The 141,890-nt window shown below is 57.2% G+C and overlaps 1 protein-coding gene across 2 annotated transcripts; it reads right to left on the minus strand.

The window, feature by feature from the left end:
- Positions 1–5,301: 5,301 nt before the first annotated feature.
- Positions 5,302–62,716, minus strand: ACSF3 (acyl-CoA synthetase family member 3). Of its 2 annotated transcripts, none has more exons than XM_068529160.1 (10): positions 62,680–62,716; positions 55,875–56,574; positions 54,510–54,665; positions 41,626–41,780; positions 39,916–40,061; positions 32,542–32,654; positions 17,078–17,204; positions 9,508–9,642; positions 8,955–9,066; positions 5,302–5,633 (listed from the first exon to the last, which is right to left on the minus strand). In XM_068529160.1, exons 2-10 carry the CDS (start codon positions 56,544–56,546, stop codon positions 5,486–5,488), a joined length of 1,764 nt encoding a protein of 587 aa, XP_068385261.1. In that variant the 5' UTR covers positions 56,547–56,574; positions 62,680–62,716; the 3' UTR covers positions 5,302–5,485. The 2 variants fall into 2 exon arrangements, with proteins under 2 accessions (XP_068385261.1, XP_068385262.1); XM_068529161.1 differs by lacking the exon at positions 62,680–62,716 and adding an exon at positions 62,527–62,597.
- Between the last annotated feature and the right edge of the window lie 79,174 nt (positions 62,717–141,890).

The following is a 141,890-nucleotide window of genomic DNA, read 5'->3' on the forward strand; positions in this document are numbered from 1 at the left end:
GCTGCACTACTGTGAACAACTTAGACTTTATAGCAAGTATCCAAACGTTTTAAGGCACTCAAAGAACAAAAATTTAGTTTATAATTTCCAAATAAGCAAAGAGAAAAGAGTAGAGAATTTTTTTTTTTAATTTTTAAAGTCTTTACTGAATTTGTTACAATATTGCTTCTGTTTTATGTTTTGGGGTTTTGGCCATGAGGCACGTGGGATCTTAGCTCCCCAACCAGGGATCGAACCCGCACCCCCTGCGTTGGATGGCGAAGTCTTAACCACTGGACTGCTAGGAAAGTCCCGAGAAGTTTATCAATACAATGAAAGAGAAGGCAAAACAACAAACGCCATATCCCTAAGGTGGTGGCAGAAAATGCAAATGGGGATTGTAGAAATAAGTCCAAAGACATCAATAATCACAATAAATGGACTACATTTGCTCACTAAAGGAGAGACAGAGGGACTTCCCTGGTGGCGCCGTGGTTAAGAATCCGCCTGCCAATGCAGGGGACACGGGTTCGAGCCCTGGTCCGGGAAGATCCCACATGCCGCGGAGCAACTAAGCCCGTGCGCCACAACTACTGAGCCTGCGCTCTAGAGCCCGCGAGCCACAACCACTGAGCCTGTGTGCTACAACTACTGAAGCCCATGCGCCTAGAGCCTGTGCTCCACAACTACTGAGCCTGCACTCTGGAGCCCGCGAGCCACAACTACTGAGCCCGCGCACCACAACTACTGAAGCCCGCGCGCCTAGAGCCTGTGCGCCACAACAAGAGAAGCCACCGCAATGAGAAGCCCGCGCACCGCAATGAAGAGTAGCCCCTGCTTGCCGCGACTAGAGAAAGCCCACGTGCAGCAACAAAGAGCCAATGCAGCCAAAGATAAATAAATAAAATAATTAATTATAAATAAATAAATAAATACCAACCCCAGAAGCCGGATAGCAGTACTGATCTCAGAGAACATGTGATTTAACAGGAAAACGCAAATAACAATCCATCAGAATAGATAATAATAAGGTATAACCGGGGCCTGGGCACCTAGCACTGGATCAAAGGAAGAGCTGCCTCCTGAGGAAAGAAAAGCCACTGTGTAGGGGCACAGGAGGGCCCCAAATTTCAAAGCTCTGGAACCCCTTGGTCCATGTTCTCGGGGTAGTAGCAGAGACCAGTGGGGAAACAGTGAGCAGACAACGTGCTCCAATCACCCCCGGTTTAAGAGATTAAGTCAAAGAAGAAAGGACCCAGAGTTTGGAGCCGGGTGAGGACGGGGGTGCCCAGGTGGGCGTTAGGAGAACAGCTAGGTGGAGGCCTGTGAGGGCGGGTCCAGCCAGCCACCAGGAAAGGAGAAGCTAAACAAAAGGGAAATTTAACCAGACGCACAAGCAAGATTGATAAGGGACTGTGCAAATAAATCTGAAACCTGGATGAAGTGCACGGTTTTACAGAAGATCCAGGTCATCAAATGGAAGTAACGAGTTTGAATAAACCAGTAACCAGTGAAGAGCCCAAATTGGTCACCAAAGACAGCCCGGCCCGACGAGGCTGCCGGCCCTGAGGGTCCCAGGGCCCGTCTCCCCCTCCTTCCGAGCCCTAAGTAAGATGGGCCCATTCCCACATCCAAATGCCCCCGCAAGAAGCGCGTCAGGATTCAGAGTTTTTCAGATGTTCGGCACACGGAAAGCAGCCCTTTCCCCCCTTTCCTGTTTGCCCACTTCTGTCCCCTCTACCCTTAAAAGAACCTAGTTATAGGAATGAGATCACCAGGCAAGTGAAACTAACTCCTGACTTGTGCTCTCCTGAATGCACACCTTGCCTTGTCTATGGCGCTGATTCTTTTCCTAGATGAAAAGAAGTAAGAATGAAGAAGTAAGCAGTTAAAGAATGACCAGCTCTCTACCCCAGCAGCCCCCTTAGCAATCCTGCAGGAGACCACACGGGCAAGAGAACATGTCAAGAGCCAGCCAGCCTGCTCGCAATGGAGAAGGAGGCAGAGCCAACCTCCTGTCACCCCCGTCACTCTGACTCCACCCCCGTTACCGAACGCCAGTCCGTGTGTCTGACGCACATTGACAATACCAAAGCGTCAGAGTTTGGAGCAGAGCAAGGTTTGCTGCAGGGCCGGTGGGTGGCTCATGCCCTAAAAGGCCTCCAACTCCTTGAAAGTTTTCAGCAAAGCCCTTCTATGGGAAAGGTGAGAGAGGGGCGTGGGTAGTTGTTGCAGACTTCTTGGTGTCAGATCCTTTGTTCTTGAGGTTAGGTCACGGTCAGGTCCTGTAAATCTCCACCAAACAAATGGTACTCCCTGTTCTGACAAGAAAAAGGGAAGGTCCCAAGGCTCAACTTTCACCCTCCGAGGTCCAGATCCTGGCTAAGAGAAGGGGGTCCCTGCGGGGGGGTGGTTACCCTGCCCTGGAGCGTCCATTCAGCACCCAGCCTGGGTCTTCCCGCCACTGCCCAGGCTGAAGAGGCAGATCTCAGCTGGCGGCACCCTCGGGGCCGGCTCCCCAGACCCTGCCCAGCCATCATCACTGAGGGAGCCAGGCGCCCAGGACCCAGCCGGCCCTCAGGCTCCTCAGGCCGCCCAAACGGGGGTGGGGTGGGGCGGGTGCCAGGTCCCACGGGCTGAGACCCATGCAGACCGCCGTTGCCACTAGGTCGCAGAGGCGGGGATGGCGGAGAGGTTCACGGCCGCCTCAAGGCCTCCGCCCGGCCAGTGGGCGGCCTTGCCGAGGGCTCTGGAGCCCTGCAGGGCACACCCCCAGCCTGTTGCCAGGCCCTCAGCTCACCCGCCAGCCGCCAGCCCGAGGCCGGAGGGCCTGGAGAGCCCCAGGGAGAAGGCCGCCATCCGCCTCTTACCTCGCTCTCCACTGGAGGACCACCACCCCGCCGACCGCCGGCCTAGCGGGCCCTCTAACCGCCGCTCTGAACAGCCCGCGTCAGCGGTCTCGCGGTAACCGTTGCCTAGCAACCAGGGTTGCGCGGTAAAGGTGCGCAGCAATGGCCGCGTGCTAAGCGCTGCGCGTTATCGCACTCCCGCCCCTCTCCACTGGGGTGACACTGGGCCTGCGTGGGGGGCCAGGACGTGGACAGCTCTGGGGGCCTCACGGGTGGTCCCAGCATCCGAGGGCGTCAGGGGGGCCTCAGGCACTGGCAGAGGCAGGCCCGGCTCCCGTGGGACAGCCCTGCTGTTGTGGCGTCCACGCTCCTGACCAGCCCTGGGGTGGGCTCTCTGTCCGGGGACACTGGTCCGGGCCCCCCGGAGATGCGCTGTCGTCGCCCGTGGGGCCTGGGCTGCCCCCTCCTCCTCGCCATGCCCTCCCTGGGCTCCGCCCCCTCACAGCACCGGGTCCAGCGGGCAGCTGCCCACCTTGGCTCCCACGGGGAGCTCAGGCCTCCGTCCTCGGTCGGAGCCCTGAGGGGGCAGCAGCCTCACGTCACAGAACAGGGGGGCGGGGCGGGGCGGGGCGGGGGTGGGGGGGGTGGGCGCAGAGGGCACGTGGGCCTTGAGGTGTCGCGGTGTCAGCCCTGACATTTCTGTGGCCGTTTCAAGCCCGCCCGTCCCCCGGGGTCTCTCCTCAGCGGGCCCTCTGCGCATCCCACGTGGATGCTGAGCTCTGGTGAATAAATGCAGGCAGACGGCAGCAGAGGCCCTGAACGCCCCGCAGGTTTATGTCCGGAGGGAGGGACGTGGCAGGTGCGGACCCTCCACCGCGGGCCTTCCCCCTGCCCCCGAGGGAGCGGCGTCCGAGGAGCAGACCCTGCCAGGCGCCCTTATCTTCCCGCTGCCTCTCAACAAATCCACTCCCGCTGTGCCCAGGAGCCCCTCCAAGCGAGATCCAAGCACTACGGGTTTGACAGAGCCCAGGGTGCCGGCCCCCGGCTTTGGTTTGGGAGTTGAGCGCAGGGCAACACGGAGCCGCCAGGCTGAGGCATTTCCAGCCAAGGGAACTTTCCCAAAGCCTCGGGACCTTCAGTCATGCTGACTTAGCAGGGGGGGCTGTGCCTGTCTCCAGGGCCAGACCAGGGCCCCCGCCAGGCTGGGTTGGACCGACCGTGAGTTGCAGCGGAGGATGAACCTGGCCCGAGGGCGCCGACGCGGTGGGGCGGGCAGGGGCCAGGCCACGTTCTGCGTCCTGAGGGACGTGGTCTAAGAGCCTGTCAGCGTCCCAGCCTGGTCTTGTTCTTGGTCCAAGATGACCATTATTTTTCGGAAAGTATTTTGTACAGACGATAGCAGAAAGCAGATGATGACGTGAACGTTTTCAGGAATCAAATTTTCAGTATTAAGACAGACACAGAGTCAAACCAGTGGGGTGAAGTAAAGCTCTGGGGACGTGGGAGCTGATTCTTCCCAGGAGCTCGTGGTCCCCAGGTCCCAGGACACGAGGACAGCAGGAGCCAGAGTGTCCAGTGCTGCCCTGAGAGTACTGGGCTGCGGGCCAGCGCCGAGGCCGGAAGGCTGGCCTGCTGCACAGGCGGGTGACCAGCGCGTGTCCAGGGCTCGGGCAGGAGGGCGCTGGGGTGGACGTTCCTCCGAGCAAACGCCGTGCCCGGGGCCGGCCTCGCGGAGTCACAGGCCACGCGCACAGGGTGGGGGAGCAGCCCTGGCCCCCACGCGCTGCCCACCAGGCCCTCGGCTCTGTCCTGGCTCCTGCCCATCCTCCCCACGACACCTGGGCCTCCAAGGGCACCTCTGCCCTTGGCTGGGGAGGGCAGGGAACCTGGGGCCGGGCAGCAGGGGCAGGTGGGGGGTCTGGGAAGGAGAGGGAGACATCCAAAGACCAAAGGGAGCAGGGGGTGTCGTGGAGGGAGCAGCACAGGGGAGGGGATGGGGGTCAAGGAGAGCAGCTGCGGGGCCTTTCGTGGTCGGCCTCTGGCTACTGAGCACTTTGGACTCTGTATGAGGTCCGTGGGACCTGGGCTGCGGCCTCGACAAGGAACACTGGCCCCAGAGCCCAATACTGGCCCCCTGGCCGGTCCCAGAGTGTGCCAACCCCTGGTCCAGGAGGTCCCCTCTGGGGGCCGAGGGTCAGGCATTCTGCCCCCCACCCTCTGGTCACATGAGCTGCGTCCCTGGCCCTGAAGGCCTAAAGAGCCTCTGCCAGGGCCACGGGTGCCGGACACCCCAGCAAGGCGCTCGTGTGGTGGGAAACGCCTTCCCCTGGACGCCCAGGACCATCGTCCGAGTCCACCAGAGACCCCCGCCCTGCGCACCATGCACATGCGTGCAGACCAGGCCCTCCCGGTGCCGTGGGCGGGGACCGCGCAGGCCCTGGGAAGGAGTGCAGGACAGGCGTCTGCTTCTCTGTGGAGCCTTTATTGAGTTTTCAGGGAGACCTGCTTCCCCCGTGACACCTCCAGACCCGCAGGGACCTGGGGGGGCGGGGACTGCAGAGCACACGGAGCTGTGCGGTGTGCCGTGGCCACGAGGCCGGGGCAGAGGGCACGAGGCGGTTTCCTTCCGGTCAGGTGTGGCCAGGCGGGAAGCCAGCTCACTGGCGCCCGGTCTCGGGGGCACCCCAGTCGCGCGGGTAGAGCTGCCTGACAAGGTCTTGCTTGTTGACCTTCCCCATCTGGTTCCGCGGGATCTCCTCCACCAGCAGGAGCTCCGAGGGCACCGCGTACGGGGCCAGGAAACCGCTGCAGAGACAGGCCAGGCCTGAGTGCAGGAGCCGCAGGCGCGGGTGGCACCTCCGCAGCAGGTCGGGGCCTGGTCCTGGGCATGGAGACGCCCCTCTGCCCACTGGGGGAGAGGGTGAGCCTCACCCAGGGCCAGGCCTCCCGAGACCCCGCCCCGGAGCCCCTGAGCTGGAAAGAACTGGTCCTACCTCGCGGTCCATTCACTGCAGCCCTGGCCGGACGGCTGGGGGAGGTGGGTGGGCACCTCACAGACCCCTGGGTGCCATGACCACACACGCCGGCTGGAGCCACCCCTCCCACCCCAGAGCCTGGTGCCCAAGCAGTGGGAGTGGCCGTCTGGGTCCAGCAGCTGGCCTGCAGCCCGCACCGCCAGGAGGAGCACCGTTAGACAATGCTCCCTCCTGTGAACGGCCACGTGGTGGGCCCAGCCCCAGGCAGCTCTGGACACCACGCCTAGGCTCCTCCTGAGCAGAGCTGCCTGCTCCTGGCTCGTGGGCCGCACACGGGGCCCCTCAATAGGGAACCAGCAGGTGCACGGGATGCTGCCCGGGGCGGTGGGGAGAGGGGCCACCCACCGTGGCCTCCTGGCCCACAAAGGCTCCACGCTCTGTGGCTGCTGCCAGTGACGCAGACGGCGGGGCATCGGGCAGCGGGGCTCCGGACAGAGGCACCGCGAAGTCTGCTCGGGGCCCGCAGGAGTAGGGACAGCCTTGGCCACTCAGGACGTGTGCAGCAAGGGGCCAGCGAGGCTGGGCAGAGAAACTCCACCCCTTGGCCTCAGTAGCTGGTGCCTACGTCCATCTGCCCACAGATGGCGAGAAACGCTGTTACCTCGGGGCAGCTCTGGCGCAAATCGCCTGCTCCGGGCCAAAGGTCACGTGGAGGCTCCACCAGGGACACCCGCTCCCCGCCCCCCGCTGCACAGCACCACCTCCCAGGCGGCACCCACCTTCTCTCCACCCACCAGCGTGGAGCGGGTCAAGGGGCAGCTGTAAGGATGCAGGGCCCTGCGTGAAGAGTAGGTGAGGCGGGAGTGGAGCACGAAGGAAAAGGAAACCCCGTCTGTCTAGAATCCCAAACCCGGAGAAGGTCTCTTTCAAGGATGAAGATGAAATTAAAGGCTTCAGACACAGGAGCTAGGGGTCCCCAGCAGCTGACCCACTCCCCACACTGGAGGGTCTGTGGTGGGAGGGGCCGCCCTGGGGGGATAGTGCCAGACACAGGATACGTGTCATCTTCCTTATTAGTGAATCCTCCTTAAGAGATAGCCGTTTGAACAAAAAGTGTTCAAGAACGTAGCGTGGGGCTTGTAACGAACACAAAAGTAAAAGGTAGGACGACAGTGCACAGGCGGGGTGGGGTCACAGCAAAGGCAGGACACACAGCCAGACGCCTAACTCACGGCCACCACGAAGCAGCAGAAGCTGCAGACACGGAGGGACGCGCTCTAAAGCCTGCAGACCCGCGGATTTTGAGAACAAACCCTGTTCTCCTGCGAGGGGCGTCGGCTTAGCAACTGGTCTCACAGGAAACTGTCAGAGCAGCTCCCAGGCAAACTGAGGCCCTGGGCAGGAACACAGCAGGGCTGAGTGGTTTGTTACAAAGCCAGCTTCCCCATGGGAAAAGCCCTGGGGACAGCGGTGGCCTCAGCTCCACCGCTCAGCCCCGTGGGGAAGGGAGGTGGCCCGGGGGGCCAGCAGCGTCTCCCCTCCACGGTCTGATCGGACGGCAGCGCCTGCTCCATCCGGACACCGGATTTCTGAATTCTCCCCGGGGTGTCAGCCCCACGTGGGCCACTGCAACTGGAGAGTCTGGTGGGCGGGCCACGTCCCAGACCGGGAACGTGGTGCTGCCACCGAGCCCAGAGGCCACGCCGGCCCCTCCAAGTGTCGCGGTGCCTGAGCTGGGGCGGGGGTGCCAGCCTCCCCCAACTCCGCTAGGAGCACAGCGCAGGGTCTGCGGGAGGGCGTAGCACAGACCTTTGTTTGGGGGTCTTGTAAGATTCAAGAATCTTCAGAAATGAAAAAAATGGCAGCGAAAGGGAAGACGTTATTTAAAAAAAAAAAAAAAAACCTTTAAAAAAGACCCCCAAATGTCAACGAACAGGACACAGAAAGAAAGAGCAGCTTCACTGAGCCAACGTCTGGTAAGCTCGAGTGAGGCCCCTCCCCCATTCCCCTCCCCCCATGCGGGGGCGGCGCCGGCCCTGCGCTCTGAAAGGAAGGCCCCTGCCCTCCCTCCAGGGGGTGGGCAGCCGCGGGGTCACTGTCCAGTGACCGCCCCGTGGGAGGACACAGCCCAGGGAACTGGCCGCGTGGGGACTGCAGGCTGACCACCCGCCCCAGGCCCGCCCTGCTGGGAGCATCTCCCCAGGGACCCAAAGCCTCAGCACACAGCACAGCGCCGCCCCAGCCGGGGTCTCAGGCCCCTGCGGTGAAGGGACAACGGGAGCCCTGGGCGTGAAGGAGCAGGTTTGAGGGCCAGGAAACCTGCTCTCAGCAAAGGATGGCAGGTTCTTTCTTTTAACAAAGCAACTGTTTAACCAAAGCGGCAAAGCCAACTAGAATCTTTCTCGTGCCTTTGTGAAATTGCAAAGCTCCAACTGTGATTTTGCAAATCCAGGGGAATCTAATCGCCCAGCTGTGCTGCCCTGATAAACAAGGATTCCTCCTGTTTGTGAAATCACGTTGGATGAGCCACAAATATCTTCAGTGCAGAGGAGAAGGAGGCAAGTCGGGCAAGGGGTGTGGGGAGAGAGGGGCAGAAGGAGGGACCTCTTGGATCTAAAATAAAGGCCTTGGGGATGTAACTAACAGCTCCTTTCTGAGCTCTGGCCTGGGGCCAGCAGTGAGCACCCAGGGGCCCGTGTGATGCCCCGTGCTCAGCATGTGCTTCGGGCCCAGCAGCGCCCCTGCCCCGAGCCCGCTCAGCCCACGCCCCGGGGTCCCGTCGGGATGGCTCTGAGCTCAGCTCCTGGGAACGGACCTTCCTTGACAAGGTTCCTCCTACACCCAGGGGGGGACGCACTCGCTCACCACGGGACCCCGTCCACCTCTGACCCAGCCTTGGAAGTTTACACCTGAGTCAGGGGTCGGGGTACTACATCTGCTCCCATCATCACGACACAGCTTCCCTGGGGCCCTTTGCGCGCGCGTATGAGTGAGTGAGTGAGTGTGTGTGTGTGTGTGTGTGTGTGTGTGTGTGTGTGTGTGTGTGTGTGTGTGTGTGTGTGTGTGGTGTGGGAGGCGCAGCTCCTACAGGACCACATCACCTGGCCCTCAGGCCCCAGCCCGAGACCCCGCCCCCCCGCCCGGCCCTCACCTGGCCCACTCTTTGAGCTCCCTGTGGGACAGCGAGTGTCCCTCTTGAAGGGTCACCACTGCGGTGACCCGCTGGCCCCACGTCACGTCTGGAACTCCAATCACAGCCACGTCTGTGGAGAAAGAAGAGGGTGGGGACCTCAGAAACACAGGAGGACCAGCACCGCAGGCTGCAGGGCAGCGGGCACGTGCGGGAAACGCCTGGGGCCCACCGCCCCCAGAGAAGCCCGCCTAGCGGCCAGAGACAGGGGATACGGAGTCTCTGAGGGGCCAGGACGGCCCAGGACACCACCACTCCTGCACACGGGGTCACGGCCTGCACCTGGCCAGCCTGGACCCACGCGGCGGGCGGGGGAGCAGGCCGACTGTGGGGGGGGGCGGGGAGGGGATGGGAGGGCAGGCCCTGATGGTGTGCCCCCCACTGGGTACCTGGTCCCCGTTTTGTCAACAACACACACACAGGAAGACACATCTGGACCGGTCCCGAGACAGCCCGGGTGGCCGAGTGCAGCTGTGTCAGCCAAAGGTCAGGGTCCGGGCACCCAGCCGCTCACCCGTGATGCTGGGATGGGCCAGCAGGAGCCGCTCCACCTCCAGGGCGCTGACCTTGTAGCCGCCGCTCTTGATGATGTCCACGGACGTGCGGCCGCGGATCCAGTAGCTGCCGTCCTTGAACACGGCCGTGTCACCTGGGAGAGGCTCGGGTCAGTGGGAGGCACCTGGCTCGGCCGCGGTCGGCGCTGCACGCGCATGTGAGCGCCACCCTCCCCGGCACGTGTGGGCCCCGCGTCTGGGAGCGTCAGCACCTCTCTGGGACAAGGCAGCAAGCACCAGGCGGACAGCTGGGAACTCGCGTGATGCCGACGCCAGACGCCTCCGTGGCCCTGCCCCTAGGCAGGTGGCGGCGTCCCACAGGGACGGGCAGGACCCCCGTGAAACAGCCCAGGACCACGGAGGCAGGAAACAAGAGCATCAGGGCCTCCCTGGGGTCCTGGCCACAGCAGGGCCACAGCAGGGCCACAGCAGGCCCTTTCCCAATGGGGCTCCGGGCCATACGCAGTGTCACATGGGAGTCTGGTAGGAGGGAGGGACCCCGGGAGGGACCCCCCCACCAGCCATGCTCAGCGCCGGGGCTTCCCCACCCACTTCTCCTGGACGTGGTCCTGGCAGGAGCCCTGCCCAGCTAAGGACCCATGCGGTCCCACCTCAGGAGGCGCTAGAGACCTGGCGGGGGGGGGGCGAGGTCAGCGAGGGCCGGGGCCACACGCCAGACAGGGCATTGTGGTCGGGGGGGGTGGGGCTGAGTGTGAGCGTACACACACACGTGTGCACGGACATGTGAGCCTGTGCACGTGGGGACGCCCACCGCGCACTGAGAGCTGCGCTGGTGCTTCACTGTCTGCTCTCACACACCCCACGCTGCACACGGGTGATTAGTTGGAATAAATCATCAGCATTTCATGATACATCACACCGTCCAACGCAGGGGGCCCATCGGTCAGCTCGCGCTCCTGGCGACCTGCCACGCGGGGCGCCCCAGCCTATTAAACAAGACGGATGGCAGTGCCCGGCTGGCTGCGGTGGGCTGTGACGCAGCAGGAGCTGGGCTCCGGCAGGTGTGGGGCCTCCTGCCTGACGGGAAGCAGAAGGAAGGAGAGGCACTCTGGTCCCCAGACAGAGTGATGGGGCAGGTGGCCGGCTGGCGGGAAAGGATGCAGGCGTGGAGTAACAGGCGGGCTGCAGGGACAGGACGCGGTCTGCCCCCATCCCATGAGGCCCACCGGGGTCCCTCTCCCATTCCTGCTGTGCAGCCCTGGCTCCGGCCATGTCCCCTCCGCAGTGGACAGCCATTGGGTCTCCCGACGGCTTCCCAACCACTGGACACCAGCCCCTTAAATGCACCCAATGGCCCAGCCAGGCCTCCGCTGGCCAGAGACGCAGCAGTGTTGGGGGTGGGGGTCACTGCCCTGCCCTGGTCCTGCCAGGGACACCCCCATTGCCCATACCAAGGCTGACACGGCTTCGGGGCCTCTGGCCATGTCGCCTGCACCCTCTTTGCTCTGTGTGACACCAACTTAAGTCAGGGTGAGAGCTCGCCACGGCTGTACCCACACGCCCTATGGCAGGCCCCCCAGCCACGCCCCTCACCCCAGGGGTGCTCACAACCGCCACCCCATCTGCAGCATCTGGTTCTCCATCTGCCCGACCCCCTTCGCTGTCCCTCTGCTCAGACGTCACTTCTGTGGCATCTCCAGGTGCCCACTGCCCGCGCACCAGCTCACAGTTACGGCGGCTTCCTTGCACTGTCTCCCGTCACCAGCTCTTACACTGACCCTCATCCAGCCTGATGAAGAGCGGTGAGAATTAGGGTCTCCTCTGAGAAAAGCCAGGCACCGCAGTGGTAGGGACGGTGCTGAGGACACACGGACATCGTCCCAGGGGGAGGTCTGGGGGTCTGTGTGCCGAGTGAGGAAAGGCCCCACGGGAGAGCCCTGCTGCTTCCCGGGACCACCGTCAGGCAGGGTGTGCCGACAGATGTCAACACCACCCTGGACTACCCAGTGGCCTCAGTGTGATCACACACGTCCTCGTAAGAGGGGGGCAGAGGGATATTCGAGACACAGAAGACCCAGGAGAGGCCCCGTGAAGACGGAGGCAGGAGGTCCCAGCGGGTCTGTGCCCCTCACACGTGGCTGTGCAGAAGGCCAAGGAAGACACTAGAAGGAAAACGAAGACACAACTTCCCAGAGCGGAAGCCTCGCCTGAACACACATCTTGGTTCTCTCCCTCTCGAAATAAAATCAACAGCAACTGTTGTTTTCAAAGCACAAAGCCGTGCACAGGGAGACAGGAGAGGGCATGATGGTGAGGAACCGGCAGCTGGAAAGCAAGCGGACAGACCCCGCGGGCTGGAGGGAGGCTGTGTGAGACGGGTTACGGCCGGGTTGCCAGGCGCCCTGCAGGAGGTGGCAGGGTGGGCCGAGTGAGGAGCAGGAGCACTGGCCCTCAGCGCACGGCTGCCGGTCCTTCTCTGGGGACGGAGGAGGGTGGACGGCGACACGGGAGCCCATGGGCCCTGAGCAGCGGTGGCTGGGCCTCCCCAGCCCCTCTTCCTGCTCTCGGCCCCCGGCCCCCTGCTGGGCATCAGACGGGAGAAAATCAGCCATCAACCCCCGGAATTACAAGACGTGGTCTCCAGAGCCCCCAGGGTGCGTGGCCTGTCAACTTCAGGGCTCCCAGGGCAAAGGGAAGATTCTCTAGGACCTCAAGAGGGGAAAGGTCACGATGCGCCAGGAATAACGCAGCTGCAGCCCGCAGCACACGTGGAAGCCTGACACCAGTAAAGACAATATCTAGCCCAGACTCCCGTACCCGGCCCGGCCAGGAAGAAGACACTGGCAGACACGAGCTCGCCAGAGCTCCCCTCCCACTCGCCCAGCCTCAGGAGGCTCCTGGGGAACGTGGCCGACGAGGAGAAGGGAGGCCGGTGGGAGCTGTGCGCGGGCGTGGGTGGCAAGCACAGGGGGGGTCTCCCAGGGGGACTGGGGGCCAGAACAGATGAGCCCTCCCGCCTCGGGAAACACTGCGGCTCCCACGTGGCTCAACCCTGAACGGTGTGTCCACAAGCGTCTGGCAGCCTCCAGGTGGCCAAGATGGGCACGGCTGGGGTACGAGGGCCACACGTCCTTCTTCCCAAACCGGACAGACTGCTGGAGTCTTCCAGCTGCGCACGTGTGACCTTGATAAAAACAAAGACCTTCTGCCCAGAGGTCTGAGGCTGACCGGGGCAGACGCTGCGGCCAAAAGGCAGCGTAGGGACCTCCCTGGCAGTCCGGTAGTTACCACTCTGCGCTCCCAATGCAGGGGGCCCAGGTTCGATCCCTGGTTGGGGAACTAGATCCCACATGCCGCAACTAAAGATCCTGCACGCCACAACTAAGACCTGGTGCAGCAAAAAAAAACCCAGAAAAACAAACAACAACAACAACAAAAAACAAAGGGCAGCGCAGAGGCCCAGCAGGAGTGCGCAGGATGGGGACACACCGCTCCAGGTGGCTCGGAGACTTAACTCCAACAAAGCCGGGCATTTCAGAAGAACGTGTAGGAACAGCTCTTGCTGACCACTGGGGAACAAAGGGTAAAACACACACAAAGGGACGACCACCAGACAGGACCGCGACACAGCCCCAGCCTCCTGCTCACAAGGCGCCTCCACAGAGAGCCCAAGCCCCGCAGGGCGGCGGGGGCCTGCCCACTCGGCAGCCTGACCACACCACACGTCCTGGGGGGCCTGGGGGGCCCTGCCCAGGGCTCTGGTCGTACGCGGTCAGCAGACGTGAAGGGGTCGACCACCTCCAGCTACACGTGCTGTCGCACCCCTAACACGAAGCACCGGGCCCCCTCTTTTCAACACGCTGCCTGATTCCTAACTATTGTTGGTCAAAATAAAAGCACTGCTTTCGGGAGAATCACATCAGAACTCAGCGTGGCTCCGAGTGAGCTGCTGGGCAAGAGGACGGAGCTCACGCCTGGGTCCACCCTGGGGCCTTCATCACACGAGAACTGGAAAGATTTTATACTTCTCCTCTGTGTTTGTAAGGGAACGAAGCTTACTGAGGAAACACTGGCAGAGAGAAAACAAAGGAACAGATGACAATCACACAGAGACAGCAGCTAGCGTCTGTGCTTGGCAGTGCAAACCCGCATGACGGCCACACACACACACACACACACACGTGTGTGGTGCGCGCCAGCAGGGGCTCCCTCAGGCCAGGATCACTCGAGTCGTGGTCGCAAAAGGCTCACGATCCTCTGTGGTCTGGATGCACCACGAGGCACCCACAAGCCCAGCGCAGAACAAGGGACTCCAATTTCCCACTTTATAAACATCGTACGCGTCCTCCCGCACCCCATTTCCTTTGAACGGATTCCCAGGAGCCCTCCTGACACACAACCCGCCCGCGGGTGCCAAGCACCCGCCTCACAGCACCAAGTGTCAACTTCGGAAGAATCTCTGCCAATTTGGTGAAAGGAGACTGTTTCCACATTTGCTCTTTCACCACCAGGAAGTAAAACGTTTTCTGTATTTTTATGGCCAATTGCACTTCCTCTCGATCTGCCCGTGGCCGTGGCTCGTTTTTCCTACTGGGGCTACTGGGCTCAGGGACCCACTCCCTTGGCCCCAGTTGGCCCTCACGTCGTGCGCTCACCGACTTCTCAGTGGACCCCACGCTCCACCGAGGCTGCAGACCTCGGCCACGTGTGCACCCGGCCACGGCAGGGCTCTCTTGTTTCCTGCTGGTGAGTCTTTTTTTCTTACGTAAATAGCCTTTTATGTTTTCCCCTGATAACATCATGTGCTCATTAGAGAAGAAAAAAAAGGGAGTAAACTCAGCACCCAGATACCCCCGTTAATGTTCTGGCGGATTTTCTTACGGACCTTTTTCCCCAATTACCTAAATTTCTTCTACAAGTGCGTTGATTTGTCATTAGGTGTGTGCAGTTTACTACGTCACTTTCTAACAGTAAACGGCGTGAGGAGATCTTCTTTAGAATAAGGCAGAGATACCATTTCTGTTTCCTCGTGTTCAGCTACAGTCTTTCTCCCACGTCCAGAGGGCAGGAGGGGCTGTAGCGCAGGCTCAGCTCAGCCCCTGCATCCCTGTGTCCTCAGCTCCGTCCGCAGGGTCAAGGTAAAGCCCTGAGCAGAGGGGGGCCCTGGCACCGCCACCTCCCTGCCCCGGCCGGCACTGGGCCCACGTGCGTGTGGAAGGTTCTCCCCAGCCTGGCGTGCTCAGGTGGGACCTGATCGGGGTCGCCGTTGGAGGTGCTTCTGGATAGAGAGCTTTGGTTTCCTGCCTGAGCTGCAGCCAGGACCCCTGGGGCTGGCAAGGAGCTCCCTGGCGATGGAAGCCAGGCTTCATGCCGGGCAGGGAGGGTGGCCATGGCTGGCATGGCCGAAGGAGGCCTCTTTCCTCTCGTCCAGACACGGAGGAGAAGCCAGCTGGGTGCGGCCCCTCTCGAGCCCCGGCCAGGATCTGTGTGGCAGGAAGGGCTGGCCAGGGAAAGGGTTAAGTTTAATTCATCCTGATTTCTATTTAATATCACGCTCTCCCCGCAGGAGCGGCAGCTGTGAGCTGATTGCCGCGCTCATTATGCAGCCTGTATCGCTAATGGCCTGTGACAAAGGCACGCGGCTTCCAGGCCTCACCCCCGAGAGCCAATTAAACACACAGACTCCCTTCCTGTTTGCTGCGCATTACAATGAAATTAAACTGAATTTCAAAATCATTTTCTCCTAAAGACATCTCTTTACGATAATTAATGCATGCTATTCCTTTCAACTGAAATATTCATCACGACCAGGGACTAAAATGTTTTACCGCTGACTGCCCTGCACTTCGCAGCGCTGCCGGCCCAGCATTCAGCGAGCCCTGCTATCTGCAAAATCCACAGGGCTTTGGTCCCTGTGCTTTTAAAGAAAAAAAGTTGCAGCTCTTTAGCTGAATTTAAAAATGAAAGAGGATGGCCACAAAGAAGTCAGATTTCCAAGTCAGGACACTCGGAGGGCTACAGGAGGGACACACAAAAAAGCAAGATTAGCTCAAAAGTAGTATTTCTTAAATACTGCATTTGAAGGACAACAATAGTGGTTGGCTGCCCCCAGGCTGGCCCGTATGAATGCGAAGTTTACAAAGGGAAGCCGGGGCGCGTGTGAATATGCCGCACGGACAGGTGGCCCGGGCTCCTGGGCCCCAACCACAGAGCCCTCTGCTGGCGCCGGCCAGGGCTCCCGGCACAGGCCTCTGCTCTGGGGGGGCCTGAAAGGGAGCCCCGAGGTCCCCCAGGAGAACCCCTCATGTGCCCCTTCCCCCTCAAGCCCCACCCAGCGGAGCCCCAGCACCCTGAGACTGCTGGGGGGTCTGCACGTGGCCGCCGGCTCTGTCACCTGGTGACCTCAGGCCCACGACGGCGGCAGATTGGAGGTGATTTCTGCCCTTACTAACCCGCGCTGCCTGAGCCCGTGGGGAAGACACGCGTGTGGTATCGGCCGGGAGCAGTTCCCCAAGGGGTTACCAGGCCAAGGCCACACCCACCGCTCACCTCCTTTCCCACTCCCAGGTACCCCGTCACGGCCGCCCCCCCCCCCCACACACACTGCCTTTCTCTTCAGCTCTGTGGTCCACAGAAGACCTGGCAAGAGGTGCGTTTCTAATTATGAGGCCAGCACATGACGACAGGGGAACAGGCCTTCCTTTTCGGAAAATATTGCTTTAAGACTATTATTATGAAATAATGCATTTTCAGTACGAAAGTTTTAGAAATACAGACAGGCAATAAGAAAAAGAGAAACCCCAGAACCCCACCTTCTGGCTGTCACGAGCTGCTGTTCCGGTGTGTCCTGTGTGAACACAAACCAGTGAATCAATGCAGCTGCAACCGTGAATACTCCCAGTACCTGCCGAATCGTCCACACAGACAGGACGGCTGGGACCAAGGAGGAGGGGGGCGGGGCGGACAGAAGGGGTGGGGCTCCTCAGAGCGGGCCCTGGGTGCGTGTCCGGCGAGAGGGCTCCGAGGTTGGGGGGCGGGCACCGGCCTGCCCACGCACAGACCCCGGGCTCTGTCTCCACGTGCTCCTCTAGCAGGCGACAGAGTGCAGACTTCAGGGCGGGGAGTAACGTAACGAGGGGCCCAAACCAAAGTGCAAACCAACCTCCTTCTATGAAAACGGGGGCGGGGTTACAAAGCAGGGGGCGGCGGCGGGGAGGGCGGCGCGCCGAGGAGGGTCTCGGAGGCGGAGTGCAGTGGTCACGCGGGAAGTGGAGTCCTGACCCACGAGGGGCAGACGGACCACCTCGTGCAGGGCTGCTGGGCCAAGGGACAGGATGGGAGCCTGGCCACAGGGCTGGGGGCTGCTAGGCCCCCTGAGGGTCATGGCCTCAGGACCTTCCTTCTAGAGGCCTCAGGGGGGCTGGGGTGCAGTGTGGGAGGTGCAGCCTTTAAGACGGGAGCACAAAGTGTACCCCACCCCACCTCTGCCCGCCAGGGAGGATTCTGGGGACGTCCCGGTGCGGTGGTACCCGGGTGGCCCTGCCGTCCCCTCTGGACCCTCTCTCCTACCTGTTTTGAACCAGCCGTCCGAGGTGAAGGCGGTTTTTGTCTCCTCTGGCTTGTCCCAGTATTCCCGGAACACAGAGGGCCCCCTGACCAGGAGCTCCCCCTCCTTCTCCTCAAACCCTGGGGTCACCTGCAATGGGAGAGAAAGGTGGGCGTCAGAGCTCGCCCCTCCAGGGCACGTCTCCACCTGCCCCCGCCCCTCCCGAGGCCCACATGCTCTCCTGAAATTAGACACTTTAGCGGGAAAGACGGCAAATGCCGCTTTCCGTGCCCACCTCGGTCACGCCGGCCGCCACCTCCGCGCCCGCCCCGGCCGGGGGGTGTCCGCCTCCCTTCCCCAGAGCTCGCTGCTGGGCCCCATTTGCCTGCCTGCCCACCTCTAAAGGCCACGCTCCCGTGAAACTCTGTCTTCAGGGTGTTTCTTGGACCGACCGCGGACACGGGAGGAGAGGGCAGCGGCCCACACCTGCCGTGGCTGCTGGACAAGCTCGGGGTCGGCAGCCTCAGGGCAGGAAGGGAGCCCACAGGGCAGCCCGTTAAGGAGGGAGAGCCGGGCGAATAGGAGAGCGAGGTGGTCAAGGAGCAGGGATCTCAGCGTTTCCCCTGCTGGGAGCACGGCGAGGGCGGCAAGGGGGCTGGGTGCTAGAGGACTCGGAGTCAATGTCTGTGATGCCAGGAAAGGATACAGCGAGGCGGCACCACACGCCGCGGGGCCCAGTGAGCCCCTCGGGTGCACCCTCGCTGGCTCCGCGCTCACAGAGTTGGCTGACAGTGGCAGTAACTGTGACCCACGAGATCAAGTGCCATACAGGCCTGTTCAGCTCATCAGCTCCCACCTGGGACAAACTTTGCTGGGGAAAGAGTATCCCCCTCTTTTAAAAAAACTCGGAGCCCCTTTGAAATGTGCTGTAAAATCATCTGAGTTGTTTGTCTGAGGCCTGGACGGCAAGCTGAACGCCCCCGGGGCCGACCCTGCAGGCAGAGGGTGAGGAGAGCCCGCCCCACAGCAGCTCTGTTCCCAAGCCTTGCTGTCGACTCATCACCCTGGTTCTCACACGGGAGTGACGTCACCCAAGGGGACCGGGCTGCATGTTCTGGACCCAGCCGAGTTCCTGCCATCAGCCTGCCCAGAGGAGGTGTTTGTTTTTTCAGCTAAACTGCAGGCTTTATTTGTATTTCACCATTTTTTCCACTGCCATCCTTTATCTCCTCCACTGCCAAGGTCAGCCTGGCCACGGGGTGGCACACCTGCAGGGCAGGTATGCACGGCAAGGCAAAGGCTATGAAGATAATCTGACATGGAAACCAACCCCCGAGATGGCAGGTTGGAACTTGCAGACTTAAGTCAACTAGATAATAGTAAAACAAAAATACCAACATCCTCCACTGGATGTGAACAAGATCCAGAGTCTCATAACACAATATTCAAAACGTCTAGGACACAATACGAAACTGCTCAGCACATGAAAAGCCAAGAAAGTGCCAACTCTTATGGAAAAAGGCCATCAGTGCAGGACAACACCAGATGGCACAGATGTTGGGAGTGCCTAAGAAAGATGTTAAAGCACATATTATCCATGTGCTCCAACAAGTAAGGGCAAAAACACTGCAAATAAGTGGGAATATAAAGTCTCAGGAGAGAAATAAAAGACATAGAGCAGAACCAAATGGAAATTTTAGAACTGAAAAACACAACAGAAATAAGAAAAATTTGCTGGATGGGCTCAATAGCAAAATGGAGATTACAAAGGAAAGAATCTGAGAATTTGAAGATAGAACAATAGAAATTACCCAATCTGAACAACAGAGAAAAAACTATTGGAAAAAATAAACAGAGTCTCAGAAGCCTACACCAATACCACAAGGGCTAACATTCATGCTATCGGCTTCCCAGAAGAGAAGCTGGGGGCAGAAAGATATTTGATAAAATTTGGCTTAAAACTCTTCAAGTTTGGTGAAATACATTAATGTACAGATTCAAGAAGCTCCATGAACCCCAAACAGGACAAGCCCAAAGAAATACGAGCCCAGACACATCATAATCCAATCACTGAAAACTAAAAAGAAAGACAAAAATCTTGACAGCAGAGCATAACTTAGACGCATTCAAACGACTACTGACTTCTCAGCAGAAACAATGGAGGCCAGAAAAAAGTGGAATAACATTTTTTTAGGTGTTGAAATAACTGTCAACCCAGAATTCCAAATCCAGTGAAAATAACCTTCAGGAATGAAGATAAAGTAAGGACATTCTTAGATGAAGAAAGAAGAGAATTTGTCGTCAGCAGATCTGACCTAAAAGAATTACTACAGAATGTTCAGTCAGAACAGAAATGACACCAGAATGAACCTGGAAGATCAGAAGGAAAAGCAACAGAACTGGTAAATATCTGGTTGAATAAAACTGACTATTCTTTTCCTCATGAGTACTTTAAAAATATTTTGACCATTGAAAGCAAAAATTATAACATTGTTTAATGGAGCTTACCATATACGTAGATGTTACATATGAGAACAACAACATAAAAGGGAGACGGCAAAGTGACCCACAGAGTGGTGACAAAGATCCTCTGCTCCACCCGACTGTAGTGAGGCTCCTGAACCTCCCCTAGGCCCGTCTGTGCACTTACTATAAAATCCAGTTTTAGGGGACTTTGCTGGTGCTGCAGTGGTTAAGAATCCGCCTGCCAATGCAGGGGACACAGGTTCAAGCCCTGGTCCGGGCAGATACCACATGCCGCAGAGCAACTAAGCCCGTGCGCCACAACTACTGAGCCTGCACTCTAGAGCCTGCGAGCCACAACTACTGAGGCCGTGTGCCACAACTACTGAAGCCCGCACACCTAGAGCCCATGCTCTGCAACAAGAGAAGACATAGCAATGAGAAGCCTGCACACTGCAATGAAGAGGAGCCCCCACTAGCGGCAACTAGAAGAAAGCCCGCGCACAGCAACGCACCCAAAAATAAATAAATAAAATAAAATAAATAAAACGTTAAAAAAAAACACTAATCTCATTACCATAAAGACAAGCAAAAAAAAAAAAAAAACCTTTAAAAAAAAATCCAGCTTTAGCAAGAACTCGGCTAAGTCAGTGTAGTGAGAGGCCCCCTCCGCCCTGATATCTGCTCACCCTCATATCTGACCAGGTTCCTCATCCCCCACCATCTCGCAGTTGATGTCTGACCACCTGGCTTTCAAAGATCCTGTTAGGTCGGTTTAGCCAGAATCCCCCTGACACTTGATGTTTCCTCTTAGCAAATTTCCATCCAATGACTCCACCTGCTCCTTGGCTGTGAACCCACACTTGCCGACGCTGTATTTGAAGTTGAGCTCAATCTCTCTCCCCTCCTGCAAATCCCACTGCAGTGGCTCCTACACCCATCGTGACGGTCCTGAGTCGGCCTCATCATCTTTAACATGAGTGATGATTAATTTTTCTTTGACAGTACATGTAGTAGGAGTTCTGTGTTCTTCTGGAAGTGTCAAAATGTTGAGTCTAAGTAGATTTCAAAAAGTGAAGTATGTATTTTGTAGTCTCTAGGACAACTACGAAAAAACTAGAAGACATGTGTTCAAAAACTCAACAGATAAATTAAAATGGAATACTAAAAAATTGACCCCAAAGAGGGCAGTTAGAGGGAAACCAAGCAATGAGAAACCAAGGGACAGAACAGTAAGCAAATAACAAATGAGAGGCTTAAATTCAAACATATCAATAGTCACATTAAATGCACATGGTCTAAACTTGCCAATTAGAAGACAAACTTCAGATTAGATTAAAAAACATACATGATCCAACTATGTGCTGTCTATAAGAAACTCACTTCAAATACAGTTACATGGTAGGTTAGAAGCAAAGGGATGGAACAATATATACCATGCAAACATCAATCCAAAGAAATGGAAGTGGCTATATTAATACCAAATTAAATAAACTTAACAGCAGAATGTTAGCAGCAGCATTACGTGATGATAAAAGTCAATTCACCAAGAAGGCATAGTAATTATAAGTGTGTGTTCACCAAGCAACAGATTTTCAAAATGCATGAAACAAAAAGCTGATAGGAGAGGGCTTTCCTGGTGGCACAGTGGTTAAGAATCCACCTGCCAATGCAGGGGACACGGGTCCGAGCCAGGGTCCAGGAGGATCCCACGTGCCGCGGAGCAACTAAGCCCATGCGCCACAACTACTGAGCCTGCACTCTAGAGACTGTGAGCCACAACTACTGAAGCCTGCGTGCCTAGAGCCTGTGCTCCACAACAAGAGAAGCCACCGCAATGAGAAGCCCACGCACCGCAACGAAGAGTAGCCCCCGCTTGCCACAGCTAGAGAAAAGCCTGCGCGCAGCAACAAAGACCCAACGCAGCCAAAAATAAATAAATAAATTTATTTTTAAAGAAACTGATAGGAGAAATAGACACATAATTATAACTGGAGACTTCAACACTCCTCACTTGGTGCTAGAACTAGTAGTCAGAAAACCAGCATGGCTTTGAGAGACCTGAACACCACCATCAACCTTCTTCATCTAACTGACATTTACACCCCAACCAAAACCAGCAGAATACACACTCTGTTCAAGTGCACTAGAACAGTCACCAAGATAGACCACATTCTGGGCCATAAAACACAGCTTAACAAATTTTAAAAAACTGAAATAATATCAAGTATGTTTTCTGAGAGTAGTGGAATTAAACTGGAAATCAATAACAGAAAAATTGAACAACACACTTCTAAATTATCCATGAGTCAAGAAGAAGTCTTAAGGAAAATTAGAAAATTAGAAAATATTTTGAATTGAATGAAATTAAAACACAACATAACAAAATTTCAAGGGTAAAGCTCAAGCAATGTTTAGAGGGAAGTTCATATCATTAAATGCATATATTAGAAAAAAAGAAAAAAATCTCATATCAATAACCTAAAGTTTTACCTTAAGAAACTAGAAAAAGAGAAAAATAAGCCAAAAGCAAGCAGAAGAGAAGAAGCAATTAAGATAAAAACTGAAACCAATAAAAATTGAAAAGAGGGACATTCCCGGAAGTCCAGTGGTTAAGACTCCACCTTCCAATGTAGGGATGCAGGTTCGGTCCCTGGTCAGGGGGCTAAGAGCCCGCATGCCGCGGGTTGTGGCCAAAAATTAAAAAAAGAAAAAAAATTGAAAAGAGAAAAATAATGGAGAAAATTCAATGAATCCTAAAGTGAATTCTTTGAAAAAAGATTTAAAAAATGGATAATCTTTTAGCAAGAATAACAAAGAAAAAATAAATAGAAGACACAAATTATCAACATGAGTTGTGGGAAGCATATCACTTCAGACTATGCAGACATTAAAAGGTCAGTAAGGGAATAATACTGTGAAAAACTCTATGCGCATAAAGTATTCAATTTCTCAAAAACCACAAGCTACCAAAACTCACCCAAGATGCAATAGATGACCTGAATAGTTCTTTAACTATTAAAGAAACTGAATTCATAGTTAAAACCTTCCAAAAGAAGAAACCTCTAGGCCCAGACGGTTTCAGTGGAAATTCTATAAAATACATAACACCAACTATATACAATCTCTTCCAGAAAGTAAAAGAGGAGGGAACACCTCCCAACTAATTTTATGATGCTTACATTACCTTGATACCCAAATCAGAAAGAATTTGCAAGAAAAGAAAACTACAGACCAAAATCCCTCATGAACAGAGCCGCAAAGATCCTCAACAAAATGTTAGTAAAGCAAATCCAGTACTGAATAAAAAGAATGACCCACCACGGCCAAGTGGGGTCTGTCCTGGAAACACTAGGGAAATCATCCATGCAGCCCACCATATCAGCAGCCTAATGAAGAAAACCCAATCAATGCAAAAAAGACATTTGAAAATATCCGAAATCCATTCATGATAAAAAACACTCTCGGACTTCCCTTGTGGCGCAGTGGTTAAGAATCTGCCTGCCAATGTAGGGGACACGGGTTCGAGCCCTGGTCCGGGAAGATCCCACATGTCGCGGATGGAGCAACTAAGCCAGTGTGCCACAACTACTGAGCCTGTGCTCTTTGCCCGTGAGCCACAACTACTGAGCCCGTGTGCCACAACTACTGAAGCCCGCATGCCTAGAGCCCGTGCTCTGCAAAAAGAGCAGCCACCGCAATGAGAAGCCCGTGCACCGCAACAACGAGTAGCCCCCGCTCGCCACAACTAGAGAAAGCCCGCACAGCAACGAAGACCCAACACAGCCAAAAATAAAATATAAATAAATAAATAAATTTATATATTAAAAAAAAACCTCTCAGCATATCAAAAATAGAATGGAATCTACAAAAAGCCTATAGCTACTGTCATGCTTAATAGTGAAAGACCAAATACTTTCCCCATAAATGGGAAATAGGACAAGGACATCCAATCTCACTATTCCTATTTGGCATCATACTGGAAATCCTAGTCAGGGCAGTTAGGCAAGAAAAAGAAATAAAAGGCATACAGATTGGAAAAGAATAAATAAATCCGTTCTATTTGCAGAAAAAAATTGTGTATGTAGAAAATCTCAAGGAATTAAAAAAAAAATCCTCCTAAAACTGAAAAACAAATTTACCAGGATTACTACAGGATACAAAGTCAATACACTAGAATCAACTGTATTCCTATACACTAGTGATAAACAATTAGAAACAAAAAACCAAAAAATTCTATATTTACAATCGTTGAAAAGGAAGAGGAAAAGGAGGAGAAAGAGATGGAGAAAAGAACAAATACTTAGGTATAAACCTAGCAGAACATGTTCAGGATCAGCATGCTGAAAATCTCACACATACACTCCCCCCTCCCCACACCCCCAAAGCAGACCTAAGTTAATGGAGGGGGGCACCATGTTCATGGATTGAAAGAGTCGTCAAGGTAAAGATGTTAATTCTTCCCAAATTGATCTATAGGTTTAATGCAACTTTGACCAAGATCCCAAAAGGATTTTTTGTAGATATGGACAAGCTATTTCTAAAATTGGTATGAGCAAGCAAAAGAACTAGAATAACCAAAAAAAAAAAAAAAAAAAAAAAAAAAAACTCTGAACAAGAATAAAGTTGGTAGGGTAACACTACAATTCTGAGGCTTACTATAAAGCCACAGTAGTCAAGACTGTGGTATTGCAAAGGAACAGACACACATATCAGTGGAAGAGAATATATAATCTATATATGAACCTGCTGAAATATGTAAAATTGATTTTTGACAAAATTGCAAAGAAGAAAGGGTAGTCTTTTCAGCAAACAGTATTTGAACAACTGGATATGGAAAAAAATAAGCTCCAACTAAATTTCATATATAATGCAAAAATTCACCAAAATGCACAATAGATATAAATGTAAACTGTAAAACTATAAAACTTTCGGGAGGAAACTTTGTAACCTGGAGTTAGAGATAACACCAAAAGCATGATCCATAAAAGTAAGAGAAAGAGAGAAATTAGACCTCATGAAAATTAAAAACTTCTGCTTTATGAAATACAAGACAATGTAAAGACAAGCCACAAACTGGGAGGAAATATTGGCAAATCACATATCCGACAAAGAACTCTCGAAACCCAACAGTAAGAAAGTAACTGGAGGGGAAGTGGGCAGAGCAAGAAACACCAGGAATCCAGCTCCCACCCGGACAAGTGCACTGGCAGATCTGTCTGATGTAACTATTTTTGAAACCTGGAGTCTGTTGAAGGCTTGCAACTTCCAGGGGAAGGCTTGGAGGGTAAACTGTGGGTAATTTTGGTCATTTTCAGCTCTTAGCACCATAGCAGCTACCACTCCTCCCGCCCCCGCAGGCAGCTGTGCATGTATTCCTAGAGCAGCTTGCACACAGACTGTGGAAGCCAGGGTGGGCAAAACGGACGCAGATCTTCAATAAGATTATGTCAGCAGATTTCTCATCAGAACTTTGGAAGCCAGAAGCAGTGCACCCATATATTCAAAGTGCTAAAAGAAAAAAAAGTTAACAAAGAATCCGATATCCACTAAAAATGTTCTTCAGAAGTGAGGAAGAAATTAAGACATTTCCAGATAAACAAAAGCTGAGGAAGTCTGTGACCACTAGACCTGCCCTGCAAGAAATGCTCAAATGAGTCCTGCAGGTTAAAAGAAAGCACCTAGTCAGCACACCGAAGCTGTATGGAGAAAGAAAGATCTCAACAGAAGTAAATACATGCACTATTACACATTGTTTTCTACATGATTTAGGAGACTAACACATTAAAAAAATTATCACTGTAAAAACTAGTATTACAAACTTTGGTTTGTAACTCCAAATCTTGTTTTCTACATAATTTAGGAGACTAATACATTGAAAAGAATTAATTTATGTTTTAGGGCACAGAACGTATAAAGATGTAATCTTGTGACATCAACAGCTGAAAGGGGTAAAGACAGAACTGTAAAGGAGCAGAGTTTTTGCATGTTATTAAAGTTAAGCTGGTATAAATCCAAATTAGTGTTAAAAATTTTAGAATGATAAATGTAATCCTCATGGCAACCACAAAGAAATTAGCTGGAGAAAATACACAAAAGGAAATGAGAAAGGAATTTAAACATTTCACTACAAAAAATCAACTAAACACAAAAGAAGACAGTAATGCGGGAAATTAGGGACCAAAAAAAGCTATATGGCACATAGAACACAAATAGCAGAAGTAAGTCCATCCTTATCAGTAATTACTTTAAATGGAAATGGATTAAATTCTCCAGTCTAAAGACAGATTGGTGGAATGGATAAAAACCCATGAGCCAACGACAGCTGACCCTTGAACAATGTGGGGATTATGGGCAGAGACTCACCACACAGTTGAAAATCTGCGACTAACTTTATAGTCAGCCCTCTGTATCTGTGGTTCCACATTCATGGATTCAACCAACTGTGGATCGTGTAATACTGTAGTGCATGTTTACTGGAAAAAAACCCCCACATGTAAGTGGACCTGTGCAAACCCATGTTGTTCAAGGGTCAATTGTATAGCCTGCCTACAAGAAACTCACTTGAGATCCAGAGACACAGGTGGATGGGAAGTAAAAGGGTGGATCAAGATATTCCTGCAAATAGCAACCGACCAAAACAGACCAGGGTGGCTGTACTAATATCAGAGAAAATAGACTTTATTCACACACCTAAGGACAAACCATCAAAATATACGAAGCAAAAAACCTGACAGAACTGAAGGGAGAAATGGGCAGTTCTAACTGAGTTCCATTCTACCTTAGAAATCCACGTCCCTGTGTCCCCTTCCTCAGCACTCCCCAGCACTGGGTGCCCTACAGAGACCTCTTATCACAGTCACTCTTCTGCCTCAGGGCAGGCATTCTTGGTATTGCACATCACCTATTCAAATCACTGTGTGCTTGTGTCCTGACAATACCTACTGTGTGTTAATTTACAGACCCGATCACCCAACCCCGTGCTGCGTTCACTCCAGCTCCTGTTGTCTGTGGACCCTCCCTTTATTCCTCCATCATGCTGGACCCACGGCCAGGTGCGTGCTGACCGCATGCGAGCAGGCGTGTATGGTGGGCAGGAAGCAGGGACCAGAGCTCATCCAGTCAGAGAGGACTTCCTGCCCACCCCCAGCACTGAGTCCTAGATTTCTGATTTCATACAGTAAGAAAGGATATTCACAGTCTTCTTCCAGGCAAGTTGCATGAAATGCAAGATACTAACTTCTGAACTCCACGGAGCATTTTTTCACGTTTAGCATCTCTGAAATTGGGCCGCGCCTCCCCACGGACGGGACATGGATTTGGTGAACAAGGATGGCCACTGTCCACGGACACTGCTCTGCCCCTTCCCGTGACACACAGACCAGCCCCCGAGCACAGGAGCTGCTGGCATGCAGGCTCTGTGGCCACAGACACGCGGAGCACAGAGTCAGGGTCTTCTGGAACCGAAACCAACTCTTTGAACTGAATCCCCTCAAGACCCCTCACCTACTCAGCACAATCCCACTCAACACTCCATGTGAGCGTGCTCTTAGGTTCATCTATATACCCATCATGGGTTCAATGCCAGAAAGACACACCCACCCACCAATTCTAGTTTTTGTACAGATCTGCCAGGGAGTCTCTGGTCTACAGAAAGCAAGTATCAAGAAACTAAGACATGGGACTTCCCTGGCGGTCCAGTGGTTAGGACTTCACCTTCCAATACAGGGGGTGCGGGCTCAATCCCTGGTCTGGGAGCTAAGATTCCCCATGCCTCAGGGCCAAAAAACCAAAACAGAAGCAATATTGTAACAAATTCAATAAAGACTTTAAAAAATGGTCCACTTCAAAAAACAAAAATCTTTAAAATAAAGAAACTAAGACACATCACCATTTTCTTTATGCCAGAGAAAGATAAGGCATTTTTTCATTTCTTCAGGGAGGGGGAAAGCGAACCACCAATTCGAAGTTCTAATAACACACAACCTAAAATAGTGCGTAACCGTAAACGCTGCCTTCGACTAAAATCTGTCCTGTACATCACCGGGTCACAGGCAGAGCCAGGGCGCTGCAGGTTTCTGCTGCCATGCCTCAGAAGCACTCAGAGCTACACTATCTGCCCATGGGACTGGGCGGGCAGTCCCCGTACTCTGGGGACCCAGCTTGGGTGCAGGGGGCGAGGCACGCATCCAGAACCCGGACTCCCGGCGACCGCATGGCTTCAGACCACACCTGCCATCCACCCTGCAGTGAAAAGGCTGGCTGTCCTCACAGGGGACCCCGTTCGGGCGCGTAAGAACGTGTTGACCCAGGGCACCTGACACATGTACTCTTCGTTCGTGGGCCACTCCGTCGTTGGGCGGCCAGGGCCGTGCCCGAGAGCTGCCGGCGTGAGAACACGTGCTTCCTCATCTGAAAGCATCTCAGAGGCAGGAGTTGCTGGAAAGTCCCGGGTGGAACCATGACACAAGCTCCAAGGAGGAGGAGTTGAGCTGACGTAAGGTGTGGGAGCTCAGGTGAGGGGGCAGGACCGGGGCAGGGGCAGGACCGGACACACCGCAGAGCCTGTCCCCAAAGGCCCGGCGCCTCTTGGGCCGTGGGCCCCGCTCCCAATGCGTCCTGATGGGAGGGCTGTGTAGCTCACTGCCCACTGCCCAGCCCCAGGACAGGAGCCGGTCCTCACAACACGAAGGATGAAGCCAACAGAGGAGGGGGGGTGGCTCCAGAGGGACGTTAAAAGCACATTTGGGGGCAGGCAAGAGGCACAGCGGGGCTAAGCGCTCCAGATGCTCGCCTGGCACGTCAGGGGGCCAACTGGACCCGCCTTCCCGTGTGAAAGTCCTCATTTAGGGTCCTGCCGCCTCCTACCAGGCCCTTGGAAAAGAGGTAGTGGACCCACCTCACCCTAAGAGGCAGAAGCACACGGCTGACGATGGTCAGCTGCTTGCCTGAAGTGAGTGCCTTTGTGGGGACAGCACCCCACCACTCATCGCAGGGCAGAGCGTGCCCAGGCCCCGCAGGGCCCCTGTCCCCGTCCCCACCCCCACGGTCCGCGCAGCAATCCATGGTCCATGGCAGCGACAGGGGAAGTGGCGAGAGGGAGCACGGGAGAGGCGGGGGGCGGGGGGCGCACAGGCACCCACACATCAGCCCACTGTCCGGGGCGGCAGCTTGCACGTGGCCACACGAGGTAACTGATTTTAAGGGGATAAAGGGAAGCGGTGCTCGCTGCCGCTGTCCTCCTGTCCCAGCTTGTCCCACACCCCACGTGGCTGTCTGCATCCTAGCAAGACAAGAGGATTCCACGTAAGGCCTGGTCACCTCTGCGTTACACGGCAGTGTGGCCTGTATCTGTCAATGGACCCGTCTCTGCTGGCTGGCATTTGGCTCTTACGTAAGTGAGCAAATTGAAACAATAAATAGAGAGAACTACACCTCAATGACTAAATTTAAAAAAAAGAGAGAGACCACACCGTGTGCTTGCAGAGTTTGCCAGCTGGGAAGAGGAACACACAAAAAGAAACATCAACATCGCGGCAAACAAAGCCCCCTACCCCATGCCCAGGGCCTCACGGGGAGACAGCAGAGGACACCGTGACGCTGGAACCACCTCACCGGGACCAGGCCGTTGTGGGGAGGCCGCCCGCTCTTCCAGCCCCTGACGTCCCGCCAGACAAAGTGCAAGACGCAGGAAGCGATGGCTGCAGAGCCGCGGACGCTGGGGCACCGGAGTGCCCCCAGGCTGCCGGCCACGGACCACCCAGCGCGGCCAGGGCACCCGCACACTGGGAGGCACAGACGGGGACCCACAGCAGGAGCCCCGCCATGCTCTGCAGGGTGGGCAGGTGACCCTGACCGTAGCCAGGACAAGGGAGCATCCCCTGAGCGTCGGGCACCGGGCCTCCACAGCCTCCCTCTGCCCTTGCTCTGGGCTGGCAGGAGTGGACCGGATTCTCCCTGCTGCCTGGGAGCACCCCTTGGCCCAGGCACCCTGTGCCTTCGCAGGGCTCCTGTCCGCCCTTGGGCCTCCGCTTTGCGGGGTAGACACAGGCCCGAGAGGCCCCTGGTCACCACTCCTGATTCTCGGCGGTCGGTTCCTGCCAGAGAAGCAAGAGCTCTCAGGCTTCAGAGGCGGGAGGACCCTGACCGCAGCACTGCACCGCCTGGTGGGCGCCATCGCCGCTGCTGCGTTTCCTTCCCCAGGCTCCAGCCCAGGGGGGCTCCCCACGTGCTGGCTGGAGGAGAGGAGTAAGGAAGGGAGGATGGAGAGGCCCCAGCCACAGACCCCACAAAGAGGTCGGCCCCAGAGAGGTTGTGGGCCCCGCCAGTCCTGCTGCCCCGCCGCGGGCTCAGCGCGCACGCCCGCTACGCGGCACACGTCTCCTTGGTCAATGCGCCTGCGCCGACCTTGCGCCTGCCATTCGGGTCAAAGGGCCTGTGACCATCTGGCTTAGGAGGTACTTCCAAGTTCAAGATGTGCCCTCATGACAAGCAAAGAGGACCCTGACCCCAGAGAGCCTGCAGTGGAAGGAGTCACCACGCGCCGTCATGGGGGGGGGGGGGGGGCGGGGCGGGGATAGCGGCAGAGGGAGGGGCGCCAGGCAGTGGGAGGAGGACAGACGCTGCAGGAGCCCATGCTGGCCCGCGTGGTGCCCTGGCAGAGGGGAAGGACAAGTGCACCGGGCAAGGGCGAGCGGGCTTTCTTCACACTGGTATTTTTGCAACTTTCCTGTAAGTTTGAAGTGATTTCCAATTAAATGTTAACAAAAACCTTGAGCCACATCGCCCGCAGCCCCCCTGATTTCGGAACATGAAAGAGTCCCTGCCGTCTGGACCTGCCGAGCGTGGGCGGCGATCAGAAGAGAGCTGGCGGTTTTCACTGGAGTCCCCGCAGGGACAGAGCCAGCACTTTCCAGGCCAGGCGAGCAGCCGGCGTCCTCCTCGCTGCCACCGTCAGCAAGGGGGAGTGCCTGTGAGGTCACAGAAGCCGAGAGCAGGCGCTTCCTCAGCAAGGCCTGAGCCCGGTTCTCCTGCCTTCGGGGCGCACCCCGTCCCACCCGTCCTGCGCAGCGCGGGGACCCAGGCGGAGGCTCCACGGAGGTCTCGCCCGCCTGAGTCTGGGGTCTGGCCTTGTTCCCCACTAAGGGTCCTGGGGGCGGGCGGTGAGCAATACCCCCAGCCGGGAGGCGGCTCCTGGGCTGCCGCTCCACACGGAGCCGGGGAAAGCGCACAGGAGGTGGGGAGTGCCCCTGCCGCGCTCCCGGCAGCGGGGGGCGGCGGCGGCGGCGCTGGCCTCTGACCAGCTCGGGGGAGCGAGCCCAGGCCCAGGCCCACCCCAGCCCCCAGGGGCAACCGGCCTGTGATTGCGCTCTCCGCCCCGGGCCGTCATCGGCCACGGAGACGCCTCCATTCTGGACCGTGTGTCTCACTGACTCCTCCACCGAGTTGGAAACGTTCTAGAACACGCCGCCGCGAGCTCCAGGTCCCCTTACCTTCACGTTTATGGGGCCTGGCTTGTGGCCAGCGGATCGTCATCCCTGCTCTGTCTCCACTGCCCCCGAGCCCCCACGGCGTGGACCACGCGCTTCCTTCTCTGACCGTCAAGATGCTCAGGGCCAGGCTGCCACCTCCTATTTTGAGCGCGTTTCAGTGAGGAAACCCCTACAGCCCCGAGCGGGAGCCGCGTGAGGGGGCGGCTGCTTGCCCCAAGTTGTTAAACTTCGGTGTGACTGAGGAGGGAGACGCTCTCCAGCCGCACCTCCCTCTGGCGGCATCCCTGCCACATCCAGCATGACAGGAGCTCAGGCAGGGCGGTGCAGGGGCCCCCCCGCCCTCTGTGCTGCTAGTGCCTGATGGACCCACATGCCCCCGACGCTCCTCTGCTGGGGCCCTCCTCCCACGCGGGGTCCCTGGAACGACACCCCGAGCCGGCGGACTGAGCATCCAGCAGGGGGCGGCAGCCCCATTACTGCCAGGAGGGCTGGACGCCAGGGGCCTTGAGGCCGCCCCGAAAGCTGCCCACACACCGTGGACGGGAGCAAGGCTGGTGGGGAGGACCATCACATCTGGGAGGAGAGGCCGAGAGGGCGCGAGCCCAGCAAGGAGGATCCAGGTGAGAGGTTCTCGGGTAGACGGAACACATACTTCTTGATGTCATTTTTCATAAAATTACAGGAAAACCCACCCAAGTTCCACCTACGTTCTCGAGCTAAGACGTTCAACAACCATCTCTTGAACGCTGCCATTTCCCACTGGAGACCGAGGCCCACAAGGGCAGGGCCTGTCCGCGGCCCCTCCCGGCACAAGTGAGAGACAGGATCACTGCTACTTTCAGCTTTTAAAACTTGTCAGGGTAACAGAAGTCAAGAGTATGGACATCCGCTGTGGAGAAAACAGTCTCTTAAATCAAAATTCCACTTCCTACCAAAACCGAACCTCTTCTATGACCCTGATCGCTTATGACCAGCAGACCTGTGGCTGTGAAAGTCCTCACTGAAACAAGACAGCAGTCCTCTCTTCCCCTTCCCCTCCGGATCTTAGAACAACACAGAAAGCAGGGAACAGTGACTTCCCAAGTGGGGAACGTCAGTTTACAGCTTCTGTGAATTTGTCCAAATGGGCGACTGCAAGGCTGGGGGCCGGTTACACTGTCGGCGTCCACTCCAAGTGGGTGCCAGCGTCCTGCCAGCGCAGAATTTTTGACAAGATCCTGCCGACAACGATCTCTGCTTTGACTCGGGCTGTCCTAGCTGAGGCTATCAGGACCCATCTCAACGTGGCCCAGAGGACAGAGCCCAGGAGGAGCCTGGATGAGCGCGGGGAGCCCTGCTGGGCCTCACTCTGCACCGTCCACACGGCAGGCAACGCCCAAAACGCCAGCAGCGCCCTGAGTCAAGGCCAGCCGGCGGCGCCACAGTCCAGGGGCCGTCCCCGAGCGGTGGGGCCTCAACCTCTGCCATCGGCCTGCTGGGTGGTCGTGGCCGTGTGATGCCCACGTGCCGCCAGAGAGAACACAGGGGCTCACCTTGGTGTCCTCCTCATTTCCCTCCGCGTGGACAACGTAGGGGTAGCCGTCCTTCTGCAGGCTTTCTGACACAATGCGCACCTCGACGCCAGGCAGCGGGGTCCCCACGGAGCCTGCAAGGGGCGGGGAGGCACGAGGGAAGGAGGCGGTCAGCGGGATTCTGAAGGAGAGCGCCGCACACTGAGGTGCTCCGATCTGCCTGACGTCACGTGCACACACGGAGGTGGGGGGGGTCCCGCGTGGCTGTCACGTGCACACGCATGGGAACCCCGCATGGACATGATGTGCGCACACAGGGGTCCTGCCCCGTTGTCACGTGCACACAGGGGGCGAAGCCCCAGGAGCCAAGAGCACAGCCTTAGGCGGGACACGCAGAGCAGCAGCCAGGGCTCCGGATGCCCTACAGGGCCTTCAGGGCACCTCGGGAGGGCCGTGCAGCACCCAGGGCGAGAGGCAAGGGCACTTCTATCTCACTGGGGCACCCAGCTGAGCGGTCAGGGCACAGATGGCCGCGGTTTGTCGCTGGGGAGGGGCTGGAGTGGGACAGATGCCAGAGGGTGAGCGGGTCCTCATGGCAGGGGTGATGTAGCCAGCATCCTGCTCACTCGTTAGGTGCCTGTGGTTGGCTCAGTGTCTTCACCCCTGTGTGGTTATAATCAGCTTTTGAACCTGCAGAGGTGAGGGCAGGTGGTGGCCGCAGTGGAGTCCCCGCAGCCACTGTAATGAATAGCTGACGCGGGGCAGAGATTCCAGGGCCAAATGCCAAGTGTCTGAGGCTTCACTTCAAGGTCTCAGGACCTTTAACTGTTATCAATGAGGACTTGTCACAGGAGAAAAGTCCCAGGAAGCCCACTTGGCAAACTCCACGAGCTGCTTAGCACTCTGGGATCCGCACGCTCGGAAACGTCTGTGACACAGGGCTCAGCGTGCTAGATGGTGCGGCCCTGTCCTCCTCAGCCCGTCTTCTGTCTGGGGTCCTGGGGGCCACCGCCGCCTCCTCCTCCTCCTTCCTCCCCTCCTTCTCTTTTGCTTCCAAATATTTAAGAACTACAGTGAAATCCATATATGATGCAGCTATTCATTATAAAGCCTAGGATTCAGGGGCATTCAGCACATTCACAACATTGTGCCATTATCACCTCCATCTAGCTCCAGAACTTTCCAGCAGCCCAGAAGGAAACCTGTCCCCGTCAGCTGTCACATCTCCCCCCACCCCAGCAACCACTAACCCATTCTCCGGGGACCTGCCCCCTGGATGTTGTGTATGAAAGGAACCGCCACGCATTACCCTCCTCTCTTCCTGCGGGTCATCTACTTGGGGCCGGGGGCTGCACGAGTGCCAGGACGCTCAAGACCGGAGACAGCCTGGAAAAGGGGGTGTTCCACCTCAGCTGCAGACAAGACACGAGGACCAGAGACAAGACCTAGGCTGTGAACATGAGCTGGGTCCAAGCCCTGCCCTCCTGCAGGCTCTGCAGGACCTGGGGCCAAGGCGGCCACAGTCCCGACACTGGGGATGTGTTTCCCAGTGGACCTCAGCGTCGTAGCTTCCCTCTGGATCTGTCTCCAGTGAAGAGTTTGTCTCAGCCCTGTTGTCTGCATTGCTCCTCCTTGGACCTCATGGTCTGCTAAGGACCGGCGGGGCCACAGCTCTGACTGCTTGGTTACAGACCAGGCCCGGGCATCTTGGAGATTTTTTTCCAAGGTCTTTAGATCCCTCCCAATTGCTCATATTTTATGGCCAAATGTCAGCAGGATGACCTAGGTTTTAGCCCTCAGTGTGTGTGTAAAAGCCACAGAACAAAAGGTTTAAGGGAAGAAATGGGCTGATAAAGTGCAGGAGAGAAAGGCCATGTGTAAGAGGACATCGGTCGGGCCCACTGGGCTGATGGTCCTCCTTCCTGTGTTCCCAGGCAGTGAGAGGATTTCGTGCTGTGTGAAGGAGGTGTACTGTGAATTGATTTACCACTTTCTGAGACTGGTCAGGATGATTTCTTTACTATGTGCCAGAAATAAAGAGTCCCATGAACACACCTTGAGCCATCAGGCAGAATATGATGATTTCATCAGAAGGCACTTCATTAAACTAAGTACAGAATCTTAAGCACGAGCAACCACCTCGCTCAGGAGTGAAATCTGCTCTTCTTCCCTTTTCTTCTGAGCTCTCGTCCCCGCAGTGGTGTGACGCCTGCTCAGGCCCAAGCCCTCCAGACGGCGACGCCTCCTGAAGTGTGAGCCCTGGGGATCCTTGGAGTACGAAAGCCCCTCCATGTCCCTCGTTTCGTGTTTGTAAAAAGACACTTTAGTCTCCTAAACCTTCCCTGAGTTCCAGAGAGCAGACGGAGGCAGTTACTAATGAGAGAAATAGAGGAACACAGAAACAAAGGAAAAGCAGTTACCTCAGAGCTCGAACAATAAATCGGTAATAAGACAGAGTCGTACCTCCTCCTCAAGAGACGTACACACTACCCTGACGCACATCTTGGAGTTGTTCTGCGTGAACTAAGGCCCCCACCCGGGTGGAGGATGGTGACTACAGGCTGAGACCCCCAGCCCTGTTGGAACCAGAAGGCTGATGACTGAGATTCCTGGGACCCCACCCTGTCACCTCACCACCAACCCATCAGAAGAATGTCACGCATCTGCAGCCCTCCCCGCAAATGTCGCCTTTAATAGCCCTTCCCTGAAAGCCATAAGGAGTCTGGGTCCTTTGAGCACCAGCCGCTTGTTCTCCGTGCTTGGATCCTGCACGTTCCTTCCCCACAACCCCGTGTCAGTAATTGGCTCAGTTCAGTAACACTTGCAGAAAGGAGGAAGCAGAGGTTCCATCCAGGCACTGGGAACTCAGGGAGATGCGGGGAGATGCTGTGCGGAAGGGAACCCTACGGGATCTGCCGTGGCCTCCAGGGAGGTGAGTGGCTGCCCTCAGTCCCACAGGACTGACAGTCACAGGGGCACGTCCCCACTTACCCACAACTTCTGTACAACTTGGCTGCAAACTGGGGGTTCCCTGGGCCCCTCCTGGGATTAAACGGTTTGCTAGGGCGGCTCTCAGAACCCAACAAAACAGGTCACTTCCTAGAATACCAGTTCATTACAAAGGCTACAAGGCGGGAACAGCCAGATGGAAGAGACACCTCTAGCAAGTGTGTGGGTGGGTGGGAGTCTCTAAACTTGCACACTCTCCAGGCACATCACACTCCAACACCAACCCGTGTTCACCAGCCTTGTTTTGGGTTTTTATGAAAGTTCTATTATGCAGGTACAATTGATTAAATCATTGCCCATTGGTGCTTGATTCAACCTCCAGCCCCTCTCCCATGCTAAGGAAGTCAGGACTGTCCATCGTATTCAATGAGACCTGAACTGCTAAGAATGTCTATAAAGAAAACACTGACAGGGCTTCCCTGGTGGCGCAGTGGTTAAGAATCCGCCTGCCAACGCAGGGGACACAGGTTCGAGCCCTGGTCCGGGAAGATCCCACATGCAGCGAAGCAACTAAGCCCATGCACCACAACTACTGAGCCCACAAGCCACAACTACTGAAGCCCGCATGCCTAGAGCCGATGCTCCCCAACAAGAGAAGCCACCGCAGTGAGAAGCCTGCGCACCACAGCGAAGAGTAGCCCCGGCTCGCTACAACTAGAGAAAGCCTGCCTGCGGCAACGAAGACCCAACACAGCCAAAAATAAATAAAAGTAAAATAAATTTATGAAAAAAAGAAAAGAAAACGCTGACAGAATTACAGCACCACTACCACAACAGTGGCATTAAAATCTCCACACAGAGACAAACCTATGATTTGTTAAAGGGAAGTCTACAAACGGCAGAAACTGCTGTGTTAGGACAGGGCAGCTGCTCAGACCCCAGAACCCCCCGCCCCTACCCCAGTAGGTGGAACAGAGCAGGGTCAACCAGGTAGGGCCAGCCTCCTATACCCACCGGCCCCGCCCCGCCCCACCCCGCCCCACCCCGCCCCAACCGCGTGGTGCTGCCCCTCCCACGTTGCGTGACACTGCCCCTCCCACGTTGCGTGACACTGCCCCTCCCACGCCACGTGCACGCTGCCCCTCCCACGCAGGGTGAATGCGGCCCCTCCCATGCCACGTGCACATTGCCCCTCCCACACCGCGTGGACGCTGCCCCGCCCACGCAGGGTGCATGCTGCCCCGCCCACACCGCGACAACGTGGCTCCTCCCACACAGCGTGACGCTGCCCCTCCTACACTGCGGGCACACTGCCCCGCCCACGCCGGGAGGACGCGGCCCCTCCCACACCACGTGCACGTTGCCCCACCCACACCATGTGCACGCTCATTCCCACGCTGCGTGACGCGGCCCCTCCCACGCCACGTGACGTGGCCCCCACGCACATGGACGCGGCCCCTCCCACGCCACGTGACACCACCCCCACACACCCCGTGACACCGCCCCTTCCACACCGCGACGACGTGGCTCCTCCCACGCTACGTGCACGCTGCCCCGCCCACACCACGCCGATGTGGCTCCTCCCACAACACGTGACGCCGCCCCGCCCACACCGCGTGCACACTGCCCCGCCCATGCCGGGAGGACGTGGCCCCTCCCATGCCACGTGCACGCTGCCCCGCCCACACCGCGACGACGTGGCTCCTCCCACAACGCGTGACGCTGCCCCGCCCACGCCGGGAGGACGCGGCCCCTCCCACGCCGCGTGACGCTGCCCCGCCCACACCACGTGGACACGGCCCCTCCCACACCGCGACGACGTGGCTCCTCCTACAACGCATAACGCTGCCCCTCCCACAACACGTGCACGCGGCCCCTCCCACGCCGCGTGACGCTGCCCCGCCCACACCACGTGGACACGGCCCCTCCCACACCGCGACGACGTGGCTCCTCCCACAACGCGTGACGCTGCCCCGCCCACACCGCGTGACGTGCCCCCCACACCACGTGGACGCGGCCCCTCCCACAGCGTGCCGCTGCGGCCCCGCCCACACCGCGACGACGTGGCCCCACCCACAATGCGTGACGCTGCCCCGCCCACTCCACGTGGACGCTGCCCCGCCCACACCGCGTGACACTGCCCCTCCCACGCCACGTGCACGCTACCCGCCCACATCGCGTGACACTGCCTCGCCCACACCACGTGATGCAGCCCCCCCACAACATGTGGACGTGGCCCCTCCCACAGCGCGACGTGGCTCCTCCCACACCACGTGCACGCTGCCCCTCCCACACCGCGAGGACGCGGCTCCTCCCACAACGCGTGACACCGCCCCTCCCACGCCGCGTGACGCTGCCCCGCCCACGCAGGGTGGACGCGGCCCCTCCCACGCCACGTGCACGCTGCCCCGCCCATGCCGCGTGACACCGCCCCTCCCACACCGCGATGACGTGGCTCCTCCCACAGCGCGTGACGCTGCCCCTCCCACACGGCGTGATACGGCCCCTCCAACAGCACGGGACGGGCCCCTCCCACACCCGCAGGGTCTGAGTGTCCTCCTGGTATCCATTGGGCAACAGGCTAGCTGCAGTCAGGAGGGCAGGCTATCCTTCCGCCTCTTTTTATAACAGGTGTGAGCTGTGGCCAGGTGACTTTAATTGTCCTGTGGCTCCGTCCAGCCTCTGGGGCGGGTGACTGTGCCTCACTGGGTCCTGGAGCGCCTGTCCGGCAAGCCCAGCATCTGATAGCAGCCTCCTATCAAACCATGTCAGGCCCAGCAGCTCAGGTCACCACCCGGGGCCTCAGCCGGGCAAACAGTCTCCTTCAGGCCACGCGCCCCTCCGGGCCTCCAGGGAACCTGTGATGGGCCAGGCTGGCAGGATGTGTCCCCGGACCAGCCCAGAGTCCCGGCTGGAAGGAGCCCGGCCCAGGAGTCAGGGGCACAGAGGATACAGCCTGATTGCTCCGGAAGCGGCACTCAGGAACTCACTCCCGGATTCAAGGTTGACGGCTACTTCCTTCATTGTTTCTAAACCAAAGAGCCGGCCGTGAGCCCACTGTGAGCCGCCTGCTTCACGGGCGAGAAAAGACCCCGGGCTCTTGGTTCCGGTGCCGAGAAGAGGCCACGCACAGCCACAGCAGAACCCTGAGCCTGAAGAGCTGCAGCGAATTAAGATTCGAGAATTTCTGCCCAGAAGCCTCGGGTTTAGGGCACAGGCGCAGGTCCCTCTGTCCCGGAGCCTTTGCCCCCGCCTGACAGAGGGTGTCCTGGTCCGACAGTGTGAACACCTGCTCCGTCTGTGGGACTTCTCCAAGGCCATCAGAGGGGTAAGATCAGCCCAGTATCGGGGCTGTCGTGTGGACAGTTTGCAGCTTCTTAGAAAGTCAAGCTCACACCCCCTTCTGACCCAGCAGTTGTACTCTGAGGCGACTGCCCACGAGACGTAAAGACGCATTCACACAACACCCTGCACACAGACCTTCACGACGGCCCGACTGGGAACTATCCAAGACCAGGCACAACCCAGCGTCCTTCGGTGGCCGACAGGTTAACACCGAAGGTGCTGCTCGGCACAGGATGTGTTTCACACTCGTCCTGCCAAGTGTGAGAAGCCGGACCCAAAGGCAGGTCCTGGAGGCTGTGCCTCTGTGTCGTTCCAGGAAACGCACAGCTACAAGGAGAGGAACCAGGGACGTGCTCGCCGGCCTGGGACGAGGAGGCGCTGACCACGAAAGGGGGAAGCTCTGGAGGTGATTCAACTTCATCTACCTGAGTATGACGGCAGACACACTGAAAACTCACAGACCTGCCCACCAAAAGGGCGTCTTTCAGTGTCGTGCAAGACAAGCGGATGCCCAGAGGCAAGTACAGGCACACGATGACGTACGTTTATTTCCAGACGCCTACTGTGTTTTGGACAAGCTGGAGGGCACTGACCGGGAGGGTTGGAAGAGGGCCCAGGACAGAACAGGCTCACGTCTCAGGCCTCAGGCTCTGCCTGCAGGTTCCCTGTCAGGGACCCGGGACGTGAAGCCTGTTTATGTGGAATGGCCTAGAGAAGGCGGGACAGGAAAACCAAAGGGCAGGAACCCGTCTAGAGCAGCAGGCCATCCAGACGCATGCAGGTCCCCAAGCACAGGCGGGGGTCCCTCCTCCCTTGCCCCCGACACCTGCCGTCTCTCCCGCTGCCACCGGCCTGTGTGGCTCAGGGCACCTGCATGGGAGACTCTGGGCCGCGGGCGACCTGGTCTGGACGGAAGCAGCCCCCGGCCCGGGAGGTGGGGAGGGGGGCGCCCTGCCAAGCACACGGCGTCTGGGTCACCTGGGAAGGACACTGCCACCCTGAGAACATGCCCGTGGCCCAACAGGGGAGCACCCTCCGCAGACTGGCCCACCCGAGGACCCAGAGCAGAGGGAGGACACAGCTGGCGGGCGCCGCTCGTACCTGGCAGGCGAGCTGCGGTCAGGGGGTTGGACAGGGCCATGCCGATCTCCGTCATCCCGTACCTCTCCAGCAGCGTGTGGCCGGTGATGCCCTTCCACCTCTCCAGCACAGGCAGGGGCAGCGCAGCCGAGCCCGAGACCATCAACCTGCCCGGCACAACCACAGGCTCCTGAGCTCGCGGGAGGACAGGGCTTCGTCAGCCCGGTGAGAGCCAACGCGCCCAGCACCCCACTCACTGTCACCCTTTAACTCACGGCTAAAGCTGCAGTTCGGGCTGAAATTTAACTCTGTTCTTTGGAAAGAACCTTGGGTATATTTTAGAATGTAAATAGGTCTTCACAAGGAACGGGTAATCACAGTAAAAGGAAAGTGATTTGAGGGTCCCTGGTGGCACGCTCTACAAACAATCACAAACAGCCCCACGAAAGAGCAGTGATAAGAGTAAGGTGATGACGGCTTATCTGGTTTAGGGACAAAACGCCACCGGGTCTGAGGAGGAGGAGGAGACGGAAGCAGGCAGTCTCCAGTGAGGGGCTCACGGCGGCTCCTCCAGGAACACTGCCTGGCGCTGACGGCTCACGTGACAATGACATTGATCTGATATCTGAGAGCCTCCGCAGGCACCATGTCCCGAAAGCACTGTGTGCAGGAAGGAAGGTGCTTCTGCTTCTAGTGGGGGCCGGAGCAACGACCACCCCTGTGCTCCCCCCACGGAGGTGCAGGCACAAGGACCCTCCCCACCAGGAGCCCGGCTGCTGAGGTCTGAGGGCCTGTCACCCAGAGTCACCCTGATCTCCCCTCTCTGATCTCATTCTTGCCCTTGGCTCCTGAGATCTGGGTACATCGTGCTACCAATCCCACTCTTGTCCTTGTGGTTGGGCTTTGGACCCCAGCCCCACCATGGCGCCTCGTGGGAGGCCGATCCAGGGAGGTGCTGGCAGTGGCACCCTCAGAAAAGGGCTCTAGTTCCATCAAAACGTCTTTTCAGAAAAGGAGCAAAGAGTGGTTAAATGGGAGCAGAGGACAAGGTGAAATATTCATCTTGGCTAATTGGGAATTCTCTCCCGGAAACGGAGGGCTTTCCTGAGCTCCTCTTAAGGACCAGGAATCAGACGCACAGAGGCCATGAAGCTCGTGGCTGTCCAGCGCCAACTCGCTGCACTGTTAAAGGCTGTGTCTGCCACAGACACACGTGTCACACCTCTTAGGCACACGTGTCATCATGCCTGTGAAGACCCACCAAACTGCTCACCTCCGTGTGCTCTGCAGATGAACCGCGTGACCACGAGCAGAGAGGAGCTGCAGTTGGCAGGCTCGTGGGAACACGCAGAGCAAACCCCATGCCACCGAAGGGGCCAGACAGCCACATGTCTGTCAGGGAGGGTGTCTGCAGGGGGTCGGGGAGGGGGCAGGGCTGAGAGCCAGCAGATGTGGGGTCAGAAAGGACTTCCCCATCCTCGTCCTTCAGACTCTACCGGAAGACAGGCGGACAGACGGAGACAGAAGGACAGAAAGACCCAGAGGTAGAACAGAGACACGGATACAGAATACAGGCAGCTGCGTCGGGAGCACAGATAACGTAGAGAGAGACGTAGATACACATTTTAAAGCAAAGAAAAAATACTGCTTCCTAAAACTTAGTAGAACTGACTCACTAAAAATAAGTTATATTTGACTTTCTGGATGGGAAGCTGGACTCTTTTCATTTACCTGATTTTTTCTTCACAAACTGCACGCACGAAATCCTGGACATGAGGGTGGGTAAAATGTTTGTCGTAATAATCCATCAACTTGCTGTATATGGTAGGCACTGCCATAAATACATTAATCCGTGGAGTTTCAGAGCTTAAGAACTTTTCCCAAACCTAAAGAGAAAAAAGGAAGCACACAGCAAAAAGATGAGAAGACACGCATGCACAGACACGTACGGACCCTCGGTTCCAAGACGAGTGCTCTCAGCAGAGGACCCCCCTTTTCTTAAGCATCCGAGGGTCTGCAAGCGGCTCCTGTCTCAAAGGGGGTCTCACTTTGACAGGGTGACACAAGCGCGTGGACCTTCCGTGGAGTCACTGTGCAGGGGACACTGGCATCTGGCCTCAGGGGTGGCCCGTGAGGAGGAAGCGGATCGGGGAGGAGTGGGCCCTGGGCCTGGGGACCGGCCTCGGATCTGCCGTCAGGGGAGAGGTGGCGCCTCAGGCTTTTCCAGCCACGCGGACGAGGGTGGACAAAGCTGCACGAGGGGCCAGGCAGGCCTGAGCACAGCACAGCGTCTGGCAGGCGGGCAAGCACACACGGGGAACGGATGGCGTCTGCTGTTTTATCCAAAGAAGTCATGTGAATTTCGTATCTTACTCTGTAACAGATGTTTCTCGTTTTAATATAAAGATGCTTCAAGTTTCTCAGCTCATGCTGAGAACGTGCTCGTGTGTTAGCCCTCACCTTCCAGAGAAGGGGCTCTCTCCGTGCAGCCACCGCATGAGCCCACGGTCAGGGCGGGACGGGGAGCGCGGGGTGCTGCGTGCTCAGTACACCCCACACAGACAGCCTTCCCCCTCGAGGCGTCCATAACGCTGCAGCCAGCCCCAGCCTGCCCCAGTCCCTGATCGCACGCTTGTAATTAGCTCCTCACCTTAGCTGCTTGACAGAGCAAAGGCACTCCTCTTTGGGGAGAAAATTACATCGTTCTTTTAAAGACAACCCCGCCCCCATTATAAAGCACGTATGAAAAGAGGAAAATGTGACCCATAACTAAGAAAAAAGTCAATAGAAGCAGACCCTCAATACGGATGTTGGAATTATCATACAAGGAATTTAAATTAATAAATAGGTTAAGAAATTCAGAAAAGATGAATGAAATGGGGGATGATCAAGGATTTCATCAGAGAAGTGGAACTGCAAGAGAACCATTATAAGCTGGAAAGTACATTATGTGAAACTAGGAATTCACTGGATACACTGAACAGACTAGATGCAGCAAAGACAGCAATCAGTGGAAATGATCTAAACGGAAGTACAGACAGGAAAGAGGAGAGAGAGAAGAGTGTCACCACGTGTGGGACAAGATGACACTCTGACCTGTCAGGAAAGACAGAAGTGCTCGGTCAGTGGAGACACATCCACGTCCACACATGGGAAGGCTCAGTGTTGCTAAGATGGCAGCTCTCCCCAAACCCCAGCAAGCTCTGTTTTCCGGAAATTGACAAGCTGACCCCACAGTTTACAGGGAAAGGCAGAGGACTCGGAAGAGTCAGAACACACGTGAGAAGGAGGCAGGAAGGTGGAGGACGCACACTTCCTGACCCAAAACCCACTCCAAAGCACCAGCATTCACCGCCGTGTGAAGCTGGTGTAAGATCAGACACACAGACGAACGGAGCAGATGCCCGGAAACAAATCAATATGATGACGGCCAACTGAGTGTGACAGAGGAGCCAAGTCACTTCAACAGGATCATCTTTGCAACAAACAGCGCTGGGACAACTGAATAGCCACGTCCAAAGAGACGAATTTTAGACCCTTACCTCACCACACCTAAGAATCAGTCCAAAGTGGATCAGAGACCTAAACGTATCAGCTAAAACTCTAAAACTTTCAGGAAAAAACATAGGTGAAAATCTTCATGACCTTTGGTTAGGCAAAGATTTCTCAGATATTTCTCAGCAAAAACATGATCTATGAAATTAAAAAACTGATAAAATGGATTTCATCAAAATTAAAAGCATGCGTGCTTCAAAAGATATCATTAAGAAAATGAAAAGACAAGCCAAAATGGGAGAAAATATCTGCAAACCATCTATGTGATAAAGGACTAGTATCTAGAATATATAAACTCAATAATAAGAAGACAAATAACCCAATTTAAAAATGGGCAAAACATCCGAATAGACAGTTCACCAAAGAAGATACATGGACGCAAATAAGACCATGAGAAAACACTCACTGTCCTCAGTGATTAGGGAAATGCAAATTTAAACCACAATGAGATACCACGTCATATCCACTACAATGACCATAATAATGGTTTTAAAAACCAGTAAAACAAATGTTGGTGAGGATGTGGGGAAACGAGCCCTCACGCACTGCTGATGAGAACGGGGACAGAACAGCCACTGTGGGAAAGTTGGGCGGTTTCTTAAAATGTTAACAATAAACTTATCGTACACCCCAGCAATTCTAATCCTACTTATCTACACAAGGTAAATGAAAAGTGTCCACGCCAGGATTTGCATGTAAATGTCCACAGCAAAAACTGGAACTGACCCAAATGCCCAATAAATGATAAATGGGTGTACCAAACGTGGCCTGGCCACGTGATGAAGCAGTACTCAGGGACCAAAGTGACAAACTACTAATACACATGCTACAACATGGACAGAACTCAAAGACGTTCTACAGAGTGAAAGAAGCCAGGCCCAAAAGACCACATGTTCTATGATTCCATTTATATGCCAGGCCCAGAAAAGGAAACTCTGTAGAGACGGAGGACAGACAGTGGTTGCCAGGGGCTGCGTGTGGGAATAGGGACTGAGATAATAGTTGAACAAACCCTATACATTTATGTAAAATCACATCGTTCACGATAGGTGAATTTTATGGTATGTGAATTACATCTCAATAGAGCTATTTTTAAAAAAGGACAATGCAATGAAAACATTTTCAGTGAAACAAAGCTGAGAGAATTTGTCTTCAAAGCTGCACTACAGGGCTTCCCTGGTGGCGCAGTGGTTAAGAATCCACCTGCCAATGCAGGGGACACAGGTTCAAGCCCTGGTCCGGGAAGATCCCACATGCCGCAGAGCAACTAAGCCCGTGCGCCACAGCTACTGAGCCCGCGTGCCTGGAGCCCGTGTTCCTCAACAGGAGAAGCCACCGCAATGAGAAGCCCGCACACCGCAACGAAGAGTAGCCCCCGCTCGCCACAACTGGAGGAAGCCCGCACGCAGCCACGAAGACCCAATGCAGCCAAAAATAAATAAGATAAAATAAATAAATTGTTTTTTAAAGCTGCACTATAAGAACTATCAAAAGAATTCTTCAGGATTAAGGGAAACGATCCAAGAGGGAAACACAGATCTGGAGGAAGAAATGAAGAGCACCAGAAAAGCAAATATATGGGTAATTTAAAAAAACTTTAAGGACCCCTGACTGTTTAAAGCAACAGTAGTAGCAGTGTATCATGAAGATGAAGGAAGGGAATAATAAAAAAACAGAAGGAACAGGAATATAAAGCACAGGTGCATTAGAGAAAAATCAACACAGTTGGTTCTTAGAAAAGATAGTAACACTGATAGGCCTCTAAAACAAGAGTGATCAAGAAAAAGGAATGAAAACATAAACTACCAATATCAGATATTTAAAGGAGACATCACTACAGATCCTAAAGATATCACAAGGATAATGAAGAGAAATTATAAACTACCCTATGCCAATAAATTTGACAATTTTGATGAAATGGACAATTATTTTTTTTAAAAGTACCAAAACTGACACAAGAAACAAAATAGAAAATATTCTAAGTCCTACATCTATTAAAGAAACTGAATCCTTAATTAAAAACCTTCCCAGAAAGGTTGGCCCAGATGGCTTCAATGGAATTGTATCAAACGCTGAAGGAAAGAATACTTTCAGCCACACACAAACTTCCAAAGAACAGATAAGGGGGGGAGGGGTGGCTGCCACACTCCTTTCACAAATGAGCAAAACTCCAATACAGAAGCCTAACAAGGATGTCATAAGAAAACTACAGACCTGTGTTCCTGGTAAACACAGAAGCAAAACCCTTAACAAAGTATTAGCAAATCAAACCTAGCAGTATATGAAAAGGATAATATATCACGGCCGAGAAAGTTTACTAAAGGACTGTAAGATTAGGAAATTAGAAATATTAAAAACTTTAATCAGTATAACTAACCACATTAACAGAATAAAGAGGGAGACAAATAAAGGGGGTAACTCTATACAATCAATTCAAGAGGTAAAGAAAACCCATTTGATAATATTCAACCCACCCTATAATTAAACTCTCATAAAACAAGGGATAGGAATGTCCTCAAGCTAATATACGGTATCTGCAAAATACTACAAGTAACATCATACTTAATAGTGAAATATTAATGTTTCTCCAAGATTGAGAATAAGTCAATGATGTCCACCATTACCACTTCCAAATTAGACTCATCAAAATTTAAAATTCTCTTTATCAAAAGACTATTAAAAAAGTGAAATGAGAAACCAGAGACGGGGGAAAGATTCACAACACGTATTTCTGACAAAGGCCTTTTATCCATAATATATACAGAACACCTACTGATTAGTTATAAAAAGACAACCCAATTTAAAAATGGACAAAAGGCTTGAAGAGGCATTTCATAAAAAGAAAATCTCTGAATGACCAGTAAGCGTATGAAAAGTGCTCAACACGATCAGTCATCAGAGAAATGCAAATCTTGTAAGGCCAGTGAGGTAGCAGCATTACACACCCACTAGGATGGCCGAAATCTAGAAAGCCGGACCCAGTTGCTAAAGGGTGGGGCACGCTGCAGACAGGAGCATACAACGGATAAGCACTTGGGAAAGGGTTGGGAGTTTCTTAAAACATTTCACATACGTGATCCTGTGACCCACTAATTCTAACCCTGGGTATTTACCCAGAAGAAATGAAAATGTACATCTGCAAAAAGACATATGAGAATGTTCCCAGCAGTTTCATTCATAAAGCCAAAACTGGGAAAAGCCAGATGCCCATCAACAGGAGAAGGGATGACAACTGTGGGTCCTTGGTGATGGAAGGAACTCGCCGCTTACACACGCAGCAGAGATAAACCTCAAAGGATGCCCAGTGGAAGAAGGGAAACACAAAGCCTACAAAAGCTGATGCCATTACACGCAAATTTCAAGAACAGGTCAGCTAACTTATAGTAACAAAGATCAGAAGAGGTGGTTGCCTGCAGGGGGGGTGACTGGGGGTTGTCATGAAAGAACTTCTGGGGCAATGGGAATGTTTTCTTTCCCAGCCTGGGTGTGGGTTATACAAGTGTAGTCATCAAAACATACTACACTGTACACTTAGATCTGTGCATTTCACTTCATGGAAACTAAAACTCAATAAAAGGAAACAAAAGTACACTCACTGAGATGGCTAGAATTAACAAGACTGACCACAGGAAGTGTGGGTAATGATCTGGGGTAACTAGGACCCTCACACATTGCTGCTGGGAGTATAAAACATGCACCCGCTCTGCAGAACTCTTTGGCAGTTTCAACCATAATTAAATATACATCCAGCCCAGTGGGCGTCCAGCAGCAGCAGGTACAGATCCAAGAGAAATGTCCACAGAAAGATCTTTATGCAAATGTTTATAGCAGCTTTATTCAAAATATCCCCAAACTTGAAACAATCCAACCTCCTTCAACAGAAGAATGGATAAATTGTGGCACTTTCATACAAAGGAATGCAACACAGCAACACAAAAAGAACAAATTACAATTGATGGAACTCAAGAATAAATCTTAAATAGTACGATTAACTAAAAAGCACAAAAGGACACATACTATCGGGTCCACATATATGAAGAACATGTGAAACTCAGCTATGGTGCACCCCCTGACTAGGAGAGGACACTGTGGGCCATGTAAACGTGCTCTGTCTTTATCTGCGTGGTGACCGTCACACAGACGCATACTCAGTTTACATACATTTTACTGTATGTAATTTATGCCTCAATTAAATAAGAGAAGCGTGACAACGTTCCCCACTTCACAAACCCCGGTGAGTTGACAGCTCTAGGCTACGAGCACCAGCAGTGCTGACGTCAGAAGGAGAGAGCCGACTGGGCGTCACGCGCCCTGCTGGACAGAGACACACGCTGGCTGTGACGTCTCCTCCCCGCCAGAGCAAAGCAACACCCTGAGCCTCGTCACACCTCTAGACCTAACCACCAGTTTTCAGCAAGTATACGGCATAGCGAAACAGGTTAAACGACACCACAGGGATGTAATCCGCAAGATCAGACTGTGGGGAAGTCTACAGGACACACAGTCTAATTTCATAAACAAAAACTGCGAGGAAAAGACTGAGGAGAAACTGAGGAAGTAAAACCATGCGCACGAGCAGTGGTCCAGCCGCTGAGAGCAAAGTGCCTGCGAGAATCCCCGGGGGACAGAGACCTCCTGATAGGCCTTCCCGCCCAGCTGTGGCTGTGACCTTGACCAGGCCCTGCGGCTTTCTTGCTATCTTCTCACACCACTGTGTCAATCTGGACTGAATCCCTCAGGTCCCTTCCAAGCTCTGACATGCAGATTTGCTGGAAATCCTGCGGGGCATCCTGCTTCCCACTGGCTTGTTAAAGAAACTCTGTCCGCCAAGTCCGCGCCGGGGGGCCAGGCCGCTCCCCGAGGTGGAGGGCAGTGCCCTCGCTGCCACCTGGCACCAGGAAGGCATGGGTCCTTGGAGGACACACCGGACACCACTCGGGCATCTCCCGGGAGCGCGGGTATCCCGATCTGGCTGACCAGGAACAGCCTCGAGCCCCCGTTCCTTCTCACCCACGGCGGCAGCATCTACAGGTTAGCGGCTGTGCTTCCACTGGTGCGCAGACCCCGCCGCTACCCAGCCTGGCGAGTCCCGACAGAACCCTCACGGCAGCCCGGTCCTCCTCCCGCTCACCAGGGCTCGCCCGTCACCACAAGCATGAGGACAAGACGGCACAGAACAGCACAGACCGCACCACGTGCCCGGTGAGGCGCAGGGCCTGGGCTCGGAGGAAGCGGGGACAGGCTGGGTGAGGCGGCCGTCACTCTGGGAACCTGCGGTCCCGGCCAGGCCTCTGGCGGCCGCACACGTGGTCCCCACCCAGGCTTCCCACCGGAGGCTGAAGGAAGGACAGAGCTCACACTCAGCCGAATGAAGGGGGAGGAGCGGCCCTAAGGTCATCAACTCAGACACTGGACCCCTGGCACACAGACGACATCTGCCCCAGGGGCTGCGTCCTGAGAACTGTGCAGCCGGGGAGGCCTGGCCGCTCTGAGAATTCACCCACACTGGCAAAGGGAACAGCAGCGCCCCCACCACGCCGCGTCCCCGTTGCTTCAACGTCCATACACTTCAGAAGTTGAAGGTCGGGAGATCCCCTCAAAAGCCTCTCTAGGGCCCGCATTTGACCAGTGAAAACACTCCTGCGGCAGCCAGGCTGCAGAGCCCAGCGCGATGTGAGCAGCTCCCAAGCGGGCTGCACACAGGAGCCCACACTGGATGCAGCAGAGCGAGGGTCCGGGGCCTTTCCACGCACCAGCTCCCAGACCTCACCCTGCAGAGCATCCGGGACTGGAGCCTGGGGCGAGACCCCCAGCAGGACTGCCCTGCCCGGCAAAAGCCAGGACAGGGTTGGAGCACAGCTGCCACGGGCGCCTCCTCAGCTTGAAGTAACGGCCAAGGGTTAAGCCATCACCCGTTTCTGGCAATTCTAACAACCCACGAGAGGGCTCTTAGTCTGTTTTTAAGGTGCTCTGGCCAAAATCTGGCAATGACAGAGGACACTCCATAATGAAAGGCTGGAGACAGGAGAACAGATGTCTGTTTGTCCCATTCCTTGGGCCTGTGTGTGAGGCCCCGCCCTAGTGGCCCCAGGCTGTGGGTCAGATCTGAGCCGCACTTGAGCTTAAGAGCTCTGCTCCCCTCCCCCAACTCCGCCTGCAAACACCTCCACCCACTTCAGCAAGACGCAGATTTCTCAAAGCCCAGAATGAACGACCTCTGCGGCCACAGGTGTGCCAGGCAGCAGGCTTCACATGGGCACCGGAGTCCCGAGCAGGGCACTGGTCTCTACAGAGTGCCCTGGCAGTGGCCCCAGCGGCCTGCACTGCCGAGCCGAAAGCAGCGCCACGTGCCGGGGTCTGCGCCCTCCTGCCTCACCTGCCGGGCCCCACCGTGACTCAGTGCCTTCTCCGAGAGCCACCGTGATCCCGAGAAGTTGCCGGAGCACGTTATCTGCAACAAGGGATCGATCGCGGCCAGGCAGCCTAATCAACAACCAGACTTCATTCCCCGGGGCTGATGGCGGACAGCCCGCCATCAGTCTTCCTGCCGTCCCGAGTCACCGCCACCTCATCACTCAGCCTCGCGGGATGCAGACAGCCCCTCACCCCACTGTTCACAGAAGGACTTGAAGCCGCCAGGAGCTGAGACCGTGTCAACACCAGTGCAGGTTTCTGGGCCCCGCACCGCTTTACACTCATTTCTTTGTTTTTTGTTTTCAATGAATGGTAACACTCTTGTTTTTTTCTTTCTTTTTAAATATATTTACGTATTTGGCTGCGCTGGGTCTTAGTTGCGGCAGACGGGATCTTCGTTGCCCCATGTGGGATCTTTACTTGTGGCATGTGGGATCTAGTTTCCCGACCAGGGATCGAACCCAGGCCCCCTGCATTGGGAGCGAGGAGTCTTAGCTGCTGGACCACCAGGGAAGTCCCTACACGCATTTCTCAAAAACAAGCTTAGACAAGCCCCGATATTTAATAATGCTAAAGGTGGGGGTTTTCCTATCAATAGTATAAGTAGAGTCACAAAACTCTGAAACTCAGGGCTGCGTCTTTTATCAGCCACAGCAAATGTGTTTGACTCTTCAGCCCTGCTGCATGGTTCTGAGAAACCCCAAGTCAGTGCCTAGGATCGGGAAGGTCTGAGCTGACTGTCCCGGCGAGCTGCCCTGCAGCCTCTGGTCTCCAGCCCCCGGGCAGGAGACAGGCAGCATCCCAGGGTCTCGCTCTCAGAGGTGCAGGCTGAGTAGTGACAGCAAGGGGCCACTGGAGTGACGGGAGAGAGCTGGAGGCCAAAGAAAATAAACGGAACCTGGTGGCCTGGGAGCAGGTGGGAATCCCTGAGGTTTGTTTCCCCGTTGAGTGCTTCCTTGTCCAAAATCCGCTCTCGTTTTCACAGTATCTAAGCTACACAGGTACATGTTGAACAGAGCTAATCCCATTAAGCTTTACACCAGCAAGACCTCTCGGGAGGGTGAACACCAAGGCCGACAGGTGGAGCTGCCCACACCCCGAGGATGATATTCCACATGGAACCCCCGGCTCAGGAACACTGACAAGCCCACCCACGTAACCCGCCACCTGCGGCCACGGGCAGTGGCAGATGGAGCGGAGCTGTGAGCACAGGAGGCCCCATCCGCCGTCCTGGTCTTTTTTTTTTTTTTTAATTTAATTTTTGGCCACGTTGGGTCTTCATTGCTGCGCGCGGGCTTTCTCTAGTTGCGGCGAGCAGGGGCTACTCTTCGTTGCGGTGCGTGGGCTTCTCACTGCAGTGGCTTCTCTTGTTGTGGAGCACGGGCTCTAGGTGCACAGCGTTCAGTAGTTGCAGCGCATGGGCTCAGTAGTTGTGGCGCACGGGCTCTAGAGCACAGGCTCAGTAGTTGTGGTGCACGGGCTTAGTTGCTCCACGGCATGTGGGATCTTCCTGGATCAGGGCTCGAACCCGTGGTCCCCTGCATTGGCAGGTGGATTCTTAACCACTGCCCCACCAGGGAAGTCCCCCGTCCTGGTCTTTATACACGTCTACAAACCCAAAGTGTGCAGAGCAGTCTGTCCCTTTAGGGGAACCTTGTGGCGGGTGTTTCAGTGGAATGTTGTCACGTTTACCTGCTTATGCTCTGACTCCTGAGGAGCTGATACAGTAAAGTTTTCAGTAAACAAATAACCACTCCCCTAAGTGACTTTCAGGGACGCTCCCCCCAGAGGCCTGTTCACAAGTCCAGACGATCACGATGACAAAAGCCGAGGGGGAGCCTGTGGAGAGGGTTCAAGGAGCCAGCGTCCCCTCGTGGCCCATGGGGCCCGTGAGTGACGACCGTCCATTCATCCACAACAGCTCTGAGCCACCTGCCCTAGGCCCTGGGGCAGGCCCTAAACAGAAGGAAAACCATGCCCTCGGAGGTGACATTCTAGGGGGAGAGAAATGAGGACCCACAGCAGAGTCTACGTGGCTTGGAGGTGGTAAGTGCTACACTGAACAGTAGCGCAGATTAGGCCAGGACGGGGGCCAAGATGCCCAGAGACTGAGCCTGCAGGCCCAGGGTGGTGGAGGTAGGGTGGGGAGGAGAAGGTGGCGGTGGAAGAGGCCAGCAGGGGCCGGGGCTCCCCTCCTGGACGAGGCAGCCACACTTCCTGCTCTTTCTTTACCTTCCTGGGTCTGTGCTTTGGGGAAGGAAAGGCCTGCTCAGTCTGCAGGCCAGCAGCCTGCCTGCACCCCTGCCTCGCCCACCAGGCACTCACATGGATCAGGAACGAGGAAATCCCGAAGCTGGGACTGTAGCCGGCCGGTCAGCCACTGCGGCTCAGCCTGTCTGGGTCCCTGATCTAAGCTCGGGGTGGGGGCACCTCTCCCTCCTCCTGTCTTTGTGGTGCCCTGCAGGGAGGCCCTCCAAGTGAATGAAGAATTGTGGGGGAGGGCAATTCGCATTCTTTGGAGACCCCAGGGCACTCCTGCATTCCTGCTGCACAAGCCCAGGCAGTCACAAAACCTCCCCGGGGACTAGGGGACGAGCTGGCTGTCCCCACTTGCCCTTATCAGTCACTCCCGATAGCCTCAGGGCCCCCCGTTCTCCCCCTCCCCACTGCCCAGTCAGTTCGGTCAGAGCCCCCTCGGGAAGCCGTGTGTGCCGGGCCGGACCGACCCCTGTGGAGAGTCACTGGGACTTGTGTTAAGAGGCAGACAGCCCTCTGTAGGCCCCGCTGTCTAAATCCTGAGGCCCTGCGGCTGAAAAACAAACAGCAGGATGGGGGCGGAGCTGCGGCAGTGGGCGGAGGAGGGGGCTGGCTGCTGGGCAGGGTCTGAACGGGCTGCCCTGGCCCTCGGGCTGCCACCTCCACTGTTCCGCTCGCAGGTCTGTGCACAGCGCCCACGCCGGGTTTTCAGCTACGTTCTCCTCTAAACCCAACAGCATCACCTGTCAGCACACAGGCTCCCCAGCTTCCCTGATGCTGGTCCGCACGCAGCACCCTTGCAAACAGGAGGAGAAAGGGTCCCTGCTTCTCCCTGCTTTGCGTTGCTGGCATTGGGCTCAGTGCCCACCCTGTGCCGGGCTCATCGCTCCTCCGTTAAAGGACGAGACGGAAGGTCAGGGAGGTGCGGGGCTCGCCCGGGGCCGGCCTGTCTGTAGCACCTCGTCCTCTCACTCTGACCTGGCACCAGCACCGATGTGGATTAAGGCTCCAGGCGTGACGTGAGGACGGGCCGGAGACGATCTAGCTAGAGCTGCCTCTTTCTGGTGGGGACAGAGGAGGCCGACTTCAGTGAACGATGGATTCTGCAGACCAGGGACCCCAGGCCTCAGGGACCCCTCGTGAGGAAATTCACGCCGGAATAAAGTGACTAAACAACAAGCTCTGTGCTGCGGGCCGAGCCTGGGCACTTCTCCAGAGACCTCACTAGGCGGCCCTGCTGCGCAGAGGTCTCCAAGCCACTCCTCTCCTGGGGCTGCAGACCTGCAGGACAGCAGCCCGCACAGGAGCCCCGCCCCCACCAGGAGCCCAGCCCCCACCTGGAGCCCAGCCCCCATCTGAAGTCCAGCACCCACAGGAGCCCAGCCCAGGTGCTTCCTGGGCTCTCCCACTTCGCATTCTCATGCTGTATAGGTTATAGCGTGAGTCAGTGACAGTGTAGGGCCTCGTTCAAGCCCTGTGCTTCCTGGCGGCCCCACGGCGATGTGTCACTTCGGCAGCCTCTCCGTGCAGTCAGCCCATCACCACCTCAGAGCCCTGCCTTCACCTGCCCCGGGCACCTGTCCCCACCAGTACATGGGACACGGAGGCTGGGATGGGACTGCTGCACAGCAGCTCACCACGTGCCGGGGGCAGGGGCAGCGTCTGGCCAGGTCTCTCCCCTCCTTCTGCACTCTGCTCTGCAGGGCCCGCTCTGCCCCGCCTCGTATCCACTCGGCCTCCCTCCCCCGCTGACCCGACGGCAGTGCTGGGAAAGAACCACCTGCTGAAAAGAGGGACCGGTGGGGAGACTGACACGGAGCCCCCAGCTGGGCCATCCACTTGGGACCTTGAAAGCCAGCAGTCAGCTGAATAACAGCCCCAAGACATCCACGTGCTTATCCCTGTGGATGTGCCACCTCACGTGGCAACGGGGACTCTGCAGGTGTAATGAAGTCAAGGGTCTGGAGATGGTGCGGTTGCCCTGGACACTGGGTGGGCCCGACATGGTCACAGGGTCCTTACGTAGAGGGAGATCTGCCCACAGAAGAGGCGGCGGTCACGAGAATACAGAAGCAGAGGTTGGGGTGATGCAGCCACAAGGCAGGGCACACAGGTGCCTCCAGCAGCTGCAAGAGGCAGGAGCAGATTCTGCCCCGCAGCCTCCAGAGAGAATCAGGCCTGCGGCGCCTGGCCCTTAGCCCCGCGAGCCTCATCTTGGACTTGGACTTCCAGAACTGAGAGTATACACTTGGTGCTGTGCGAAGCCCCAGTGGGGACCCTCTGCTCCAGCAGTAACAGGAAACTCGCCGCTGGGACTCTGCACCCCAGAGAAGGGACCTAGCCCGGGGAGGCCCAGAGCCCGCGACGCCGAGAGCCCGGCCCCGACTCACCCGCTGAGCGCTGAACTCGGGCAGCATCACGCAGGTGGCGCCCACCCAGAGCGGACACAGCAGCTTGTTGACCACGCCGTGGACGTGGTGCAGCGGGAGGACGTGGAGGATCACATCGTCCTTCGTCCAGGCCCACTTGCGGACCAGCCCCGTCACCTGCAGGACGACAGCACAGCCTCAGAGCAGGAGGGCGCACACAGCCGGCCTCCCCAGCCGAGACGAGGAGCCCCAAGACTGCCCCGCCCCGCCCCACCCTTGACGGCATGGCGAGGAGATGGTAACGAAACGACCTGGGGTCTGACCGGGGGGCCGTCTGTCCACCACTTACCCTCCTGCTAGAGAACAGGGCCGCAGGCAGTCAGGGGCTTCAGCCAGTTTGAAAGGGCCTTTGATTTGGGGTCAAAGGCCTCTGCAGACTCTGGGCAGCTCTCCCCTCAGGCGGCTCCGACAGGCCCTGGGACTCTGGCCTCACCAGAGTCCAGGCTTGAATCCGGCTGTCTGTCTGAGCCGTGCCGATTCTGGCACCACCCTCGCCCCGGCTTAGCCAAAAAATCCCCAATCACTGCCGAGCCTGTCCTGGTGCGTGCCGCGGTGACGGCCATGTGCGAACACAAGTGAGATGCCCACCCCGCAGAGATACGGGTCCAGAGATGGCCTCTCCAGACAAAAAGCACGTCTCCTCCTCGGAGACAGACACAACGTATAATCACGCCTTGCCTGCAGCCGGCCCGACTCAGTTCATGCTGATTTATGGACTGAATTAGCCTGAGTCGATGGCGTTGACCTCTGACCTCCCTCTTTGTGGGTCTGAACTTCTCTCTTATTTTCCCACTCCTGCTGTGTAAGAGTCTTCACTGTACGTGCAAATGCTTTTTGGAAGCAAGAAGAGTATAAACTGCAGATAAATACAGCGGCTGGGGAGTTTCACAAAAATGGTAACTGAGGCCACAGAACACAAAGTAACACCTAAGATGTGGCACACGTGAGTTCCTGCTTTCTTGTTTCCCAAATAAGCCGCAATTCTAGGTGCGGATGGCACATTCTGGATACTCGCTTTGTGGCTGGTTTCTTTTGAAACCTCAGCGTCACATGCAGTGGCCCGTTCTACGCTCCACACGCCACGGCCCTGGAGGAGCCCGAGGGGGCCTGTAAACCCCCCGGCACCTGGGCACTGCACCCCCCTACACGGCCAGTGGGGCTGCTGGTCACACGGCCCCGGGGTGGGATGGTGAGAGCTGTGACTGGCCCTACAGAGTGAACAGAAGGCCACCTGGGAAGGCACTTACACCTGCCGTGACTGCTGCTGGGACTGGCCTGCTGGGACACAGCATACACCTCCCGACTGGCGGCCCCAAGAGCACTCACCACGGCCCTGATGTTGTGATGGGTGCTCAGGACGCCCTTGGGTCTCCCCGTGGTCCCGCTGGTGTAGATGATCATGGCGCCCCGGTCTCTCCAGTCCCACTCTGGCACCCGGCCTTCCCCGGGGTCCTCGGCTGCCCCGTGGTAGACTGCGGGCGGGAGAGGCAGGAGCGGGACCCCCAGCTTCTGGACCACCGGGCTCAGGAGCTCCACGTGCTCCGGGCCGGCGAGGACCACGGAGCTGCGCGAGTCCTGGATGAAATACTCCAGCTGGGCCCGGGGGTGCTTCCTGCAGAGGGGGACGGTGATGCCGCCGCTCATCCACGTGGCCCACTGCGCCACCACGAAGGAGACGTCGTTTCCGCACAGGAGGGAGACCCTCTCCTCCCGGAGGTCCCCGTCGGCACGCCCGCGGAGCCGGCAGATCTCCCGGGACAGGCAGAGGCTGCGTGAGTAGAGGTCCTTGTACGTGTGGCTGCCGTGCTGGTCGACGAGGGCGAGCCTGTCCCCGAAGCCCAGGGCGCGGTGGAAGCCCAGGGCGCTGCTGTCGGAGCGCGCGGCCGGGGCCGTGTGCAGGGCGCCGCGTCGTCTGCACCTCCGCGGGGCTGGCCACCAACACGGCCCGGGCCAGGCCCAGGCCAGGCGCCGGAGGGACACCCCCACGCAGGGCAGCATCGCAGCAGCAGACGCCAGCTGCCGGTACCTGGCAGGAAGAGAGGGCACCGTGGTCACTGCCCTGTCCTGCCGGACCCCCACGGCGGCCAGGAGAGGCGGCCTCACTTCCAGTCGTGGGGGGACATCCCAAGACCAGAAACGCTAACGATCTCACAACACATACCTCTGGAACTTAAAATGACCAAAGTTTCAGCTTTTTATTCAATCTCATTGTTTTAAAGGTTTTAAAAACATGCAAGATTCTAAAACAATGAACTAAACCCGGTGAAGCCAAGGAGAAACAAACAGAACTCAATGCACTTCAGGTAAATTCTGAACAATGGTTTTCAAAAACCTGAACCCGGAGAAATACTAGCCGAGAAAAGTAAGTAACGAGGGCCCTTGAACAGCGCAGTTTGCACGACGCGGGTCCACTTACGCGTGGATTGTTTTCACTAATCTGCACTGCGGCACTTACACGAGTGTGAATACGGAGGGCGGGGACGTGCAGGAAGGGCCGGCTGTGAAGTTACTGGGATTTTCTGCTGTGGGGTCGCCCCTAACGCCCACCCGACCCCTGCCTGGTTCAAGGGTCGACTGTGTTCCCTCCCCGCCAGCAGCGGGGCCCGGAGATTCCAGCGAGCAGAGCACAGACACTGGGCTCGCTTCTGCTCTGGAACACGTGCCAAGCCATGGACTCCTAGGAACTTGTCTAAAATAGAGCAGAGACTCAAATAGGGCAGGTTCACACGTCTGCAAAACGTCACTCTGTTTTTTAAGCTAAAACATAACTCTTCCCTCTCTTCCCCACAGCCTAACTACTAAACAATGACCAAAACAGTCCGCCAGAAGGAGAGCTGCCCAGGAAGGCCGTGACCCACGACACGCACCTGGAATTCTCCAGCGTGCTCAAGAGGAGGAGGCCTGGGAAAGGGTGGCCGGGCGCACCCTCTCCACGCTGCCGCCCCTCCACTCGAGAGGTCAGGAGCTCTCCTGCCCCCCAGGACCACGGAAGATGGTTCCTTCCCAGCGCCAGGGCGGCCAGCAAGGTCCACAGACCACCACCTGCCCTGGCTCGGCGTCCCCACTGCCGTGCCCTCCCCGCCGTAGCCTCTGCCGCCTCTGCTCCGCCTGGGCGCTCTCAGCCAGAGCAGCGGCCCTGACGGGGAGCTGATGGATGGACCAGCTCTCCCGGTCGTTTCTGAAGGATTTTTAATGAGTATTATTTGATAACACACTTAATATATTACGGTGTGTTTTCACGTTCGACCACCCTGTTCAATAAGCAAGGCAAGCACTGTTAACCCTATCTCACCCACGAGAAAATTCTAAGTCCCCCCGCTCCTAAATCACAGCCAGGAGCCCAGCCGGAGCCTTCCCACCCCCAGCCATCGTTCCTCACCAGAGTCACCACGCCAGAGGCCCACGGCCGCCCTGGCCCACGACAGCACAAGGAAATGGCCTGATGCTGGCTCTGCCGTGGCGGGGGGGCGTCTCTCCCTGTTACTGGGGAGGGGGCCGGGGGGGTGGGCGGACGTCACAGGGACCCTAGAGGGCACTTCTGAGTGTCAGAGGCTGATGAGGACGCCTCCAAGGGGCTGTCCAACAACATCATAAAAGGAAACTTGTAACTCTCGTTCCCGTTGCAACGGGCCCAGCCAAGCGGGGCAGGTGGGGGCTGGGGGGCGGGCAGCCCCGCACCTGCGGCCGGGAGGCTGCTTCTCCGGGCTCGGCGCATCCTCTCCCTCACAAGCCTCACTCTTCCCTCTCCTTCGTTAACTCGCTACAGGGGAAAACGAATGTGCTATGTTTGTTACATGTACCAAACAGTTTTGGTCTCTGTTGTTAATTTAAAAAGCAGACTACACACAACACTTTATAATTACCTCACAAAACAAACAGCCCACAGCAGTAAAGGTCGGGACTGAGCTCTCCCCTGTCCTGAGATCCTCCGCGTGCTGGCTGCCCCCGGTGGCAAGGGCTCTGACACAAGGTCACCCAGCCTCCCGGCCCAGCAGGCGGAAACCCGGCACCGGGGAGATGCCCGCCTGCCCGGCCCTCCTGCCTGCAGGGGCCTCGGCGGCCCCGTCTCCTCCCCAGCGGCTGCTCTGAGGTCCTGTGGAAACGCTCCCGAAAGCTCCAGGCCTCCACCACCGGCAGGCTCTCCAGGACACGTGGCCCACACCCCTTCCAGATGAAGGAGGCCAGAGTGTCTTGTGACGTCCTGGGCTCCGCCCTCTACGCAAGGTTCAGAGGCGGGCTCGCAGTTGGTTTCACACCTCTGGATTTCTGTTACTATAAAGAAACCTGACAAATTGTAAGAAAACGGCTGGGCTTGACCAGAGAAAATAAGAAATGTGATAAGCATGTGAGATGTGCCAGTTTCAGAAAGAAAATGAGCTAGTGAAAAGCAAACCAGGGCGCTTTAAGCGCTTCCTCTTCTCACTTCTAGCAAATTCATCTCTATTTGCTTTACAGGCAGGAGAAACTAAAACAAAGACAATCTATAAACAGAAAACCTACCGCACAACGTTTCTGGGGTACGGCCCGAGGCCTGACTCTCGTTGGTGACCACGCAAGAGGGATGTTCGGGGGTGCCCGCTGAAGTGACAGCATTTTCGGAGGACAGACAGACGGCCAGCCAGGAGTGGCTGCTGCTCCCACCCCTCTGCCTGGCAGGCCTCACAGGGCTTCACAGGCAACGTCACAGCTGCTGCCAGCGAGACCCACCGGCTCAGCCTTCCTCTGTCCAGACACCCCATGAGGGGCCTAGGAAGGGCAAGCTTTCTGCCTGCTCCCCCTGGGGCCCCAGGGACTGTACCACACTGACGGGGGCCAGTCAGCGAGAAGCTGGGGTCTGAGAACTTGAAATGGAAAACTGGAAGACAGGCTGACCCCCACTTTCCCTCCCTCCCTCCCTGGCCGGGGGCTGGAGGGCTAGCTCACTTCTGACTCCATAGCAGCGAATCCACAGTGGGCTGGGGACGGATGCGGGGGGCAGGCAGGCAGAGCAGCACCTCCAAGGAAAACAGAGAGGTGAAGCCACCTGCCCAAAGCCACAGAGTAACTGGAGAAGCAGCATCCAGACCCAGGCCCGGCTGGCTGCAGCACACCGACCCACTCTGAGACACCACAGGTGGTGAGGAAGGCCCTGGGCAGTGAAGGCCAAGTCCGTGCTGGGAGCTGCCCCAAGAGACATCACACATTAACTGGCCGGCACCCCCAGCCTAGTGACGGCTCAGCCATCCAAGAGGACACTCAGCAGTCCCTTCTAGATGCGACATGAAAACAGGAAATGCAAGCCCTCTGTTCCCACGGTTTTGTTTTTTAAATGTATCCTAAGGAAATAATCAGCGATGTACATAAAGGTTCACTATGGGGTGTTCACTGCAGGGTTATTTCTCATATTGAAAAACTGGGGCTAAGCCGGGTGGTCCGGAAGGTCTGAGGAGGCCAGGGCACACACACACGTGTGGGTCTGGGCCACGGCCCGACTGCACAAAAGCCCCTGCAGCGCTGCTCAGGGGAGGGACGTCCCAGCCAGAGACAGGAAGGTGAACCTCCAGGTGGACACAAGGCGGCAGGGCCGCAGGTGGCTTTTGTTTTCTTCTTAGCGCTTCTCAATTTTCTCCAGATTTTCTGCAATAAGCACGTATGACTTTTGTAATCAGATTTTAAAAGTCTAATAAATGACATTTATATTTTCAAATGGAGATATTTCAACCTCAGCATTAACATTTTCTTTGGTACAAAAAAAAGGAAAAAAAAGAGGAAAAAAAAAGAGGAAAATATTAAAATTATTTGTTCTGGATGGTGATCTACAGGGTGTCTGTAATTTTCTATAGCTCTTCAAATTCTCAAAATGACAGAGGCAAATAAAAATGAGATAACAGCCTTCTTCTCTCAATTAAACCTAGTGGTTCACAGAAGGCTCATGGGGACAATGAAGAGGTCCTCACAGAAGCAGCTGGAACGCCCGCTGTGCTGGCACTCAGAGCACCGCAGGGCTGGTGTCCGGCAGCAGTGACCTGGCCCCAGTGTCCCAGTGCTGGGAGGTGGCAAGACCGCCTGGCTCCGCGTGGGGACGGGTGTCCCGAGGCAGGGTGGGGCAGGTGGCTGGAGCTCGGGGGACGGGGAGCCTGCCAGGTGACCTGCAGGGAAGGAGGCTCAGGGACACGTAGCTGTGCTCACACGGGGGTGTCTGTGGAACAGACGCTGAGTAGGGGCCCTGCCTGCTCACCACGGAGCCTCACAACCAAAATGACTTTCAATTGGGTAAATACTGCCAGAGTGACCTCCAGAGAAGCTGCACTAATTTTTTCTCCCACCAAACATGTGGGAACTTGGGGCCACCCCTTCAAAACAGCTTTTATGTGCTCCTGAAACCACTCATCATCAAGCCATTCAATACAGAGCTAAAATCTCCAAGGTCAAGGGGAGCAAGGCCCTGCCTTGAACAAGCAGAAAGAATCAGGTCAGGTCAGATGACTGTGTCCTGAGCAGGTCCAGGTGCAGAAAGACCAGCAGCTACCTCAGGAAAAGAGGCCACGCCTTCCAACCACCGGCCCCCTCGGTCACGGGGCCCGCCACCACTGCCGGTGGCACAGCCTGGAGTGATGTTGCCACCCAATAAATGCAATTTGGCCACGGATTTTTCTCTGTCTCGATTAACCAACGTCACGAGGCCAGCATCACCGTGCAGCAATGTGAAAAAATCCCAGCCAAGAGCACGGAAACCCGAATTCTGGTGAACCAGATGCCTTCTCCCGGGAAGGCCACGCCACGCTCAGCTCCCTCCAGGAGGCCAGAGCCCAGGCAGAGACCCAGCAGCGGCCACTCGGTGCTCTGACCATCAGGTTCCCGGGTCAGACCACTGAGGTGCACGGCCCTCTCAGGACACACACCCAACACCAGGAAGATGACATCTGTCACGTCCTAACCAGTGTGCTGGTTGAGAGCACAGATTCTAGAGTCAAAACAGACCCAGACTGGAACATTCACTGGTTTTTCCGAGTTTTCCTCAGCCGTCTAAGCCTTCGGTTCCTGTGAGAACCGCCCAGCACACATAGTGGGAAGCAAACGGCCCAGCCATCCTCAGCACCGTGCTCACCACGGAGCCATGTGACAAAAATTACTCGATAAGAATGATACTTGCATTCAAATGAAGGCGGCTGGTTTCGAAATGAATAACATGGCACCTGATGGATGAGCGCCACCTGCCCCCAACCCTGCCCGCTGTCTGCAGACTTGGTGAAGGTGCGCGGTGGGAGAGGGGACCACACTCTCCCTCTGGTGCCGGACACTTGTTTCAGCATACTGCCTGCGGTTTGGGGGGCTGTTTTCAAAGTTACGTTTTAAACTAACAGACATTCACACTGCATTCAAATCAAAAAACCAAAAGGGAAAAACAAACGCTTAAACCCATATCCATATTAGGACGTAAAATACTATTTTAAAGATGCCATCTGGAGGGATGAAGCTTACAATCTCGGGCCGTGGCTTAATCCACAGATGCCGTCTGCCTTGAAGAGTGGGTCTGGGACATGGGGTGGGGGCACAGTAGGGACTGAGGAAAGCTCGCTAGACTCGCTGGGCTTTCACGTTTCACATCAGAACCTCCGGGGGCCCCCTGAAGCCTGCTGGGGATGTCTGTGCTCCTGGGCCCAGCACCGGTTCCCCCTACCCCCAACTGTCCCTGCCTAGGTCTCCAGACAAACATGCCCCTCCTCTGGATGGAAGCCTACAAACTCCCCAAACACGGGATTCCTGTTCCCACCTCTAATTGTCATCCTTCCCCCTTTTGGCAAACTCCTAATCATCCTTCAAAGCCCGGCCGAGTATCACCTCCTCTTTAGTGCACAAAGCAAAGAAAGAAAGTGGGGGGGGAGGGGGTGGTGCTTCAAGGAGGATTCCTGCGGCCCAATGAGGCCGGAAATGGATTTGTTTCCGACACGACAGATCAAGTTCCCTCCAACTATGGCTGAACGTGGACTTGACTCACCCCCACACCCCGGGGGCCTGGACGTCGCCGCCAGCGCCGCGGAAGGGCAGGCAGGGTCCCCACGTGACGCAGCCCCTGCGAGGGAGGGGGCGGGGCGGGGCGGGACGCGGGGTTGGGGAGCGGGGGGATGAGGGGTGAGGGGGCGGGCTCTACCTCCGCAGGCCGGGCTCGCGCTCCTCCTCCTTGCCGGGTCGGAACCGGAACCGGAACCGTGGCTGCGCGCGCACCCCGCGTCCGGCGCCCAAGCGCGTCCCCCGGCGCGGCACCGCGCCGCGGGTTCCGGGCGCGAACGTTCCCCACGACCGGTTGTCGCGGCCCCGGGGCACGGGCGGCTGCGTGTTAACCGCTCCCATCCCGAAGCGGATTGGGAACCGGGCGCCTCAGGTGTTCTAACTCCCTGTTGGGCGGAGCCGGGCACAAGTCCACTCGGCCGAAACGTGAGGTTTCTCTGAAGTAACACATCAACCACGGACACACGGTTCGAGCCAGCGCGTTTCCCGCCCGCCTCCCGGGGCGCCGCGGGCCGGGCCGAACCCGGGCTGGGCCGCCGCCCCGCCCCCCCCCCGCCCCGGTGTCGGCCGTGAACCTCCTGGGGGCTGAGGACGCGGAGCCCGAGGGAAGAGGGGCCGGGAATCTCCCAGGAGCAGCAAAACGACTGAGATGGAAAAAAGATGGGAAGATCCCTGGGCCCTCCGTTCGGTCCAGTAAGAAAAGCATAATAGTTTCAGGAAGGGACAGCAGACAAGACAGAGGGAGGGAAATCATCGAAGAAATTCAAGAAAATCAGCAGAACTTCCCTGTTGGAGTGAGTGGCAGGGGCCCACAGCACTTGGCAAACAGCGGGGTTGCTCCCGAGCGTGTGGGTGGGGACGATCCTAATCGCCCACCTGACCAGACATCCACCCGAACGTGGGCTCTTCTCTGCTATGGTCTGAATGTGTGTCCTCCAAAACTTCGTTGTTGAAGCCCTGACTCCGCCAATGTGATGGTGTTAGAAGGGGGGCCTTCCGGAGGTGATGAGGTAGTAAGGGCAGAGATTCCATGAATGGGATTAGTGTTCTTAGAAAAGAGACCCCACAAGGCTAACCCCCTCCCCAGGTGAGGACACAGCGAGAAGACGCGGTCCATGAACCAGAACGGGGGCCCTCACCAGACACCGACTCTGTTGATCTTGGATTCCCAGCCTCCAGAACTGTGAGAACTCAAGCCCCCCGGTCTGTGGCATCCGTTACAGCAGCCCGGACGGACTTCGGCTCACCCCTGAGGTGCAGCCCGGACGGACTTCGGCTCACCCCTGAGGTCCGTCAGCGCTCCCATCCCATCCATCACTCCTGGGCTCAGTCGTACAGACTCCCCTCCTTGCTTCCTGCCTTACCTCACATCCAGTCCTGCTGGTTTCTCCTTCAGCATCTTTCAGAAACCAGCCACTTCCCACCATCACCACTGCAACCAGGGGGCGCTGGGGAGGGTGCTGGGAAACCCTGGTCTCACACCCTGATTACTAAAATAGCCTCCTCCTGGCTTCCCTGCTTGCACCTCCCTGCCCCATCAGTCTGTCCCCAGCACAGCAGCTGGGTGGCCCAGTGACCACTCTTGTCACATCCTAGCATCCTGGACTCTGGGGTCCCCCACCTGGCAGACGGGAGCAGTCATCCTGAGGAAGATGAAACTGGGGGAATAACTGGTGTGTTTGCTCTATTGAGAGGAGATTTGAACCACTGAGGGAGAGTTTGGGGCTAGAAGAAGGATAAATACCTAGAAAACTGATCAAGAGGAAAATAGGCGAGGGACTTTCCTGGTGGTCCAGTGCGTAAGACTCTGCGCTCCCAACGCAGGGGGCCCGGGTTCCATCCTTGGTTGGGGAACTAGATCCCGCATGCCCCAACTAAGAGTTTGTATGCCGCGACTAAAGATCCCACATGCTGCAACTAAGACCCTGTGCGGCCTAAATAAATACATAAAATTTTTTAAAAAATTTTATGTATTTATTTATTTATTTTTGGCTGTGTTGGGTCTTCATTTCTGTGCGAGGGCTTTCTCTAGTTGTGGCAAGTGGGGGCCACTCTTGATCGCGGTGCGCGGGCCTCTCACTGTCGCGGCCTCTCTTGTTGCGGAGCACAGGCTCCAGACGCGCAGGCTCAGTAGTTGTGGCTCACGGGCCTAGTTGCTCCGCGGCATGTGGGATCTTCCCAGACCAGGGCTCCAACCCGTGTCCCCTGCATTAGCAGGCAGATTCTCAACCACTGTGCCACCAGGGAAGCCCAATACATAAATATTTTTAAAAAGAGAGAAAAATAGACAATAATTAAATACTGGGAAAACAGCAGCAAAGTATCGCGTGGTTCTAGGAGGCTTGGCTCGGACAAGCATTTACAGAATTGCAATAATGTAAACACTTATAGTGCAGACATTGACGTTGGTCTAACGAATTTAGGCAGTCTCCCTCTCCCTCCCTCTCTCTCCTTCCCTCTCCCTCTCTCCCTCTCCCCCTCCCTCTCCCTCCCTCTCCCTCTCTCCCTCCCTCCCTCTCTCCCCCCTCCCTCCCACTCCCTCTCTCTCTCCTTCTCTCCCTCTCTCCCTTTCCCCCGCTCTCCCTCTCCCTCTCCCCCGCTCTCCCTCTCCCCCTCTTTCTCTCTCCCCCTCCCCCACCCCTTCCTCCCTCCCCCTCTCCCTCCCTCTCTCCCCCTCTCTCCCTCTCTCTCCCCTCTCACTCTCCCCTGCTCTCCCTCTCTTTCTCTCCCTCTCTCCCCCTCTCCCCACCCTCTCTCCCTCCCTCTCTCTCCCTCTCCCCCCCCTCCCTCCCTCTCTTTCCCTCTCTCTCCCTCTCTCCCCCTTTCTCCCTCTCTCCCTCTCTGGGGCAGGGATGGGGGCACAGGACAGGTGTGGGGTGGAGAGAGACACTGAGGCCGGGTGTCCATCACAGGAGCAAAGAGCGCCGGGGTGGACACGTGGAGGTAAATATGAAAGGAATTGAAAGCCGTGTCTCTGGTGATTGGGAAGGGAAGGGGGGGTTCCTTAAACTGTGTGGCTGGATAACTGTGTGTACCTGTGATAAAGATAAAAGTTAAACTAGACTATAAAGTAAGTTTTAAAGGGGGAGGGGACAGGAAACACCTCGAGGATGTCCACGTGGACGTGGCTCCTCTCCACCTGCAGGCAGCCCCTGCCCATCACTGAGTCTCCAAGGCGGCTCTCTCGCCTCTGGTCCCAGACACTCCAAGGATTCCCAGGGGTTTGCTTTCCACCAGGCACACAATGGGGAAAGGACCCCCCATCAGCAGCCGTGGCAAATCCTTATCATCGCGCCACCACCTCTGCTGAATAAGCCAGGACCCCACGGCCTCCCGCAGCTCACGACAGGCAGCTGGGTGTTTGTGCAGGTGCCGACGTGTCCCCAGGCGTGTTCCAGGCACCGGAGATGGAAACACAGCCCCTGCCCTCCGGTCACTTACGTGCTCGTGGGGGAGAAGGAAAGGGAATAGTTAGACATATGCCATTGATGACATTATAGACTGAAGTTTTGTCCCGCCTCCCCCCCTCCACCAAATTCACATGTTGAAACCCTGCCCCTTAATGTGATGGTGTTAAGAAGTGGGGTCTTGGGAGACAATCAGGGTTATATGAGGTGATGAGGGTGGAGCCCCCAGGATGGGATTAGTGCCCTTACGAGAGTCACGAGAGAGCCTGCTCCCATCTCTGCTCTCCGGCCGGTGAGGACACAGCAAGAGGATGGCCGTCTACAGGCCAGGCAGTGGGCTCTCATCAGACACATCCAGCCTCCAGACGTGTGAGAAAGAGGCATGTGTCGTTCAAGCTGTCGAAGCCGAGACAGACAAGTGGTCTGGAGGAAAATCAAGCCAGGCCAGGTGATGGGGGCCCTCAGAGGGGTGTGCGGAGCCAGTGTCTGAGGCTGGCTGGGCAGCGGGCCATGTGACTCTGACCACAGGAAATGAGGAGACTGAGGCTCCGAGTGCCTGTCACTCTGACAAAGTGACAGAGCCAGGGTTTGAACCCGGAGCTCTGCTGCCTGCTCCCCGCCTCGTGCCCCTCACCTTTTCATGGCTCTGAGATTCTTGAGCGAACAAGCAGACGTGTGTGTCCTTGTGCTTAAGACCAAAACTCTTCCCCACACAAAGCCAGACAGCTCCTTCCGACGAGAATAAATGGTCTCCACGGCGACACCCTCAGAGGTGTTCCCAGCAGTGCTGCTGCTGTAACCAGGAAACAACCTAAGTGCTGCTCCGCGGGGGCTGAGTTAGGACAGAGGAAATAGCGAGACCACAGGGCCACACGAAGTACAATAGTGAAGCTGTATAGAAACACTAGAATTGCTCATAGCAGTCTACGGTTGAATAAAAATAGCATACAATAATTTCCTAGATCATACCATTGAAAAATTGGAACACAAAACCATGTGCACTAGGATTTCCCGCTGTGTACTCAGACGAGCTCTGAAGGATGGGACAGCTTGAAGGAGGGAGGCACCTGTCTTCTGAAGAGACGGGCTCCTGGGATCACCGCCGCTTTGGTCTCCCATGGCCACGTGCGCGGTCAGGAGGGAGCGGCCCTGCGTGTAAAGTGCTGGGGCCGCCTGGCACGGCAGGCCCTAGAGCCGGGAGGCCACAGGAGGTGAGTGCCTCCCTGCTCCTGGGGCATCCGGGGGAGCCCTGCTGTTCTGGACCTCAGCTGCCCTTGGATCTGCCCCTGGGAGGAGAGCCGTCCCCGGGAGGGGGTCTGGGGTGGGGGGCGGCCTCGGCAGGGCTGTGGGACGCTGGGGTCCACGTGCTCCTATGAAATGGGCAATGACAGCTCCCACCGCGGCTCCCAGCTTAATCCCACTGGGAAGGTCAAAGAGCCGGGACACTTAAAGCTGTTCATAAATATCAGCTGCGGTCACTACTGTCATCATCGGCATCTTTATCGCCCGCCCCTCAACAGAGACCCTGAGCAGGTGCTCGGTCAGTGGAAGTGGATGAATGGGACGGCCTCTCCAGAAGGCAGATAAGAGCACGGTGGCCTCCCCACCTGACAACTTGCCCTGAGGCCCCCTGTCCACTCCCAAGCCCCAGCCTTTCCCAGGGGAAACCCTTCCAGCTGGAGCACCCAGGAGCCGCAGGAGACCAGGTAGGAATCTTTCCCTCCACTGATTCTGTTCGCACCTCCAGCTTAATGAGCCCAAACTGCTGGGGGCGTCTGGGTCACACCTTTTCACTTGATTAAAGCAAAACACAGATGCACTTGCAGCAGTGTCCTCACGAGCGGAACTTCTGCAGACTGTGAGCACGGAGCTTCCCGCCTCCCAGGGACGGCTGTTACACGAAGAAGGGGCTCGAGGGCACCGAGTCAGCCCTGGATGCACTTATGGAGGATGTGCCAGTCAGAGCTGGGGTTAGGGTCAGGCAGCACCTGGGTTCCGCCCTGCCTTTGGCCACCAGCCTCCAAGACGGAGGTCCAGCCCCACTGGGCCCGCCTCCTGGTGTCCGTGCCCAGGTACAGTCCCATCCCAGCTGAAGAGGGCTGACCTAGGCAGGAATGTGAGTGACTCTGGGCAAGGTCGTGACGAGCACTGAGCTTGCTCCTGCCTCTCAGATCGCTCACCCCGGGGGGAGCCATGCTGTGAGGGCACTCAGGCAGCCGCGGGGAGAGGCCACACGGGAGGAGCTGAGGCCTCCTGCCCACAGCCGGGGGAGGAGCCTCCTTGGAGGCAGGTGGAGCCTTCAGGTGAGGCGGGAGCCCTGCCGACACTCCAGCTGCAGCTTCGCTCGAGTCCGAGCCAGGGCCACCGGGCCGAGCCACTTCTGGGTTCGGGACCCACAGAAACTGACATCATAAGTGTGTTGTTGTAGCTGCTAAGTTTGGGGTGATTTGAACATAGCAACAGAGCCAATATCCCGCTTCTGCTAGCTATAGTTGTGTGATAGCAGGCAAATTAATCTCTCTGAGTCTCAGCTTCTCACCCGAGAATAAGAATGCCTACCTCCAATGGATGTTATAAAAATTAAATAAGCTCTTGGCATTGGGCCTGGGATACAGCAAATGCTGAAAAACTAGCTGTCATCATTATTATGAAATATTTACCCAAATATATCACAAGATGCGAAGGGCTCAGGAAGACCTCACTTCACACAGGTGGGTTCAAGGAAGGCTTTGTGGGAAAGTAATGTTTGACTTGGTCCTTGAAGGAGAAGCAGGATCTGGACCCGGGGAGATGGCGGGAAGGGCAGGAGGGTCCGCTGTGGGCAGTTCACGCGCAGCGTAAGCTCGGGAAACGGGAGGTGAGACTTGTGAAGGCTGGCTGGGGTCAAGATTGGGGTGCTGGCGTTAAGGGGTCTGGAATTTACGTGATGGGAAGTGAAGCCACTGGTTGTGAGTCAGCCCTGCGAAGGTGGCGAGAACCCCAGGCGTGGCCCCCCAGCACACAGGAGCCCTTCGGAAGAGGTGCTGAATGAATTAAATTCTCCCTGACCCCCAAAGCATCCCCTCTTGGATTCTGGCAGGAGCAAATATTAAAGAGGGTGCCTGGGGCTGGAAGGAACGGTTATCAGGCTGCTGCTGCAACTGATCTGTTTTCTCCCAAACCCAGGAATCCAGCTCTGCCTGCTGTTTGACAAACGTTTGCCACTCGACCTTCCTTCTTTCCTCTGAACCCTGATTTTGTTCATGTTCCCAACTTCCCCGCGAGTCATGTGGGGAAGAGAGGTGGGTCCCAGACCTCCAGCCCTAGAGGGCAGATCATGATTGGCCTAAACCAGCCACAGCGGTCTCATCCCCTTGCCAGAGATTCTGGCCCGAGGATGTGAGGGCAAGTCTGGGCAGGTTCTCCTCCCGAAGGAAACAAGATGCGTTGGAAGAAGCAGCCCCTCTTTTTTCATGGTGGATGCTGTGTCTGTGTGTGATGCCCGGAATCACCACAGCCATCTTGTAACCATGAGGAGTGCCGTCCTGAGAGTGAGCCAGTGGGAAGATAGGCAGACAGAGCCTGAGTCCAGGGCGATATCCAGAGCCACTGCACTTATATGTGGAGCTCTCCTGCCTCCAGACTTCTGCTTAGGTGAGCCAAGGATTCTCCTTCCTCTCTCATCATGCTGAGTTTGGGTTTTCACACTGAAGGTACCAGAAGAAGGTGGGAGTGGGAGGAGGGATAGACTCATGACCAAGCAGTCAGCTAATCAGAGTCTTTGTTGAGCACTGGTTAGGGAGGAAAAGGTGAGGAGGGAGAGCTAGGTCACCACACTCCAGGGGCTTCGCCACACAGCTGGGGTTCAAAACCGGCACCCGAGACCACAGCAAGTGAGCGAGGAAGGGAGAGTCCTCACAAAGCCAGGGCTTGGAGGTGGGGAGGCCCCTGGCTGGGGCAGGTGGACACTGCATTACACGAGGAGGCAGTGGGATAAGGGGGCGGGCGTGAGTGCTCCCCCAGGGAGCTTGAACTGGGTCCCCTGCGCCAGCCCACAGTCTACCCCCCAGGGCCCCAGCCCTTCCGGGGTCTGTGAGGTCAGACCCGCTGCGTAACGACACTGCTGCCATCTGCCTCTGTCACAAGGTGACCTTTGGACTATGGCCTCAGCCCGGACTGTGCTCATGGTCACCGCGTCCTCACGGCTCACCCTCGTGGTCAGAGCAACACGGCTTCCCCGAGGCTGTCCTCAACAAGGCAGCACTGAACACCAGTCGTGTTAAATCCCAAGCCCAGAGTAATCGTCTTTTTCATGTCTTCTGCGGCAAAGTGGGAAGTACACATAAGCCACTTGTCTTGCTCTGGGGGTTGATTTTATGTGTCAACGTGACTGGGTTCAGGGAGGCCCGGGTGGCTGGTAGCACATTATTTCTGGGTGTGTCTGTGAAGGTGTTTCTGGAAGAGATTAGCGTTGGAATCGAGTGAAGAAGATCATCGTCACCAAGGTGGGCGGCCATCATCCAATATGCTGGGGGCCCAAATGGACAAAAAGGGGAGGAAGGTCAAATTCTCTCTCTTCTTCAACTGGACATCCATCTTCTGCTGCCCTTGGACATTGGGGCTGCTGGTTCTCAGATGCTTCTTTGGACTGAATCACCCTTGCAGACGGCATATGGTGGGACTCCTCGGCCTCCGTGACCACGTTGTTACTTCCCGTAACAAATCTCTTCTCACATGTATCTATCTATATGTACCCTACTGGTCTGTCTCTCTGGAGAACCCTGACCGAACACAGGGTGGTCTCAGGGAAGCTTCTCTCGGGGACACCTTTTTAATGGGAAAGAATGACACAGATGGCCCGTTGTCACCCAGACTCGGGCATCTGGCAGACAGTTCCCTGAAAATGAATGAAGTAAACCTGCCAATTCAAGAAAAATACCTGACAGTATTTGTTTAAATGGTAGCATTTGTCCTGCAATCCCACTCCTGTGCATATATCTGGAGAAAACCATAATTCAAAAAGATACACGCACCCCAGTGTTCATTGCAGCACTATTGACAAGACATGGACACAATCTAAGCGTCCATTAACAGAGGAATGGATAAAGAAGGTGTGGTGTGTGTATATATATATATATATATATACACCGTGGAACACTACTCAGCCATAAAAAAGAATGAAATAATACCATTTGCAGCAACACGGATGGACCTACAGATTATCATACTGAGTGAAGTCAGAAAGAGAAAGACAAATACCATATGATATCACTGATATGTAGAATATAAAAAAATGATACAAATGAACTTATTTACAAAACAGAAATAGACTCATAAACATAGAAAACAAATGTATGTTTACCAAAGGGAAGAGGTGGGGAAGGGATAAATTAGGAGGTTCGGTTTAACACACACACACTACTATGTATAAAATAGATAACCAACAAGTACCTACTGTATAGCACAGGGCACTATATTCATTATCTTGTAACATGATGGAAAAGAATTTGAAAAAATATCTATACAGAGATAAATAGATAAAGGTGTGTGTATATATATATATATATATATATATATGGAACTGAATCACTTAGCTGTACACCTGAGACTAACACGACATTGTAAATCAACTATACTCCAATTTAAAAAAAAAAGAATTATTACTGGAAAAAATAAGATATTTACCAGGAAAAAAAATGGTAACATTTGAACTCACAAGAGAAAATTCTAATTTTGGAAAAATTGTGCTACTTCTGTAACCTTAACAGCTTTCCAACACTTAAGGACACTTCTGAGAGCAGGAATAATATCAATAAATGTGAACTTTTACATAAAAAAGTGTCAATATTTGGATGCATAACTCAATGAACCAATATTTTCCAAATGACCCATGTGGGATGTTGTGAAATCACGCCTCGGGGAATGATCCACTCAGAGTGCAAAACATGCCAGTAGATTTTCATGGAACAGAGTAGAAAAGGGTCACCGCTTTGGTGTCAGACTCCACATTACAGCTAACCTTTAAGAAAATACACTTGTTGAGTTTTGGTGTAGCATCAAAGAAAAAAATATCCAACATTCTCTGTTAATAAAATACCCCACACCACATACCTGTGTGAGGCCGAACTTTCTTCACATATTTCAGCCAGAACAATGTATCACAGAGACGAATGCAGAAGCAGATGTGAGAATCCAGCTGTCTCCTATTAAGCCAGGCATTACAGAAATGTGCAGAAATGTAAAATAACGCCAACAATGTACAATAAATAGTGACAAATACATAATAACAAATACAAATATAAAAATATATAATAATTCAAAATAAATGTGAAAGTGTCCAGAATTGTTTTCTGAAAATACAGTTATTTTCATTAAAATGTAATTTATATTACATTTATTTACGGTGATTTTTAGTAAATTGATCAGTAAATATTTAACTTTTTCATTTTAATTTTTAATATGGTACGTATCGATAGCTAATGCTACATAAAGTAAAGCTTTTTGGGGTCCTTGACGATTTTTAAGGCTGTCAAGGAGCCCAAGACCCCTCAGGAGCCAGCTGGACTTGAGCAGCTCAATGCAGGCCCTGATCCCAAGCCCAGGTGCAAGGGGCAGGCTGTGCAGAGCCTCGCCGGTCCCCTGCCCTCTGCCTTCTCTCACCTGTGATCGCTCAGACGTCTCCCGAAGGCCTCAGCACAGAAAGGCGTGAGCCAGGAGTCCCGGGAAGCCGAAGGACTCTGCCGGCCAGAACGTGGGGTGTGCGGCGGGAGCCCGCAAGGTAGGCTTCCAGCCCGTCGGCTCCATCCTCAGTTGTTCTGTAGCCTCTCCTCCTGCCGCGTCGGGCCCCTGAGGACAGGGCACCAAGGCCACAAGCCAGGTCCACACGTGGATCATCCTTAGCTCCTGCCTTCTAACAGGAGATGCCCTATTTCCCCCATTTTGTAGGAAAAATCACCCTGAGATCAGATCAGAGAGGGTACGCGAGCCGTCAGGGTGCACAGCGCCCGGCCCTTTCTCCAGCAGGGTGTGGAGCCCGGGAACCTGCAGGGACGGAGGTGGCAGGTGTCAGCAAGGTGAGCGGTGCCGGGAGCCGGCGGAGGACGGAGCGGGGAGGACGAGTGAGGCAGGAGAGCCAGACAACGTGCACGGACGCCCGCACATGGGGCCTTTCTCCCGCTGTCAGTCACGAGCTGAGAGCTCGTGCCTGAGCCTGGCAGCCGAGGGACTCGTCCACGAGGCCACGGTGCCCCCAGGTCCAGCAAGATCTTGGGGTGCCCAAGGCAGAGCCATGGGGCTGGGGGGCTGGTGTGTCGCTTGGGCTCCAGGCTCGCCCCAGCTCCTCAGAGCAGCTTACTGTCGGGAAAACCAGAGGCCTGGCAAGGTTCTGGACCTGCCCAGGGCCCAGCTCTGCCATAGTCTAGACCCAGCAGGCGGCCCTGGAGGGGGTCATGCTCGGCTCACATCTGCATCGCCTGGAGCAGGAGGTCCACCGAGCCCGCCTTTGGCCCAGCAGGCCCGTCCCCTCCCACCCAGGCCCCGACCCCAGGCCTGGCCCCCCGCCCCACCCCTCAGGGAGCGCAGGCCCTGAGAAAAACAGGTGCGAGCTCGCTGCGTCGTCCATTCGGCCGCTCCTGCTGGGGCCTGGTCTCCCTCCCCCATCCTGGGGCCTGGACTCGGCCTCCGCTCCTGGTCTCCTCTCCTGTTCTCTGTCGGAATGATACTCGAATTCAGGTCACTTTGGGCTCAATGCCCCATTTCCAGACCCAGGGCGGAGTCCTCAGAAGACAGGGGTCAGCCCCCACCCAGGCATCACCCAGGCAGCCTGGGGCGGGGCAAGGTGGCCTGGGCCCATTCCCAGCACTTGCCCAGCTCCTGCTCCCACTGTTCTAGGGGCTGGAAGCAGCAGGCAGAGGCTGGAGGGGCCTCGCTGCACGGGGCCACTGGCCATGGGCGAGCAGCGGGGACGCCACAGCCCGCTCTCCCCTTCCCCCCTCTCCCCACGAAGCAGATTTCCAGGAACTCTTCTCCGATCCTTGTGCTTTTCATTTAAATGCTCCCAGGGCACATCTGCACCGGTAGGAGGGGCGTCTGGATTTAATCAGAGTGACAGCTGAGCGGTCTGGGCCCCCCACCCCGGGCGTTCCTGAGTGGGCTCGGCGCCAGCCGGTCTGCAGCACAGCCGTCCTGCCCTCATACCCCTTCCCGCCGCCCCACCGGCCCCTCGGTGCCTGTGTCTCCCGGCCTGCAGAGCAGGAGGTGGGCCCAGGTTCCTCTCCAGGACCCTGTCCTGTCCCCTCAGACGGGAGCTGCCCCCCGGGGCACCTGCGCTTGGGAGAGGCCACAGGGTCAGGCCGATTCTTGGCCCAGGAGGCCATCATATGACGGTCCAGGGCACTACGGACTGGGCCCTCGGGGGCCTGCAGAAGCAAGGCCAGGCAAGGTGACAACGGTGTGAGAGTAACGGTGGTGACAACAGTAACTCACTGAGCTCTGTGTCAGGGCCAGCAAGGGCCAAGCAATGCAACAAAACTGCCCAGTGCAGACCTCTCAAGCCCACAGGAGCTTTTACAGTGGAGGAGGCGGAGCGGGGGTGGGGGCCACACCTGGTGAGTGACGGGCAGTGGACGCTCTTTGTAAGGGAAGCATGGGGAGACACACGGGTACCAGTGTACTCAAGCACAGACAGGTCCTGTGGGTGGGGGAAGGGCGGGAGGGAGCCCTGCTGGACAGGAGTAGCTGCAGCCGGGGCCCCAGACTCCCTTGGGGTCCAGAGAAGGGAAAGCAGCCCCAGGAACTGGGAGGGGCAGCAGAGGAGAAACACAAGCGCTGGGGTCCCGGCTCCATCACTCACCGCTGATGCCTTACTGAGCCTCAGTCTGCTCAACTGTAAAATGGGTCCGGTGATGGCACCAGCCTCACAGGGGTGGGAGGATCGAATGAGAACATCTGAAGAGGCAGGCTTGGCCGACAAACGTCGTTTCTGTCTTTCCTTCTGTCTCTCAAGTGGAGACACACTGGAAAAGAGGAGCTCCGGGAAGAAGCCAGCAGGGCCCAGCCTCCCAGAGCAGATGACATAGGTGTCCCACTCCTGTCTCAGCTGGTCCTCAGGACAAGAAAGTGATGGCGTGAGTGGCCATGGGTGCAAGTAGCTGAACGCCTGACTCACTGGTCTAAGAGCCAAGAGCCGGGAGACTGTTCCGCCCTCCACTCGGGGCAGCTGGTCTCCCCGGACCGTTCCCCGCAGAAGCAGAGAGACAGAAGCCCCCGGGGGACACCGCTAGGCCTTGCCGCCCCCCAGTCCTGCCAGCAGCCAGGTGGGCCGGCGGCCACACTGCCACCTGAGCCAGGGCAGGTCACTCCAGGGGGGCAGGTCTGGGTCCCGTTGGTGAGGGACAAAGGGACAGCCAGCGGTGTCTGCCGCATGCAGGGGTATATCCAGGAAAGGAACCACGGCGGGCTTGGTGTGCAGCTCGCTTGAGTCCGGGCGTTCCCAAGTCTGGACTTTCCTGGCCACGTCCTGCGGCGCGGCCGGGGGAGCAGTGGGGACGCGGGGCGGAGGCGGCAAGCGAGGGCTCTGGTGAGGCAGGGGCTCCAGGCCCTGCCCCTGCTGCCGACCGAGGGCCCCTCTCCCACCAGCCGGCCGTGTCCCCTCAGGAGGCCCAGCTGTCCCCCACCCGAGTCCTACAGCATCCGGCGCATCCAGCACCAGGTGTAGCCCTGCTTAGGCCTGAACAAGACTCTTGGCAGATGGGAGGGTTGAGGCAGAGAGGCCCTAAGGCCCAAGCCCAGGAGGGAGCCTCATGGGTCAGCGGGACAAGTCGCCGAGGGGGCGCTGCGGCTCCCTGGAGCAGGACTCCCTCCGTGACAGTCGGTCAGAGATCCCCTCCCGTACCAGTCAGACCCTCCCACCTGGCCCCTATAGGCGTCCTTCAAGACACAGCTCAAACCTTACCTCCTGCACAACCCCAGGCCCTCCACGGGGGTCTCACTCTCTCCTCCGGGCTCAGCCCTGTGCCCATCTCACCAGGTACCTTTGTGGGAGGCAGGATGGCTTCACGGGGTTAGCTAGGGGCACAGACTCCAACCAACTCTGTCACTCTGAATCCCTGCTCTGCCACTGCCTGGCTGTGTAGCTTTAAGGAAGTTACTTACTCCCTCTCTTTATGCCTCCCTGTCCTCATCTGTAAACTGGAGATGATCATTGGCCAATCGTGAGAATTAAAAGTTAATATGTATAAACTGCTAGAACAGTGCCTGGCGTGGAGTACGTGCTATTTCAGTGTTAGATATCATCACCACCACCACCCCCACCACCACCACCATCACCACCACCACCATCACCCCCACCACCACCCCCTTCACCCCCACCATCACCACTACCACCACCACCACTACCACCCCCTCCACCCCCACCATCACCCCCACCATCACTACCACCACCACCACCATCCCCATCATCCTCACCACCACTACCACCATCACCATGATCACCACCACCACCTTCATCACCACCATCACCACCACCACCATCACCGTTACCACTGCCACCACCATCACTATCACCACCATCACCACCCCCCCACCACCATCACCACCCCCCCACCATCACCACCACTACCACCACCACCGTCACCACCACCCCCACCCCCACCATGACCATCACCACCCTCACCATCACCACCCCCACCATCACCACCACCACCACCATCGCCACCGCCACCATCACCACCACCATCATCGCCGCCGCCACCATCACCACCGCCGCCACCGCCGCCACCACCATCACCACCGCCGCCACCGCCACCACCATCACCACCCCCACCATCACCACCACCCCCACCAACACCATCACCATCACCACCATCACCATCACCAGCACCACCATCACCACCACCACCACCACCATCCCCACCACCCCCATCCCCACCACCATCACCATCACCACCACCACCATCACCACCACCACCACCATCACCACCACCATCACCACCATCACCATCATCATCACCATCACCACCACCATCACCATTACCACCACCACCACCATCACCATCATCACCACCACCATCACCATCATAACCACCATTATCACCATCACCATTATCACCACCACTGTCACCATTACTGTCACCATCCTAGTTGAATCTCCAGCTCCCTTTTCTACTAGCTGCATGGCCTCTGCTGAACCTCTGTGCTGTCCCCTCTCCCATAAGTGGCAGTAACAACACCTCCATTCCCAAGTGCCTGTGAGGATCAAAGCCCCTGACCTCTGCCGATGACACCATAGCACATATTGGGTGGCCGTCTTCTCATATGATCTTCTCAAGGACCTAGGAAGGTGGAAGTACTCCGATCCCTATTTTACAGATGGGGAAACTGAGGATTGGGGAAGGCAGAGATCTACCAAAGCCTTGGAGCTAGTGGGTGGTAGAGCCGGGAGACCACCCTGGGACTGGCCAGAGCTAGACTTGTTTGTGCCCCTTCCTGACTGTCTTCTTGTTGGTGATTCTCAGCTCTGAGTACATGTCAGTGAGCCTGGGTGCTTGGTGACAAGCGTTCTGATGGAGCTGCTCTGGCTGGGCCTGGGCATTGGGACTTCTCAAGTGCACCAGCTGTGCTGAGAGCCCTGCACGAGCTCAGTTTTGGAACTGGGCCACCCGGACCCCTCCCTAGGTCGCCCACGTACCTGGAACTCGGTGATCGCCCCTCATTGGCCAGCACGTTGGGCTGTGTAAGCAGCTGGCATTTCCTGTGTGGGAGGTGGCCTGGCAGCCCTAGTAGAGGACAGAGTGGGTAAGGGCTGAGCTGCCCACTAAAGCTCAGCCTCCAGCCCAGGGCGATCGGGGAGCAGGGCTGCCACAGTGAGGCCCAACTGCTCTGGGCAACACACTCTGCAAACAAGAGCCACAGCTGTGGGGCAGTGCTGGGCGGCTGCCTTCCACGTCTGCCTGGATGGCGCCGCAGCAGCATGGCCAGGCCCCCTGGCACTGGGGATGCACACCAGGTGACAGCCTCCACGGCAGCTGCAGTTCCAGGGCCCGGGCACTGCTTTGGCATCGTTAGCATGGCCTGGTCAGCGCCCAGGGCTCCCCCAGAGTCTATCCCCTGACCACCTCCTCACCTTGCTTTAGCCACAAGGCTCATGGGGAGACACTTCCTCCCAAAAAACAGAACAAAATGCCCCTTGAATGAGCCTCCCCTGGGCCAGCCTTTCACACGTGTGATCCACTTACCTTCACTGAGCATGCTGCCCCCATTTTACAGGTGGGGACACGGAGGCTCAGAGGGTCCAGCAGCTTGCCCAGGGGCAGACAGCAAGCCCATGGCAGAGCGGGATCCAAGCTTAGACCCTCAGGGCAGGTGCCCACAGCTGCCCAGCAGATACTTGCTGACGGCAGCGATGAGGTGGGTGGGGTATGCTCATGTCCCCGTGCAGTGGAAGGAGGGCCTCCAAGGCAGGGGCAGGCCTGAGCTGCAGATCGGGCCACACCTGCTACTTGGCCAGCACACGATGACATCTGTAAAGTTTGATCTCTTTGGTAGGGTGTGCCCTCCTGTTGCCCCCACCTCCACTAACCTCCTGGTCTGCACCTGGCCATGCCTCCCTTCACTGTCACTGCTCCTGGTCCTTGGCTGGCGGGTACGGAGACAGCAGCCAGGTGTGAGGGACGGGCTGGACTCCTGTCACCTGCCCCTCCCGACCCGGGCGATTCCACACACAGGTCCTGCTCCTCTAAACGTGACAAGCACCTCGAGACACAGTGACAGTCCCCTCCCACTGGAGGGGACCTTGACCAGCAGTCACATGTGCGGATGCAGAAGTGCCACAAAGGGCAACCGGTGTCGGGAGCTGCAGCTGTGAGCTGGAGGGTGAGTCCCGAAGAGCCTCCGGCCTGCAGGGAGCCCCCCAGACCCGACTCCGGGGACCAGCTCCAAGCCTGTCCAGCCAGGCTCTGAGTGACAGGCGGGGGACTTGGACTCCCGGTCGGCCCTGCAGGAGCTCCCACTTGCTCTTGGCGCCTGTTTCCCTTATGTTGAAATATGGGGTTGGATGAAACCCATGGTTTGCATTTTTAACACATATAACACTTTGAACCATCTTTCCTCCAAAAAAAATTTTTTTAAACATGGAACCCCAATATTCACTTATTCCAAACAATATTGACCACGAGTACGTAAACTAGAATTGCAGTTCCTGGGGGTCGGGTGGGGGAGCCTGGGGGTTTTGCTTGGCCAACCCCCAGGGCAGTCTCTGCGGGGCCCATGGAACCTGCTTCTCTGGGGAACCCAGTCTGACAATGTCTGGACTGGGCCACTTCAGACCCTTCCGGTTTGGCCTGGGAGTCCCTGGCTGGCACTGGGTCTCGCCCCTGGGCACTGAGGGCTCCGCAAGGCTCAGTGGCGCCCGTCCTTGGTTAATGCTCGTCTGTCAACGGCCTGAAATGCTTCATACTTTTTAAGTAAGTGCCCGAATGTTCATTTTCTGTGGGCCGCGCAGCGAGGTAGCCGGCCCCGGCTCTGAGCCTCTGTTTCCTCATCTGCATCAGAGGTGGGGGAATGACGCCACTGCTGGGCTGTGATGAGTGACACGTGCTGGGCGCTGCGTACCGAGGCAGCCATCTGGCCAGGTGGACCCTCTCCCGCAGACCCACCACGCAGGATGCCCGACCCGCAGGGGACGCTCGCGCACGGGCGCCACTGATCCGGCTGCAGAGTCACCTCTTCCTCCTGGCCGGCGAGCAGGCAGTCAGTGGCATGGGGGTCTCTTGGCAGGTCCGAGCCTGCAGATCCCGTGCCGAGGACACCAGCGTCCACCCCGGTCCCTGGTCAGAAGACCAGCCCCCACGCTGCCCTCGACAGCCCCACCCGCGGACCCTCCCGCCCCTCGCCCATCCGCCCAGCAATTTCACTTCCCAGTCCCGGTGGGCGGGGCGCGGCGGGCGGAACATCGCTGCGCCCACGCAGCCTCTGCATCCGCTCAGGTGCAGCTGGGCCGCAGGCCTCGGAGCCCACCGCGCCTGACGGAGCGGCTGCCAGCACGTGGGCCGGGGGACCGCTCTCCGCTCTCACAGGCCTGGGCTGCGGCCGCACAGGTGGTCACTCCCCAGGGCCCGGACGAGCTGGGGGAGGGGCGGCCGGGGCCTCCAAACCAGGCCCTGGGCCTGGGACACTCTCCTCGGACCACTGGGCATGCTCAGTGTGTGATCAGAAAGGCAAATGGCTCATCTGAACAGGCCGTCAAGTTCATGGAAATTTCCAGAAGCAGTGGCCGAGCAACCTGGCCTGAAGTGAGCCCTCTCACCAGTCTCGGCCTTGGCCATCTCAGGGCTCTTCAGGGTAACTCCTGCAAACTCCTGCATCCTCTAGGTCCTCCTGGCCGCTGGAAGAAGGGCCTCACCAGCCAGAGGGAAACCCTTGTGTGAGAGGGAAGCTGGGTCCTAGCCAGGTGTGGCCAGAGATCTGCTGGGGACGAGGACAAGCACTCACCCTCTCTCGGTCACCAGGGAGGGGCAGCAGAGGCCTGGCTCCCTGTAGGCTGGCTGCCTTGGTCCTGGACTCACCGGGGGCAGTGGTGGGGCCCCTGGGCCAGGCTGTGACTTTGCTGTTCCCACAGGATCAGGGACGCCCAGAGCTGAGCGTCCACCCAGAGGTCAACTCGCCCAGGCCTTGGGACCCCAACCCTGCAGAGGCCAGCGGGATCTTGGCAAAGGGGCCACTGAAAGGGCTCTGAATGGGTGTCTTAGGAATCACACTGGTGACGCTGCATGGCACTGACACTCGAAGGTCTGTAAAGCTCAGAGGGTCAGATGTAACGGGCACAGAGGGGATGCTTGCTTAATAAATGTTTTCTCCTCGAATCACCACATGGCCCCCGCAAGAGGCTGTTCACTCTTGCGGGGAGAGAAGGGACAGCTTCCCATGCCCCTGAAATGAAGCCTGTTCAGGGAGTGAAGGAACAGGAACTAGCACAGGGGCATCTCAGATGGACCAGCTGTGTTAGGGACCTCCATTCCCAGCCCACAGATGAAGAGACTGCGGTTCAGAGAGGAACACATGCAGCCAGCAGGCCGCAGGTCTTGGATTCCAGTGATCACCTGCCCAGCTGAGCCCCACCCTGCCCAGGGCCCACTTAGGGGCCTGGTGGGAAGAGCTGGACTCCTTGGTGGCCCAGGGGCCGTGCCTTCCTGCAGAGCCCTCCAGACCCTCCCTCTCTCTAGCTTCCACCAGGCTCACTCCTTCCCTGGACTTCCTGGGGCCACTCGGTCACCGTCGGTCACTTTTGTCCTGCTCGTCCCACCTGGCTGTGTCCACGGCACCCCCACCCCGTGATGCCCATCTCTGGGGATGGACTCCCGGGACCCTGGACTCTCTGAGCCCTGGACTCCCGGGACTCTCTCCTCGTCCCTTCCACAGCCTCCTCTCCCCCCGCCCCGGGGGTTGGGGGAGGGGTCCCAAAGGTGCACAGGAAGCTTGGTGGGTGACGGGCATGTTTGGTATCTTGGTTGTGGTGATGGTTTCATGACTGAATGCAAACGTCAAAACTTAAATCGCACATTTTAAATATGTGAAGTCTATCCTGTGTCACTTATGTCTCAATAAAGCTGCTTAAAAAATGGACAGCAAAGGGGAGGCAACTGGGATGCCAGGAGAACGGTGAGGGAGGGGACGGAGGAGCTCGGGTGGTGGGCAGGTCCGGGGGGGGGGCGGCTGCCATCCCGGAAAGGGTCAAGAGCAGGGGCAGAAGCTAGTCTGTCACATGACAGGGGAAACTTCCCATCAAGGTGAAACCCCTCATGTTGCAGCTGGTGAAATTAACGAAAGGAAAAAAGCCTTAGATGATTCTCAGAGGAAAAAAATATTTTCCATCTGGAGACTAAAGAAATCATTCTATTAACTTCCAGGAAGAAAAAATTTACATTAAATTCATCACTTCCTTAAAATAATAAATTCTGAGAATAGGCAGTACACTCTGAGAGCTCTGAGAGAAAATGATTCTGGTCCAAGATTTTACGTAAAACGAAGGTGTTATCCTGTGTGGCAGCAGCAGGAAAACTTTCCCACTTATGCAGAAGCTCTGAGATTATGCCCCAGGTGACCACAGTCCAACGAGAGGTTGTACCCATAGGAATAAGGAAGCGGGATAGCTGAAGACGGACAAAATCTACACTTAGAGGCAAATCCAAACAACCATTAAGATGTGGTTAAGAAAACAGGATACAACTGCCATAAATAACTTAAAAAGAAAATTTAATATGCTAAAACAAATAATGTCAACCAACGGGGCCTTCCTTTGCCTAGTGTGCCAATAAAAACAAGGAAGGGTGGGGTTGGGAGGGGGCAGGAGCAGGAGGCGACGTGGGTGAATTTCCTCAAATCACCTGGAGAGGATTCACAACCGATGCAGCGAATCAGAAACCCAGGAGGTCAGATACGTTTTTTAAAATATGGTAACCACGAGAACATTAAGAACAGGAAGAATATCTCTCAAGCAACTAGTGAAATTAAATAAAATATAGTCAATCTACCAATAGTTAGAAAATAAGGAAAATAAGCAAACACACACACTCATACACGCATGGCAAAAACAAAACCAGAACAACTACCCCAAGATGAGATGAAGGAGAAATGACAAACGTATCACTGGTTTGTATATCAATAACTAGAAATAGATCTGATCCTTTTTTAAAAAGACAAAGGCTCTTAGATTTGGTAAAAAAAAAAACCAAAAAACAAAAAAAAAATCAAAATCTAACTGAAATCTATAAGAAAACACCTAAAAGAAAGGAAATCAAGGGACTTCCCTGGTAGTCCAGTGGGTAAGACTCCGTGCTCCCAATGCAAGGGGCCCAGGTTCGATCCCTGGTCAGGGAACTAGATCCCGCATGCCACAACTAAGAAGCCCACATGCCACAACTAAAAAAAAAAACCACAAAAAAACACAAAACGATCCTGCATGCTGCAACTAAAGATCCTGTGTGCCTCAACTAAGACCTGGCGCAGCCTAAATAAATAAATAAATAAATATTTACAGGGGAAAAAAAAAAAAAAGAAAGGAAATCAGAAAGGTTAAACTTTAAGTGAGACAAGACAGGCCAGGAAGTGCAGAGCACAGGAGATGGAAGTTCCAGTGTTAAAAGTGGAGTTCCACGCACAGGATAAGAGAGACCGCTTCTTATTGATGAAGCGTATAATCTACAACAGCAACCCTTTCAAAGGTGCTCACTGATATACATCAAATGGACAAACGAGCTGCATGGACCACACACCTGTGTTTGACAGTCCTGACGGCAGAGTCCCCAAACCATCACAAATGGACCGTTCCTGAGGTTCTCTAGTCCTTAAGGCCATTGTTTGCCTAAATGAACATTTTTGTTTTTGAGATCATTGTAGATTCACATGCAGCTGTAAGAAATGACACAGAGACCCTGTGTGGCCTTTATCCCAACATGCAAAACTACGGTAAAACGTCACAACTGGGATGCTGGCATCAACGCACTCCGGACCCAGAACATCCCCACCCCAGCGGGGGCTCCTCCTGTTGCCCTTTGTAGCCTCCCTCCCGCCCCCACTTTCTCCATGACCCCTGGCAACCGCGAGTCTGCTCTCCACTGTCTGTCATTTCAGGGATGAGGCACCAATGGACCCCGCAGTACGTAACCTTTGGGGACTCCCTCACCATCCATCCGCGGTGCTGCGTGCACCCACAGTTTGTTACTTTCATTGCCAGGTGGCGTTCCTTGGTGTGGACGTACCACAGTTGGTTTAACCATGCACCTGCTGATGGACATCTGGATTGTTCTGTTTTGGGCTGTTGCAAATAAAGCTGCTGTGAATATTCACGTACAGGTTTTAGTGTGAATGTAAGTCTTCATTCCTCTGGAATAAATGCTGGAGAGTGCAGTTGCTGGGTCGTGTGGAAGCCGCGTGTTTCATTTCACTGTTTCACAGGGGACTGCCAAACTGCCCTCCTGAGAGGCTGCTCTGTGTCCGCTCCCAGCAGCAACATCTGAGAGATCCAGGTTTTCTGCATCCTCACCAGCGTTCGGTGTGGCTGCTATTTATTTTAACCATTCTGATATATACATGTACAGTGGTTCTAATTTTCATTTCCCTAAGACTAATGATTTGAACATCTTCTCATGTGCTTATTTGCCATCTCCTCATCGGCAAAATGTCTGTTCATGTCTTTTTCCCATATTCTAATTGGATTGTGTTTGTAGTGTTGAGTTTTGAGCGTTGTCTGTATATCCTACATACTAGTCCTTTGTCAGAGCTGTGGTTTGCAAATATCTTGTCCAGTGTGAAGCTTGTCCTTCCATCCTCTTAACAAGGTATTTCATAGAGGGAAAACTTTTAATTTTGATGAGGTTCATCTTATCAATTTTTTCCATTTATAGATTGTGCTTTTGGTGGCAACTCTAAGAGCAAAAACTCTCATGTAGGCCTTAAGAGATTTTCTCCCATGTTTTCCTCTAAAAGTTTTATAATTTTACATTTAAGTCTGTGATCCATTTGGGGTATTTTTTTTATTCTGGAAAAGTGCACATAATATAAAATTTACCATATTCAAGCACACAAATCAGTGGCATTAAATCCATTCACAATGTTCTGCAACCATCACCACCAACTAGTTCTTTTTCCTCATCCCAAACGTAAACTCCGTACCCATTAAGCAGTCATTCCCCATTCCCTCCTCCCACCCCCGCGCCCCCCCAGCCCCTGGCAGCCACAAACCCACTTTCTGTCTCTGTGGATTTGCCTATTCTGGATACATTTTGAGTTAATTTTTATATAAGGTATGAAGCTTTTATATATATATGGTATATATAATTAATTTTTGTATGTTGGTCTTGCATCCTGCTGAACTCACTTATTAGTTTTAATTGTATTTTGTAGAATATTTTTTACATAGACAATCATGGCATTTGTAAATATGGACAGTTCTAATTCTTCCTTTCTAATCGATATGCCCTTTCTTTCTTTTTCTTGTCTTATCTCACTGGCTAGAACTTCCAGTACTATGTTGAACAAGATTGGTAAGAGTGGAATCCTTGCCTTGTCCTTGATCTTAGAGAAAAAGATTCATTCTTCACCGTTAGGTATGACTTTAGTTGTAGAGTTTTTACAGATGCCCTTTATCACATTGAGGTAGTTCCCCCATTAATCCTGTTTTGCTGAGAGGTTTTTTTTTTTTTTTTTTTTATCATGAATGAGTGTTGGATAGTGTCAAATGCTTTTTCTGCATCTACTGATATAATCACACAACTTTTTCTTTAGCCTGTTGATTGATTTTTTAATGTTGAACCAGCCTTGCTTACGGAATAAGTTCTATTTGGTTATGATGCTTAATTATTTTTATACATTGTTGGATTTGATTTGCTAATATTTTGTTGAGGATTTCTGGATCTAAGTTCATGAGACATATTGGTCTGTAGAGTTCTTTTGTTTGTTTGCTTTTGTTTTTGTTTTTGTACTGTCTTTGGTTTTGGTAACCAGGTAATTCTGGCCTTATAATATATGAGGGAGAGTATTCCTTCTTCTCCTATTTGCTGAAAGAGTTTGAGAAGGATTGATGTTAATTCTTCTTTAAATACTTCATACAATTCTCCAGCGAAACATCTAGACTTGGAAATTCATTGTTGGGGAGTTTTTAGGTTATGATTTTGATTTCTTGAATGGTTATAGGGCTATTCAGATTATCTGCTTCACCTTGGTTGAGTTCTGGTGGTGTCCATTTCTTCCAAGTTGGCAAACGTGTGCATGTAAAGTTCTTGCTAGTATTCTTGGATTAGCTTTTTTTAAAATTTTAAATTTATTATTATTATTATTTGCCTTTGCGTTTTATTTTTTTTTTTAAGATTTTATTTATTTATTTATTTATTTATTTAATTTATTTTTGGCTGTGTCGGGTCTTAGTTGCGGCATGTGGGATCTTCGTTAAGGCATGCGGGCTCTTCGTTGTGGCACGTGGGCTTCTCTCTAGCTGTGACGCTCAGGCTCCAGGGCGCATGGGCTCTGTAGTTTGCGGCATGCAGGCTCTAGTTGAGGCACAGGAGCTCAGTAGTTGTGGCATGTGGGATCTTAGTTCCCTGAGCAGGGATCGAACGTGCGTCCCCTGCCTTGTAAGGTGGATTCTTTACCACCGGACCACCAGGGAAGTCCCTGGATTATCTTTTTAATGGCTACAGCATCTGTGGTGGTATCCGATCCATTCCTGATATTGGTGATTTGAGTTTTCTTTCACTTTAGTTTCATCAGTCTTGCTAGGGGTTTATCAATTTTACAATGATAAACTTTTATGTGAAAAATAACAGCAATGATATATGTAAGGCAAAATCTATTTGAAAAAATTGACAGACAAAACAGTGGTGACATACTTTAACGTACTTCTCTCAATTTTTGACTAATCAAATTAGCAAATAAATAGATATTGAGGAACTGAGAAATATTATTAAGTTAATTAAGTAAATCTAAATTTAAATTCTGCACCCAGAAACATATCCTTTTTCGAGTTTCTTTGTAGCAAGTGCTAAAACAAGTCACACTTTAGGTGACAAAGAAAGCCTCAGTGACTGGGGTTACCAACTTGTGCTGGTTTGCCCGGCATCAAAGGACTTGAGTCCTGAGAAGCCCCTCAGTGCCAGAAAAACCAGGACGGTTGGACACCCAGACACTATCCAGGCAGAATCCAGAAACCACAACACATTAAAATTAGTAATTAAAAGTTTGTTACAATTCCCAATTGGAATTTAAAACATAACCTAATTGACTACTTTAACAAAAAGAAAACCAAAACTGTAATTACAAGGTATCTAGAAAATAACATAATGAAATTCCTAGATTTTTATACCTGTGGGATACAGTTCAAGCTGAACTAAAAGGCATATGCATGGCCTGAAATATTTTCATTATTAATGTGGGGTATAAGGCATTCAAATCAAAAGTTGGAAAAGAGAAAAAAAAAACCCCAAAGAAAGTAGAAGAATGAAAGATAAAGCAGAAAAAAATAAATTAGGAGACAGAAAAATGCATATTGATAGATTCAGCTGAGAGAGAACTTTTTTTAAAATATCTTATTTTTTTAAATTTTATTTATTTATTTATTTATTTATGGCTGCATTGTGTGTTCATTGCTGCGCGTGGTTTTCTCTAGTTGCGGTGAGCAGGGGTTACTCTTCATTGAGGTGTGCTGACTTCTCCTTGCGGTGGCTTCTTTTGTTGTGGAGCGCGGGCTCTAGGTGCACAGGCTTCAGTAGTTGCAGCACGTGGGCTCAGTAGTTGTGGCTCACGGGCTCTAGAGTGCAGGCTCAGTAGTTGTGGTGCACGGGCTCAGTTGCTCCGCAGCATGTGGGATCTTCCCGGACCAGGGATCGATCCTGTGTCCCCTGCATTGGCAGGCAGATTCTTAACCACTGGACCACCAGGGAAGTCCTGAGAGATACTTCTTGATTAAACAAGCAAACAATAAAATATCTTAACTTCTAGTTAATCTAATCCAGAAAATAAGAAACTGGGACATAGAGTGAAGCATAAGAAAGGGGGTATAATGACCAATGAGAAGACTTTAAAAATTACAAGACAACAGGCATAATCCTATACTAATATATTCTAAATATTATTGAAATACATAATTTTCTAGACATATATGTGATCAAATTTGACCTAAAGAAGTAGAAAATCCAGGACTTCCCTGGTGGCGCAGTGGTTAAGAATCTGCCTGCCAATGCAGGGGACACGGGTTCGAGCCCTGATCTGGGAAGATCCCACATGCCGCGGAGCAGCTAAGCCCGTGCACCACAACTACTGAAGCCCGGGTGCCTAGAGCCGGTGCTCCACAACAAGAGAAGCCACCACAATGAGAAGCCCATGCACCACAACGAAGAGTAGCCCCCGCTCGCGGCAACGAGAGAGAAGCCCCTGCGCAGCAATGGAGACCCAACGCAGCCAAAATAAATAAATAAATAAAAATAAAAAAACAAGTAGAAAATCCAAACAAACCAATAAACACAACCAAAGAAGAAACTGCAAAAATAATTTAAAAGTTACTCCAAGGAGGGCCCTAGGCTCAGAAGGTTTTATATAGTCAAGTTCTTCCAAACAGTCAAGGAAACTCGATTCCCAATTTATTTTACAAGTATAGCTTAACCCTGATAGCAAAACCAAAGATAACACAAAAAAGAAGAGGAAATACAGACGGCTCTTACTATGGCTTTGAAAGCAACCCACTGGAAACAAATACTAGAGACTGAATCTCACAGTATAAGAAAGAACAGTGCACTCTGGCCAAGTATGGTTCATTCAGAAATCCAAGGATAGTTCCATACGCAAAGATCCATTTTTGGAATTCCTCACATCAACACACCAAAAGAGAAAACCCCACTTGATCGCATTATCATCCGTTACTTCTTCTGGGGGGGAGAGTGTGTTTGTGTGTTATTTTGTAACTTTTTATTTTGAAATAATTTCAAACTGACAGAAAATTTGGGGGAATCGTAGGAAGAACGTCCACACACCTTTTTCCCGGTTCCCTCAATTGTTAATATTCGATGACATTTGCTTATCGTTCTCTTCTACATTACGTTGCAGACATGATGCCTCCTTACCCCTAAATACTTCTACGTCACCCCCTTTCTTAATGAAAATCAACAACTTAAACTCCCAGCGCCGGCATGACTGCAGAACCAGCCCAGGATAAAGCCACAAAATGTTCCTGACGGGCATAAAATAAGGTCGAGAGACTCACACCCAGACTCCAGAAGAGGCGACCCCACCTTTGCGTGCACGGTGACAATCACACGTGGAGCCGCTCCGGAAAGGGTGGCGTTCATTCTCCCCTCCCCGAGTTCAGTGACCTCACGTGCGGCCGGACACCTGCCAGGCGGGGGGACTGAGGCCTCGGATCCCGGCAGGCACTGCCAAGCAGTACCTGGTGGTCCTCGGAGGCCGGCCGACCTGCGCGCTCTCCGACACAGCGCACCTGACCTGGCGCGCTTGCGCAAACGCCCACCCAACCCAGCTGGGGGCGCGTGAACGGCCCCACCCACCACGGAGGCGGGGCGCGGGGCGTGTCGTAATCAGGCCCCCCCCCCCCCGGGGTTTGAGTTGCGGGCGCTTTGTGTCCGAGGCTCGGTTTCCTCTTCTGTTTAAGTGGAGACGGCAGTGTGGGCGTCGCCGGGCTGTTGGGTAAGTGCCTGCAGGCAACGACCACCTGAGGGGCCTGGCGCACAGAGAGCACCCCAGGTGGTAACCGCCACCCAGGAGCTGGCGCTGGAGGCCCGCCTTACGCCTCTGGTCAGCCCCGGGGCTCGCCAAGCAGGCCTCAGAGCAGGCCCCGAGGGGTAACCTGTGGGCCTCACCCCGGCCAGCGCCAGGGCAGCCCCAGTGGGCACCAGAGGCCTCCACCATCAGAGGGCAGCTGATGGATGGATGGGCAGGGAGGGGCGAGGAGCTCCTTCCCCGCTACTGCTTCCTTCAACCACCACCTGCGGCTCCTTCTCCGACCGTGGACCTGCCCTCACCAAGCTGCTGGTCTCTTGGGGGTCAGTAACACAGCGCTCCGTTAGCTGCAGCACTTCAGAGAAAAGGCAAGTGGGGATGGGCCTGTGAGAAGTGCTCGAAGGCTCCCCCTGGAAGCGGTTGCTGCAAAGCTGACGTATGAACAGAGACCTGCAGGAAGCGTCTTCCAGGCTGATGGAGCAGCAAGTGCAAAGGCCCTGGGGCAGGAGCCAGCGTGGGTTCCAGGAAGAGCATGGAGGCCGGAGGGGCCGGAGGGAGAAGGCAGGAAAGGAGAGGAAACACCTGCCATTCATCTCCAGGACTTACTGTGCTAGACGTTTCCTCAAGTCGAGGGCAAATCAGGACAGGAATGGACACAAGACCACACAGTCAGGCCGACTTGAACTGTCTGGGGTGGGAGAGACCGGGACGCACCAAGGCCCTTGGGGGCAGTGTCTCACCCACATGCTGCTGGTCAGCCCTGCAGAGCTGGGAGGGCCGCGGGGGCTGCAGGACTCACAATGAGCTGCAGGGCTGACCCCGAGATCTCTTCCAGGCTGACCCCGAGATCTCTTCCAACCCCTGGGGCCTCAATGGTGGAAAGGGGGCCGTGGAAGAGGACTCAGGACCCCTCTCCCACTCGCCTACCCCCAGACGCGCCCCATGGGTCCGCACACACCCGCAGCACATGTGCTCACGTGGGTCCACAGCACTCGCAGGCGGTCAGACACGCACCTACCCCCTGCTCCCCCCTTTACGTCCAAGCTCCGCCGAGGCCTCAGGCGCCTGTGAGCAGCGCTGCCATGTCCGCCAGGAGGCCGAGGCGCGGAAGGTCACAGGAGGTACACCGCTGCGAGGCCGCACCCCAGGGAGCTGGCTCTGGACCGAGGCTGCGGGTCAGCGTGTCTCTGCGTGTGCGGTCACCAGACGCAGCTGCAGGTGGTGGCCCTCCCCCTTGCGCCTGGTTCTGCCCCCTGCACAGCCCCCAGGAACGCCCCTCCTGCAGCCAGACCACCAGAAGCCCCTCTGCCACAGCAGGCAGCACCAGGTGGCACCTGGCCAGGGTTCCGGGGGCTGAGGGAGGTGGGTGTGGCACGGCCACCCACCCACCCGCCTGGCTGGGGAGGGCCCGTGGGCGAGAGGCACTTAGCGCCCACCTGGCAGCCTCTGAAGGCACGCACTAGGCACTCGCGCAGCTGCCGCGCCGGCCTGCCGGCAGCCCCCAGTGATGGATGAGGCGTGAGTCCCACAGGCAGTGGGGTGCTGACCCCAGCTGGGGGTCCCCTGGCTCGGCCCATCCATCAGCGTGACAGGTGGAGCCCCAGGGAAGGTGGGGCTGGGCAGGTGGGGGGAGGCTGAGCCTGCAGCAGCTGCACACGTGCGCATCCCCGGGAGGACCGGGCTTGGAGTCACTCTGCCTGGTGCAGCTGGGCAGTCAGACCGTGGCTGCGGGTCCCCCTTCCTGATGGGCTGCCCTCCCGCTGACCGTGCCCTAAGCACGCCAGTCCAGGCCCGCAGGGGACGCCTGGTCGTTCATCGTCCCTCGGCCGCCCCTGCCCTCCCCAGCTCAGGTCAGCCAGCTGACTGCTGCGTTTTAGCGGGACGGCTGGAGCCTTCCTTCCCCGACTTCTGCGTGGCCCAGCTCCGACAACCACGCCCGGATGGCAGGTGTCACCTCGCTGGGTGCAGTGGCGGCTGCTAGGGTGTCTGTGGGCCTTGGGCCCCGCAGCCCCGGGTGCGCCCAGCAGGGCTTAGAGCATAGCGGGTGGTGGCGTGACCCTGTCCATGGGGCGGGGGGCTAGGGCAGGGTGACCCCCAGCCCGACCGAGATGGGGACCCGGCTTGTGTTTAGGGGAATTGTGTGTCCTCCTTTCCCGCACCATCCTGAGTCACTAAAAAGCTTCATTCTCGTCAAAGCGAGCCTGGCCCCACCCGGTCGCACCCTGCGGTCACCATGGACGGAGCCACCGGCCGCCGCGTAGGAGGAGGCAGGGCCATTGAATAAGGAGCCAAATCAGCCCCCAGAGGAGGGCAGCCTTGCCGCGGGCCACAGCCTGAAGCAGCCTCGAAGCGCGGTCAGAGAGAGGAGCCGCGTGCGGGCGGAGCCACGTGCGACAGCCAGAGCAGGGCCCCAGGCGGAAGGCGGAGGTGGTGGCCGGGCTGGGGACAGAAACATCCTGGAACTGGACAGAGGTGGTGGCCGCGCTGGATGCCACTGACCTCTGCTCTCCCAGGTGGTTCCAATGGTGACCTTTACGTGTATTTGAACACACTTTAAAAAGGCATGGTCGGGGGCTTCCCTGGTGGTGCAGTGGTTGAGAATCCGCCTGCCAACGCAGGGGACACAGGTTTAGATCCCTGGTCTGGGAAGATCCCACATGCCACGGAGCAACTAAACCCGTGCGCCACAACTTCTGAGCCTGTGCTCTAGAGCCCCTGTGCCACAACTACTGAGCCCGCATGCCACAACTTCTGAAGCCCGCACGCCTAGAGCCCGTGCTCTGCAACAAGAGAAGCCACCGCAGTGAGAAAGCTGAACAACGCAACGAAGAGTAGCCCCCGATCACTGCAACTAGAGAAAGCCCACGCACAGCAACTAAGAGCCAACAACGAAGACCCGATGCAGCCATGAATAAATAAATAAATAAATAAATAAATAAATAAATAAATTTTTTTTAAAAAAAAGGCATGGTCAGGGGACTTCCCTCGCAGTCCACTGGTTAAGACTCTGCACTCCCAATGCAGGGGGCACAGGTTTGATCCCTGGTCAGGGAACTAGATCCCACATGACACAACTAAAGATTCTGCACACCACAACAAAGATCCCACGTGCTGCAACTGAGACCAGGCTCAGCCAAATAAATTTAAAACAAACAAACAAACAAAAGGCATGGTCAGGGAAGACTCCCTGAGGAGGGGGCACGTGGGCCTCTCAGGAAGGGAGGGTATAGCGGTACCTCTGCAGGAGCTGCCGGCATGTTCCGGAGCAGGGAGGAGGATGTGGAGGAGGGCGGTCCAGGCTCACCCTCCAGAGGGGGAGACCCAGTGGCCTCGCGGTCAGAGGTTGCGCTGGAGGTCACCTCGGAGCCACCTGGATGGTGCGTGGGGCCGGGGCCGGGCGGAGCAGAGGGGCCGCTGGGCCTCAGTCCCACAGAGCAGGACCGTCCGGTGGCGACTCTTCCTTCTTGCCCACCTGGGGCACTTCAAGGAGTTTTCAAGCCAATTACGGTTGTCAAGTGCTTAGAATAACTGGTAGGAAAAGAATTCACACAGAGAAGTGCAAAGCAAGGCCTAGAGACGGAAGGTCAGAGGGGTTCCTGCTGAGGCCGGGCGCTCAGGGGAGGGCAGGTGGTTGGCTTGGGTGACCTTTGACCCAAACGGACCCCCAGCCAGACGGCCAGACCAGGCCCCCGAGAGGGGCAGGGAGAGTCCCGAGAGCTGCCAGCCTCCCACCTGCGTCTGCGGGGATAGTGGTCTCTGTGGGCTCCCAGAGGCCTCGGCGGCGGGCTCGGCCCAGCAGGGGTTGTTTTCCCGGTGATGGTAAGGCGGAGGTGGGAGGTCCGGGTGGAAGGGCTGCTTGGGCATCACTGAGGCTCGGCTCCTTGCTCCGAGTCCCCGAAGGAGGGCCCTGGTTCCCCACCCTCCAGAGCAGCCCGGTTGGGGCTGGAGCTGCACCTGCCCACACCCCACACCCCCGGGTCGGCCGCCTCTGTCTCCTGGGTCAGAAGCAGCTGCGTGCTGACCACATCGGGTTCTGTTAGCGATGCCGGGCGGGCTCAGAGCTGCATCCGCCCTGCCGCCCTCTCCCTAGGGTGAGGCCCCTCTTCCTGCATCCCCGGTCCTGGGCTGAGGTCGGCCTGGACACTCACGGCCACTTGGGGCCCCGCTCTGGCCCCTCAGGCAGACTTGGCCACCGTCACACAGCCCGCGCGCGTCCTCGAGACCGCGTTTCATCACGTCTGCTACGTTGTGGGCTCCAGGAGGCCGGCCCCGCACTCGCCCAGCTGGCTGCCCAGCACGAGGCCCGCAGTCAGCCCTCCGCAAGTGAGCAGCCCTCAGGGAAGGACGGGGAGTGGGTGTAGTCACCGCGGCAGCGCGGCCAGTGGGACGCCGTGGATGGACCAGGCCGGGGACGACGTGGACCCGTCTGGAGGCTCTGAAGCGTGTGTGACTCTGAGTCCGTCTCCTTCCCCGAGGTTGACGTAAGAGAGAGGCGATGGCAGAGGCAGCCGTGCAGAGGCTGCCCACCGCCGGGCTGCCTTGGCTGGGACTGCTCCCGACAGACGGGCTGCGTGTCGTCAGGAGCGGGGGCCTGGCGTGTGCGCGTGTGCGTGTGCCAGAGCACGTGTGTGCGTTCAAAACATGGAAAAAGGAAGCGTGGCTGCACTCAGCTGTGACAGGCTGGCCAGCTCCGTCTGAGCTGGCGCCGCGGGGACAGGAGGAGGGCGAGGCTAGCGGATGCTGCGGAAGGGAAGATGGACGCCTGCCACGGCCAAGCGGTAGGGCTGGCGCCTCCCGGGTGCCAGCGGGCGCACGGGGCCAAAATTCACAAACAAAACCCGCGGCAGATTGCTGGCAGCCCGTCCCGAAGGCGGCAGCCGCTCGGCAGAGAAGCCACGGAGGACCGGCTGGAAGCGGGCAGCCAGCGCGGCACAGGTAATGGCCGTGTGGGGCTCACCGGGTAGGCGGCTGGGTCTTGGCCTGGGCGCGGGCGACATGGCACGCAGCTTGAGAGGACAGCTGCATCCAGTGCGGGTCTGGACCCTCCCGTGTCCAGGCCAGCGCAGTTGGCCCCCTCACTCCCCGGTTCCCCGAGCACTGCCCTGGGTGCGGGCGAGGGTCCACCACCCCGGGGCCTGTCTGTCCAGGTGGCACAGGAATCGTTCCTGCACCGGAGAATAGAGCTGCCAGCAGCCACGCCCAGGGTCCCTGGCTCTGCACGGCGGCACCTCTGGCTCTGGTGCTTGAGCCCTCCCTCCAGGGTCTTGTGGCTGCGGCATCTCCACCCTGCGAAGCCCTGCTGGCTCTCAGGGCTGGGTCCTCTTGCCCCCCGTTTTGGAATGTGTCCCCAAACCGTCCTGAATGTCTGTTTCTTCTCACAGACCAACCTGGGGACTGGGTTGGGAAGCGGGGTTGGAGGGCAAACACCTGGAGGGGCTGGGAGATCCCAAGATCTTCCCTCCCTCCCCTCTGCGCGGAGCCCCACAGCCTGCCTGGCCCGGCAGTGCCGTGTGCAGACCCGCAGGAGCACAGCCAAGCGTGCCCGTCAGAGGAGCTCGGGTGGCGGTGCCAGCTGTCAAGGGCACGGGGTGGGGGCGAGCTGCCTGGCTGGGGAGGAACCGTGCCAGGGGCTCACTGGACAAAGCCCTCCTGGGCAGAAAGGGCCAGGCCAGCCGGCAGGCGCCTGGCCACCCCTCCCTGGGTGAGAACCATGTTTTCGGGGGAGGAAAGCCTCTGAGCACCTCGGCCGAGGGCACAGGAGCAGACGGGATGCCACTGCCGCCCCAGGGGCCCGAGGCTGGACACTGTCCACTTTGACGCTTGGAGCTCCCAGTATAGACCCAGAAAGAAAGCGCATGGGGCGCGTGGCCCAGCAGGGTGTGGCGGTTCCCCAGCAGTGCCTGCGCCCCAGGCAGTGGCCGGTCCCAGTGTTGCCGAGTCGGGAGGAGCTTGAAAAGCCAAGTGCAGGGTCTGGCTGGGCTGAGGGTGCCTGGCCCTGGGAGGCAGAGGGGGGTCTGGGCTCTGGGCAGTCCCTTGGGCAGAGGGAAGGGGCTCCCAGCGGGGGGCCACCCACCTCACCAGGCAGGTAATGGGGGCTCTGAAGAGGGTGCCCAGCTCAACCCCCATCTCCGGGAACCGGGCCAGCGGTGCGCAGCGTCGAGCACTGGGTGGGCAGCACCCCGGGGCCCCCAGAAGCAGCGGGAGAGCAAGGTCTCCCGGCCTCAGTGGGCGACCCCCTCGATGTGCGGCCAGTGGGACCAGGGGGGCCCCATGGAGAGCCTTCCCCGCTCTGCCAGGGCCACGTCCTAGCCCTGGGGTGGGTTTGCCCTGGTCTTTGAGGCCGGAGCTGTCACTCCGTCCCAGCGCCCAGGCCTCTCCATCTCTGGCCCTGACACTCTCACCAGCAGGGCAGGTGCTGGCCTGGCCCAGGTGAGCCCCGGTCTGAGCTCCCAGCAGATTTCGGAACCCCAGGGGCTTTGGGCAACCGTGCCTGTCCACTGTGCCCCCAGTGAAGGGTGCAGGGACCTCCGCCCCACCACAGCTCACCTGTCCCTCAAGCTCCAGGTGGGCACTCTCTGCCTCCCTGGGCGCCCCTGGTCCCATGCTGCCCCAGCTCTGTGGCTTCATCTAGAGGTTCCGAACCCAGGTCTAGCCCCGCTCTGGGGTCCCCTGCCCCTTTAGAAGCTCTGACCTGGCCACGGGCCCGACTGGAGCAGCATGGGCCATGGGAGCTGTGCTGGGGGGAAACGAGGAAGCTGGCCCAGGACGTCCACCCACATGCCAGTAGGTCTTTGTCCACAGAAATGGGGTGGTGGCCCAAGCCAGCGTGGTGACAGACAGAGCGCGAGGGACCCCGGGCGGCTGGACGCGAGAGCCACCCTCGGAGGCAGAGGCTGGCGTCCCACCCGCTGCCTCTGAGCCCCCCACCCCGCCCCCCCACATCTCACAGTCCTGCTTCCTGCACGGGCTCCCAGCGCCCTGGAGACCCTGCCAGACGTTCCTCGTGGCCGGCACGCGCTCCCCTAATGAAATATTCACAGAGTCTTTCTGCCTCTTGACAGAAAAGCCTCTGCAGCTTCCCGCACCTCGGAAAGTGAGCCTCGGCACCCAGCCTCCCAGAGAAGTCCCGGGAATGAGCAGGTGACTGCCAGGGTACCGCCCTTCCCCGCATCAAACCTTGGCCACCTTTCGTGGGCACCAGCTGCCCCATGGGGACAAGCTGTGCTGTTTTGCAGCCCCAGCTGGAAAGGGATCTATAGCTTCCTTTGAAGACTTGCTCTGGTGTCTGACGGCCCCCCCACCCCATGCCAACAAGACCAATCCACAGCCCACAAACTCTCACCCGCTGTGTGGTGGCCACACTCTGGTCACCTGCCATCCCCCTGCCATCCATCCATCCATCCACTTGCTCATTCTGTATCAGTTGAAAACCTATGTGTGGCTTCCATGCGTGGAGATGGGGCTTCATAATGGAGCAAAACGGACCCAGTCCCCTGCTCTGGGCCACACACACTGACATCACCCACGCTGGTCACGCTGGGAGCCCCCAGGCCCTTGCAAAGTCCATAGAGAACCCCAACTACGGTCTGCAGCCTGCAAGGGGCCCCAGGTCTCCCCATCAGGTGCCTGAGACGCAATGGAGAACGTCACGGTCGCTGTGCCCCCTTCCCAGCCATGCCTGGTGGGAGCAAGGACAAGACGGCAGGGGGGTCCCAGCCCGGGGTCTGGCACTGAGTGGCCTCAGCCACTGCTCACACAGGTGGGCCAGGCGCTGCACGCGCATGGATCCTGGCCCCCAGCCCCACTGTAGCGTTCCACGAAATGGGAGAACCAACCGACCCGGCCCAGCCCCTTGGGATGGCTGCGGACCGCCCCGCTGTCAGTGCCAGTGGGCGGCCCCCAAAAGCCGCCCCCTGGGCAGATGCTCTGCGATGGTGCCAGGCGCATCCACAACAGCCCTGAGGTCGGCTGCCCGTGCCGCCGTCCCACCCGCCCGGCCCCTCAGCCTGCACCTCTGCGGCTGTGCTTAGGCAGTGACTACCCCTGCAGCGTCCCTCCTCTGCTCGCCGATCTGACTTGCGCTCCCAGGCGGTACAGCACTCCTCCTGACCCTCGGATACACGGGGTATGTGTCTGAGCTCGAAGCCAAGGCTCCGTTGGTCCTCGAGGCTGGGTCGTTGGGCGAGAGGCAGGGGCTGGACAGAGAGGAGAGGAGGGGGAGGTGGGTGGGGCTCAGGCGGCGTTGCTGGTGCCCGTGTGGCCTGGCGCTCTGCTCATCAGGAGCAGGGGATGGAGTGGGGGGTGCAGGTGGCGGTGCCAGATGCTGAGCCCAGCTCCGAGCTTGCTGTGTGACCTTTGTCCTCTCTGAGCCTCCACTTCCTCATCTGTAAAATGGGATGATGATCCCAGCCACATGCAAGTTCACGGAAGGATGGTGCTTGGCCCCTACTGCCCCCAGGAAAAGCCAGCTGGCAGTGACCAGGATCCAGTCGGCCAAGGCCAGCCGCTGCCATTGGCCACCCTGGGTCTACGCAACCCCTCTGCCACCTCTTCCCCCAGGGACCATCCTCATGGTGGACCAGGGGAGCCCTATGGAACCTTCTGGTCCAGCGGCCTCCATGAAGGTGCTACTGGCAGGGAGAGGGGCTCGGAACCTCCGGAACTCTGGACTCAACAGTCCTTCCCTGAGGAGACACCGATGGCGTTTCCCCTAATCGGGGGGCTGGTCTGGGGGACCAGCGGCTTCTCCACGCAGCGTGAGCTCCCCAGGCGCACCACCCTGGGACTCCAGCCCCCGAGGGGCAGAGCAGGCGGCTGGGAAAGCTCGCGGGGGGAGGGGAGAGGCCAGCACGTGCGTCCCACGGGAGGGGGGCCTGTGGCCCCAGGTCTAAGCTGGGAAGCCGGCGCGTGGCAGGTCTTTAACGAAATCCTCCCTGTGCTGGGCTCCTCTGCTTAGCTGGGTCTCCCAGGTCTGGAGAGAGGGCTGGTGGGGCAAGTGGCTGCCCCTGAGACCCCACAGAGGTGGGGAATCATGGTAAGAGTAGCCCTGTGAGGGGTCTGTGAGACCCCAGGCTCCGGTGGCAGGCTGTGGCCACAGGGTGGCTGTGCCCCCCCAGGGCCTGAGTCCTACCCCCCAGGCCTTCCCCGGGCATCACACGCTCAACCCGCCACCCTTCCCCCCGTGCTCTCAAGGTCCAGTCCTGGGGGCTCTGCCCTGGATCAGAGCCAGGCGGCCCACCCCTGGGCTCACTCTGCCACACGCAGGGGCTCCAGGGCCGCCCAGCTCTCCCTGAATCTGCATGAGGCCTCGCCCGCCTGTCCTGGTCTCTGGGTGGAGTCTTTGTCTTAAATGCCTGCTCTGACCTTGTCACCTACAGTAAAAAAATAGACTCGGTGCCTTTTACTGAGAGGTGAGCTCCAGCTTCACCAACTGGTTTGTCTGATTATCTGGGAGGCTGGTGCAGGGACTCAGAGAGGTCAAATCACCTCCCCAAGGCCACACAGCTGGGCGGTGCAGGAATGAAGTTGCCAGGAGTGTCAGGCCGGGAGCCCTGAGCGTTGTCACCCGAACCCTCCCTCAGAAATGATTCCCAGAGCCCACCAGCCTTCCAAGTTCACGGTCCAAGGATCTGGCACCAGCGCCCTCCCCAGTGCAGGCAGTGGCTTGGGGATGGAGGAGCTGGAGGGGCCAGCGCCCCTCCTGGAGCTGCCGCGAGGTAATGAGCTCTGTGTGGAGCATAGAAATAAAGCATGTTCTGCAGAACAAATGGTGTTAATTTGCACCGCAGCCTGGCCCTGCCGATCGCTTGGGGGTGGGGGGCAACAGCTGCGCCAGAACTCACAGCCGCGCACACACAGCGAATTACTGGGGCCATGCATCACCATCAGAGGGACAAAGCCCCAACCCCGACGGGGGCAGCCCTCACCTCCGGGAGAGGCCGGCTTGGGAAGCGAGAGGATCGGCTTTTCAGACCCTCCCCCATCCCGGACATCCCTGCCCAGGGCGGCCAGCACCCACCGCTGGGTCAGGAGTGGGGTCTGGGTGGGGTCAGGTGTGGCTGGCCATCTGGACCCCCTCCTGCAGGAACCCAGGTCACACCTGGTGGGGCAGGCGGCCAGTCCTGCCTTGGACCCTGTGCTCTTGGGCCCCTCTCCCTGGCGCCTCAAGGACACCCCACCTCCTGGCTCTGCCTCACCAGAGGTCCCCTCCACCCTGGCCTAATTAGCCCCTGTCCATTTGCTCTATCACCGCTGCGGCTGCTCAGAGCTGCAGCTTCCTATTGACATAGCGACACTGGAGGCGCTGAGACGCGCTGCCTCCCCCGGGGGGATCTGTCTTCCTCAGCCGCCACAGCCCTCTGATTGGCGAGTGCCCACCTCCAGGGTCAGGGAAAGCTGGACCACACTCCACATCCCTCGTCGCATCCGATCAGTGTTTGACGTCACCCACCCACCCACCCACCCATCCATCCATCCATCCCTCCCTGCCGCCTGTGCTCCTGCCTTCTTGACCCTCTAACTCCGGATACCTGGGCTGCCCCCGGGCTGGGCAGGGAGAGGGCAGGTGTGGAGGGCGGGGGCATCTGCCTGCCTGCTGGTCCCCTCTGCCCTCCCGACTTGTTTTCTCTCCTCTGGGGGAGGAGGGTCGCCCTGGAATTGTGCGTCTGCTGCTGAGGTAGGCGCTGGGCTCCCAGAGGCCTTCAGTGAGTCCTTAAGGGGTGCCGGATGAACAGACAGACAGACAGGTGGGATGACAAGGTCCTGGACCCGGAACTGTACACGAGGAAGGATCGTGGGAGGGCATCTAAGCCAGTGGTCCATGTGGGGAAACTGAGGCCAGCGCAGTGGGAGTGACCTGACCCACGTCACAGCCCCAGGACTACGACCCACAGGCTCTGTCCACTGCCCACTCCTGCGCCCTTCAGAGCCCAGCCCGCACATCTGCTTCCAGGTCGGGGAAAGCGGGGGTCTGCACCCCTCTCCAGCCCAGGACAGCCCCGGGCCCTGGGGTATCCCTGTCCTGCCTGCCTGGCAAGGGTGCCGGTGCCCACCCGCCCATCTGCCCACTCTAGCCTCCCGACCTCCTGCAGTCGCTAAGCCCCCACGTGGGTGCTCCCTGCCCTGTGCTCCCGGTGTGTCCGGCGGAGCAGGGCGCCCGCCCTGCCCGTTCACCGCTTCCCCCGGGGCAGAGCTTCAAGCCCTGAGCCGAGGGCCAGGTGCCAGGAGAGCCACAGAGCCCAGCACAAGGTGCTGTCCTGCAGGGACCTGGAGGCGAGCTGGGCGGACCTCTCAGACTTTGCGAGGCTTCTCAGGAGAAGTGGCCCAGGGAGTGGGGGGCTCGGGCACTCGACCTGGAGCTGGGCCCTGGGGGGTAACCGAGGTGGAGGCCGGGAGGAGGCAGGCAGGAGGGGTCTCGTGTGAGCACCCGAGAGGAAGGGGCAGCGTGTGGAGGAGGCTGCAGGGGTGGGTCGGGAGGGCTGGGGCTGACGGGCAGAGCGCCGGGCCTCGAGAGCAGAGGAAGGACCAGGAGAGGGGCCGGGGTCTGGCCCACCTTCAGCTCCTGGGCCTGCCTGCTTCCTGCTGACGCTGCCAGACGACAGGGAACCGCTGGTGCCTGGTCCCTGTTCTCCCCTGTTGTCCAGACACCCACTTTGCAGAGAAACACCTTTTGGGGATGAAGTTGACCCTGCAGCCACAGCGTATAAAGCAGCTTGTGAGCGCTCTGTAGAGAGGGGCTGGAGGTGAGGGTCCCGCTTGCTCAGCCGCCCCTGCTCGCCCTGCTCGCAGGCCTCATCCACCAGCCGAACTGACCGCCCCGCCCGCTCCAGTCGTCAGCCCCCCCAGCCCACGGTCCTGACCCCGGGCACCTGCCCCACGGGGGTCTCGGGGGGATGCTGCCTGCAGGTGGCAATGTGGGGTTTGGCTCGGGAGAGAGGGGAACAGGGACAGTGCACGGGGTCTCCCCTCGGCCCCTCCCCTCGCCTGGGGCCCGGGTGTGGAGGACGCTGGTCCTGAGGCCCTGCCTGAGCCTGGGGGCCGTGGCCACTGCTGGGCCGCATCTGCCGGCACAGGAGAGCGGCTCCAGATGCAGCAGGGGGGCAGGCTCGTGTCGTGCCATCTTCTCACAATCATTTCAGCATCCTCTTAGCGCCCCAGCCCAGCCCGCTTGCTTGAATGCATAATTAGCCTGAGCATCCTACCTCGCTAATTTCAAGGCTGGGGAAGGGAGTGGAGGGGGTTTAGGAATTTGCATATTAATTTAGCCCAGGGAGAGAAAAATTGTTTACCACTTCTTTCTCCCAGTTGCTCACAGAGGACTTAACTCTTTCCTGCTTGCTGTCTGGAGCCTCACCCGGAGGGCATGCCTGGGGTGAAGCCAGCGTCCCAAACTCCCCCCCACCCCAGGCCTCCCGCTGTGTCCCACCCTGGCGGCCCCTGCACGTGCCAGGCTGCAGCCTCCTCTCTTTGCAGGGCCCACATGGGGCTCCTCAGGGGCCAGACAACACAGAAACTGGTGTTGCTGGGAGTCTGCTGATGACCCCAAGTTCCCCTTCTGACCCTCACCTGTGGTTTTCCGGGACTGGAGATCCCCGGGTCCCCAGAGCCACCTTGCCACCTTCACCTATTTATTTACTCCATAACCTCCACGGCACCCCGCATCCAGTCTCCGCCCAGTGCCGGGGCCGGTGGCCCCGCCCCGCACTGGAGCCAGAAGCTGGTACTCACAGAGGGGTGGGACTCTGTGGGGAGCCCTCCGACTTCAGAGGGGAGGACAGGCTTCCAGGTGGAGGTGGCGTTTGCCCTGGGGCCTGTAGGAGGGAGCTGGTGAGAGGAAGGGCCTTGGGGCAGGGGGCACCTGGGAGGGAGACGTCTGGGGAGCTGGGTTGTGAGGTCTTGGAAGCTGGAAGGGGTTGTGCAGGGCCCTCGATGATGGACCTGGTCTGTAGGGGATAATAATAATTCCAAGGGTTGTTGCAGGATGGAATGAGACGCTGTGAGCAATCAGCACAGCTGGCACGGCTGGTGTCTTCAGGCGACGCTGCCCTGAGCTGCGGTCACGTTTCCCACTCAGATGGACAGTAGCGCGTCCGCTTGGAAGGGTGTGATGCTTCAGAGCCGTGCGGGCAGCCCAGTTCCCCAGAGACGATGTTTACTGGGGGGCTGGGGGCATACATCTCGCAGAAGGCCTGCTCTTTGCCTCGTCAGAGGTCCGAGGACACGCCCCCAGGCCTAGTGTGCACTGCAGACATGGGTCGGCCCACCACGCACAGTGAGCGGGACAAGAGCGGCCCCCGTCACGCGCCTGATGGCAACCAGGAGCTCAGGCCGCATGTGGGGCGACACGAAGCAACCCGTAAAGTGTGTAGACACCACCCAAACCACAGCTGGCCATGCAGGATTTCATCGTCTTCAGAACTGGGACAGGGTGCCCATGTCAGGCAGTGGGCAGGCGGGGGACTTGAGGGCAGCTGCCAGGGCCCCTGTGAGCCACAAGACCTGGGAGACCCGAGTGGAGGGCTGACCCCAGAGACAGAAACCGGCGCCCACAGGGAGAGCTCAGGCCAGGGCAGCTACGTGCCCCCTGGAGACCCAGTTTCTCCGTCTGTGTCACGAGAGGCCTGGCCCCATCCTGAGCCAGGGCAGACATCACTAATCAATCACAGAGCCTCTCCCACAACCCAGGGGAATTCCAGGGAGCCGCTGTCCACCAGCTGTTTGCCACCTGGATTGGATGAGCTCCAAGATGACCATTCAGGGTAAACCTCTGCCCCATGTGGCAGCCAGCACAGTGGAGACCTGGCACAGACCCGTGAACGTCCTGCTCCCACCAAGCTCCCACCAGCAGCTGGTGAACGGTGCGTGGATGCGAGGTCTGCCCAGCACTCTGCCCCGGGGATCTCCGCAGCCAAACGCTGCCTCCGTCCCTGCTGAGCTGCGCGCTGTGACCAAGAGCACAGACCACGGGGCCACAGATGATATGCCTCCGTGGGGCACACTGCACGTGCTCGGTGAAGCGTCGACACGCGCCCACACGTGAAGCCGACAGTGCCGAGAGCTGCGGGGCGTCGGCCACGACGACGGACACAGGGCTGCGCACCTCCCAGCTCGGGAGACTAGAGGACACAGGACGTGGCCGAGGTCAGGGAGAGAGGGTGGTGGGCGCGCAGCAACAGGCCAGAGGCCGCCCTGCTCCTGGGAGCTGCTGGCTGAGAGGAGGGGGTGGCCACGCGCAGTAACGAGGCACCCAGAGCCAGCGCAGGGGCGTCTGGGCCCTGACAAGTCCTCGGGCCCCTCACCGTGGGCCCCCACGGAGCCTACTCCGCTCAGCCAAGCTGCCGAGACCAGCGTCTGTGTGTGGGAGATGCAGGAGATGCAGGCGCCGCGGGTGCAGGAACCTCCCGAGCACAGCCGGCACCGAGTGGCGGGCTGCCTGCCCCCAGCCCCTCTGGGTCACCCTGCGGAGACTCTGGCAGACTCAGAGCGCAGCCAGGAGCCCGGTGGCTCCAGAGAAACTAGCTGACCCCCCATAACGTGGGGCCCGGAGATAGCTGCTCCAGATAATTTGGGAGGACGGAATTCAGTGCTGTGTCTAGTAGCCGGGAGGGAAGAAGCCCCAAGGCTGAAGCCCCTCTCACCCGGGCTGGCGATCACCGCCCTCTCCCTCTGCCTCCAACAAAAGGTGGCCACGAGGCCCAGGGGCTGAGGGCTGGTGCAGGGCTCGCCTGAGGACCCCAGGCCAGTGGCCCATAATCCTTCTCAGGGTGGTCCTGGCGAGCCTCACCTGCTCCCAAGGCACCTGCTGAGAATGCAGATTCCCGGGCTCGCCCTGGCCCAGTGAATCCAACCCACCCTCCAGGGTCCCACTGCCTGACTGTTGGGGTCCTCCCAGGGTCACTGGCCACCCAGGGTCCAAGAGCCCAGTGCCCTCGAGCCTCACGTCGGGGCGGCAGCCTCCCCCTCCTGCTCTCTTCCTGCAGGGAACCTGTGAGGTGAAAGAAACAGCAAGGGACTCAGGAGGCGGAGCCATGGCAGAGGTGAGGGGCTGTCACCCGGGGGCGCACAGACACCCACGTGTGCGGACGCCGAGCGGCAGGGCAGGAGGGGCTGCAGCCAGGCTGCGGTCGTCCAGACACCCTAGGAGGGTGGGAACAGCCTGCTCGGCCCTGCCGTCCCCGCGCGTCCATGTGAGCCACAACGGCGCTTTTGTTTGCACCTGTTGGCGTCGTGGGCTGGGTCTGGAGGTGCTGTGTGCCTCCCGCAGCTGCTGTCAGCGCGCATCTGTGAACCGGCCTCATTCTCACTGTCGTTAAAAATCCCAGGTCTGACAGGTAGGGAAAATCCAATGTAAAAACACCCCAGGGACCAATCGCAGCTCCGGCGGAAGCCCAGCTCCCGGGCCAGAGGCCAGGGCCCTCTGGGAACCGGGGTGGGGAGTCCGCCCTGCCTCCATTGTTCTGGGGTGGGTTAGGGCACGACAAGAGGGGACAGAGAGGCAGAAGGAGGGAATGGAGGAGGAAGGCACGCCCATGGGGGCAAAGAGACCGGCCCTGGGCCACACGTACACGCCTTGTGGGACGCTGGACACCGCAGTGAGTGACCCGACACCGCCCCATCTACAAATGAGGCGCCACATGCCACAGGCACACAGATGGAACCCGACACCCGCCTCTGACCTCCACCGGGCCTCCTGGGAGAGGCCCTCTGGCCAGAGACCAGGCCTGCTGTCCTTGAGACTTGAGGCCTCCCTGCCCTCTGGGTGGGAGACGTGCGCCTGTTGGCGGTCCCCAGGGCCCTGCGAAGGAGCCGACGCCCCTCTGTCAGGGCACTACAGGCGGCCCCAGTACCCCAACCGCGAGACACAGCCCCGTGGGCACTCAAGCAGGCCCCAAGGATGGACATCAGCCTTGTTTTTGGAGATTTCTTCATCTCTTGGATGAGCCACTCGCCCCTTCTGAACCTCTGAAGCCACAACCATAGATGGCGGTAGGTGGGTGGGTGCATCCCATCTGGGCACAGGGGAGGGCCCGTGTTGGGGGACTGGCCTTCGGCCTGTCTGACCACGCCCTGGGCTGCGGTAAAGCACCAGCTCTTGGGGTCTCAGCTCACAGGGTCGGAGCACATGCTGGACACCAGCCCCAGGTCACAGATCTGGGGAGTCCGAGATGTCCCACCACCCTGGGGCCCTCCTGCAGTGGGATGGGGTGTCGGGCCTCGGGGATTCTCTGCCGCTGCACTCACCCTGGTTTGGGGGCCTCTGGGAGCCTGGGTGAGCCTGGCCCCCCAGAGAGCCCGGGGTGTCCCCCAGGGCACCGGCACTCACATGGCTGTTACATCTGGAAAAAGTTCACGGAGGGCTCAGGAGGGATGCACGCCCCCCAGTGTGGCCAGCCCCCTCCCACCTGGGGTTGGGGAGACCTCGGAAAGGCGGGGACCACACCAGCACTGAGCTGAGGAGCCCGGCGCGCAGAGGGTTAAGCGCTGATTCTACTTCTTCTGCTTGGGGTGCATAATGCGCTCATTTGCATAGTGCAGTGTGCGCTCAATTAAAATGAACTTTTAATTTCTTCTAAGTAAATTACTTCTTGCCAGTACGTGACGCGCACAAATGTCAGAATAATGGGAGAGCCTTAATGAGCTGGGGGTGGAGTGGGGGGTGGCGCTATTGGGAATAACCCAGAACAGGCATGTCCACATGCTACACAGACGCACGGGACGGGTGCACAGACCGTGGCCGCCGCACACGTGCCCTCCACACGCAGGGCCCCCTCCACACGTTACAGGATCTGTCCCGCTCCTGATGGACACAGACATTTCTCACCAAGCCTCAGCCTCCCTGCTGCTTCTTACCTTATAAATAAGGATGTGAGTTTAGAGGTTGAAACAAAGGAACAGAATCAGAGCAACAAAGAGGCTGGGCCGCTCCCCTGCCCTGTGACTGCGGGGAGCGCTGGGGGGGAGGAGTCACCCCCTCCACCTGGGCCCCAGGAGTCCAACCCCATCACCATCCCTCCGCCTCTCGGCATCTGAGGGGGGCTGCGGACAAGGGCGCCACAGTCGGCCCAGGGCACATGGCTCAGTCCTGCGAGGACGGCACGGGGGCTGGACTGCCTGCCTTTCTCTCCTCACCCTTTGAGGATGTGGAGGTGGCATCAGCCTTGCGCTGACCAGCTGGCCAGGCGGTCGTTCAGCACTTTGGAGAGGACTGGAGACCAGCCTGGCCCCAGGGTTCTGAGCCCTGATGCCGGGCAGGGCTGGAGTCAGCAGCGATCTCAGGAGAGGCTGTGGCCTCTGACCAGAGCCCTGCACAAGGTCTGTCCCCATCCAGAGGAGGTGGCAGACACACGGACGCTGGGTCCACACAGATGTGGGATCAAACATCAGTTCCGGCCTTGATGGCCCTGGACAAACCACCAGGCCCCCTGGCCACCCAGCTGTCTCCTCTACAACCACCTGGGGCTGGGGGCTCCCTGAGGCCACATTTGACCCCTGCCCTGCACTGTGACAAAGCTGCCACTGGGCAACTTTCCTACCAGTGACCACCCACGGGACTGGGTGAGAGCCAGTGCCGGATGCCCCATGGAAACACGGCCTGGATGCCTGCGGGCCAGAGCCCCACTGATGCCAATGCTTGAGTCTTGGGGAGGCCAACCTTCTCAGGTCCCAGAAGGGTCAAAGGAGAGTCAGCGACGTCGATGATGAATCTAGGACGTGTGGACATGGCTCCCAGGAGGATGGAGCACGCCTAGGAGCCCGTGGGCAGGTGCTCTGGGCCTGCAGTGCACCTGGAGGTGTTTGAAGAGGCTTGTGGCCCTGAGGGGAGGGGCACAGACATCGCTGACAACGCCTACAGAGGGTGATCCGGGAGGGCTTCCTGGAAGAGGGCTCGCCTGGGGAACACAGGGGCCAAAATGACCCAGGCCAGTGTATGAGGTGGCAGAGGGGGTGACGGGGGCCCCAAGGGGAGGCACGCTGCAGGCAGGAATGGCTCATGAGTGGCACAGGGCACGATGTCCCTGGGACACACACCAGAGCACCTGCAAGGGATGTGCCCCAGCCGGGTGGGGAGACGGGAGGGCTCAGTGTCCATGGGAGGTGGGGACGCAGGCACTAGGGGTCCGAGGCTCTGGCAGGAGCCTCCAAGTTGGGCTGGGGGTGATTCCTCAGCGTGCAGGATGCAGCGAGCAGGTGGCAGGGGCCGCGTTTACAAATCATTTGTCATTACCGGCAGGCTGTGGGAGGTGTGGAGGGAATGGCGGCAGCCAGAGGGAGGGCAGAGTCACCCAGGGCACAGATGGAGAGCCCCGGCCAGCCCTCACTGGGAGACTGAGGGGGAAACCGAGGCCAGAGGCTCACTCAGCTGGTCTGGCGCGGTACAGGGCTGGAGGGCCAGGCTGCCCGTGCTGGCCGCGGTGCAGTGGGCGATGGGTCTCTGTCACCTTCACCTGCCCCAGGGACATGCCTGCCCCCCAGTCTCCTTGCAAGGGGGTGCCACCCAGTGTCAGAGGTTCCGGAGATGAGCTGACAAGTGAGGGGGAACCGGGACGGCGGCAGGCAGAGAGTAAACGAGAGAGAGAGGCTGGGAGGCTGGGCGGGAGGGGCCCCTCCCCTGCTCAGCAACTCTCCATGGCTCCCCAGTGCCTCCTCAGCAACACTGGAGCTGGCATCCCTGCCTTCGCTCAAGGGGTCCCTGCACCTGCCTGGCTGAACCCCCAGAACCAGCTGCACTGCTACACCCCCCCAGCAGGGACCATCTCTCTTCTGATCCCCTGATGGCCCCATTGACCATGTCACCCAACCTCACCTCCCACGGTGGGAGGATGGGCCGCACATGGGGAGCAGGGACACCCACAGGGCTAGGGCCCGGCACCCTGTGGTGTATCTATCCTCAGGTGAGGGCCGCAGGGTCCTCCTTGGGCTGCTGTGATATCAGAGGGCCTGAGGTCAGAGCCTGACCAGCCGGAAGGTTCCCACCAACTTCCCGCCTCCTCCTGGGGGGAGGGGCGTTCCCCTCCTGCCCACGGAGCAGGTGAGCCGCTGTGCCTTTAAGAGGACGAAATCCCACCCTCAGCCCCCTCCCTGTTGCTCATGCCTGTCTCTCCCCCCAGATGGGTTCTGACAATTACCACTTCCCTGGAAGCTGGGGTGCACTGCACGCGCGTGTGTGTGCCCGCACGCGCGCGTGTGTATGTGCGCGCGTGTGTGCGTGTCTATCTGTGCACATGAGGTGACTGGAGCCCAGCTTTCCCCCATCGCTGAAATTTACACTGAACCACAAATTAATTTCATAATTTTTTCCTCTCTAATTATGCCAACATCTGCTGCAAACCAAGCTGTGCACACGCATTTTAATATTCTCCCCTCCTCTCCCCCTCACAGCATCGCTCTGTCTACACTGAACTTTTCAATAATTATCGCCAAGAGAAGAGCTTGACTTCCATTGCTCTTGCTTTTCAAGAGGAGGAAGATGGGGAGGGGGATGAGGGGAGGCAGAGACAGAGAGAGATGGAGGGAGAGAGAGAGAGAGGGGAGTGAGGGGGAGAAAAAGATAAAGAACGAGGGAGAGCAGGGGAGAGAGGAAGAAGAGACGGGAGGGGAGGAAGATGGGCAAGTTAATGAGCAGGTCTGCACGTCGGCGTCTCCGGGAGGGAGGGCTGGAGGGTGGCTGACAGTCCATTTCCTTGTTGCTGCAGGGGGAGAGGGTGGCTCTGGAGGGAGGGAGACAGGAAAGGACAAAAGGCTAGGGAGGAAGAGAAGGAAAGGGAGGGAAGTGAGGAGGGGCGGGGTCTGCAGGGGTACGCGGTCAGGGGCACACCCGGCACCCCAAGAGCGCAGCCACCCTGGGACCAGGGACGTGCCGAGGGGGATGTGTTGGCTCTGCCTGCCCCTCTCTGACGGACAAGCCATGCAGCCCCTGTCCCCAAAGACACAGTCGTAGCAGAGCACAGGGCTGGGCGCAGCTGTGGGACCCCCGTCTCACCAGCCTTCACGCAGGGCCGGCCCGGTCTCGGCGCTGCTGTCCTGGGGCCCTGGCACCTTCGCCTGCCGGCCACGTGCACGCGGGGCTGCACCTGACGGGCATTTGCTTCGGGTGAGCCCGCCTCCACCCACCACGCTGCCCTCCCGCGCTGCGCCAGGCAGCCCCCACGACGCCCTCCCCCTGCACACTCACGTGGGTGTGCGCGTGCGTGGGCACGCGTGCGCAGTCTTGGCCGCAAAGTCACCTCCGCTCAGCCCCGCGGTGCAGGACGGACACCACCTGTCCGAGAGCCCGTCTGTCCACACGGGGTGCCCGCACACAGCCGGTGCTCCACACCACGTGGTGAATGGGAAGTTAGGAAACCCTCCTTGCCTCCGTGCCATCGGGCTGGGGTCTCAGCTCGGGGACAGCCAGCTGGCATTTGGTGAGTGCCTCCCCGTCCACCTCCTGGTCCCCCTCGAGCCTGCCTCCCCCCAAGGCTCCCCACTGCCGTCCACCCTCCTCATTCTGGCACACAAGGCCCTCGTCCCAAATCCCAGGCGAGCCCACGTGCGCACCCGGGACGCCACCCGCAGGCCCCCCGGCCCCTCCACAAGCTCCTCCCTCTCCCCCTTGACAGCTCCACAGCTGAGCTCTGCTCTTCCCGAAGCCCTTCCGTGGGTGGACATCACTTATCCATCCCTCTACTTCCCCCACCTCGCCCCAGCCGCAGAGCTTTTCCAGGGCACAGTGTGCCATCTCTAGCTCCAGCGCCTCACACATGGTTGATGTTCGACGACTTTTTGTTAAAGATGAATAAATGAATGACATCATTGAAACACATCACAAATCTTCCCTGGGCCCATGTCCTCACATAGAAAATGAAGACCCTGGTCCCTTGTAGCTGAGGACGGTCACCCCCCAGTCTTTCCCACGTCCACTCCAGCCTGGCAGAGAGGTCAGCTGTGGAGGGAGAGGAGTCCCTGCTTCAGCAATAATTCAAACCTCCCACACGTACTGAAGCTGCAATGTGCCAGGATCCGTGAATGGTTTCTACAGAGCACAGTTCAGAGTCCCTTCAAGGTGCCCCCTGTCCAGAAGAAGATGGGCAAACAGCCACCCAGGAGGCCCGTGAGAACGTGGCGAGGCTGAGCGTGGGGACCGCTCCACCGGATGGCTCAGGGAAAGCGTTACTGGTGACACAGCGTCCAAATGGGGTCGGGGGAAAGAAAAGGGCTTGGAAGGGACTGGGTGTGTCCTTGGGAAGGGCATTACAAATGGAAGGCAACAGGCTGCAAAAGTAGAAAGTGGGCTTCTGCTTCTGGCTGTGATAAATATAAAGGGCATAGGCTTACCCTCCTGCTATAAACAACTGTTGAACTGCACAAAATACGTGCAAAAACTGTCTTCAGACGCTGCACAACAGACAGCTCCACATTCCCCCAGCTTCCTGTCTGAAAGCACTTCCCAAACCAGCACAGGGAAGCAGAGCCCAACGTACTGCCGCGGTCTTAACAAGAGGGGAGACGGAGGTGACGCTGGGGCTGCTGAGGTGTCTGCAGCTTGCACAGCACAGAGAGGAGGAAGCCGTGCACAGAAGGCCCAGGAACCTGCACAGGCTCCCCGAGTCTCCGGACAGTGAGCCACACACAGGCAGGGCGGGAACGCACAAGAGCCAGCAGAGAAGCACTATGCCGCGAGCTGACCGGAGAGTCTGGGGTGGGTGGTGCCGGGAGGCACAGTGCAGTCCAGACGGCTGGGTGGAGGGGCCGCACCAACACACCAGAACGGCCTGTTTCAGGAGTAGGGCTCTCCTAGCCTGAGGGGGAGGGATGCTTGAGCTCCTGCCCTAACAAAGCCCCAAACCAAGCTCTGACAGATCAAGCCAAGCTGCTAGCAAACTAACTCTGCCAGAACAAAACGTAACACTCTTTAAAGAACACAGTGTGGGGGCTTCCCTGGTGGCACAGTGGTTAAGAATCTGCCTGCCAGTGCAGGGGACATGGGTTTCGAGCCCTGGTCCGGGAGGATCCCACACGGCACGGAGCAACTGAGCCCATGCGCCACAACTACTGAGCCTGCGCTCTAGAGCCTGCGAGCCACAACTACTGAAGCCCACGCACCCTAGGGCCTGTGCACTGCAACTACTGAGCCCACGTGTAACAAAGACCCAACATAGCCCAAAAAACCCCAAACAAACAAAAAACAAGAAACCACAGCGTGATCCAGACCCTCAACAATATAGGATTCATAATGTCCAGAACGCAATAAAATATTACTAGATATGCAAAGAAGCAAGGAAATGTAACCAGAAAAGAAAAGAGAAAAAACAGTCAATAGAACAGATCCAGAGATGACACAGATGCTGGAATTACAAAAGAAAGACATGAGTGAGGAGATGAAGACTCTCAACAGAATGGAAACTATATGGGGTGGGAATCTAATGGAAAATGTAGAACTGAAAAATACAAACTCTGAAATGAAAAATTCACTGGATGACTCTAACAGCAGATTGGACTACAGGAGAAATGACTTGTGAACTTGAAGACAGGTCCAATAAAAACAATCCAAATTTAAGCAGAGAGAGAAAAAAAAGCCTTTTAAAACAACAGCAAAGACCCCCAGTGACCTGTGAAGCAATATCAAGCAGTCCAATGTGTAAATAATTTAAGTGCCAGAGGGCGAGGAAAGAGAGTGGAGCAGAAAAAAATATTTGAAGAAATAATAAGTGAAAATTTCCCAAATTTGATGAAAAATATCAACCCACAAATCAATAAAACCAAGAAGCAGAAACTAAAAAACAAAAACAAAAACCAATATCCCATACCTAGGAACATACTAAAACCAAAGATACAGAGATCGCCTCAAAAAGCAGCACATCACAAGGGGACAAGGACGAGAAATACGGTTGACTCCCCATCAGAAATGAGGCAATCCAGAATACAATAAAATGACATCTTTAAAGACGTCAAACAAAACTGTGAACCTAAAAGTCTATATCTTGCAAGAAAAAAAGTTCTTAAAAATGTAAGTGAAATACAGGTATTTTCAATTCATCATAATCATAAATGTGTATGCACTTACAAGCTTCAAAACATGTGTAGCAAAAACTAACAGACTAAAGGGAGACAGATCCACAATTAAAGCTGGAGATTTTAACATTCCCCTCTCAATAATCGATGGGCCATGTAGACAGAAAATCAGCAAGGGATTTAAAGACTTAAACGACACCATCAACCAAATGACCGAGGTGACATTTATAGGGCACTCCACCAAACAAGAGCAGAACACACACTTCTGTTTTTCAAATGCACATGGATTATTCACCATAAAACATGTCTCAATAAATATGAAAAAAACTAAAATCACACAAAATATATTCTCTAACCTAGTACAGCTGGAAATCAATTACATCAAGATATTTGTAAAATTCCCTCGAATGTTTGGAAGTTAAACAAAAAACTTCTAAATAACCCATGAGTAAAACAAATCACAAAGGAAATTGGAAAATATGTTGAACTAAATAACAATGAAAACATGACATATCAAAAGTTGTGGGTTATAGCCAAAGCAGTGCTTAAAGTGAAAACTATAGCTTTAAATGCTTGTGTTAGAAAAGACTAATGGTTTTTAATAAGTGATCTAAGCTTCCACCTTGAAAATCTAGAAAAGGAAGAGCAAATTAACCTCAAAGTGGAAGGAAGGATTAATAAAGAACAGAAATCAATGAAACAGAAATTGAACAAACAATAGAGAAAAAATTTTAAAACCACAAAAGTAGTTTTTTTTAAAGATTAATAAAATTGATAAACTTCTAGCTATATTACTCAAGGGAAGAGAAAGAGACAGACACACAGAGAGAAGAGAAACAAATTATGAGTGATAGGACATCATCACAGACCCTATAGACATTAAAAGGAAATAAGGGAATATTATGAACAACTTTGTGCCAATAAATTTGACACACAGAGAAAAGGGACAAACCCCTTGAAAAACACGAATTACTAAAACTGATAGAACAAGAAACAGAAACTCTGAAGAGATGTATATCTGATTTTTAAAAATGAATTCATAATTGAACCCCTCTCCACAGAGCAAAAATTGGGGAGGCTGCTTGGTGCCAGGGAGGCGGGTCACCGGGTTTTGCTGAGGAAGGTGTGTGGGAAGTGTGGATACACACAGCGAGGGTGGTGTGAGCCTAATGCCTCTGCCCTTTCTCCTGTGTCTGCCCTGGGCGCCACCTGGGGATTATCCCACCACCTCTCACCCTCATGGCAACCTTGGTTCACAGATGAGAAGATAAGAGGCTCAGAGAGATTTAATTTCTGGCCAAAGTCACACAGCAGGATTCAGAGCTCTCCATGGCAGGGAGGCTACTTGGAGCTGCTGAAGCTGGGCTCCCACATCTTTCCTTCTCACCCCCAAACCTTCCAGACCAAGGACAGAGCCGCCCCCCACAACAGCGACACCCCCCCTTGCTCTCTGGACGTCACGTCTGTCAACTCTTTGGTAGCACATGCCCCGGAGGTGAGGGACTCCGTTTTATTAATGCGTTAGTAATAAAGCAGAAACGTAAATACCTATACACACAGATACGGTAACCCTATCATTTATCCCCCAGGGCAAGGCACTTGGAGAGTGAAAGGGGCACTACTGGTAGCCACCTCAGGATGACGGGCACAGGCCAGGACCAGCCTGAGCGGGAGGTGTGACAGGGTCTTTACTGTCCAGGGACCGGACGTGATACAATAACCACGGCAGTGACAGCTCTGCAGCCACGTCACTGCTTGCACCGTGCTTCCTGGCCATCGGCCCCATGCCCGCCCACTGCCCGGGGAGCAGGTGGACATTGTCATTCCTGCTCCAGGCAGGTGGGTTGATTTTCTTGGGGTCAGAGAGCGGGGACCCACTCTAGGCCTTACAGAGATTTCCCTTGAAAGCACCATCTCCTACAATTTCCTGGAAACTCTGAAATACAAACATGAATCTGTAGCACCTTAGGTGTCAGGAGGCCCAGGCTGATCCGAGTGTGACAGGTCGACCTGCCACTTCTTCCTCCACAGTCTCCTGCTTTCTCACGTTTCCCCAAAGCCCTTTCGGAAGCACATGGGGCGCAAGTCATAAACACGACTTCTAAAGGAACCAACCTGTGTGCACAGGTGGACCTCGTGCTCCACGAACCAGTCCTGCCCAACGCCGAGCCTCCCGCAAAGTACCTTCCTGGGCGTGTCCACTCCGCAGCCCTCCTCTCTCAGGTCAACTCAGCGCCTGCTTCCAGCAGGAGCCCCGCCCACCATGGGGGGCTGGTGAGTGTATCTGGGGCAGCGAACAGAGCTCCAGCCCTGCAGGCTGGCCCTCAGGACCCTCCACCGCACCCCTCCCGCACCCCACCCCCAGAGGCCCTCTGCTGAGCCCAGGCTCCGTCAGCTAAAGGATCCTGGGCGCCCAAGGCTGTGAGCCATCCAGGGGACCCTGCTGCTCTCTGGCTCCTCCCAGCCCCGACTCTAGGCCCCTTCTGCTGGCACCACCTTTGCCTGATCACCCCATGGAAAGCCAAGACATCACGGAGGGAGGCCCCCCCCACCCCCAGGGCAAACCTACGCCCCTTCCAGCCCCTCTGGAAGCACGTGGCAGGCCTCCGTCCTCTCGTGCCATCCCGTCCTCTCATCCCTAGCTGCTGATCTGGGGACACGCCTGTGCCCTGAGCGGCACATGGGCCTGGACACCACGGCCCCCTCACCTGTGGAGTGGGGTTGCCCGCGGCCTCCCGCACAGTGAGGGACACGGGGGCCCGCAGACCCCCCGGCCGGCCGTGTCATACCTGAGCGGGTCAGTGCAGCCAGGACCTGAGGGCTACTTGGGAGGCCCCACTCCCGCCGCCTCGGCACACCCCCCTTGCGTGTTTGCTATTTTGTTATTGTTAATTCCTCGCCAGGTGGACCCCGGTGCTGTGGGGCTTAATTAAGCTCAGCCAGCTGTCATGGAGCTCAGGGGTTATGATGCGTGGCAGGGCCAGCTCCGGCGGTGGCGGGGGAGGGCGAGGGCTGAGGAGGGGGCGCCTCGGAGCTCCTGGGGGAAGGGGCCCCAGCATGGAATGGGGTCTGGGTTGGGGGGCAGGAAGCCAGGCTGCCAGAGGGGGCCTCGGCTGGCACCCCAACTCCCGCTGATGCAGAAACCCAAGCTCCTAAGTAGTGAGACCCCAGGACAGGGGAGAACCTGTGCTGGGGGGCGGATCACCAGGGGCCAGTGCTCAGGACCTGCTGCCCAGACGCTGGAGGGCAGCCGCCGGGGGGGCGTGGTGTGCCGTGTGTGTGTGCATGTGTGTGTGGTGGGTGGTGTGTGCACGAGCCTGTCCACACGTCCGGCTCCAGGCAGGACCAGGCTGGGTCGGCACTTCCCACTCGTTTCTCGGAACACGCCTCACAGCCTCCCTAAGACGGTCACAGATACCCTAAAGCTGGTCAGTGAGTGTGCGGAGCACCGGTGGAGCACCGGTGGAGCACGGCTGGGCCGGTCTGTTTCCCCAGGACGTGTCGGAGCCCCTCACGCGTCCACCAGCTCTGTGTGAGCCCCTTCCGCACGGCACACATGGGAGGCGCGGGGCCGGGAGGACTCCACGCTGGAGGGGCTCGTGCAGAGCGGCCCACGTCACCTCCTGCCCCATCGCCACAAGCCGAGCTGTCCTCCTGGATGTATGAAGAACCCCTACACGTCAGTAGGAAAAGAGGCAATAGACCAAACACACCCTTCACAAGGAAGATCTCCAAATGGGCAACCCGTGAACAGGAGCCTTGGGGACGCCGCCCCCGCGCCCACCGAGCCGGCTCCTGCTAACCCCGTGGGGCTCACACCCCCGCCGCCCCTCAGCAAAACCCTGGCATCACCTGTCGGTGGTGAACACAAACGTGCCCAGGAGGGTCTTCACTTCTCTCCTACCCAGCACCCCCGCCCCGTCCCCTGTTTCAGCTGCTACGAAAAAAATACCACAGACTGGGGGTGCTTAAACAACTTCCATTGCGCTCTCCCAGCTCTGGAGGCTGGAAGTCCAAGATCAAGGTGCCGGAAGACTTGGTGTCCGGTGAACCCTAACTGAGCTTATCTCAGCTGTTGGAACAAAGCACCCAGGAAATGAATCCAGATTCCAATCTCTGACCAGGAGGAAGAGAAAAAATGGAGACACTCATGTCTGTCTCCTGACACAGTCTGTAGTTTTCTAAACGCTTTTGCCAACAAAACTTCGCTGGGCTCTGACCACCCCTTAGCGAGGTGAGCAGGATTTTAATTACCTGCCCAGGTCACACTGTCAACAGCAGGTAAGACTAAGTGGATGGAGACAGAAGCGGGTTCCCTCCAATGCTCATGGGAGCGGTAACAGGCTGAGACAATAAGTAAACGTCCACAAAAGGGCTGGGTCCTGCGGGGGCGGATTCAGCAGCCCCGTTGTGTCAGCAAAGTCCCTGTTCCCACCTTGGCCGTGTTGCAGCTTCCCGCAGCCCTGCACACTTCTGCACATGTCACAAGCACAGCCACGGACAGCCTGTGCTCCAGACTGTCTTTTCAAGGATGCCTGTTTACCGAGCGGCCTTGACAGAGAGAATGCCCCTCCAAGTGGAGGACAAGGTGATTTGTTCTCTGGGGTAAGATCAGGCAAGTTTGCCTGCAGCCCACATGAAAGGTTCAGGTTGCCGCAGCTCACCATTCCTCGGCATGCACAGCACCTACCTGGACCACGTCCGGGGAAGGGAAACCAGCGCCACGAGGGAACTCCAGCTCCGGCTGTGCTGTGGGTGATAAAGCCGTTTGGCTCTGATCCAGGACGCTTGTGTCCTGCCAGCATGTTCAAAACCAGGGCAGACTAACTTATTAGCCTCAGCCCTTCACAGTTCCCAACACAGGCTGGTGGCGAGAAGGCTCAGCGATCGGGGCGTCACACGCTGACACGGGGGACTCACGTAGAGAGGAAGGTGGGCCGTCCTCCCAGGATCTCTCTGAAGTGCCAGAAGAACGTTTCCCAGGAGTCTCCCTCTAGCGGGTCTCACGCCCATTTCTGAACCGATCCGTTGAAGGGCAGTGGGGCAAGGACGCCGGGCGGAAGGCGTCGGCATCCACCCAGGAGGGCGGGCGAGCCACGCAGGACACGGGCAGCAGCTCACACCTCGTCCTCGTGAAAGCCCTAGTGCTGGCTCCGCCATGTCACCCTCACGATGCGTGTCCATGGAAGGCCAGACCCTCCCTCTAGACGAAGCCTCAAGCAGCCCCCGGAAGGTTACAAAGCCGGCCGGGGCCGCACTGGGGCGGGAACCCTCATGCCATCTTCCGCTTGCTGGTGACACAAGGCGTCTTACTGGGGGCCGTCATCTCCTTGCAGAATGAGTCAGCCGTGACTCAGGCACTCCTTCCCGCACTGAAGAGCCGGTGGGGGGCTGGGGACCCCCCGCCAGCTCGGCCTGACCTCCCTGTCACCTGTCTTTCCAGCTGTCACCACCCGGTGGCCCTAGAGCGCTCCTCAGTAGCCCCCTCGCCAGGATGCGCCCTGCAGCACCTTGGACGTCCTTGGCAGGTGGGTAAGGAAAGACAGGCAGCCCAGGCGCTGGCACAGCTTCTGGACCTCCGGTCCCTCCCCATAGTCCATCTGAGTCCCCTCCCCCCACTAACCGCCGGTGGGGGAAGGAGTAGGGTGAGGGCAGGGGCGGCTGAGCGGCCAGCCCCTCACGTGACCCAGACCAGGGAGGCCGGTCCCTCTGGGTCCCAGCCTGGCTCCGGCCTGTGGCCTCAACTGCCGCCACACCTGGGGAGGTGGGCTCCGACCTGTCAGCCAATGGCCGTCGGCCCACTTCCGGTTGGTGCGAGCTCCTCCCCCCATGTGAGATGACTGACAGGTGCTAGACCCAATGAGAATCACGCCCCGTGCACGCGGAGGCACTGCGCCTGAGCAGCAGCCGCCTTTGCACCCTGCCCGAAATTGCTGCGCGGGTGGAGGAGGGAGATCTAGAGCAGGCAGCAGTGTGGACGCAGACCTGGCTCTGGAGGGCCTGCCTTGTCTAGCCAGACGCCCGCGTTGTGGTGCAAGGAAGGCCTGCAGGCGGGGTCGCGAAGGCAGGAGGCTGGGGTCCACCTGAGGAGCTAGTGGGACCGGGCGCTGCGAGAGAAGGGGAGAGCCGGCCGGGAAGAGGGGTGGGGAACCGAGAGACCCTCGGCACTGATAACCTGGCCATCTGGAGGCCGGTCCCCAGGCCTCCACCCATTTAACCCCCGGGTGTGAGCTGCCTGCAGAATGGTGAGCAGGGGTCTGGGCAGCCTTCCGACACCTGGCAGCGGTACCGTGGAGGCCAGCTTCCCGTCCATGGCCAGGCCTTCGGCTGGAGGAGCAGGTGGTGAACCCCAAGCTTCAGTGAGGCGTTCGCAGGGTTATGGCCATCCTGCCCTCGGCCCTGGAGCTCCCTTCTCCACTGGGTCTGTCTTCTCTGGGAGTCCCCTGGGGGGTCGGCGACGGGGGACGCTTTGGGGGCTGCCTGACTGTGCTGGTCATTTGCTTTTGTTGTGTTGCTGTTGGCACCTGTTCTCCATTTATCATTAAAAGATACCTTCTCCAGACTCTGCCCTCCCTCCAAGACTGGAATTTCTGGTCAGTGACGACCTTGGAGCGTTATTTGGGGGCAGACAGACCCCCTCAACTGCCCTCTACGGGGTTTCCACCTTGGCCCCCACGTGCTCTGGGGACAGAGGGTGCAGATGACCCCGGCTGGAGCTGTCACCTCCACAGCCTGTCCTGCTGATGGCCCTGAGCAGTTCAGTCTCATGGACCCCTGGGCCCCTGGGAGACAGCCTCGTGGACTCTTGGCTTGTGGATTCAGCCCCCAGCTGGCAAACAGCTGTGGCCCTGCCTGGTACGCATGCTGCAGGGGAGGGGTGCGTCGGATTCCTGAGAAAGCCCATCGCAGCAGGCTGCTTCCTAGGTGGGGTGCACAGACACACAGGGCGTCCTTGCACCCGCCCCAGCTGGCCAATGCCTGTGGTCTCTCCACAGTGCGTCCACCCAGGCCCACACGCTCCCCATGAGCCTCAGCCAGGCCCCCTCTCCGGACCACGGGCTAATCCACTCTGAAGGGAAGGCCCTGGATTAAGGCCATGAGCCAGAACAATCCCTGGGGCTTGGTATAAATTCAGAGCCCCAGGATCCACCAGCCTAGGCGGGGTGGGGCCGGTGAATCTGCATTTCACAAGCACCTCGTGGCTCTGAGGGTCACAAACCCAGAGCCCCAACTTAGAGTAAACAGATGCACAGACAGTCGTTTAAGTGATGGGATGCGGTCAGGTGCACACACACAGAGGTGCCAACGTCTCCTTCCCTGCAGCCCCCAGGGTGCGTGCACCCCTGCCTGGAGCCCCAACTTAGATTGGAAACTTGAGTGTTGATATGTGGTGTTGTCATTGTTGTGCTTCCCAAAGGCTGGCACAGTGCGTAGGCACGTGGCCCAGCTCGGTGACTGTCTGTGGGTGGGTGGCTGGGTGGGTGAGTGAGTGGGTGGGTAGGTGGGTGGGTGAGTGAGTGGGTGGGTGGGTAGGTGGGTGCTGCATGTCCATGAGAACAAAGTAGAGGCTTAACTTCCCAAATTCGTTAACTTCCTAGCACAAGATGGTAGGACAGGCTTGGACAGGCGGTTTTAGCCACGTGTGCCTTCTAAGATACAAAGGAGCTGAGCTGAAACCACAGTTCTGCAAATGTTCCGCTCTCCCTAATGCAGGAAAAACAACTCAGTTCTGAGGTCCTACCTGGGGCATCAGGACATACGCTGGGCTCCTCTGGGCCAAGCCCTCTCCCCGGGGACAGCCTCTGAGTACGTTCCTTTCAGCACCTTCTCTGGGCGTTCCTGCCATTAAGGGCTTCTGGGAATAGCTGGACCACTCCAAGGAGCGAAGCCTGGGGCTGTGGGGGGATGGTGGCGATTAAAGGGTCTACTTCAGCCGCTTAGTCTCGGGGCGATGGTTGGCAGTGTTGAAGGCGAGGCCCTGGGGAGAAGCAGGGTGACCGCAGGAGTCGGGCTGTGTGTCCGCACTTGGTTCCCATCCAGCCCTGCAGGCAGGCCGGGCTACCGTGAGTGTCACGGAACCATCACAGGACACAAACCCCAGATGTCCCTTGCTCCCTGTGTCTCACTCTGGAATCCACTGTGATGTCTTGGAAAGAACCCAAATTAGGAGAGAGGAAGGCAGTTTCTGGCCTCAGCCCTGCAGCTTCCTTGTTCCAGGGCCTCGGACCAGCCACCTCAACTTTCTGGACCTCAGGTTCCGCACACGGGCCTCCCTCACACACACGTCTTCCTGTGCTGTCCCTGCGGCAGACATCACTAATTGATCCCAGTTGTCTTCATAGATGATCAAGCACAGCCTCAGAACCTTTCTGGACACAGCATTTTGGGCAGGGACTGTGAATAGGCTGGCCGGTGAGGCCACTCCTCTTAACCATCCCTGAATTTCTAAGGCACCGTCCGGCCATGACAGTGAAGAGTACTGTTCTGTTGACTGTGTCTGTCTTGCTCACGACGTCGGGGGCACCTGGGCTCTGGACTGTCTCTTTGGCCCCAGGAAGCTCTGCTGGAGAGAAAGGAATGAGTAACTGCTTATAATTCTAAGTGCTTTCGCCTCTGGGCCTGGGGAGGACATTTGTTGGGATTGATTCCAGTACCCACACCTGCTCCTGACATGAGCAAAGCAGATATGTCCTGTCAGGACCACCGGCCTCAGCCACATGCTTTAGGCATCCCGGGATGGAACATGTCACACGAGACCCGGTAACCATCACTGAGTCACAGCCTCACCTTGGCTGGGGGTGCAGCTTGTGCTCCTTCCCCCACATTACAGGCACCAACCCCCTTCCAGCATCAGACAACAGCCTGCAGACTGTTTAACTGCATGTGGTCAGCTCGCTGTAACAAATCCACATACATGTGCACACGTATGTATCCATATATCCTGCATGGACACACACACGCACGGTGGGTCTGCTGCTCAGGCTGAGCGCTGGCACAGACGCCCTGAGCACGCACAGGTGGAGCACGTGGGAAGGAGAATAGTGGCAGAAAACCATACGAAAGAGATCCTCATTAGATTCCATGACTGTTGAAATATGAAGCCCAAACAAAAGTTCCTCCTCCTCCTGGTGACGTCAGAGGAGGTGGCCTCCCTCTGTCTGACCCAGAGCCCATGTCTCTGTCCGTCTCTCTGCCACTGTCTTGCTGTGTCTCTCTTGCTCTCCTCTCTCTCTTTCCTCTGCTCTCCCATCTTCCCTGACACTTTCTTGCCCCTCACCTGGCACATACTACCTGGAGGAGGTTGGACAATGTGCCTGGTTCCTAGGATGGAGTTCCTGCGAGACTGTGGTTCAGAACCACGGACAGAGCAGCAGTTCTAGAAGAACCGGCGCAGGCTCATCTGGTGCGATGGGGCTGTGGCCACAACATACCGACTGCTGTGTCGAACCGGGCCATACGGAACCCCCACTTCATGCATTCTCCTTGCAAGGCTGGAGGAGCTGCTGGGATGCTGGCCGATCCTAGATGCCAGCTCACCACCACCCTCACCTTACCCCTGGGAACACTGGGGCCACCTGTTCATCAGAGCCAGAAAGAGGAGCTACAAAGAGGAGGTGGGTCTGTCCCAGAGCCGCCATGGATGGCCCCAACCACCCAGAAGCAGCCCACAGCCGGGCCTGGGTGCAACACTCAGAGCCTGTGATGGGGAGCTGGGGAGAGGCAGGCGGATCAGCCAAGGGTCCCCATGCCCCACTGGGTACCCCCTCTTGAGAGAGACCTTCCTATTATAATTCTCATTTATTTATAATTCTCATCAATGATTATTAATGATGGTGATATTTGCACAGAGCTTTCCGGCTGACTATGAGCTCTGGATCTGGGTGACTTGGCATTTGCTTATGAATGAAGCCAGATGTGGAAGCAGCCTGGCCTTGAGGGAGGGGAGGTGCCGGCACTGGCATCCGGGAGATGAGGGGCCGCTCTGAGCACAGACGCTGGGGAGGCGGCACTGCGGGCCAGAGGGCAGCTGTCCTCGTGTGCAGGGCTGACACTTCCAAGCCTGGGAGGCTTGCGCGACTGAAACGTACGCCTTGACGATTAGGAGAATTAGGAGTCTGGTTGTACTGAATTATTTCCTCTTTGTATTCTGTACATTTTCCTTTGAATGTGTGGGCTGCTGTCGGCTCAGCCAGGAGGAGATGAGGCCTCGTTCCCTCTGCCTCTGGGACCAGAAGGGGCAGAGATGGTGGGGACGAGCTGCGTGAGGTGTGACAGCAGCAGTGCCCGTCTCCTGAGGGCTGTGTCCCGTCTGCACCTCACAGCGCCCTTGCTGGGAAGTCCCCAGTGTTACTTATGCCCATTTACAGATGAGGACACGGACACACAGAGAGGAGAGGGGACCGATCTGGGGGCATCCCGCCAGGGAGTGTGCAGCCAGCCTACGTGCCTCGTCTGTCCACCCCGAGGTCCCAGCTGCCCTTGGACAGGCTAGCCGCCCCACACCTCAGTTTCCTCGGCTGTGGAACCGGGCAAACGAGGGCGCTGTGAGCACTGGGCCAGTAGTGCACAAAGCAGGAGGGTGCAGGGTGGACGCGAGCAGTGCCGGCCCTCCCCACCACACTCAGGCACACGTCCCCAGAACCAACTTTCACAGTGTTTAGTTTTTCCACGTGCAATGCGTCCCAATTGTTTTTAGAATGGTGGTCTTAACCCCCAGAGTTAACCTCACAGACCACGGCTCTCAGAAGCCCTGTTGCTGACAGGGGAAGGACCCCTCCTGGAACAAGAGTGCCCGGGGACAGAGCCTCCCTCCAGGGTGGTGCTTTGTCTTGGAGAAGGGGTGCTCCCCCGTTGTCCCACCCCCCCAGTAAACCTGGTTATGGCCAGGCTTGATGGAAGAATCCATCCAGAGAAGCGTGGGCAGGGAAGGTGGCTCCAAGGAGGGGCTGCGGCCCCAAACAGGGGCAGCCTCGGGGGAGAGGTGCAGCTCCGAGCACAGACGCTGGGCCTTTCCTGAGGTGCCAGATAGAAGGGCTGGGATTCCCCCAGCATTTGCTGATGTGGAGACCATGTAGTGCTCGGCCATGTCCCCCGTCCCTTGCCTTTTCCGTGCCCGGCAGCTGGACATCCTCCTGACAGCCCTGGCATCTCTACCTGGCTGAAGGAGCCCACCTGTGAGCGTGCTGCTGGGGGGCCTGCACCAAGAGAGCTGGGCACGAGCTGCGTGCTGGGTGCTGGGTGCGTGCTGCGTGCTGGGTGCAGGGGTGCTGGGTGCCCAGGGGAGCTGGACATGCTCTCATGCTGCTCTTGGGAAGAATCCCCCCGAGTCTTCCCCGGCCTGAGGCCACATCTGCCTGGCCCACCTGCATCTGCTGCCTCTTCTCTCTCCCCGCCACCCGCCGCAACTGCATCACGCTCCACCTCAGGGCCTTTGCACAGGCCAGTCCCTCTGCCTGGAGGTCTTTCCTTCCAGTCTCCATCTGTCCAACCCCTGCTCCCCGACCACATCTCCACCCCCTTCCCACACCCAGCGTCTAAACCAGGTGCCCCATTCGGCCTCCCTTCCTCACTCAGTAAATGTCACTGGACACCTGCTATGTGCCAGGTGCTGTTCTGAGCTCTGGGCTGTAGCACTGGATAAAACGGGCACAAACACTTGTTCCTGTGGTGCCTGCGTTGTGAGTGTGGTGGGGGAGGGGTGATGCCATTAAGGGGGTTGGGGAGATGCAGGGTGGTCAAGGAGGGCCTCTCTAAGGAGGGGGCCGGGTGGACATCCGGAGAAGGAGAGCCCCCGGGAGGCAGGTGCACGCGCAAAGGTCCTGCGCAGAGCGAGCCCGGCATGAAAACAAACAAGCGCCAAAGACCAGGAAAGGAGCGGGGGCCTCTGGGGAGACGGGAGCCACGGAGGGTGTGAGCAGGAGCCTGGGTGGGTGTCACCCTGGCCCTTGTCACGCCCCTCACTCCCCTCCCGTCACTGTCTTCTGTGCGGTGTGTGTTCATGTGTTCAGCCTCGGTCCCTGCCGGTGGGCTGACAGCCAGGGAGGAGAGGGCCGCTCACAAAGGACCAGGAGGATGCAGCCAGCTCTGCCACCTCGCTCTGCAGAGCCCCCTGTGCCAACGGGAGACACCTCCTTCTGGAATCACTGCAGCCCCTGAAGCCCGGGGGGCTGCCCTCGCCTGTCTCCCGCAGGTGTGCAGGTGTGTGGGCCCCCTCCCCACCTGGTCCCTCCACCCGCAGCTGAAAACTTAGTGAACTAGAGGCTCAGAGGAGGGGCGGGGGGAAGGACAAGATGGATGTCGTGCACTTTCCGCGGGATTTAAATGCCTGCGAGTGGATTAATAGGGGCTCCGCGGCAGCGGTCTCCGCCGCTATCTGAGCGCCCGCGGCCGGCGTGTGAATATTGATGGCCGGCCGGATTGAGGCCAGGCGGCACTGCCGGCTTTATCTCGCGGGCACAGGCGGCCGGGCCCTTATCAGGCCGGCCCGGCTGCTGCAGCTGCGTCTTCAAGGGCCCGCGCCTCCCGCCGCCTGCTTTGTAATCAGAAGAGAAGAAGTTGCTGCCTTGATATTTCCATTTTTATCTCTTTTATTTACTTCATTTTAATGTCTTTCAGGGAATATTTTCTCTGAAACAAGGCAGGGCTGTCAGTGGCTTACATCCTTCTGCTGCCCCCTGGCCGGGTGGGGAGAGCTGAGGATGGGGTGAGGGGCTCCTGACCCCCCGCCCGCAGTGTCCCTGCCCTTCCTCCTGCCGTGGGGTCCTTCCCAAGTGATCTGCACCCTCCAGATCCAAGTCCTCACCCCTCACCCAGCCCAGCCCGATGAGGGATTCATGACCAGGAGCCTTCACCCGCAGCCCCTGGGGGACCCTGGACATTGGTGTGAGGGCGCCATCCGAGAGGAGCCTGCCACAGCCCAGGAACCGGCGGTTCAAGCCTCCTTCCCCTCCGCCGTCCCCACTGATCCGGGGAAGACATTATCTCCCTTTCCCAGACGAGGAAGCAGAGGTTCCTAGAGGTTATCAGTTGCCGTCACCTGGCTCCATGCTGGCGACTCGTGACAGGGAGAGGAAGTGCAGAGCCGCGGCCAGAGTGTCTGCACGGGACAGGACGGCACCGAGAGCCCCTGCTCGCGGCCTCCCTGCGTCCACGGTGCGTGCTGATCGCATCCCTGTTACCACAATTAACCAAGACAGTGTGTGAAGCAGCTGAGGGAAAGGGCTGGCCGTGGGAGGGCAGAGGGGCCGAGCCCCTCCGGTCCCTGGTTGAGTCTCATCAATGCCCCTTTCTGGGGTTTTTGAGTCTCCCAAAAAGACATGCCCACATCCTAAGCCCCGGAACCCGTAGATGCGATGTGTCTGGATGAAGGGTCTTTGCAGACGTGATTGAGTGAAGAATCTCAGGATGAGATCATCCTGGGTTGGGGTGGGCTCTACATACAAAGACTGAAGTCTTCATAAGACAGATTCAGACACACAGGTGGAGGCCACGTGAGGACAGACAGACGGGAGGGAGGCGGCCACCAGCCAAGGACGCCCAGAGCCCCCAGGAGCCAGAAGAGGCAGGAGGGACCCTCCTCCAGAGCCTCCAGAGAGAGGTGGACGTGAGTGTCAGACACTGGCCTTCAGAAATGGGACGGAACAGATTGTGTCGTCTCAAGCACCGCCCCCCACCCGGCCCCTGTCTGTGCCAGGACGTCCACACTGTCCCCACCTGGCTGAGAGCCCCTCAGGGCGTGACGGCAGCAGCCTGATTCTCTCCAAATCCTCAGGAGCTGGCGCCTGCTCCTTTGGGGAGAGCTTTGTTGAACAAGCGACGCACCAAGGGTGGGAATTGGGCCTGAGCACTGAGGACAGTGGTGCCAGATCCCAAGCACACAGGTGCTAGGCTCAGAAGCCCAGAGGCAGGACGGCTGTGTTGCCCCCAGCCCCTCGGGGTAGGAGGGACGCGCCTCTCAGGGTCCAACTCCTCCTGGAGGCGCCGAGGCAGCAGCTTTGGCTTCAGGAGGTGTGAGCAGCTCGGTCCCGAGCCCCCTGGAGGGCTGCGGCCAGGGGTGGGGCGGGCACCCTGACTGAATCAGCGGCTGCCCCATGGTGACCCAGGGACTTAGCAGGACCCATGTCTGCAGCGGGACATGGGCTCGGGCCCCAGACACTCTGCCGTCTTCTTCACAGCGTGAGAAGCAGAGGCCACCCCAGGAGGGACTGGGACAGAAATGGCTATGGTTGTTCCAAAGAGCGGAAATCGGAGAATTTTCCAGAATTCATGCTGAAGAACAGAAGGTGGGAGCGGACGAGGAGTGATGTGGCTTCTGTCATCAAGAAGCAAAAGGTCACAGGTGACGCACTGCTGCCCCACCAGGAACACGGGGCTCTGGGCAAGGCCTTGTCCCACCAGCGCCAAGGAAGCCCTGCGGCCCTGAGTCACCCCGCCAGGCAGCCGAGCACCAAGACCTGGCCCTACTGGGCCAGAGGGAGGACCACCTTGGCCACTCTCCAGGGGCCTCATGGCTGTGTCTGGAGCGGGCAGTGGGGAGCAGGGTAGCACAAGTGGAGACCGAGCTGAAGGCCACCCAGCCAGCAGGACGAGGCCGGCACCGGGGGCAGCCCTCTGGCTCCAGGGGAAAGGCCAGGCCCCTCCAAGCCAGAGGCCGTGAAGTGCCCAGTGAAGAGCCCTCATGGGCTAATCAAAAGCACGTGTACCCCGCATCCTGCAGGACTTCCTGCAGCTCTGTCCAAACCGCAAGAGGCCACAGTGACAGCTCCCAGGAGGGGTGGCTGGGCCACCGCAGCCTCCCTCCCACCTGCCAGCCTCGGCCTCAGGCCGGCTCCTCCCCACTCCCTCCCCCTTGGATGCCCCACCAAGGATGGAAGCAGAGTTGGAGGGACGCAGACTCCTGCCCTGATCAGTCTAATGGGATTTGGGGTTCTCTGTTCTTCTAGCTAAACCTCAAGCCTCCTGGTCCTCCTTGGAGCCCCCGGCCACCCCGCTCCCCTCCGGCCCAGCCCTCACCTGCCCTCCTCACCCTGTCTGACCCCAGGGGTCCCTGGCTCACACCCTCAGTTCTCTCCCCTCTGCCCCTCACACCGGGAACCAAGCGGCACTCCAGACCTGGAAGCGCCTTCCTTCCAGGGCTGCCAGGGAGAAAATGCCAGCCTCCCGCCCCAGTTGCCCTCTCGGTCACCAGGCCTCGCTGATTCACCTGCAAACCCCTCGGGTTGGTCCCACCCTCGTCTCCTGGGTCAGAGCCTAGACCGGCCCCGTGGCCACGCACCTGGCTCCAGAGTATGAGAGGACATGCTGTCGTTTTAAGGGCCCGATTTGTGGTCCTTTGTTACAGCCGCTCCCGGACACACATCCAGTGGGAAGACAACCACCCCGTCTGCCGCTCGGCCCTCCCAGCACACAGGGCAGGCACTAGGCCAGGCCGGGTGTGATGAGGCAGCCGGGGCTGAGACGGCTGGGTGTCCCGTGGGGAGCCGTGGTCTCCACCAGAGCCTCACGCCGGAGGAAGGTTGCTCATGCAGAGAGGGTCGTTCACCGAGGTGTAAAAGCCAATAGTGTGTGGCTTCTGGAAGGAAACGAGGAAAACCTACCAGCAAAGCTTCCTTAGTTAGGACACAGAAAGCATTCGCTGTGGAAAAAAACCAGTACTTCATCAAAATTAAAGCTTTCTGCTCATCAGGACACCATTAGGACAATGAAAAGGGAAGCCACAGAGAAAAGAAATAGGACGTATACGACAAAGAGCTCGTGTTGATGTTTATAAAGAACTCTTACAGCTCCATAATAAAAATACAAACAACGGAACAAAACGTGGCCCTGAGACTTAGACACGTCAGTAAAAGAAGACACATGAATGGCCAATAAGCACAGGAGAAGATGCTCGACACCACTGGTCACCAGAGAAAGTGCCCAGTGGACCCCACAGGCCATCACTGCACTCCTACTAGAAAAATTAAAATTTTGAAAAAACCAGAACACAAAAAAACTAACACTATGAGACGTTGGTGAGGGTGTGGAGCAACCAGAACGCCCTTCCGCACTGCTGGGAATATAAATGAGAACTACTGCTTGGGAAAACAGAAATTTCCTGTAAGAGTAAATAGAGTTGATTAGAATAGACCAGCAATTCTGCTCAGAGGGATGCAGCTGGAAGAGATTAAAAAGCACAAAACGTCCTCATTTGCTGCGCAAATGTTCTCAGCAGCTCCGTTTACCAGAATAGTGACAATGCAGAGCGCAGGTGATGGACAGACGTGACGTGGTGTATTCACACTTGAGGGTATTACTCAGCAACCAGGGGAGCCCCAGACACACACACACAGTGCATCCCTGAACCGGGAAGAGCCCACGAAGTCAGGCACGAAGCGAGTGCTGTTTAGACAAAGTTCCACAAACAGCCAAACTAATCTTGTAACAGAAGGAGGAGGTTGGTGACTGAATTGGGGGTGGGGGGAGTTGATTTTAAGGAGGGGCAACGTGACGGAAATGCTCTATATCTTCACTGGAGAAACGGTTTACCTCTTGGTTCACACTCACTGAACTGCATGCTCAAAATGTGTGCATTTCACTGTATATAAATTTCACCAAAATGAAGTCAATTTCAACAAGTGTCAGTGCAACCTGGAGGCAGCTCATACTGCTTGGTGCATTAGTCAGCTCTGCTGCTGTGACAAACAGCCCCCAAGCTTTGGTCTCACACATTTATGTCTTGCTCCCATTACAAGCTGGCAGTGACAGGCTGGCCGTGGTGGTCTCAGTGCAGTGCAGAATCAGCCCCACAGGCAACACTGGTCTCAGATAAAGGGGTGGGAGGGAGCTGGGGGGAGACTGGGGCAACTCCTGAAGCTGCTGCTTGGACGTGGCAAACGTCAGTCCCCCTCATTCCACTGGTCACACCTGATGCTGCCCAGGCAGGATGTGCCCCATCCTCAGAGGGCAGGGGTCCTTGGAGCCCCAGGCAGGGCCCAGGTGTAATCCCATCCGGGGAGGGGATCATCAGAGACCCACCACCCACACCCCTGCTCCTGGGAAGCCACCCAGGGCTCCAGGCTGGGGCTGGGTGGCCAGGTGAGGAGAGGACACAGGCAGTGGGTAGGGGAGAGTCCCCCAAGCAAAGCTGAGGGGATGAGGGGGCCCATGGGTTGGAAACAGTGATAGTCACAGCACCTCCCGGGCTCCTCCCACCCCAGCACCTACTGTGCCAGGCGCTCAGCGTGTTTTAACTCCTGAGATCCTTGCCCGACGCCGGGGGTGGGCACTGTCTGGAGGAGGAGCAGGAAGCGCAGACCAGACAGGTCACAGGACCTGCCCAAGGTGTGCAGTGAGCAGAAGGGCCAGTGTGAGGCCCAGCGGCCTGGCAGCACAGGTCACGCTCCACGGCAGGGGCTTGGGGCATGGACGTAAGGGGTGCAGCTGGGGCCACTCCGGGGGCCCGCATGCCATGTTGCCAGCCTCCTCCACTGCCAGGGATGCGCCGGGCCACGCGGGAGCCACTCTGGTTTGCCCGGCCCGCTGCCAGCCAAGTGAGCTGCCAAGCCAGCCAGCTGTGTGCCAGGATGCTGACGGCCGGGGGCCACCGCTTCCCATCTGTCTCTGCTCCCAGGTGGCACCTATTTTTAGAGCCAAGACTTCGCAGCCTGGATGCAAGCAAGGCTTCGGAGTGGTGGGCTGGGCTCGGGCTCGGGCTCGGGGGGGGGCCCGCCACGGGGGAGCCGGGCCAGGTCCGCCTGGCTGAGAAGCCAGCAAGCTGATGAGGATGGGCTTCCGGGCTGGGGCCGGCTCTCGGAGGAGGAGGGTCAGCAGGTCTGTGCCCGGCCGCCCATGGGACCTGCTGCCCCCTCTTACCGCTGAGCACCCCTCTCTGTGCTTCCTCCCACCCTCGCTCCCTCCTTTCCCGCTGGAGCCCCTTTGGTCACCTGGCCTCCGGGACGCCACGCTCCCTGCAGCCCCTCTGCTGCCCCCACAGCTCTGCGTCTCTTCCTCTCATCTGTGGCCACTCTCTCCGTGGATACCATCTCCCCTCCGACCGAGGGGTCTGGGCCCGACTCTCCCACCAAACCTGCAGAGTGAACTCCAGGAGTTCCTCCCCCACTGCCCCGGCTCCCCTGGGCAGCCCACCCTCCCGCACACCCCGGTGCCATCCTAACCACCTCCCCCCCCAGCTCCCTCCCATCTGCGGGCTCTGGAATCAGCCTCACCCCCCTCCCTGGCACCACTGGCTTCACCCTGGCCAGGCCTGAGGCTCCGGGTGACCTCTGACCCTGACTCCCAGCCCCCGTCCTCCGCTCCAGTCACACTGGCCTTGAACCCCAAGGCCTTTGCACCTGCTGTGCCCTCCGTCTGGGCCCCTTGCTCCCCCTCTTCAAGTCTGCTCCGAGGGCTACTCCTGGGGCGTCCCCGCCAAGCACCCCCTGCACCCCCACTCCGTTCCTGGTTGTAATTTCCCCTGTGAGTTTGTCGCCAGCTGGCACAGTGTAGGTCTCACTTCAGGGGTGTCCCTGGTGCGTGGCACAGCGCTGACACACAGTAGGTGCTCAGTGAACTTTTGTCGGGTGAGTGACTCACCGTCTCGCAGACCAGGAGGGTAACTTTCTTTCAACATTTCCCACAAGGCAGCTCTGCTGTGATGAATTCCCTGTTTTTGCTCATCTGAAGAAGTCTTCATTTTCCCTTCACCTTGGAGGAGAATTTTGCTGACTTCTAGATGGGTGTTTTTTTTCTTTCAACTCTTGAAATATTCCACTCCACTCTCCTCTTGCTTGCACGGTGTCTGACAAGAAATCCGCTGTGACGTTCATCCTTGTTCTTCTGTAGGTAAGGTTTCCCGTTGACTTCAAGATTTTCTCTTTGTCTTTGGTTTTCTGCAGTTTGAAGATAATGTGCCCAGATGTGGGGTTTTGCTGTGTTGTTGTCTTTATCCTGCTGGGTGTTTTCTGAGCTTCCAGGATCTCTAGCTTGGTGTCTGTCATTAATTTTTGAAAGTTCTTTGCCATGTTTACTTCAAATATTTCTTCTGCTCTGTTCTCTCTTGCTTTTCCTCCTGGTGTTTTTTTTTTTAATTTTTTAAAGTTATTTTATTAATTTTAAACTATTTATTTATTTATTTTGGCTATGCTGGGTCTTAGTTGCGGCACGCAGGCTTCTTAGGTGTGGCATGCAGGCAGGATCTGGTTCCCAGACCAGGGATCGAACCCAGATCCCTGCATTGGGAACGCAGAGTCTTACCCACTGGACCACCATGGAAGTCCCCCTCTTGGTGTTTCAATTATGTGTATTCTGCATCGTTTGATATTGTCCCACGGTTCTTTTTTTCCTCTTTTTGTTTCAGGTTAGGAATTTTCTGTTGATCTACCTTCAAGCTCGCTGATTCTCCTCAACCCTACCGGGCCAACTACCAAGCCCGTGGAAGGCGTTTTCGTTTTTGTCACACGTTGATTTCTCACATTTCCTTCTTCTTCTGAGTTTGCGTCTCTCTGCTCACATCACCACCTGTCCTTCACACTGTCCGTCTTTCCCACTAGATCCCTTAACGTATTAATCATAGTTATTTTAAACTCCCCGTGCCATAGACCTGGCTTCTGCCTCACGTCTGAGTCTGCTTCGACGCCTGCCTGGTCTCTTCAGAATGTGCCCAGCAAGGGCAGAGAAGCACACGTGAGACCCCGGGGCCGCCGTGCAGCCCGCGCTGCGCCTCTGCCCGGTTTTAATGGAGGCGATGCGGCAGCCTCAGCCAGGAAGAGCCTGGTGAGCGGGGCTCACTCCCTCAGGAATGGGGGTGTGGGCAAGCTGCCCAGATGGCAGAGATGCTCGTGACGGTGAAGGGTCCAGAGTGCGTGGTGTCCACATCAGCCGAGATGGACTCAGTCTTCACTTCTTCTCTTACAACTTTCTCCCCAAAACATGACCAACCACAACTCAGTTGGGTCAAGTCTCCTAGAAGCAAGCGGACTCAGCAGCTCATGGGATGGAGACTCTGTGCGCCCCAAACCCCGTCCTCAGGGCGGGCACACTCGCCCTGTCGGGGGAGGAGCAGTCTGTCAACACTCTCGCTGCATGGAGTGTGGGGAGGGCAGGTGACAGAGCTGGGCGTCAGTCCCAGCTCGGCAACCAAGCTATGTGGGCCTTAGGCAGGTGCCTGCGCTGTCCAGGCCTCAGTCTCCTGTAAAGTGGGCACAACAGTGACAGTGCCGCCCACGGGCCCTGCAGATGCACCAACACTTGGGGGGCTTTTGAGGGGAGATTTCTGTTATACCCATGAGAGAAGGCCGGCTGAGGAATGGTGGCCTGCCCAAGTGAGGAAGAATGACGCAGTGAGGGTACTGTTAGCAAAGCTGGGAGGGGGAGAGAGTGGGCGTGGGGAGAGGGAGAGACAGAGGGAGAGAGGGGCGAGGGGCACCGGTTCATGCAGAGGTCAGCCCCCTGTTACACGTGGGCAGGGGTCTAAACACCCCCACTAGGCCTTCAGAGGGACTCAGAGGTGGGGAGGCCAGCCTGCCCTCTGGACCTCCCGATCAGAATGGCATAAACTAAGGCTGGAGGTCCACCCCGCAGCGGCTCGTCCACTGCTCTGCCGACCGTGGGAACCTCCCGGGCAGCCTCAGCAGGTCGGGGGTGGGGGGGGACCCTGGCCGACACCCTCTCAAATCCTGGCCCATACCAGCTCTGTCTCAGACCCCAGAAGGAAATCGGTCCTTAAATTGAGGGCAAGCAGCCTCAGTTAACAGCGAGAAAATTCATCCCCACGCGGATCCCACAGGAAGCTGCACGGCTGGCCCTTCCCAAGCTCACACAGGAGATACAACTGCGTTGGCCTGTGGCTGGGACCCGCCAGGAATGGGCACCGGGCCTGGGGGGCTGCCATTCAGGATTGTGTGCGCCTCGCAGCCCAGATCAGTAGCCTATTAGGGGCACCAGTGGGGTGTATTCAATCAGCACTGCTCTGACTCGGTCTCAAAATCCGTATTATTGGCCCAATGGAGCATGACCGGCTCCTCCAGGGTCTGTCCAAGCCACTTGAGTGAGACTAATAGGAAAGCTGCAAGCAGGCGGCCATGACAGCAGCGCCAGGGGGCAGGGGCCTCAGGGCGCCCGCACTGCAGCCCCACCACCCAAGAATCCAAGCCCCTCACCCCCATCCCAATCGTGCCGCGTTGCCACACACACTTACTCTCTGGGAAGCCAGGCTTGGTGCTGGGGGGTAATTCAGGGTATTTAACTCTTATGGGTTGAACTGAGTCCTCCTCAAATTCATGCTGACGTCTTGACCCCAGTACCTGTGAACGTGATCTTATTTGGAAACAGGGTCACTGCAGATGTAATTAGTTAAGACCATCAGGGTGGGTTCTCACCCAGTAATGACTGGTGTCCTTATAAAAAGGGGAAATTTGGACATAGAGACAGACACGCACACGGGGAGACGTCACGTGAAAACAGGTAGAGATGGGGGTGAGGCTTCCACGAGCCATAGAACATCAGAGGCACCAGCAAACGCATGTAACACACAGGAGCAAGTAAATATTGGGCAGAGTATGAAATGTATTTCCCACTATACCTCACACTCAAAATGGCTTGAAAGCCACGGATCTGGACAATTCTCAGTAAGATACCAGAATACTTGTTCTTCTGATTCCCATTTGACAGATAGGGAAAACTAGGCTTTCAAGGAGTGGGTAAGACAGGGCTCCTGGGTTCCCTGTGGGGGGAGCCCTTGCTCTGAGGCCCTCCGAGGGGTCTGCAGGACTGGCTGTAAGGGCGGGACCCCCGGCTTGCAGCTCTGGTGCCTGGTCCTCCTGCTCAGCAAAGCAGGGCTGGCCTGCGTCCCACATCTCAGCCGTCTGGGGACCAGAGGGCGTGGATGTCTGGAGCTTGGAGGAGGCGCTGGGTTTCAATTCCAGCTCTACTGTCTCCTGCCTGGGAGACCGTGGCCCTCAGGCACAGAGGAAAGTGCCTTGAAAGGCGATGGCCCTCCTGCCCGCCCACAGCCCCCATGGAAAGCCAGGGCGCCGGCCAAGGCCATGCTCTCCCCCACCTGGACACAGGTCTCCCGCCTATCCAGCGGAGGGCAGATGCCCGGGACTTGGCCTCAACGGCCCGTATCCCTCTGGGCAGGCCCTGGTTCCGACCAGCCATCCAGACCCCTGAGCCTGGGGCCGCCGCTCACCTGGTCGTCCCTGGCACTGAGCAGGTGGGGACCACAGGAGCGCCTGATGGGCGGGAAGAGGCAGGGCCACCACCTCTCAGGCCTCAGCTTTCTCCCCCGGCCATCCTGTTATTTCTTCCTTTGGCTACGTCCAGACTCCAGCCCCGTCTCTGCCCCCAACACCTCTGCCTCCTTGTCCAGCCCCATCCTGGAACTCCTGAATGACAGCCTCCGTGCTGGTCTCCCCACGTCTGCCACTGTCCTGGGGAGGAAACAGCTGCCATTTTCCTTTCTCTTCCCCTCTTGAAATAGGACCAGTAAAGATGTTCGTAACATGAGGTAGACGGGTCTTGATGTGAGTCTCAAAGCAAGAAAGAAACAGTCATATTTGTCTAGTCCCAACCCTGTCTGAGCAAAGATCTGCAGGAGGTAGGGGAGGGGCAGGTGGCCCCTGGGGAGAGTTCTGGGCAGGGGACACCGCAGGTGCAAACGCCCCCAGGTGGCCTGCCTGCTGCTCGGCCGCTGTCCACCGCCTTCCAGAGCAGCCCTTGGCCCTGTCCCTGCTTTAACCCCATGGTGGGCTCACAGGGGGCTCAGGGCAAAGGGACCCAGCTGGACCCAGGGCTCCCCGCTCCCCACCGGTGGGTGAGGCTCTTTGTGGGTCCTGCCCTGGGATGCTCCTCCTGGTCGGCAGGGGGAGCCAGCCCCTTCCGGGGTGGGGGCGTGTTTTGGCCACAGGCTCCTGGGCCCAGGAGGGGCGGCGGAAGGGGGAAAACAGGCAGCAGGTGCCGCTTCTAACAGCCTTGACGGGCTGCCAGTTGCCTCTGAAATCCAGAGCACATCTGCGCTCATCAGTTGGCCAACAGATGGGCCCCGGTTTAATATTTTTGGATTCGGTTACACTTGGGGGCCGACAGGAACCATACAGAGTGCAGGTGTGTGAGCAAAACAGCATCCTGCGGCGGGGCGGGGCGGGGCGGGGGGGACGGCGCCGCGCTCGGGGCAAGTAGCCGGGAGCCTGGCTGGAGATGCCCAGGTGCCCCTGGGGAAGCAGCCTCACTCTGCACCTTGGGTTTGGCTGTGGATTTTGTTATAAGCTTCTTGCAAAGCGCAGGTCGCGGTCATTCCCCCATCCATCCCGGGAGTGACAGCAGCAGTCAGCAGGGCTGGGCCAGGGGAGATAAATTTGGAGAGAGGCAGAGTGGGGCTGGGCAGGGCCAGATGGCTGGTGTGGCCGCCGATGTTCCCACCAGCAACTGCTTTTGTTACTTAATCATGTCACGGGCAGGAAAGCACCCACCCCCATGCCTAGTATCTCTGGGGCCACCTTTGCAGCTGGCCCCGGGGGAAGTTCCCAGGAACCGAGATAAGGCTGCCGGATGCGGCCTTGGACTTGGAGCTCCAACCAGGACCCCGCAGACAGTGACCCCACGGCGATTGTTTGGGACGGGGAGGTGGTGCCGACCAGGTGCCTGGGGGACCCTGGCAGGAAGATGTTCTGTGGCCGAGGTCCCGAGCAGGGCAGCAGTCACAGGCCCACCCTGCCCGGGCTCTTCCTGAAGAGAACAGCTTGCTTCCTCTTACGCCTGTTATCTCCAGCTGACGATGGGGAAACTGAGGCCCAGGGCAGCCAGGGAGTCTGCCCAAACCACAGCCCAGCAGGCCGGGGCTGCAGACACTGCGGACCAAGCCGTTTGCTTCACCAGCCTACGGTGTTGCGTCCCTCATGGGCCTGATGGTCTTACAAGACCCGCCTCACTCTGTGCAAATTCTCTTATTCGTAAGGCGTCAGCTACCTGTCTCCCGGGGCCCCCACGACTGCAGCTGTGTGGGAGGTCCTCACGGGGTGGGCCGGGGGAGGCGTCGGGAAGGAGTCCCTGCCCACGGGCTGCAGTCCAGCTGGAAAGGAAGACTCACACGTGGTAAACACACACATACACGTAACCAGACTGAGTGCACACTGGCCTCCCGGGCCTGGTACAGGGGAGGCTGCGGTTCACGCACTCCTTCACTCATTCATTCGGCAAGTAGCAATACTTATTGATCACCTACTGTAGGCCAGGCATGGCTCCAGGGGCAGGAGACACTGGTGAGGAGACAGACGCCTGCCCTCCATAAACACAAATATCACTATGTGGTGCGTGAATTAACAGCTAAAGGAATCAGGGGACTCTTCATTTGAAAAGCAAAGTTGAGAATTTTCAGGGCAAATAATAAAAGCTAACCTCTCTTGGGCTCTTAGTAGGTGGCAGGCAACAGGAGGAAGGCATCGCTGAGGGTCCCTTTTGCGCTGAGAAGGAGCAGGGGCTCCCGAGGGTGCCCAGCAGCAGGCGGCGTCCAGCTGGGCAGAGGGAAACGCCCGTCCGGCAGGGGGTGCACCCAGGAGGAGAAGAGCACCTCCACTCTGTAGATGTGAGTTCACGCCTCGGCCCCTGGAAACAAGAAGCAACTCATACTTCGTCTGCGTCCCAGCAGAGCAGCCCTCAGCCCCTCACCAGGACAGGCCCCTCAGCCCATTGTCACCACTCTACGCTGTGTCGTCCACGCCCAGGTCCACCGTGAAGGGCCCAGGGCACTGTCACTGAGGCAGGAGCCTGGGGTCACCCCCTCGACACACCCTTGGCCTCCTATGGGTGTGGGTGCTGAGCACCAGCAGGGCCAGCCCTCCTCCCTTCTCTCCTAAACCCACCTCTCTCCCAGCCTCGGGGAAGCTCCTCCTCTCCTCCCCAGTCCTGCCACCCCTGCCTCCTCTGAGCCCTGGCCACTCCCCACCCCCAAGTGCACATGGCCAGCTCAACCCCTCCCAAAGGCAGGGACCTCACAGGATGTTCCCAGTCTCCCTTGCAGCTAGGCACAGCCACAGTTTAGCCAAAAAGCTGGAAGGGGAGAACTGCCTGAAAATTTCTCGGAAAGATTTTCCTCCCTGGCTCCTTTTCTTCCTTTTTTTGAATGCAGTGGTCACAAGCTGTGATTGTTGCAGCTACAGCAACCATCTTGGAACCATGAGGCAACAAGCCAGAAACAACAAGGCAGCACTCAGGGGACGACAGAGCATGAGGATGGGAAGAGCCGGGGTCCCTGATGACATCATCGACTCACGGCACCTAATCCAGCACCACCTTCTCCAGTTCCAGAAGATAAATGTGATTGTTTGTTAAACCACTGTTGGCTGGACATCCTGTTACTTGCAGCTGAAAGCATCCCCCGGAAATGCAAGGCTTAGTACCCGTGAACCCCCAGGCTTGACCTGGTCCACTGCCAGCCCTGCTTGGAGGCCAGTGGAGGAGAGAGAGAACCTGAAGATGAGGCCAAGGTGGCTGTGCCACTCACTGCCTGGTGACCTTGGGCCAGTGCTGAACGACCCCCACTGGGCCTCTGCTTCCCCATTTGAAACGGGAGGGGGCCCAGCAGCCTCCCTCCCGACCCTGAGCCCCCTCCAGTGCACCCCAGTCCGGAACCACTGCCCCGAGCCATCTCCGAGGGCTTTGCCAGCTCACATCACCCATGACCCCACAGCTCTAGTAAAGGAGGGCTGAGCTGGCTGTCGGGGAGGCACGTGGTGGGCATTCTAGGGGAGGGGACGTCATAAAGACTGCGCAGAGCCACAGCCTGGAGAGGCGCACAGAGGTGGCTTGATCGGGGCCTGGATGGGAGCTGAGGAACAAGTGAAAGGTGGTGAGTGGAGGCCCCCAGCCCCCGCCCCGGTCCAGGCTGGCCCTGACACTGCTCCCGGGCTCCCAGGCTGCCCTCGAGCTCTGCTGGGAGGAGGCTGGTCTGGTAGGGGGAGGAGCGGGAATCCCGGGGTCCTCCCTGCGTCCGGGGAAGCGGCCGAGCCCTCCTGCTCCCCTGACAGGCCATGGGGTTTACCCGCGGGGCCACACCTGGCCCCTCCCCTGGCCTGGGTCAGAGCCACGAGGGAGGAAAGGTAACCAGGCTGCTCCCGGGGCGCCGGGCGTCCCTCTGCTCCCATCTCACCCTCACGCCCCCACTGCGCGGATGGAGAAAGTGAGGCTGGGGAGGCGCAGACGCCCCCAGGGACCAGGTGGAGCCTCCCCTCCCCCCCCAACCCCGCCGAGCGAGGAAGGGGGGCAGCTGAAGAGGCGCCAGATGGCCCAGATTCCCGGCTTCCGCAGAGACGCCCGGGAACAAGACCTCCTCTCTCAACTACTCTCGCAGCTGAAAATATTTACATCCAAATACGTCCCAATGCGCCATATTTTTGCCTCAAGCCAGCCTGGGAGTCTGTCCCTGCCACCTGGGAGGCGGCGACGCCTGGGTAGGGAGGGTCTTGGCTTCCAGGGGAGCTGACGAGTCTTACCAGAGGCCGGGATGAAGGAGCGCGGGGCTGGGAGGAAGCCCAGAAGGGACCCCGGGGTTCTGAAAGGCCGGCCTGCTGGGCGCTCCGGCCTCGGCCTCGGGGTCCTTACACCAGCAGTTGGCTCTGCTCGAGAGCGCTTCCCACAGGAGACGCGTGAAAAGCGCCTCCTGCTCGAGAGCCACTGCAGCGCTCCACTTCCCTCCCGCGAGACTGCCCTCCAGCGAGACTTCCCACCCGCGAGACTTCCCACCTGCTAGATTGCCCTCTCGCGAGACTGCCTTCCCGAACACCTCACTAAGTAGCCCAAAACGTGGGTTGTTTTGCTGCTTTTCGGCTCGCGGTGTCCTCAGACCCGTAAGGCGGCACCTGGCCTCACTCGCCCCGGCTCCCCAGCACAGAGAGTAGCATCCAGCTCCAGTAGGCGCTCAGTAAGTGCATGTGCAAAGCACGGACCGCTGAGTGCGTGGGAAGCTCCCGCAGACCACTGGCCTCTGGCTTCCCGTCTGTGGGATGGGAATAACCAGTGACGCGGCCACGCCTTCCCCGGGCTATGCAACAAGCTACGGTGGACGGCAGACTGAAAGCAGAAGAACTCTGTCCTCTCCGAGTTCTGGAGGCAGGGAGGCCAGAATCAAGGCGTCTATAGGCTGCGCTCCACCTAAAGGCTCGAAGAAAGGATTATGGGCTGCATTGTGTCGCCACAAAATTCATAGGTTGAAGCCCTGACCCCCAGTATCCCTGAATGTGATTGTATTTGAAGATGAGGTTGCTGGGGTGGCCCCACGCCAGTGTGACCGGTGTCCTTATAAGAAGAGGAGACTGATCCACAGACGCTGGGACTGCAGACATACAAACCTGTACGTGGATATTTACAGCAGCTTTATTCCCAATTGTCAAAACTTGGAAGCAACCAAGATGTCCTTCAAGGTGAATGGATAAGTAGACTGTGCTTCATAATAAATAGACAGTGGAATATTACTTAGCACTAAAAAGAAATGATCTTTTAAGCCATGAAAAGGCATGGGGGAACCTTAAATGCAAGTTACTAAGTGAAGAAGCCAATCTGAAAAGGCTACAGACTGTGTGATTCCAACTCTGAAACATTCTGGAAAAGGCAAAACTATGAGATGGTGAAAGGATCAGTGGTGGCCGGGGGTTGGGGGGAGGGAGGATGAAGAGGCAGAGCACAGAGGATTTTCAGGGCGGTGAAACTACCCTGCATGAGACTACGATGGTGGATACAGGTCATTACACACTTGTCCACACCCATGGAATGTACACCACCGAGACTGACCCTGGTGTAGACTGCGGACTCTGAGTGGTGGTGGTGCAGGTCCGTCAGTTGTAATCAAGGTACCACCCGGTAGGGGTGCGATAATGTGGGAGCCTGTAAGTGTGAGGGGGCAGGGGCTCGATTTTTCTGTAAACCTAAAACTGCTCTAAAAAACAGAGTCTACTTAAAAGAAAAAAACCTGGCCCACAGAGCTGACCTTCTAGTGGAGGGACAGGCAATAAACAACATGAATGAGTAAAGCTTCTCCCCCTTGAGCTAGTGCCCAAGGGGCAGGAGGGGGAGGAGAAAAGGGGGCAAAAAGGGAAAAGCGACATCCGTTCCCAGTGGAGAGGTTTTCCTTTTTTATTCTTTCTGGATCAAACACAGCCCCAGGTCCACTGGTCTCATGCCTCATGGGCTCACAGGAAATGCCTTTAGAGCTGATTGCTTAGATGCGGGGTAGACACTGGCTTCTCTGCAGGCCGGCAGCTCGAGGGACGGGGTGGGGGGGTGCCCAGGACGCGGGAAACCTCAGCCCAGAGTCAGAGAGAAACCAGGACCCGACGGGGCCTACCCCACCCTCCACCTGGGGCTCCTCAAAGGGAAAGTGGCCTCAGGGAGGGGCCTTCCCCTTTGCAGCTTGGCTGCTCAAGGGAGTAGGGTGGGCAGCTCCCCACAACCCAGAGGACGCGCTCTGCCGGCAGACGGGCAGGTCCCCAGGAGTGTTGGGGTCACGCAGAGGTGACACTCCTCCCTTCTGAGCCTGGGTTTCCCATCCCTCGGAATGGACAGCCTTGTCCGATGCCGCTGGAGGGGGTGGTTGGTGAGAAGCGAAGAGACTAGGGGTGGGGCGGTGAGGGGCTGGGGTCCTTGGTGCAGCGGGACCCTCACCCACACTGCCCGGCTCCCCCAGCCCCACTCCGGGTCTGACTGGACCCAGCGCAGCCCCACACCCCAGCCCCACGCACCGGCTGGTGACGTGGGCAGCCTGCTGAGCCTCTCGGAGCCTCTTGGTGACGGTGACAGGTATTAAGTTCAGGTGCAGACTGAGGAGACGTCTCAGCGCTGAGTCAAGGGGACTTGGCTGTCATCACTGTCACTGCCAACACTGTTTCCGTCCTCAGACTCTGTCCTCACTGGGCTCAGCCCAAAGCCCCCATCCTGCTCGTCAAGCAAGTGAAGTTCAGGACAAGAGGAGTGGGTATGGCTCCCCCGACTCCACACCCACCTCCAGGTTCGGGAGGCCCACGCCGTCCAGGCACAGGCCACAGAGCCCCGGTCCCCCAAGGACACTATGCCAAGCCCCCAGCTCCCAGAAGCTGGGCCTGGGGCACGCCCTTAGCGGGCCGGGTCTCCAAAGGCAGACCACTTAGGGTCTTCGGCCCGTGACCCACCTCCCCTGAACCAGCCAGGCAGCTGGGGTCAGGGGTTGAGGAAAGCTGGTCTGTCTTTCTTGGACGGTGTGTGGCACACAGGTGGGGAGCAGGGTCCTGAGGGCTTCCCCTTCTCCTGCCGGTAAGTGTGCCGAGTGCCCCAGAGCCCAGCCTCATGTGCAGGATTCCCAGGCATCAACCCAGGATGCAAGTTGCCCTTCTCCATGGCTCTGTTTGCTCAGTGACACCCTGACTAGGGATTGGCGGGCAGGGTGTCCAGCCCTGGGCTGGCCTCTCCTGTCTGCCCCAAGTGAGCCCATGGGGGCAGGTTTTTTCCTGCACCATCCCTGTCGACCACCACCATCTGGCCACACTTCACTCTGGACCTGGAAGCAGAGGTTGGCCGCCTGCCAGGCACTGGGTCCGGGGGTGCTGGTCTGTCTTGGCTCATGTGTATCCCACATCTCCCCATCTGGCCTCCTCTGGAGCTGCCTTGTGACTCATATCCCTCTTTTGGGGGCTTTGTGACTGGGACTATCGCCCCTGTGAGTCCCAGTACCTCCTCTCTAAAGCATGGCTGGCACGAGGTTTGCATAGAATCATGTTTCCACTAATCCATCCATCAGTCACCCATCCATCTACACACCCATCCC

The sequence above is a fragment of the Eschrichtius robustus genome, chromosome 19, assembly GCF_028021215.1.
Source record: "Eschrichtius robustus isolate mEscRob2 chromosome 19, mEscRob2.pri, whole genome shotgun sequence".
In the NCBI taxonomy this organism is placed as follows: domain Eukaryota; kingdom Metazoa; phylum Chordata; class Mammalia; order Artiodactyla; family Eschrichtiidae; genus Eschrichtius; species Eschrichtius robustus.

Bases quoted from the DNA above. Each gene is read 5' to 3' on its own strand.
- ACSF3 (XM_068529160.1), bottom strand. From the start codon at position 56,546: ATGCTGCCCTGCGTGGGGGTGTCCCTCCGGCGCCTGGCCTGGGCCTGG. The intron at 40,062-41,625 runs GTAAATGAAAAG...TGTGCCGGGCAG, and splicing joins GTTTGTGAAGAAAAAATCAG to GTTGATGGTCTCGGGCTCGG. The intron at 17,205-32,541 runs GTGAGCCCCTGT...CTCCCATTGCAG, and splicing joins GAAATGAGGAGGACACCAAG to GTGACCCCAGGGTTTGAGGA.